This window comes from Folsomia candida, unplaced genomic scaffold (assembly GCF_002217175.1).
Source record: "Folsomia candida strain VU population unplaced genomic scaffold, ASM221717v1 Fcan01_Sc047, whole genome shotgun sequence".
NCBI classification, from domain to species: domain Eukaryota; kingdom Metazoa; phylum Arthropoda; class Collembola; order Entomobryomorpha; family Isotomidae; genus Folsomia; species Folsomia candida.
Window position 1 is genome coordinate 628944 of NW_019091239.1, and position 142284 is coordinate 771227.

The 142284-nt window shown below is 37.3% G+C and overlaps 13 protein-coding genes and 5 long non-coding RNA genes across 23 annotated transcripts; 9 read left to right on the top strand and 9 right to left on the bottom strand.

Annotated features, from left to right (window-relative positions):
- Positions 1-12794: 12794 nt before the first annotated feature.
- On the bottom strand, positions 12795-25103 carry LOC110861901. 3 transcript variants are annotated; one of them, XR_004833306.1, is made up of 10 exons: positions 24858-25103; positions 24736-24799; positions 24562-24630; positions 21205-21257; positions 21098-21152; positions 20812-21039; positions 15033-15091; positions 14427-14920; positions 13596-14103; positions 12795-13038 (listed from the first exon to the last, which is right to left on the bottom strand). XR_004833306.1 is itself a non-coding variant. In XM_035845109.1 (8 exons), the coding sequence occupies exons 1-8, from the start codon at positions 24897-24899 to the stop codon at positions 14909-14911; spliced, it is 582 nt and encodes a 193-aa protein (XP_035701002.1). In that variant the 5' UTR covers positions 24900-25103; the 3' UTR covers positions 14178-14908. The 3 variants fall into 3 exon arrangements, 1 of the variants encoding a protein (XP_035701002.1); XR_004833307.1 differs by lacking the exons at positions 12795-13038; positions 13596-14103 and adding an exon at positions 15209-15623 and having other exon boundaries at positions 14178-14920; XM_035845109.1 differs by lacking the exons at positions 12795-13038; positions 13596-14103 and having other exon boundaries at positions 14178-14920.
- A 5942-nt stretch (positions 25104-31045) lies between these two features.
- On the top strand, positions 31046-33805 carry LOC110861962. Its single transcript, XM_022111097.2, has 6 exons — positions 31046-31510; positions 31591-31691; positions 31805-31861; positions 31951-32121; positions 32645-33022; positions 33348-33805. The coding sequence occupies exons 1-6, from the start codon at positions 31276-31278 to the stop codon at positions 33495-33497; spliced, it is 1092 nt and encodes a 363-aa protein (XP_021966789.1). The 5' UTR covers positions 31046-31275; the 3' UTR covers positions 33498-33805.
- Positions 33806-35879: 2074 nt separating this feature from the next.
- On the bottom strand, positions 35880-37619 carry LOC118433310. Its single transcript, XR_004833310.1, has 2 exons — positions 36771-37619; positions 35880-36680 (listed from the first exon to the last, which is right to left on the bottom strand). It is a non-coding gene; the product is annotated as an uncharacterized LOC118433310 (long non-coding RNA).
- A 666-nt stretch (positions 37620-38285) lies between these two features.
- LOC118433320 lies at positions 38286-38712 on the top strand. Its single transcript, XR_004833318.1, has 2 exons — positions 38286-38409; positions 38489-38712. It is a non-coding gene; the product is annotated as an uncharacterized LOC118433320 (long non-coding RNA).
- Positions 38294-38805, bottom strand: LOC110861967. Its single transcript, XR_004833317.1, has 3 exons — positions 38681-38805; positions 38520-38595; positions 38294-38434 (listed from the first exon to the last, which is right to left on the bottom strand). It is a non-coding gene; the product is annotated as an uncharacterized LOC110861967 (long non-coding RNA).
- A 609-nt stretch (positions 38806-39414) lies between these two features.
- LOC118433319 lies at positions 39415-42997 on the bottom strand. The gene is made up of 4 exons (XM_035845124.1): positions 42677-42997; positions 41889-42032; positions 41025-41614; positions 39415-40615 (listed from the first exon to the last, which is right to left on the bottom strand). The coding sequence occupies exons 1-4, from the start codon at positions 42798-42800 to the stop codon at positions 40385-40387; spliced, it is 1089 nt and encodes a 362-aa protein (XP_035701017.1). The 5' UTR covers positions 42801-42997; the 3' UTR covers positions 39415-40384.
- A 1758-nt stretch (positions 42998-44755) lies between these two features.
- Positions 44756-48985, bottom strand: LOC110861957. The gene is made up of 3 exons (XM_022111093.2): positions 48686-48985; positions 47825-48162; positions 44756-45262 (listed from the first exon to the last, which is right to left on the bottom strand). Exons 2-3 carry the CDS (start codon positions 48013-48015, stop codon positions 44887-44889), a joined length of 567 nt encoding a protein of 188 aa, XP_021966785.1. The 5' UTR covers positions 48016-48162; positions 48686-48985; the 3' UTR covers positions 44756-44886.
- A 429-nt stretch (positions 48986-49414) lies between these two features.
- LOC110861912 (chromatin-remodeling complex ATPase chain Iswi) lies at positions 49415-55806 on the top strand. 2 transcript variants are annotated; one of them, XM_022111047.2, is made up of 15 exons: positions 49415-49737; positions 49911-50030; positions 50115-50269; positions 50544-50798; positions 51094-51235; positions 51309-51599; positions 51934-52419; positions 52757-52951; positions 53020-53152; positions 53219-53489; positions 53552-53663; positions 53868-53987; positions 54049-54210; positions 54770-55129; positions 55575-55806. In XM_022111047.2, the coding sequence occupies exons 1-14, from the start codon at positions 49549-49551 to the stop codon at positions 55112-55114; spliced, it is 2976 nt and encodes a 991-aa protein (XP_021966739.1). In that variant the 5' UTR covers positions 49415-49548; the 3' UTR covers positions 55115-55129; positions 55575-55806. The 2 variants fall into 2 exon arrangements, with proteins under 2 accessions (XP_021966739.1, XP_021966738.1); XM_022111046.2 differs by having other exon boundaries at positions 54770-55125.
- A 1587-nt stretch (positions 55807-57393) lies between these two features.
- On the bottom strand, positions 57394-58838 carry LOC118433335. Its single transcript, XR_004833325.1, has 3 exons — positions 58788-58838; positions 57647-57843; positions 57394-57553 (listed from the first exon to the last, which is right to left on the bottom strand). It is a non-coding gene; the product is annotated as an uncharacterized LOC118433335 (long non-coding RNA).
- Positions 58839-60884: 2046 nt separating this feature from the next.
- LOC118433338 lies at positions 60885-64621 on the top strand. Its single transcript, XM_035845149.1, has 3 exons — positions 60885-61382; positions 61456-64271; positions 64339-64621. The coding sequence occupies exons 1-2, from the start codon at positions 61313-61315 to the stop codon at positions 64005-64007; spliced, it is 2622 nt and encodes an 873-aa protein (XP_035701042.1). The 5' UTR covers positions 60885-61312; the 3' UTR covers positions 64008-64271; positions 64339-64621.
- Positions 64622-64666: 45 nt separating this feature from the next.
- On the top strand, positions 64667-66529 carry LOC118433339. 2 transcript variants are annotated; one of them, XM_035845151.1, is made up of 6 exons: positions 64667-64840; positions 64899-65161; positions 65274-65395; positions 65542-65668; positions 65762-65991; positions 66073-66529. In XM_035845151.1, the coding sequence occupies exons 1-6, from the start codon at positions 64767-64769 to the stop codon at positions 66388-66390; spliced, it is 1134 nt and encodes a 377-aa protein (XP_035701044.1). In that variant the 5' UTR covers positions 64667-64766; the 3' UTR covers positions 66391-66529. The 2 variants fall into 2 exon arrangements, with proteins under 2 accessions (XP_035701044.1, XP_035701043.1); XM_035845150.1 differs by having other exon boundaries at positions 64675-64840; positions 65274-65461.
- Positions 66530-71246: 4717 nt separating this feature from the next.
- LOC110861902 lies at positions 71247-73779 on the top strand. The gene is made up of 3 exons (XM_022111036.1): positions 71247-71881; positions 72042-73199; positions 73254-73779. The coding sequence occupies exons 1-3, from the start codon at positions 71247-71249 to the stop codon at positions 73777-73779; spliced, it is 2319 nt and encodes a 772-aa protein (XP_021966728.1).
- A 9345-nt stretch (positions 73780-83124) lies between these two features.
- LOC118433297 lies at positions 83125-85988 on the bottom strand. Of its 2 annotated transcripts, XM_035845087.1 has the most exons (5): positions 85709-85988; positions 85495-85626; positions 85019-85162; positions 84363-84952; positions 83125-83850 (listed from the first exon to the last, which is right to left on the bottom strand). In XM_035845087.1, exons 2-5 carry the CDS (start codon positions 85616-85618, stop codon positions 83626-83628), a joined length of 1083 nt encoding a protein of 360 aa, XP_035700980.1. In that variant the 5' UTR covers positions 85619-85626; positions 85709-85988; the 3' UTR covers positions 83125-83625. The 2 variants fall into 2 exon arrangements, with proteins under 2 accessions (XP_035700980.1, XP_035700979.1); XM_035845086.1 differs by having other exon boundaries at positions 83126-83850; positions 85495-85988.
- A 316-nt stretch (positions 85989-86304) lies between these two features.
- LOC118433298 lies at positions 86305-88839 on the top strand. The gene is made up of 5 exons (XM_035845089.1): positions 86305-86445; positions 86525-86766; positions 86869-87587; positions 88019-88283; positions 88361-88839. Exons 2-5 carry the CDS (start codon positions 86664-86666, stop codon positions 88384-88386), a joined length of 1113 nt encoding a protein of 370 aa, XP_035700982.1. The 5' UTR covers positions 86305-86445; positions 86525-86663; the 3' UTR covers positions 88387-88839.
- A 2357-nt stretch (positions 88840-91196) lies between these two features.
- On the top strand, positions 91197-92433 carry LOC118433318. Its single transcript, XR_004833316.1, has 4 exons — positions 91197-91334; positions 91404-91513; positions 91601-91750; positions 91823-92433. It is a non-coding gene; the product is annotated as an uncharacterized LOC118433318 (long non-coding RNA).
- A 15208-nt stretch (positions 92434-107641) lies between these two features.
- Positions 107642-109242, top strand: LOC110861903 (bacillopeptidase F). Its single transcript, XM_022111037.1, has 5 exons — positions 107642-108125; positions 108186-108377; positions 108446-108837; positions 108902-108982; positions 109039-109242. Exons 1-5 carry the CDS (start codon positions 107642-107644, stop codon positions 109240-109242), a joined length of 1353 nt encoding a protein of 450 aa, XP_021966729.1.
- A 17794-nt stretch (positions 109243-127036) lies between these two features.
- On the bottom strand, positions 127037-128387 carry LOC118433345. Its single transcript, XM_035845160.1, has 2 exons — positions 128118-128387; positions 127037-128030 (listed from the first exon to the last, which is right to left on the bottom strand). The coding sequence occupies exons 1-2, from the start codon at positions 128211-128213 to the stop codon at positions 127497-127499; spliced, it is 630 nt and encodes a 209-aa protein (XP_035701053.1). The 5' UTR covers positions 128214-128387; the 3' UTR covers positions 127037-127496.
- Positions 128388-132684: 4297 nt separating this feature from the next.
- Positions 132685-133931, bottom strand: LOC110861945. The gene is made up of 3 exons (XM_022111082.2): positions 133752-133931; positions 133571-133675; positions 132685-133278 (listed from the first exon to the last, which is right to left on the bottom strand). Exons 1-3 carry the CDS (start codon positions 133807-133809, stop codon positions 132950-132952), a joined length of 492 nt encoding a protein of 163 aa, XP_021966774.1. The 5' UTR covers positions 133810-133931; the 3' UTR covers positions 132685-132949.
- Between the last annotated feature and the right edge of the window lie 8353 nt (positions 133932-142284).

Sequence of the window (142284 nt, forward strand, 5' to 3'; positions counted from 1 at the left end):
GACCAGATTTTACTGGAAAATCTGAATCTTCTGGATTTTCTCCATTCTTCCCCTGCAGAGGTAAAATGACCGATATGTTCCATACCCTTTCGCGTCGATTTCATCGAATTAAATACAAAACATTGCAAATGATATTGTGGATACAAGGACACATGTAATATACCATTTTTTAAATTATGTGCAACCACACCCCCTATAAAAATATAGGAAGAAAATTGGAAAAAATGAGAAAGCCAATGTACATCCTGTAGGACAAGAGTTAGACCTATACTTGCATTTGCAATTTGACTTCCCCCTTGAATACGAACATTTTGATGCATCAAGAGTTTCAAAATTCGAAAATTGGCGGTTTTTTGACGTACACATAAATCTTTAAAAATCTCATGGTCCCAGCGTTTCCCTTCGGGCAACCAAAGGTCAGATTTTTCTACTTGGGAAGAGCTACATTTTCAGCTTTTGTTGCCCGAAGGGAAACGCTGGGACCATGAGATTTTTTGGGTCAAAGTTTCTGAGGGAGGGTCGTAACAAACGAGGGCTAATGATATACCAACATTTAAGTTTTTTGTATTTTGATAAAAAAACATTTAAGTAACCCAGTGTAGATAATTAAACGAAGCGCATGATTGAGTGAGCGCGACAAGGTGCGAAGGATACGCCACTGACGCGCGATGGTGCGGGATACCCACCAGTAGTGATTCCAATCCCGGACGATTTTTTAAATCCCGGGAATCGGGAATCCCGGTTTTAGCCATGACAAATCCCGGGATTTTTTCCCGAAATTCAAATATTACCGTATAACTTGACATTAATCAATTCTGGTGTAAAAACAGTACATGGCTATAAAGAGTACCGGGCCTGAATGCCACCCACTTGGCTCAGTCATCTCTGTCAGGCCGGTCTGCCAGTGGTACTGTTATTGCCATTGGCAATTTCTCTGGCACTTCGCTTGGCTCAGTCATCTTTGCCAGGCTAGTCTGCCATGGGCATTGCCATTGCCAGTGGCAGGAAACGCGGCAGTGATCTAGTCCCCACACACAGGCTACCTGAAGCACTGCAAGGGCATTGGCAATGGCAACGGAATAAGATAACCTCTCCAGATAACCACCAGAAGTGCCATCAATGTGCAGAAACCCCGCAATAACCACCATCAGGTGCAACAACCCGATAACCACCATTAGGCCGCAACGCTTCGATAACCACCATCACGCCGCCACACCCCGATAACCGCATATCATTAGGCAACTTATAACCACCACCAGGCTGCAACATTCTGATAACCACCATCGAACAATAATGACCCAATGACCTCACATTAATTTTTTAAATTAAGATTTTTGAATTTTCGCGCCATTCGAAACTTAACTTTCTCTACTTTCACTTCCGTTGCGGAACATTTGCTTTCACTTCCGTTGCGGAACATTTACTTTCACTTCCGTTGCCAACAGACATTTCCAGCTTATAATATAGATTTAAATTTTAGAGTTCAGGATCAATTTTGACTGGTTATGCTCATCGAAACTTTTTCTTACCAATCATATAACCGAAAATTATATACAACAACTATTAAAATTGTAAATTATAAGCAATTTCACTTCTAAATGACAAATTGAAAAATCCCGAAATCCCGGGATTTCAGTTCTTCAAATCCCGGGATTTCGGGATCCCGTTTCCCGGGAATTCCCGGGAATAAAATCCCGGGACTGGAACCCCTACCCACCAGAACCCGAGTTTAACACTTTCTCTTGCGAAATATGGAAAATGCTTTTATGGAACGCTTGGTCTGGTTTTCCTCTGCATTCCATTAACTTTAATTGTCAAATATTCCATAACTTAATTCAATACGCGAATATTTCCAAATTTTGCAATAAAATGTACCCCACTGATTCGCAAGGAAGCGAAGAAGGCCGAATTGCTGCCGTACAAAGACACCAAACTCGGTACAAGGCGGCATCCACGGCGACCAGGAATGCCGCTCGGTTAAAACGCCTGGCCGAGCTGAACGAGAAAGCGGAACGTTTAGGGATTCGGGACGGATGTCCGCTGGGCAGCACGACGGCGTCAGAAGAAGGACAAGCAGTTCTTCCCCCACCAGTTTCGGACACGATGGTAATTCAATTGGAGAAAGTTTCTATTAAAATTTCAAAATATAATTGGATGTATATTATGTAAATCAGGGGGGTTAGATGATCATGCTCTTCGAGCTCGATGGGCTATTCGGATGCATCAGCGGTACAACGATTCAAATAATACGGGACGGCCAGAGGGAGAAACTTCAGTAATTTAAATACTTTAATGAACCATAAGAGTGAAATTCTAAATATCTTTGCTAAATTATTTATGTAACGGGACTAGAGCTGGGTGATTATTGGTTTTTGAGGGTGGATTATGGATTACGGAATAACCACAAAATAATGTGGATTGTGATTAAATTATTTTCGTGAGATTAATTCATGTCAGGATTAATCCATAAATTCTGTGAATTTCAGGATTATGGATTATGGATTAATAATCCGGATTAATTTGGTGATTAATGATTTTACGCTACATCTTGCGCAACAAATTTCAACTATGTGGTTTCACATAAAATATTTAAAACGCCAGTTTCAATTGATATATGTAGCACAAGGCAGCGAGAACATGTTTACTCTTCAAATGGAAGCTAAGTTCAAAAGGACAAAGTTGTGAGAACTTAAGACTTCAAGCTACACAGTGGGATGAAATGGAACTATGGGAATTGAACCGAGTAATCCAGACTGAAAGCTAATCCTGAATACGTAATCATGATTAGTAATCATGATTGGGACTATTCAGGATTAGTAATCCGTAATCACGATTATGGATTAATGACATCTAGTGGGATTATTCCCGGATAAATTCTAATTCTAGAAAAATCGGGATTATGGATTGGGATTAATCTACAAAAACTCTCATTGCCGGATTAGGGATTATGGATTAATAATCCATAATCCAGGATTATAATCTATAATCCTTAATCAGGATTATCCCAGCTCTGAACAATAATTAACTAAATATTGTAGATTTTTTTTTATTGAATTAAGGGGATCTTGGTGCCAGTACCAGTCAGCAAAGCGTTCAAGATTGTTCCGTGGGCGGGGTAAGTGTAAATAACTAAATAATACAATTCATTGAAATGATTACAAAATTAAGTATAGATAGTCCATTCAGAAGTCCCCGCACAAGCATTTCTCGTGATAAATCCAAAAATATTAGAGCTATCGGTTAGAATTTTTTATGGACGAACAAGGTACTAATATGGTTTAAAAATCATAACTTGTTTTTCAAGATTTCCTCCAGGGGCTCATACGGAAGACATAAGTCGGGACGGCGGCTGATCGGTCCTGGCACGCACCTTTTTCATGGGAAAGTGTTCATGCCTTTCAGAATGGATACCTTAAGTGAGGATCCCTTGATTTGACAGATATTTGCTCTACGGACGTCTGAAATCCCTTTAGGTACGCGGATAAATAAGAAGTCACCAATATGGTGTGAAAGGGAGCGAGTTGGCTGGAGAAAGGAAATCCCTGTTTTTCACCGGAAGGAGTAAAAATTCAGGCCAAAAATTATTTTCAGAATGCTCCTGAGCCAATGGTTAAACCCCTGGACCATGAACTATTCGAAAAATAGCATTTGACTTTCAATAATGCTCTGCTAATGAGAATAGTGCAAAAATTGTCCAAAACTGACTTCGGTCGAATTTTTATGAATTTATTACGTCGATGGAACGACCCTCAACATCTACAGACCTTAATCCCATAAATTATGACTGGTGGTAAAAATTATAGATACAGATATGTTCTAAGTCTCATAAAAGCCTGAAAGGCCTGAGGTCATACTTACTGAAGATCTGGGCGCTTTTCCCATGAAAACCGTGCGTGCCGCGATCGTGCAGTTTTCGTCACGACTTATGTCGTTTGTATAAGCCCTTGGAGGAAAACTTGAAAAAGAAGTTATGATTTCTAAACCATATTAGTACCTTGTTCATCCGTAAAAAATTCTAACCGATAACTCTAATACTTTGGGATTTATCATCAGAAATGCTTGTGCGGGGACTTATGAATAGACTATGTATAGGTTTCCTATGTAAATATCTAAAAATGAATATTTCATAATTTTAGGAAAATTTCGAGATGAAGGGTCGTTCTTCAAAGAATCTTGCCGTCTTGGAAGGAAAAGTTGCACAAATCAGGACCTCACCGGATGTCGCCGTCTTGCAGAAAAATTCGAGGCTGTTGACCAAGATCAAAAATAGACTTTTGAACATTAAGGCTCAGACGTCGTCCCCAATCGTAAGGAAATAATTTATTTATTCACATATTTTACGACGTTAGTCAGGAAAATATTACTATACAGCAATTTAAAGCTAAAAAAAATGTAGGAAAATTTTAACTTTATTTCTAGAGTTTTGCTCGATTTAAAATTAGAGGACTGAATTTAAAGAAACAATGCCACAAAGAAAATGCTTAACAATTCATATTTTCCCGTTATTCGTAAATATTAAATAGGTATGTAGATTTCCACGGTTTTCATATCCATGAAAACACGCATATATACATATTGGGGTTACTCACTACGAGTTCACGTCGTTTGCAAAAGAAGTTCACAAGTTAGCAAAAAAATTGGCATAAATATTCATTTGCGACCTTGCCCATCTCCAAGGCTAGTATTTAGTTCGCAATTTTGCTTTTCAAAATATTCTTTTTCGATCGGAACATGCGAACTCGTAATGAGATGAATACCCCAAAATAAAATTTATTGCAAAATTGAGCATCCACTGATCTATGTACATAAATATTTGCATAATTCCACTTATCGCTTTTTTCCAGGGTGTCCCCTCATCCGAATCAGTGGCGGAACTATAGATTGGGGGCCGGTACGTGAGCTAGATTTGGGGGCCTATCTAAATTTGCTTTTACCAATACAGACATACGCACATATGTACATATGTATGTATGTACCAGTCTATATTTTTATAAAGTTCAACGAAGAATTGACATTCTCTGCTTCCCCATATTGCATACGTATTGCAAGGTATGCAATATGCGTTGAGTCGGATTTATTTTTCGTTATCAAAATATTAATGAAAGTAGGAAATTTTAAATTAAAAAGTATGCATTTAAATAGTTTTGAGATATTCTGATTTTAGAGATTTTAGCGATTGAAAAACCGGCTTTTAATAGTTTTTCAAATTTTGACACAACCGATTTGTGATAAATCAGATTCTCAAAACCCGGTTTTCGATTATTCGCAGAACCGGCTGTGACCAGGGTTCGCCACCTCGGGTTTTTATGGGTTGGGGTTTTTGTGGGTTTTTGGGGTATCAAATCTCCGGAAAAACCCTAATGCTTAATGGGGTTTTTGCGGGTTTTTGTGGGTTTTTGCGGGTTTTTGTGGGTTTTTCCGGGGTTTTTGTAGGATTTTGAGGCAGATTGAAACAAAATCCATTAAACTACAACTTAGATCAATGCCAATTACATTTTCTGATTCATCATGAAGTTTTAAGAATTTTCTTGTGCGACTTGAATTTCCAAATATTATGTCATATGAAGACCTGAGCAATAAAAGCCTCAAACTCAAAGTTAAAATTAATTTCGTTGGAAATTTTGTTATTTTTAATAAGCCCCAAACTCAAAAAAACAATTTAAATGTAATTATAATTTGGAACTACAGAAACGGCAATAATGACACTTCAATTTAACAAAATAGGAAAGCATCTTTAGATTATTCTAGGAAACGCCAGAAGTTTCGTGATTCTACTGGAATGAATTCGTAGGTGTTCTTCAAATCAGCAAGCAGGGCTGGTGGAATGGGTATTTTGTGTGGTCTCAATGGGCGAAGATGAATGTTGGCAAAATTGTTATGCAGCACAGAATGATGCTGAGTCCAAGCGACACTATCGTGGTCGGATTTTACTTCTATAACATTTGGGGCTTGGTTGACCATTCGAATTGATAGGACCTGCGAAACCTTGAGCGTTCTTGGCCATGGGCAAGCTAGGACCAGAGGTTGCAAGTTGAGGAAATCCTTAAGTTCCATTCTTTGAATTAGGAATGGACGAACATGGCAGGCATTTCGAATCATATTTTCGATATCCGAAAATTCAATGAGAGTTGTTTTCTTTCTAGCATTTTCTAGGATTGCAAACTGACGATCACACGGTAGAAATGAGTGCCCGGAAACGAGAAACTTTTGATTTACCTGCGGGTTTAGGCAAAAATATTACAGTTAGCTAATTGCTCGTAAATTAAAGTTTAATAATAATAATACCCACCGAAGAAAAAATCTGCTTACTAATTAGCCAGCGATACATGCACAAGGTCTCAAAGTTGTTATTTTGCCCACCACATCGGTCCGAGAACACAATTAAGTGCCGTACTTGACCTTGGTTCAAAGGTGGAAAATTTTCTGTGCAATACTTCTTAATGCAATTTGCAATCTCACAAGCACCACGACTTCCTTCCTGCATTGTCCATAGGCACATTGTTGTCATCTTTGTCCCCGCGTTGTAAATCCCAAGATTGTAGACCACATACTTCCTTCTGTAATAATGCTGTCCGTGCGTTAGTTCAGGTATGTGAATTGCCTATAAGGAGGGACAAACTAGTAAATCTACAATGATTAGTGGTATTTTAACTTTAAAACTTTAACTCACAGCTTGTAAGTCGACCGCTATCACAACATAATCTTCATTGGCCAAAGAATTATCTAATTGCAGTTCTTCATAACTGGTTTCTGCTTGTAAGTGGTGCGCTTGACTTTCCATCTCAATTTCACGACCTCTGGCGTTTTGAGCTGGGTCGTTTACATCAATCCCCGAGAGTTGAATAAACAGCTTGTCGCATGAGTCGCAGGTGTCGCTCCTCGGAATTCCTATTTTGAGAGGTTGCTCACGAAACACTTGACGGTACAGCCACTCCAAGCGGTTGACATGTTCTCCTTCTTGGATCCGGAAAAGCGCGAACATTTTGGACACGGTCAAGGTCGGGTCAAGATACTCTCGGAACGGGTTACCGGCCTAATAGAAAGTAAAATTAGTTCCATAATTACTAAATTATTAATATTGTACTATTTAAATTACTTCTCGAGAGTAATGGGCCAATCTCCTCGGGAAGGAATTGATGTGCGCCAAAATCCGATCTGCATGAGTTGGATCCACTCTCTCATGTAAAGTATTCGTCCCACGTTTATCAGCCAAGTCAACAGTTCCCGAAGCTAGCTTTTCTTTTACCATGCGGAGTCGATCGGGGGTTATTCCAAAGGTCGATAGAAAAGTGGAAACACACACTGGAACCTTCAATCCTTGGTCATTGCTTAAAGAATAAGTGTATGAGTGCTGGCGCCTGCTTTGAGCATGAGTGGTGGTTCGTTGGTTCACATTGATCACGTCAATCATTCCTGCCAAGATGTCCGTCTGACGGTTGTAACTCCCTGTTCCCCAGAATACTTGGAAAATCTGTTGGCGTCGTGGAAAAGGGAGCCTACACCCGGGCTTTGAGCATCGTGGTGGACAGGCTTGGACCTTTGGAAGAAAAAAAGACTACTAAAAAATGCTATGCAGTCAAATAATAATGATTTTACCTGTGGAGGAGGAATCTTGGCTTGCTTGACAATTCCACGTCCTCCAACATACTCCTCTCCTCGATCTTTGCTCATTTTATTTTTTTTATTTTGCCAGTCGTCGAAGTTTATCTTTCGCTTCTTCCCGTCGTTAATGTGACACAATTCATTAACTGTGATTCGAAATTGGTCAGACATGATTAAACTAATGCTCAAGAAATAGCCAATTTTTAAATTCAACCAAGTACCGACAGCAGGAAATTTTTATTTTGAGTTTGGGGCTTTCAATATTTTCATTTTTGGAGTTTGGGGTTTTTAATATTCAAAGAAAAATTGTAACTAACGCCAACAAATCGACTTTTGAGTTTGGGGCTTTTATTGCTCAGGTCTTCATATTTGCAGATTTCCATGTTTAACATGAATTTTCGATGTAAATCCAAGTCAATGATAACGGTCAAAATTGCATGCTGAATTCGTATATTAGATTAGTTTTTCTCTAATATATAATTCTGCGAATTCTGGTTCAACCTGCCCCAAAATCTAAAAAAAACCACAAAAACCCTAAAACCACGGAAAAACCCACGAGGTTGGTTTTTTCTACAAAAACCCCGCGGTTTTCCGAACCCTGGCTGTGACCCGATTTTTAATTTGAAATCTATTGTTGTGCGAATTTTAAAAAAGTTTGCTAATATATTTACTAAACTATAATTTAAGACAAAATTAAAATTAAATATAAACTTGGTATTCCCAAGTAAGCAATATGTATGGTACTTCAGAACCACAGATTCTTAACTCAATAATGAGAAATATTAAATATTAGCTCCGACATAGTGTGTGGTCGTAACACATTTAAATCCGGGTTTTGCAAAAAAAAGTGTTTGGGACAAGTCTAAAACCATTTGTTTCACAAAACCGGAATTCGAGTGTATAAAACTGCTCTTAATGTAAATTCCCTTATCGGAGTTTAGCTAATTTTCCAAATGTTGTTGAAATTTCAAATAATTTGCACAATTTCAAATTTATTGCAATTAAAAAAAATATGAAATCTTTAAAAATCGTTACTCTATGCCAATGAAAATTTTCATAAATTCTTTAAACAAATCGTGACACAAATTACAAATTTTCGAAAATCAGAGAATCTAGAAACAAGATGTGCACAATTTTAAAAATTTGTAATTTAAACAATTTGCACATTTTAAAAAGGTTGTACAAATTAGAAACACTTTCATAATTCCAGAAGATTGTACAAACTAAAAAGATGTCGTTTGTTTTATTACATTTTATAAAAACAATTTGGGAAAATAGTTTTATAAAAATTGGCGCTGAGTGGAAGTTTTTCCTACCAATTTGATGAAATTTGGAAAAATAATTATTTGGTGAATTAAAAAAAACAATTATCGTATCCTGTATTTCTGAAATATTAATAATATTATAACATTATCATCCCACAGTGGTTATCACTTATCACCCAGTGCGGAATTTCATTCAAATCAGAATTATAACGGTGACATCAAAACTTGATGTTGTGCTAAATACATGGGAAACTCCCATTGGAAATGCATAAATACATACAAATTTAAATACTAAATAGCTAAATATTTAAATTGATTTATGCAAATTCCGGCAAATTGTAAATTTGTAACGTAAATGTTGGTGGGCTTGAGGGCCAAAAGTTTAACACATTTACTAGTTAAAGAAATCCTGGTTAATTATTAAACTGATTATGATATCCTTGTTTGAGTTTTTCTGGAAATTGTTGTATTTATTATTGAACAAATTTGAGTAAGACATATATTACAAAGTCGGAGGGCGGCCCTCCGACTTTATAGGATATGTACGGCCCCGACGCTCCGAAGGCCGGGGGCCGTCGCCTGACGGGGGCCGATACGTGGGACGTACCCTGCGTACCCCTAGTTCCGCCAGTGAATCCGAATACATCGTTCAAAGGGAGGCCGCCCTTCTCGACAAAGTATCGAACCTCCTGACCTCTCATCAAAGAGTGTTATCCGCCCTGGAAAGGATCGAGGTAGAAGGTCCACTCCTCCGAGAATGGATGTCCCGAGCAATCCGAACTAGAGGTGAAATGGATATCCATATTATCCAATCCATTTGGAATCCAATCCAATCCATGGATTATGGATGGATTGGATTGTCGGGGGTCTGGATTGGATTGGATGGATTTTTGGTTATGGAAAAGTTATGGATTGGATTGGATTGGATAATCGGAAATCTGGATTGGATGGATTTTTGGTTGTGGAAAAATTCTGAATCGTCACTGTGTGAATTTATGTATAGAAATCATAACCAGGACGTTATGTCATTCTTAATATTTTAAAATCTATTTATCTACTTAACTTTTAAATCAGGCGAGTGTATTGCTGGTTTGTCGGTAACATTAACATAATTGTGAATTTGGCGTATGAAAGGAGAGCCAAATTCACTAATGCTTTCGTTTAGTTTTTGCCTGTTGATTTACGGTTGTGCATATGCGTATCAACTAGTTCTGTTATACCAAAAATATATGGAAATTTAACAATAGGTGTATATATCATGGTCGTATTTTTTTAATATACATGAATTGCTGATTTTCTAAATACTATATAAATGTTTTTAAACTTGATTTTATTGGTTTAATTTCAAAGAGTGCGCGGTAATATAGATTTTTTTTGTTACTGGTTTGCGTTTTTAATTAATTGAAAATTATGGATTGGATTGGATATTTTAAATCCAAAACTTAAAATGGATTGGATAAATCCAAATGGATTTTGGATTGGATGGATTTTTCGTTTTGGTAATCCATTTCACCTCTAATCCGAACCTTCCAGAGCAGGGAACACCTCGTCCCCACGATCCTCAACGAGTGGGACGACGCCAAAAAGAAGAGCACCAAGCTTTCCCAGCTTGGCAAAGATTTGAAACTAATCTGCGCCGAAGGTTTCATCGAGTCCAATAAATTCACTACTTTAATTAACCAATTAAAAACGGACTGGAGGAAATTGAAGGGGTTAAAAGAAGTTTATTCCGCTCGAGATAAAAAGGTAAACAATTCGATTTTTGATGTCAATATACATATATGTACACTCTTAGAAATCTGGTAATGATTTCTTGGTATTAAACTTGGTGCCGCTTGGTATTAAAATTATACTGCGGTCCGTAGAAATTTTTTACCGATATTGCAAAAATTTAATACTGGGCTATTTATTACTACACCGTATTACTTATGAATATCACTTTGGTAGCGTCATATATGAATACCGACCTTTTGTAAATATCTAAATGATGGTTGTTTGCAACCCGGTCTCGAGATCTAATACTATCGTTCGCAAAAAAAATAAAGTTCACAAGACCGCAAAAAATTGTAGCTTTAAAATTGATTTGCGAACTTGTGCACATCCAAGGCTAGTAAATATTTACGTAGTTCGCAAAATAGTTTTCACAAATATGTAAAATTTTCCAATGGGAGAAGTCCATAAATCTCCATATTACATAGTTACCGAAGTTTTGCTTTTTAAAATTTTAGAAATTCCATCACCAAATTCTGCGAACTGATATTTGCGAAGTGTCTTCACTTCGTTGCTTCGCAAAATTCGCAATTTCGAAATGCGAACTTGTAATGAATGTCCTCATCGAGTTTTTTATGCTAATAAACAAGGCGGTGAACAATTATTGTAGTTATGGAGAGAAGTATACCAGGTGCTGACAGGTGACATTATTTTTTCGAAAAATTGAAATTTTTAGGAGTTTGGGAAACTAGGATTTTTGAGTGGTTGCGATGCGTTGGTAGGTCACTGGAAATGGTAACAAATATGAAATTGATATGAGGGAATATTTTGAATAAAGGTGAAATATCTCCAAAATATCAGTTTTTCAAGAATTTCACAGCCAATTCTTATGCCACAAAATTCTATAATATATCAAATTGATCGTATGGTCTAGACCGATTGATTGACACCCCATTCAGTGTGGTGTGGGCAGTTAACCCGGATTTGACCTTTAGGTGGTCATTCCGATCTTCTACCAACTTAGCAGCGGTCCACCCACACCGTTTTTTTTCAACTTCGGTCATCAGTTCTGTGATGAATGTTTAATCGAGGTGGATTTCGTTAATTTTTAAAAATTTGGAAAAATCTGACTGAGGTAAAGAAATCATTCCCTTTCAGAATTTCATGTGTTACCATTTCCAGTGACCTACCAACGCATCGCAACCACTCAAAAATCCGAGTTTCCCAAACTCTTAAAAAGTTCAATTTTTCAAAAAAATAATGTCACCTGTCAGCACCTGGTATACTTCTCTCCATAACTACAATAATTGTTCACCGCCTTGCTAATAAATAAGTACTAAATTTGAATATTTTTTTTTGTGAAACTGAATAAAGAGGTACAAAATGTTTTCGTTATCCTTCCGTTTCTTACCCACAAGATTCGTCACAATTTACGCAGATATATATTATTATAACGAGCGCCGGTACATATGCAAATGTGTGCGTAAATATATAAATTGAATCTTAGCGCGTAATTTAATGCATCAATTTTAGCCCGTGTGCATATAATAAGGGAAGATTAATAATACAATATTTCGACAATAATTTCATGACAATAATTTCGCCATTTGGTACTCACATGCTGTTTTACCACATTGGTTTTTTCCGCCAACCTGGCTTTCGCCAAACTGACCGTCAAGCTTAAATATGTACTTATTTAGATATAAAATATGACTTCAACTAAATTTTTAAATGCCATTTTTTTACACTTATACACCAAAATTACAAATATCAGCTTTTATTACAATTTTAAATTAAAAGTTGAGAATTTTATAAATATTAAAAATATTTACTATACATATTAAAAAATCTATATATTTAAATTAATAGCAAAGGTATTAATATTGACATTTGGCAAATAATTAGAATTACATTTAAATCACTTACTACCATTCATTTATTAACGAATTTCGTTAAAAATATACTTTTGGAAACCTTGCAATCAACGAAAATTAGTAATTAGTTTTTGGAGATTCATAAAAATCTTTGCCAAAAAACTAAACATAAAAACTGTAGCCTCAGATTCTAAAGTTGTACAAACTTACAAGTTAATTAATAGAATGGTGGTGAGTTTATTTAAATTAAGATATGTAAGCCAGTTACGTTACCTTGGAATTTTTCTGAAGGCTAATAAATTCCCGGAGCGGAGAAATGATTAAAAATGTGCTGCTTTTTGGGTCCAATGTTAACTAATGAATTAACGTTTTAATTGTAAAATTGTATTCGTAAAATATGAACCTTACAGGTTTAGGTTTCTGAACGATAGGAGTTTCGTCAATATTTCTGAGGATGAGACCAATGATTTGCTTTCTGGAGGAAGATTTCCGTTCGGCAGGTAAATTCGGAGGTGTAGAATATTCCACTTGGACAGGATGCATGTCATATTCATATTCTGGGGGCGAAGATCCCGTTTCAGCTGGATCTAAAATTTTGAAGAAAAAAATCACTTTTTTAGCATTCTTTGTAATTGTAAAGTGTACAAAAATTCGCAAAGATCAGGGCTTCCAGTATTATTTATTATTTATAAAACTTGTGATTTCAAAGTTTACATATGATATCTCAATTATTGAGTCAAGTAATGCGAAAATAATTCACGCAGGTCTTGTTAACTTTGTAAAATCTGCAAAATCTGTAAACTTTTACAAAATTTTGCGAATATTTCTGAGGATAACTAGGTTCAAATTTTGTGTACTTTGTGTAAAGTTAGTAATTGTAAAGTCTCTTTAGTTTGCAAAAGTTTATTTGACAAAGGGCATGGATTTTACAAATTTACCAATAACTGCGTGAATTGTCTCACAACTTTTTTCTAACAGGGGATTCTAAGTTTGCAAAAATTTGTAAGCGAATGTTCCTGGAAATACGTACGTAAAATTTTGTAAAACCCTGTAAATTTACAGAACTTACGGATTTTCATTTTACAAAGTTACCAACGCCTGCGTGAACGGCCTCATTATGTGTGTAAAAATTATGTTAACTTACACTCATCATAATTGAAATCGAAATCGTCCTCTTCTTCGTGTTCGTCGTATCCCTCTTCTCCGACCGGAAATGGTTCGACTTCCTCCATTTCATACGGGAGGAGGTCTTCCTCTTCTTCGCATTCTTCGTCGTCGTCACCCTCCTCGTCCGATGCCACCACTTCGAGCTCTTGCATTTTGATTTTACACCCGCCCGGGTGGAAACTTGTAACCGTTTCTTTTCTTATCTTCCTCGATAAGGTCGCCCTGCTGCAGCGTGTTTTTAGCATTCTTGATAACGTGGTTGACGTTACCTCCGTGTGTTTCGTACTTTTTCACTTTGACCTCCATATTTTCACCTTTTTCGATAACGTCGCTGTGATAAGGCTTTGGATCCCCGTCATCTGCTTGGTACTTGTTCAATTTGACCTGCAGACTTGTCACGTTCGAGGTAAAAGAGGACATTTGAGTCACAAATTTGTATAAGGTTTGTTTTAAATTTAAATTCTCGCTGGAAGTTGGACCAACTCCTGCAAAAATATATGTAAATGAATGTCATGAATAATTAAGCATTAAATAAATGAGGAGATTAACTAACGTAAGGTTTTGTAATGATGTAAATAAGTTTTATTACAGTACAAACGTTTAAAAACGTAGAATAAGCCTGAACAATTTGTAACCAGATTTGGAATCTTTGCATAATTCTGTAACCAACCACGTGTCTATGCACATGTGTATATATCATTATATCATATCATATTACATGTTTATTACACATTTTACACCGTTACAAAAATCCAATCGAATAAAAACCTACATTTTAATTATTTAAATTTAAAAAAATGCATGTTACCATTTTCAATTTCCAGGAAATCTTGAATAACTTGGCACGTCTCGATAAGATGATTGTGTAACAGGTCGAGTTGGTTGCTCAACTCGAGTTTCACAATAATTGAAGCCGTCATGATTATTAGTTTGTAATTTAAGACTCTATTTAAATTAAATATTTATGTTTAAAATATATTTTAGTTTTGTTTCAAGCAATTTACATAAATTTGTGATCAAAATATTTTAAAAACACCACGTTTTTTAACCGTAGCCTAATTATTGTACTAACTTAACTTAAAACCTACGAAGTTTTTGTAAGTTTCCGACACAATAATTAAAAAAATTGTTACGTAAAAATGTTGTCCATTAAATTCACACGGACCAGATGACTGGACAAGGAGAAAGTGTGTTACATACTCATACGTGAAGAGTCACAGTTGTCGATTGCCCAGTTTTCAATGGTTGTTTTCATGAGATTTTTGCATGGAAAAGGAAACGTTTCTGGCGTCATTTACCCTTCTACATAAATTATAAACAATTGGAATTTTTGAAATTAGAGTTATGGTCAACCAGAATAACAACTTGAAGGAGTGAAATAATATTTTTTTTCAGTCCTGTTTATCTTACTCACCCGAAGTAGAGCATTTTCAGCTTGCAAGCTTCTGATTTCCTCTTCCAATTTACATTGAGCTGGTGATTTAAAAAAGGGATTATAATTAATTGCTAGTGGACATGAATTAGAAGAAGTTTTTGTAGAAAATTTGTTTAATAAGTCTCATGTTACTATAAAATAAAATGTGAATTTACTCTCGTCATCGTCAATCGAAATCAATCGAAATACAGCTAGTATCCATTCCCATGTAAAAGTACAATACAAATTTACTGCGACTGCCAACAAAAAAAGAGAAGTCTTTGACTGATTATCAGTTCCCTCAACGTAGTAGATAAAACAGGCACCGATCACTAGAATCACAATGAGCCAGCACAATAGGCGAATTGCTTTTTGCATTGTTGGGGGAATAAATTTGTTCCAATAGCTGCACAATTTAGAATATATTATGTTGTAAATTATGTGTTTTATCTTTCCCCCTGACATTATGTATTTTTTAGTAATGACTGAATGCTTACTGAAGACTGGAAGTAATTCTGGTAGAAATAAACTAAAGTAGTTGATGACAATGCTTGAAGACTGAAAAGCAGCCCACCTTCCTTCCAGGAAAGTCTTTGATAACCAAATTAATTTACATATTTACAGAGCTTGGTTAGATTTAAGGTTTTTTCTTCAAACGTAGACCTAACGAACAATATAGCCATCAGGGTTCGGAAAAACCCAGGGTTTTAATCAAAAATTATAAAACCCATGGGTTTTAATGGGTTTTACCATGTTAATTGGGTTTTATTTGGGTTTTAATGGGTTTTATTGGGTTTTATTGGGTTTAAATGGGTTTTATTGGGTTTTATTAGTTTTAAGTAATAACTTAACAAAAATAATTCGGAATTTGTATCTATTCGGAAATTATTTTTGCTTTATAACACTTGAAATCTGCGATGCTAAAGGATGGAGTCAATTGTTGATTTGTTCCGAATTTTCATACACTAGAATAGTAATGAAATAGACTACTTTAGAATGAATTGAGATAACGCCTTCTAACGTATAGGAGATGTATTTAACTTCTAGAATGTAGTTTTAAGGTGAAACTCAATTAAAACCCAATAAAACCCATTAAAACCCAAATAAAACCCACTTAACATGGTAAAACCCAGTGGGTTTTATTCATTTACAACCCATTAAAACCCATTAAAACCCAATAAAACCCAACCCATTAAAACCCAGGTCGGAATACCCTGATAGCCATTTTATGGGGTCGTGCATGAAACCTTGATGAAAACTTGAAAGTATTTCATAAAATCACTCAATCGGAAAGAAACAAGCAGTCGAATAAAAAATAATTTTTCATCATGTGCAAAAACAGACTCAGAAAAAATGTATTTTTGGGGTGAAAAATTATTTTCTGCTGCGAAACAATGTGCTTGCTTCGATTATTTGCATTTTTTTATTAAAATTTTGAAAAAATTGTGAAAGGAGGAGGCACCCTCCTTACGTGAAATGCCCCACCGTGATATTCGGCTCAATTTTTGATATGTTGTACATCTCGACGTACTGAACAAAAAATGTATTGGTCCCTAAGCCCTAAGTGACCTGGTTCGACCGGAAACAGAGGTCAAAGGTCAGTGCACTTTTTCGCTCGAAACCCCACAAACCGTATATTTTCGGAAAGTTACGGACCTCGCAAGTCCGAATATACACCATACTTGGGTCAAAGGTCAACCCTTGACCCTTCGAGGTCAATCCTTGACCCTTCGAGGTCAATCCTTGACCCTTCGAGGTCAATCCTTGACCCTTCGAGGTCAATCCTTAACCTGTCGAGGTCAACCCTTGACCTGTCGAGGTCAAATATGTCATTGAGGCAAAGTAAGATTTTTTGGGAAAAGTGACCAAGTACATTTCTGATAGGATGACTGCACCCTTGCTGGAAAAGGTCATTATTACATAGTTGGTTAACACTATCATTTGGGTTTATTGATCTTGATTATGTAGTGTTAACCAACTATGTAATAATGACCTTTTCCAGCAAGGGTGCAGTCATCCTATCAGAAATGTACTTGGCCACTTTTCCCAAAAAATCTTACTTTGCCTCAATGACATACTTGACCTCGACAGGTTAAGGATTGACCTCGAAGGGTCAAGGATTGACCTTGAAGGGTCAAGGGTTGACCTTTGACCCAAGTATGGTGTATATTCGGACTTGTGAGGTCCGTAACTTTCCGAAAATATACGGTTTGTGGGGTTTCGAGCGAAAAAGTGCACTGACCTTTGACCTCTGTTTCCGGTCGAACCAGGTCACTTAGGGCTTAGGGACCAATACATTTTTTGTTCAGCACGTCGAGATGTACAACATATCAAAAATTGAGCCGAATATCACGGTGGGGCATTTCACGTAAGGAGGGTGCCTCCTCCTTAATGGTTGACTCACTGATGATGAGAGTTAATTGTTACCAAGCTGATGGACTTGGGGGCCGTTCATAAATATGTAACACGAGAGGGGATAAAGGCCCTCGGAGTTGCAGGATGTGACAAAGGGAATAGTGGAGGGGGTAAAAGTCCTACGTTACCTAAAGTAGTCTAAACTTAGTGATTGCTGAAAAAAATAATTAAGAATTGATATTAGCGAAGTAAATGTTTTTCCGGAAAATTTATTTAATACCTTTAGCAATTCTTACTATATAATTCTAAAAATTCCCTTTTTTTGGATCTTGTCAGAGCCTTGAGATTAATAAAAGTGGGATTAATCGTTAAGATTAGGGATTGATTTTTTCAAATTCGGGATTTAGGATTGAGATTAGGGATTAATTACACTCGGCCTTAAAATTAATTTGGGATTAAATCTCTCGAGTCATTCAATGGGATTGGGGATTAGGATTAATTTACTCCGATTTTAATCCCGGATTAGTATTAAATTAGTATTTATCGTGAGTCGCATATCTAGTTGATGTTTGCTTTGGTTTAGTTATATTGTTTGAGAAGTCAGGAACGTGTGATTGAATTTCAATTCTACCGTGGACTAATGACCGCATAAATACTGATCTAAAGTGTGAGTGGTCACTTACATAAGTCACCATTTGATTAACATTAAAGTGTGAGTGGGCACTCCCACTTTAGGACGGCCATACGAATATGTACTGTACACATTAGTGGCATAAAGTAAGTTCGCTTATAAAGTCGTCACCGAAGTCAACTTGGACAGAAATAGTTTTATCAATAATTCTTAATACACGAGCTATTTGTTTTACAATAATTGTTTGTGAAATACAATTAAAAAAATTCGCTTGATACTTAGGGGGCAAAAACTGAATTATGTCGGGGCAAATATCAATGGGGGTCCATTTCCACAATATAGGGGGCAAAACCCATAATGATAGGGGGTCGTTAATTACATTCTTTTCGGTAAATAGTTATGACATATATATTTCTGATTGAAACAAAAGGAGAATTGGTATTGTCTCCGAGAATTTTCAGCAGGTGGAGCTGATTTAATCCCATTTTAATCACAAACTTGGATTAGGATTAATCAATGGGTTCCGGGATTAGGATTATTTATTTCAAACTTCTTGGGATTGAGGATTAGGGATTGAAAGTAAAAAATTACGGATTGAGGATTGGGATTAATTAATCCCTAATCCCAATCCCAATTTCAATCCTTAATCCCGGATTAACCAGGCTCTGGATCTTGTTGAAGGGATGTTCATAAATTATGTCACGGCTTGGGGGTGTTAAGGTAGAAGTTTTCCGTGTCAGGCCTATTTGCGCCATATTTTGAAAGGGGGTATAACCCGTTACTGAATTGCGGAAAATCCTCTCCCCCCAATGGCCTCCCAGTAATAACCTCCGACAAATAGCCTCCTGAGGAAATTGGCCTCCCTTACCAATGGCCTCCCAACCAATCTCCTCCCAAGCCAATCGCCTCCAACCCAAAATCCTCCCATGATAAATACACGCATTGTTTTTAATACTTACTATGTATAACTTATCCAAATCTTAATTGTGTCATCATCGAGAGAGATTATCTGGGAGGTTGTCAGACAGTGATTAGTTGGGGGTGGTTGTCAGAAGGTGATTATCTATGTGTGCTTATCTGATGGTGATTATGTGGGAGTGGTTGTCTGATTTTTACACTGGTTCGTATGCGTCAGGGTTGGCCAAGATAATTTAACAAGATACAAGATATCAGATACAAGATACAAGATATGTCTTGTATCTTGTATCTTGTGTAACGGAGTTTATCTTATCTTTTATCTTGTATCTGAACGTTTCGCAAAAGTATTTGGTATCTTGTATCTTGTATCTGGAGAATTTATTTCAATCATATTTTATTTGAAATACTAGTCAAGATACAAGATACTTTTTTAATGAATAACCGGGAAACTTGTATATTTGGTAGTATTAAAACTTGGAATAATGAACATTTAAACACCTCAGTGTACAGCTTTGCGGAGCCGGACGCAAGATTCTGTTGTATAACGTCGTTATATTTATTTATGCACAGTAAATGCACCCTCGCCCGTTGGTAAATTTTTTAATTTGCTTTTATATTCCTAATTTGTACCACCATTATAGCAATTATTCCTAATTTCGACGGAATATACTGGTAATAACAATTTCAGCTAGATAGAATAATGTTAAAAAATCAGTATGGGCCACAAAATAAATATGAAATTTTGGAAATCCTCAGTTGTTAATTTGTTTATAAATTATAAACAGAGGGTGAGGACTTGCATTATAAATTATAATGCAAGTTATGAGTCGTATACTATCATTATTACCAAGTTACTCGGCTACAATACAAAAAATCAAGTGGTGCATAGTTATTTCTTTGCAAGCTCTGAATAAAGTATCTTGTGTCTTGAAAAAATTATTTCAAATAAATATCTTGTATCTTGTATCTGGGATCACAGCAGGTAAAATCTATCTTGTATCTTGTATCTTGTGTAACTCGAAATATTTGTATTTAGTATCTTGTATCTTGGGTTTCATTCAAAATATTTTGTATCTTGTATCTTGTATCTTTGAAACAAATTATCTTGGCCAACCCTGGTATGCGTACATTGTTTTCATCACTAATATGTAAAAGTGCGTATTTCTAGTTACATATTGACGAATAACGCTCTCTTGCTGATGACTAAATAGTGATGATGACACAATTAAGATTTGGATAAGTTAAGTATGAAAAACAATGCGTGTATTCATCATGGGAGGATATTGGGTGGGAGGCGATTGGCCTGGGAGGAGATTGGTTGGGAGGCCATTGGTAAGGGAGGCCAATTTCTTCAGGAGGCTATTGGTCGGAGGTTATTACTGGGAGGCCATTGGGGGAGGCCATGATCCGTAAGCCCCCGTTACTAACAGGGAGGTAGGGTATGAAGAATTGAAATTTTTAGAGGACATAATTTATTATGTTTCCTTATTAGACAATCTTTTCTGCAATAGGCCCAACTGGTGACCTGCGCAGCTGGATGTCTACCTCCATGGGTAGGAATCCTCCTCACATAATATATACAAATATTATCATGGAAATCATTTAAATAAATTTTCCACTCATTTGCCCACTTGATTAACATGGAGAAAGGAGACCATAGTAAAGAAATAATTCAACTTAAGTTGAACGCACAATAGTTGTCTCCCCTCCCCTTGAGGGATTTTATCAAATGCTTTCAATTTTTCATTAATGTTTCATTCAAGACCCCCTAAAATTGATATATTGCTGGTTGGGTCTATGTTTTTATGCACGATCGTTTAACAAAGTACAATCCCAGTACCTCTATTTATATTACTAGATAACTATGGTTTTTACCTATTAATTCCAGAATCTTTGTCACCATCAGGAGAAAAACATTTCCCACTACCACACCCATGAAGGCAATGGAAAACAAATCAATCCACGTCCTCTCTGCACACAGACCGTACTCTTTGATGTAAACTCCAAGGAGAACGATGATGACCCCGTAGACAAATAAAGCAATTCCTCGAAACCATCCATTTTCCCACATTCTTGGGTACATTCCAAAAATTGCTTCAAAAACTAATAACAAAATTTTAATAATAACCAGTCATGCCCCTTTATAATAGAAAGGTCTTACACGCTGTGCTTGGATCGTCTCGATATTGCTGACGTCGTTCCAAAACTCCAAGTTTCTATTGTTTTCAAACGTTATTTTCAAAACAAAACATTTAAAAATAAACTTACATTCTTAATATATTTTAGTAAGGCCTCCATGTTTTCCATCCGAGCCTCTGGATCTGCCATTGAAACAAATGCTAAAAATTTGCACATATTCCAAATTCAAATATTTGACCTAAAATATTTCTGGGATAGATTTTATTAAGGTGTCGCAATGGCTACCATGTTATTATTATTATCCACATTGCTGTATATTTTAGAACCAGGTCCACAAATAATTTCTAATATGAGAATTTTAAATTGTTGCATCGGTCCCATTTATAAAAAATACTTACTAGCCTTCTTGTCATTGGAATGCACAAAAATGTTACCAGGGTCCCTTCAGTTATTATTCAGGGAGCATGACCTCAGCAGAATTTAACATCAATTTAAAATTTTAATGGCACCGAAAGGGCTCGGGACGCTTATAACCCATTGCCTAACCATTCTCTCATTCCTAAAATTTGTAATGTTAAATAGCTGATTTAATATTTAACAATCTGAATACAGTCTCTCGATTGTTTTTTTTAATCCGCGTTTTTTGTGACTGTTTGTACCAAAAATATATCACGAAATTATATTACAGGGTGGCCCTCAGTAACTGTAAGTGAAATGAAGCGCTGTAGCTTCAGCAGTTTTTGTGTTACAGATTTCTAGTAAATTTTAATGGAAAGCCAGTTAATTTTTAAGTAGAAAACAATTTTTGGTTTCCGAAATTTCCTCCCCCAACATTAATGCAGAGCTGAAGACGCGGCCTACAGCCCTCGATTGCAGCACGCTCGGAATCCGTGGACAAATTGTTCCATTTGGTGGTCAAAGAATTTTTTAAAGCTTTCAGACTTCTGTGAGGCTTAGAACACACCTTTGTCCCTAATTTTGACCGTTTTTCACAGTCCAGAGATTCAAATCCAACAAGGAGCATGACAATTCCCAAGCGGAGATAATGTTCGGAATTTGGTTTTTAGCCACCCTTCGCTCATTTTTTGCAATATTGACTGGTACTGAGTCCTGTAGCGAGGTCCAGTCGACTGCATTGGCTTGGATCTCATTTAGGGGATGCACCCCGGCCTCAAAAACGTATCTCAAAGATTTTTTTTCTTTCGCGTTCCCCCCCCCCGTTTCGACAAAATGAGGATAAATTACCCCTAATCAGCTCTCATCTGCCAAAATCACCACAAAACATGGATAATGAGAACTTTTGACCTGTTTTCTATGTTGAGGGATATCTTTGACCTATTTTGCGTAGACGAAGTCATTTTGTTTCTTTAAAAAATCCTTCACAGTGAAAATCCGCTCATCTGGAACGAGAATTTTCTTTACTCTTTTTAGCGTACCGCTTAAAGAGAGCCCTGCATTTCTTTAGCCCTGTTTTCTTTTGAGGGATAATCAGCATGCGGTAAGTGCTACGTTTCAAAGCCTTAAGTCCAAGGATCAGTTTGAGCACTCGTTGGATAATGTGCAATCTACAATGTCAGCTGTAAGGCTATTTTCCGTTGGAATTTCGAGAATTTTTTCGGATTATATCCTTCAACGCCTTCACGATGGGTGTGGTCCTTGGAGGTTTTCAAATAATCGTTCTTCGACTGTTTTTAGTATATACTGTCCCCATGAACGTTTTTATAGTGCGTTAGACTAAATTAAAGTGCACGTTCGATTTCTATCACACTTTTCATATTCACTATTTTTCTTCGCATTTTTGTCAAAAATTATCGCCGGCCGCGTCCTTTCAAGATTTTCCCTGCTGATATGGTTTGCGAGTAATTAAAAACGGACATGTGCTATTTATGTAATATCGCACGGGGAATCCAATGCGCTTATCAGATCTTGATTATCTCCAGTGGTTTTGCCGTTAAGAGCTAGTTACAGCTAGAATAAGTCCACTAGGTACGGGTGTGACTTTCAGTGAATACTGCGATCTTAAGAGGCCCCGCAAAATTGTTTGAACTAGGTTTTATCAATGAAGATGATAAGAGTAGCTTTTTCTATAAGTGGCTTATTTCCTACGGTGGCCCATGGAAGGTGGCTTTTGGTGAGTGGTTTTTTCCTGGGGTGGCTTATTTCCTAGTGTGGCTTATGGGGAGTGGCTTTTGTTGAGTAGCTTTTGGTGGGTGGCTTATGGTGGGTGGCTGGCCTCCGTATACCATTATTCAGACATTTTATGGGGGAGCGGGTCGATAAAATGTTCACGATTGTTCACGGGGGAGGAGGTTAATTTAAAATCGTTTGTATAAAAGTTGATTTGCTGCATTGTTAAAAAATTAAAATTTTTGTCAAAGATTGTCGCATATATAAATTTGCTCAAGTCATTTAATACTTCGTGTGCTAAAATATTTCATATTATGTGGAAATTTTCTCAGTATTTTAATCTATATTATAAGCGAGCATGTCTGTTGGTAACGGAAGTGAAAGTAAATCTGCCCGTCCCAATCCTTTGTCCGTCCCGGAAGTGAAAGTTACGAAAGTCAAGCTTGAAGTTGTGCGTACTTTAAAAATTAGAAACACGTTAATGAAAAACGTATGTCGAAATTCGAATCCGTTCTGAAGCTATCGTGGATTAAGACAGACAGACGGACAACACATTCCCATAAGCGACTTCGTTTCATCCCTTAATAGAAGTTAACGTCAACACGGCGAGTCGAGGAGATGGTCACGACTGTTGTTGGTGGTGGGTGGCGGGGTTCGGACAATTGAGTTTTACGTAATAAATACATAATGGGGATTCTTGGTACCTTTATAAGCGGTGAATACCCCCATCAGAACGGATTAGAATTTCGACACGCGGTTTCCGCAAACGTGTTTCTAATTTTCAAAGGACAACTTGGAAGATTAGCGTTTTAGGTCATAAGGTCACGGCGCCTTGGATCGGATTTTTTTCCAATCCAAATAACCGATAGGATATTTTTTAAACGGATCGCATATTTTATTCATCCAAAAAACATCGGTTCGGATTTCTGAAAACACCGACTCAGCTCTCTGGTGTACACGACGCCGAAGTCGAAATTGTCGAATTTTTTGTTTCGACGGTTTTAGACGCCGGTTTTGGCGAGGATTTCAGAAATCCTCAGCATCTCGACGTGTGAGGACTACATGACCCTGTAGGCGGGCCCAAGGTCGAAAAATTGAATTTTGTCATGTGCGAATCTACTGAAAGGTATGGTTGAGTACGTTCAAACTACGCGGGTGAAATGTCCAATCGAGGCGAAAGGACACGAAGGGTGATGTGAGACAATGATCAATGGAAAGTATTGGAAGACGATGTGTGTCCACATGGAAAATTCAGTGTTTTCACCCCATTGCTGCATTTCGTTTGCAACGGTTTATTTACCATATACAGAAAAAAAATAGAGTAGATATAGCAACGATATAATAAGTAGAGTAAACCACCTTTTTCTCCGCAGCCGACCACACCCTCTCCCCCTTGACTGTCCTCGGCCTGTGTTTCTCGTTTTCCGTCTGCCCAGGTTTGTACAATGCGTGCAGTCATGACAACACAAATGTCGCAATATTAACAACTAGCACCTTCAAAACTACATCACTTTATGATAAAAACAAACTTACGTTCATTTCCTAAAACGCTTGAGTAATGATCAGGATGAGGCTTTCCCTCTAAAACTTGAGGATTCTAAAGCAATCAAATTTTAAATAATAAATTGAAAATTGTTAAGCTAAAATGTACTTACGTCTCCCTCTGTTCTTCCCATTTTCGAACCTCCCGTTCTCATTCACTAAACTAAGCCGCCACTTGTCACTCACTTAGGGGTGTCTAACAGTGACACCCCTTTACCCGTAATACCAGTACCGTCTGCGTCAAATTTTTGTTCGAGATTTTTATTCGAGAATTTTGAGAATTAAAACCTTGCCTTCTCACGGGAGTATATTTGGGTGTATTTTGTTGTCATAAATCCCATCTGCTGACTCAGTTGCGCTTTCTCCATCAACCCATGCCTACTCCACCGGTGAAACGATAGAAAGTATTGGAACCTCCATATATTACGTCATCATTTTAGTGGGTGGGTAGTTTAGGGCTGCCTATCTTTTCCATGTTAAAATTCCCTATCGATTAATGTACACGTTGGGTGCTAAAACCGAGAATTTTTGAACACGTAATATATGGATAGCCCCAAACGTAGTTCCCAGTGTTTACTGTTGACTCAGCTATACCAGAGTGCACTGTATATTTACAGTGTTCCTCCTGTTAAAAGCACCTGCAAGAAATTAGTACAGAAAAATGTTTTTGAAAGTTTAATATGTACACCCAAAAAAATGAAAAGTGTACACAAATTTGTAGGGTTTCAGAATAAAAATAAAAATTCTTATTTCAAATATTTTTACGCTTTAAATGATCCACAAAATTAAAGTATAATTTATACTAAATTACTACTTTAGGAATAATTTAGAAACCATGGCATGATGAGAATTTCTGTAAATATGTATGCATGCAAATATAGAACAGTATGGTATGAATTGATGATAAAATATGTCTCAAAAAAAGTATTTGGTTATGATTTTAGTTTACGCATATATGCAGATACATAAATACTAATGTTTTATTTACATATACATTTAAATGTATTACTTTAAGAAACAGGAACGTATTAAATACGTAAATAGGTACACGCATTGTAATTATGTAGTAAAAATCATGAGGCAAAAGTTTAGTAAAATTGTAACCTGCAAAAATTATGAAGCTTTTATTGAATCAGAAATGATAGAATAATTATCTTTTCCTTTATTAATACAATTGCGAGATTTAATAATTGCCACGAATTTTAGTTTTTTGCAAACCATAAAATTCTGAAAATATGTGTATTATGCGTAAGACCACCTTTTAATCAAACATTTCTGACATGAAAAACCCGACCCCTCAAATACACCCATAACCCCCACAAATTTACCAAACTCCAACAACCAATCCCCACCGTCCCGACTAAAAGACCCCACAAAATCATAAAACCTACCCCCAATTTTAAATTCAATCCCTCCATTTTCTCCTGTAACACCGCCACCCCATCGGAATTCTCCTTAACCTCCACATACACAAAAACTACCCCCAGCAACACCACAAATCCGGCGGCCACCCAATTCTTCCATCTTCTCACAATCTCATCCAACCTTTTCATACCTTCCCGTCCCCCTCGCACCTTCGCTAAAACAATCGCCATGGTAACGAGGGGATACCGAAACCCCAAAATTATACAGTACAACGCCAAATTTACATACAAAATGACCGCTGTCGCCGTGCTGACGTGGTTTTCCCCAATAAAAATCATGACCAGGGTGTAAATCTGGAACATCCACTCGGGCAGGATAATCCCCCCGGAACCGGAAACGGAACTAGCCCACGCCCACCCCGTCCGGATCGAAAGAATGAGTCTGTGCACCCCAAAGACGACCCCGATCGCGGCGTCTGCGCCGATATAATGATGCTTAAACCAGGCGTCAACATGGGACACGAGAATGATCAGGGAGGAAGCGATACCGACAAAGACCGTGTCCAATTCGGCGGTGGAGTTGGGGTTGGTGTAGGACGCGACGAGGTCAGAGGTTAGCCCGAGCAGGAGCATGAGAACGATGACGGCCCAGTCGTAGGTGGCAGTGGAGATCTTGGCGTATGTTCTGGCGTAGAGGGCGCGGGCAAGGTCGTCCTTTCCGGAGAGGATGGCGGACGCGAGGGAGATTTGGGCGGGGGTGGAGGTGGGATGAGAGAGGGGGAGGAGGGGTCCGTGGGGGTGTGTTGGTCAGGTTTGTGGGCAGATTTTATGGGGAGAGGATCCATTTGTGGCGGCGTCATATCGACTTCTATGAAAACGATTAAAATTTTTAGATGAGTATGTACATTTTTACGTGTCACAAAACGTATACAATTAGTTAATTTAGTAATTTAAAAATTTACATAGTTATTTAGGATTTCTTGCAGATTTTCAGTGTTTTTTTTTCTTCTTCGTAAACTCGTAAGGAAGTGAGTTTAATGTGTGACGGTTTAAGCTAAATTCAATTTAAGCTTTTTAGTTGTACTAAAGACAAATTCCAGTCAGATATAACATATACATTACGCATGTATGCATGTGGACGCTCTAAAATAAGAACACGTGTCGAACAACGTGGTGTGATAAAGAATCCTGGATTTAGGGACAAAGGCATTTCAAAATCAAGGGTTCCTCTGTCCGCTTACATATGTATGTATGCATACGTGCATTGCACAGGTAAATGGTTAACAAAGGTTCATATTCAGTACATAACAATACTTTGCAAATGAGGAGCATGCATAAAGAATGGGAGCTATTTCTACAGGTATTTCACACAACATTTTTTACCTACATTGCCTCGAGATACACATGTACAGAAATATTAGAATCAAATTATATCTGAAGGATATGCTGTCTTCCTAAAATCCGTCACATCCGTAGTGCAAGGGCTCCTGACAACTTGAGGGATTTTACGCCATGCATTGTAACTAACTTTTACAAAGTTGGCGATGCAATAAGGATGTATTCATAAATACATACATACTTTATGTAAATATCAATATGTACATACAGTAGACTCCATATATCTGCATATCCTATGCATGTGCTATGCTCAACTACATGCAAAATCTCAACCGATTATCCGAATTTGGAACGAGTAATATTAATTTGTGCAGAATTTAGTGGACAACAAACGGTGAAAATGGTGTTTGCCATCAAAATTTATTACTCATTAAATTATTACTGTAGACAAACAATGCAAAAAAAATCGCGCAGAAGTCTGCGTACCTTTGAGCAAAAATAATTTAAAATTCAAATTTAGCAAGACATTTTAGCTTAAACAATTTTAATATTTAGTTGGACCCCCATTAGCCTTAATAATTGCTTCAAGACGCCGGGTCATGGAGCTCACTAAATTTCTGGTCACGTCGGGAGAAATTTCATTCCAGACTTTTTCTATCCTCGATTTAAGCCCTGGAATTCCAGAAAATGACTCTTCTCTGACTTTTCTTTCGATGTGTTCCCAAAGATGCTCGATGGGATTCAAATCTGGACTTTGAGGAGGCCAATCCAATTTGACAATCTTATTTCTTTTGAAGTATTCCATGGTGGACTTCGCAGAATGCTTGGGATCATTGTCCTGTTGGAATGTATATCTTCTCCCAAGTCCAAGTTGCCTGGCAGATTCCTTCAAATTTCGGTCAAGTATACCTTGATATTTGAACTGGTCCATAATTCCGTCCACGAATTCCATTTTTCTAACCCCATTCGCCGCCATGCACCCCCATACCATCACAGATCCACCTCCGTGCTTTACGGTAGGGTTGAGATTCTTGGGATTTAAAGCTTGATTTGGTAGTCGCCACACTCGTCGACGTCCATCTGACCCAAACACATTATATTTCGACTCATCGCTCCATAAAATGCTATCCCAAAATGATTGGCCTTTGGAAATGTGGTCCCGTGCAAATTGAAGTCTTTTGGTTGCGTTTCTCTTTGAGATGAGAGGCTTTCGAACTGCTGGTCGGGACTTTAGGTTTTGCTTGTGTAGTACTCTCTGGATGGTATTGTGGCTCACCTTCTTCCCAAACATCTCCTCGACCTCAGTTGCAAGTTTCGGAGCACTTAGTGAAGGAGATATTACGACCTTTTTCACGACATGGCGGACTTCTCTCTGGGTCAACTTTGGTTTCCGTCCACTTCTTCTCTTATTTTGCACTGATCCAGTGAGTTTGAAATTTGTAACAATCCTCTGGACCGTCGATTTAGCTAATTTGTACTTCTCGCCTAATTTTTTGTATCCCAGACGCCCATTTTCATCACCTTTCCAATCTTGGATAATCCGATCGCGGATGGCTATGGAAATCTCTCTCCGTGGTGGCGCCATCATGACCTACGGTAAAACGAGTGACAAAATATTTGTTATGAATCTCTGAAATGTATTTATTAACTTACCTTGGTCAAACAAATCAGGGGACGTTGTTTACTTTACGAATTGCAGAAAGGTACGCAGACTTTTGCGCGCCGAAATTTTGTCATCTTATATTTCAGTATGTGTTCCACAACTAACACGAGTTATGGGCATTAGTTAGAAAAAATTCAAGTCCCCATTAAATTACCTGCAATTTGATACTAGTTGTTTCAAATTTGGATAATCGGTTGAGATTTTATATGCAACAGAGCATAGCACATGCATAGGGTATGCAGATATATGGAGTCTACTGTACCTAGTCGTATACACTCAAGTGTCAATAGCTGATTGCTAAAAAACTACGCCACAGAATTAAAATCTGATAAGTGCATTAGATTCGCCATGCGATTTACATTATGATTCACTATGGACTTTGTAATTTTTGAACATCTGGATAAATATATAGGAAATTGAAGAGAAGCAGGCGGCAATAGTTTTTCACAAAAAAAAAAATCCAAGAAAAATAGTGAATTTGACATGTGCTGAAAAAGTCAAAGGTATACTTTAATTTAGCCCAACGGACTATAAAAAGGTTCATGGGGACCGTATCGACAAAGAACAGTCGAAGAAGAATTTTTTGAAAACCAACAAGGACCACACCCATCGTTAAGCCTCTCAAGCCTGGAATCCGTAGAAATTCACGAAATTCCAACGGAAACCGGGCTCACTGCTGACAGTGTCGATGCAAATTATTCAATGAGTGCTCAAATTGAACCTTAGACTTAGGACTTTTAAATGTGGTACTTGCCACAGCCTGATCGAACCCCAAAGGAAAGCTAGATTAAAGAAATGCAGCAGTCACTTCAAGCGGTACGCTCCAAAATAAGTGAGCAGGATTATTTTTACAAATGAGGAGATTTTCACATCGAAAAAATCTTTTAACAAGCGAGTTGTCCTAATCTACGCAAAATCGGTCAGAGACATCCCCCGATATAGACAAAAGGTCAGAAAGTCACATTATCCAGGTTTTTTGATGATTTTTGCAGATGGGAGATAATTGGGGTAATTTCTCTACATTTTGCTGAAAATTGGGGGGAGGTGGGGGAATCAAATTTCTGAATAAATTTTTTTGAGTCCGTGGTACATCCCCTAAGTGAGATCCAATTCAATGGAATCGATGGGACCTCTCAGCAGGACTCAGCACGAATTTATAGTGCAAAAAATGACCCAAGCGTAGCTAAAAAAAACAAATTCCGGTCTTTATCCCCAATCAGAAATGGTCATCATCCTTTCTGGATTTGAATCACCGGAATATGAAAAATGGTCAAAGTTAGGGACAAAGGTGTGTTCTAAGCGCCGTAGAAGTGCGGAGGCTTGGAAAAAATTTCTGACCCCGGAATGCCACAAAATGTCCCTGGAATCGGTGCGTAATTCCATCGAGGAGTGGTCGTGTTAGTGTGGTCGCAAAAATTTAGCGTAGCATTGACGCAGGAGGAGGAAATTTTTAAGACTAAAAATTGTTTTTGAATTGAAATTTATCTGGCTTTTCAGTAAAATTAGTCAAAAATTGCTAAGTTGAGAACTACAAAAGTAATAAAGCTATATGTCATTGACACTTGAGTGTATACGACTAGGTAGACTTACACATATTTACATACGTACATACCTAAACTTTTTGAGGCGTACATAATGCATGTGACCAACATGGGAGTTAGGGTTAATCCGGAATCTATTTATAAATGATATGTAGTACATGTACAGCACATATGAATTTATGGGGCCAGAAATTTTGACTCAAAATTCCCATCACACCCTTCACGTCTGGTCCTTTACATGCATAAGATGCCTTAATGGCACTAACTTGACCAGCGCTTACATATAACCATGTATGTATATAAATACATATATACTTCACAACTTTTTTTGAAAGGTTGACCCTGTAGGCGATTTGATCCTCTAAACTTTAACGTAGAACCATTAACTTCGGAAGGAAAGTATTTTTACCAGGAAGGCTAAATTCGATTGGATCATTTAGCCAGAAGCTTGTCAAGCTTGTCCAATCAGACCTATGATTTCATTCTTGTAGATAAAAACGTGTCACTTAAAGTTAACCAGATTTTACTGGAAAATTTATGAATTTTATCCATTCTTTTCCTCCATTCCAGCCACATATTCCAAACCATTCAACTAATTCGACACGAGAATATTTCCTACAATAAAATGTACCCCACCGATTCACAAGGAAGCGAAGAAGGCCGACTTGCTGCCGTCCAACGCCACCAATCTCGATACAAGGCGGCCTCCACGGCGACCAGGAATGCCGCGCGGCTCAAGCGCCTGGCCGAGCTGAACGAGAAAGCGGAACGTTTAGGGATTCGGGACGGATGTCCGCTGGGCAGTACCATGGCGTCAGAAGAAGGAGCAGTACTTCCCCTCACCAGTTCTGGAAACGATGGTAATTCAATTAGAGAAAGTTTCCACATTTTGTTTTCTAAAGATTTAGAATAATAATTGAATGCATATTATGTAAATCAGGGAGGTTAGATGATGATGCGCTTCGAGCTCGATGGGCTGCTAGGATGCAGGAGCAGTACAACGAGACAAATAATACGGGACGACCAGAGGGAGAAACTTCGGTAATTTAAATATTTTAATTAATCCTGAGAGTTAAATGTACACATATTTACTGAATTAGGTATGTAACATCGCAAATAATTAACTACATATTGTGGATTTTTTCACTGTTTAGGGAGATCTTGGTGCCAGTACCAGTCAGCAAAGCGTTCAAGATCGTTCCGTGGACGGAGTAAGTGTGCACTAAAAAAATAAAATTTAAATGATTATAAAATTAAGTAGGTTTCTTAAATATTTCAAATGAAATATTTCATAATTTAGGAAAATTACGAGATAAAAGGTCTTTGTCCAAAGCATATTGCCGTCTTGGAAGAAAAAGTTGCACAAATAAGGACCCCCCCGGATGTCGCCGTCTTGCAGAAAAATTCGAGGCGTTTGAGCAAGATAAAAAATAAACTTTCGATCATTAAGGCTCAGAACTTGACCACAATAGTAAGGAAATAATTTGATTTATTCATTCAAATATTTTACGGCATTCAGGAAAATATTACTATATACAAAAAAATACGACAAAACTAAAAAAAATGCAGAAATTTTTAAATTCATTTCTAGAGTTTTGCTCGATTTAAAATAAGAGGACTCAATTTAAGTAACAATTTCATGAAAAAATGCTCAGAAATTCATAATTTTACGTTATTCGTAAATATTAAATATGTATAAGTATATTTCCACGGTTTTCATACCCATGGAAATATATACACATTGGGGGTACTCATTACATTACGAGTCGCATTGTTGGCTAAAAAAGTTCGCAAGTTAGCAAAAAAATGCTTTAAAATTCATTTGCGAACTTGCCCATCTCCAAGGCTATCATTTAATTAGCAATTTTATTTTTTCCATGGGAACATGCGAAATCGTAATGACATGAATACCCCAAAACAAAATTTATTGAAAAATTGACCATTCACTTATGTATGTATATATTTACATAATTCCACTTACTGATTTTTCCCAGGGTCTCCAATCTTTCGAACACCTCGTACAACGGGAGATCACCCTTCTCAACAAAGTCACCAACCTCCTGACCTCTCACCAACGTGCGTTATCCGCCCTGGAAAGGATCGAGGTAGAAGGTCCCCTCCTCCGAGAATGGATGTCCCGAGCAATCCAAACCTTCCAAAGCAGAGAAAATCTCGTCCCCACGATCCTCAACGAGTGGGACGAAGCTAAAAAGAAGATCAAAAAGCTTTCGCAGCATGGCAAAGATTTGAAACTATTCTGCGCCGAAGGTTTCATCGAGTCGAATAAATTCACGACTTTAATTAACCAATTAAAAACGGACTGGAGGAAATTGAAGGGGTTTAAAGAAGTTTATTTCGCTCGAGATAAAAAGGTGACAAAGTAGATTTGTGATGAATACAAATGTACACACTTAGAAATTTGGTATACTCAGGCAGGTATTGATTTATCGGTATTAAAGTTGCTACCGCTTGGTATTAAAATTATACCTGTCCTGAAACATTTGTTATCGAAACGGTAAAATTGTAATACCTGGCTATTACTACATCGTATTTACTTATCAATACCGCTTTGGTAGCGTCATATGTACATATGTACATGATTACAACCGCTTGGTATTGGCTTCTGGATTTCTAAGTGTGTATGTGCAATTAATAATTTTGGGTTCAACTTTATCCATGATTTTTTTTTGTGTGCAGATTTTATGCTCAATTTGTGTCGGACAAGATGTGGATTTCGTTTTGATGTGTGGACACCCCTTTTGTGGAAACTGTATACAGCAGATGACGCGTTGTGCGACGTGTCGCGAACCGATTACTGGGATGATTAAGATTTATTGGCAATTGTAAATATGGTGCAGCCCCAGTACTAATAATTTATTTATACTTTCAAATTTCCAATACTTGCAAATTAAATAAGTTAAATAAAGTCAAATAATTACAACTGATTAATCGATATGAATGTAATCTGATGAATTTTTTCTAAAAGTTACGCAGTACAAACAAAAGATTAAATTTGGTGCGAACTTCTTTAAGAACTTTTGAGCGAAGGTAATATATAAGAGTAAATACATGTTGAGTTTTGTGCTGCTACAATTAACAACTATTTAACGAATTTGAATATTTTTTAGTGAAACCGAATAAAGAGGTGCAAAATATTTTCATTGTCTTTTCGTTTCTTACCCACAAGATTCACCACAATTTACCAGGTATTATGTATTAATTACGAGCGGTATGTAAATGCATAAACTTTAACCCGTGTACATATAATAAATAGGGGAACGTTCGTAAAATACGTCATCGCGATGACCAGGCTTCAAAATCGATATTGAATACATGTAAGAAGGGAAATTTAATTTGCGACAAAAAATTAAAAACATGTAGGTATATCACGCTTAAAAATAATATTACCCGTTTGAAAAATAGATAAATGCACTCGTAATTCTACACCTAACAACTTAATGAAAATGTATTTGATATGAAAATGTAATAGTATTTTTAAGTGTAAAATTGTAAAGGATGCGTTGTTGTACAATTGCATGCCATTTTATTTTAAAATCTGTGTGAACAAAATAATTATACATAAGTAAATACTTATAAAACATGACAATTCCATTTTTAATGAATTTTTTACACTTCGACACAAGAAATTGCAAATATCCGCTTTTATTACAATTTTAAATTAAAACTTGAGAATTACATAAATATTAAAAATACAACACATATTAAAAAATATATATTTAAATTAATAGCAAACGTATTAATATTGAGATTTGGCAAATAATTAGAATTACATTTAAATCACTCATTAAAATTTATTCATCAACGAATTTCGTTAAAAATATACTTTTGGAAACCTTGCAATCAGCAAAAATGTTAATTTAAAGTAACATTAACTACATATAAATCAAATATTCTGGAATAAAATCTTTGATAAAAGTTATCATTCACAAATCATCATATCACAAATATGATATATATTTACCAATATATCAAACTCTTCCTGTACAAACTAACTATATTACATGTCAGCTACGAAGTGTATGATATATTACAACTTCATTATTGTCTTAAAGTACCTACCTACATATGTTAACTTTTTAAATTTTTACCCACAAAGAATATTTTTGAATTAAAAAATAAATTAATATCAACTTCAACGAGAATTTGATGAATTATTGCAAAATATTTTCTTTTAAAACGTCAGTAACGCATTACACTTGGTTATTGATCAATTAAGGATCTTTTTTCATTTAACTTATAAAAATCAATAGAAAAATTATAGCTACCGGCTCACCCACTCCTATTTTCTACTCAATGCTTGTTATACTGATTTCTTAATGCTCCTTTAACATTCTCATACAGTTTAACCAACCGAAACTTTCTGAATAGAATTATATATGTATACTATGATAATGCAGTAATGCTTAATGAACATCAATCAACATTTATTTGACGTTCAAATGTGTCGAGCTATAAACGAGTTTTACCGAATCAAGCTCTTTATCAACCTGGAATTATTCACATTAACTACTTGTCATATTTCCCTAAGTTCTTGTATTTAGAACGACAATTTTATATTTTTATACGATTCAATTATGCACATCGCCGCCTTGGACAGCCACCAACGCATAACACGTGTGCTCTTACCATGGCACCAAATTTATCAGTGAATGTATCCTTTTCGGAATTGGACCAATTGAGTGACAGTTTCCTTCAAAATTGCCCCATGGGCATGACGATGATGCCAAGACGGTATTGGAAGTAATGTCGGAAAAACAATTAGCAGAAGAGAAAGCGTCATCATACATACAGAAGTTACGGTCACGAGGTGTGGATTAAATATGACGAGAAGGAACTACTAGCTCCTTGATGGGTACACCCACACAATCTGCAATTTCTTGAATGCAGAAGCCTGATCAGCGATATACTGATTTACCAATCGTCAGCACTGTCTCCCGTTTCATCATGCAACATTTTTAGCAGTATCGCACCAGCTTTTTTCTTTTCATATCGTGATAAATACGTATTTCTTTAATTTTTGGATTTACTCCTAATTGTTTTATTTAGACTTACATCAAAGACACCAAACACCGTCTTCGAAGCGTATGTATCTCTTCTACATTTACTACAACAAGGTCACCTTCCTGGCGAAACAACCAGACAGTCTTTGTTGACATACAAGCTATTTGAAACCTATCTAATTTATAGCTCGTCTTAATACCAAGAATCTTTTAAACTGAATAACTAATTTAGTGTAAGGGGCACATTACCACGTGCCATTAACTATCCTATATTCTAAGCTTAATGTCATCTCTTCTACATTTACTACGACAAGGTCAACTTCTTGGCGAAACAACCAAACAGTCTTTGTTGACATACAAGCTATATGAAACCTATCTAAGATGCAACTCTTCTTGAAATCGCACTCTTTTAAATAACAAATTCAATATCATGGACACATTACCACGTACTGATCATCCTATATTCTAATCTTTTAGACTGAAATCGTGTAATTAACAAGAAATAGTCAGTTTTTAAGATATTAAATACACCTACAAATAGCTACTTGATTGTCTACCAAATGAAATTCAAATCATCATATTGGTTAAGCTAAGTCGTAAACTTTGGTGTAATAACTTTCTATCATACGGATAACCTAAAAGATAACTGTGCTTTTGATACCTGGAGATCATTGGAAGTCATAATATGTACCTTATTAATGACCGTCTTGATTATATCGTTACTATTAATTTGTGTGAACTATTTAAATATGTGAGCTCGACATTGTACATATATAGATAATCATTTATCATACGGATAACCTAAATGTTGCATAATGCACATGAAGATGATGATGCAACATCATGAATAATGACGTCAATGCAAATCACATTTAAATTACTATTACATATTAATATTTCCTTGTTCCGGGTTACGGTGTTACTTTGTATTATTAGCTTATCTGCACATGAAATCACATCGCGGATTTCATCATTCCCGTAATTTTAGGGAATATACTTCCTGGTATTTCTGTATATAAAGAGCACATTTTGAGAATAAAATCAGTAGTGAAAAATACTCGTACACATCTCCTCCTCCTCTCTCATACTCATTGCATACCTTATAGTGCAACCTCTGATATCGGTAGGCTGCGTGACGGATCAGAGTGGGTCGCAGTAACCCTTGCGCTATCTAGGTACACCTTAAGCAGATAATCAATTATCTGCTCTCACAAGCATCTGCACAGATAACCAGTTATCTGCTGCATTCCTAACACAGGGCAATATCCCATTATTGTCCACTAAAAGATAACTGTATTTCTGATACCTGGAGGATGGAGATCACTAGAAGTCATAAAATATACCTTATTAATGACCGTCTTGACTGTTAATTTATATGAACTATTTAAATATGTGAGGGCCAAATTTTGTATAAATAATCACCTCACCAATTCAAGAATGCTGCTAATTGGTGGACTAGGATACCAAAGAAGTGGGAGAGCTTCAAATACTCGTGTTTAAATCGAAATAACGTAAAACATAACTACAGAAAATATCGATAAATTTCCGGTGCTCCATCTGGTATAAAATTACCATTACTTAAATCTTGGAAAACCTAACTGTATCACCCCTGCCTGCTCTCTCATTCTGGGGGCTGTCCAGCGAGAATTGTACTGAATAAAGGATCGCATACTGCCTAACTATCGGACCTTTCATTTCCTTGTTAGTCAAGAATCTTTGCGACTTTACATGCACAAAAGATCCCCATATTTTTTTACATACTCCAGAGAGAAAGTTTTAGAAAAGCTTACTTTGTATGCTAGAAAAATCCTAATACCAAAAATTGTCCTCACAGCATCCATTAAAAATTATGTGGATAGAAATTCATATACAGAAAGTTACTACCATTTATTATTTTGCGTCTAATTAATTCTCCACTTTTTCTGAGGTGCGATTTAATTAACACTTCATTAATTTTCAAGTACACTAACTTCTCATGGACTCTGTACATGGTAGTATTAGCCGGACCACGTAAGAGCAGGACGGAGAGCAGACAAATGTGCAGTAGAAACCGCTAACTGCCCGTAAGAAATACATGGGAAGCCGATGGCGGTGGTGCACCACTTGCCTCCCAGGTATTTCTTACGGGCGGTAGGCGGTTTCTACTGCACATTTGTCTGCTCTCCGTCCTGCTCTTACGTGGTCCGGCTAATACTACCATGTACAGAGTCCATGAGAAGTTAGTGTACTTGAAAATTAATGAAGTGTTAATTAAATCGCACCTCAGAAAAAGTGGAGAATTAATTAGACGCAAAATTGCAAGTTAGTTATCCTGTCACCGTGTAACGTTTCTCACAATTTAGCAAACGTGCACCAATTTCGCTCAAAATAAAAAATGAGTTATAAAATTATCTCAAAGTTAAATTGGTTCCCATAACAAGTCTATGAATAAGTGAATTAATCTAAATATTGAAGTACCCTATCTAGATACCTATCTACTTAATAAAAATTTTGAAAATTGATCTAATTTTACGTAATGACGCTGCCCATACCGCCTATCGTGTCATGATTATCCAAGTCTAAAAGAATATGGTTCAGGATTTTGTCCAACATACATATTTGTCTTACTAATTAATAAAGCTATAAATATGTATCAATATGTAACGTAAACTTGAACACGAGGTACATAAATCTTAACTGAAGTCTGTAAATTTGTGTCGTGAAGTCGTCCCCTGTAGAAATGGCATTTGGACGGAAAGGTAATTGACATCGATGATGGGAATTCTGTGTATTTGTTATAATCAAAATTAATAATTGGAATTTTCCTCTGGAACAAAGTTTGGAAAAAAGAGGTGACATTTTTACATACATTCTTGCCTTGGGAGCCATTGGATTATTTTTATTATGGAGAATAAAGTCCAAAGTCTGGCTGACTGTACATAAATCTGGAAGAAAACGTGTGTAATTATCGAGCTGACAAATTGACCAGGAGCGAAACATGTAAATGAACAAGTTTTAAATAATATGTACCTTTATGTCAAAGGTCACATGACCTAAATGAATCCCAGTCCAACAAGGTGACGAAAGCTATTCGAATTCCAATCCCTCGTTCCTCCATTTTAGTCCGTACTTTCTTCTCCTCTTGGCTGGAAAACCTATACACCGAGAAATTAATTATCGTTACTAATTACCACACAGCATGATGAGGGATAAAGGCCATATATCATTTAAATAAATAAATAAATTTGTTTGTAATTGATTCATTGAATTAACAAAAAATAACACAAAGAGTTCCACAAAAGCATTAAATAAACCAGTTCCTTGTGACTTACCAAATTCGCCAAGGTGAACAGCTATTAGGTGACCGAGTCCAATTTAAGATGGAACTCGGTAAATTTAAAATTTCACATTTTAATGGGCACTCAACAGCTGCAACACGTCGAACGAATGTCGGCTTCAAAATGGATGCAGAAAGAGGTGGCTGGCTCCAGCTTGTACTAAAATATGTCCAGCATATGCTTCGGGGCGTGCATAAAGGATGTGAGGGATAAATTTGAAGAGGACAACCATCAAAGGCATACGTATTTCTATCTCCTATCTGTCATAACGTGGGAGAAATAGGGATAAAAATGTGTCGAAAATTTATTTCAAATGTTGGACTCATACTTTGTGTACGGTCCTTAGCTTCCTTTTTGGAATCTCAATTATACAATGTAAAATCGGCCCAATTCGTGGGAACCCGACTTGATGGACAAAATCCTGTATGCTTTTGGCAGACAAAGGGTTTCATTTATTTGGAATTTTCCTCCTTTCATCGATTCATTTTAGTACATTGGAATGTTTTATAAATAATTTCATGCAGGTAATATTGGTAGCACAAAGTGCTGAAATTTTCGTTGGAATGGTATACATATAAACACTCGTACTCATATATATTACATTTGCATGCATTCAAAGACATTTATTTAAACAAGTGTGCATTTATATGTATATTTATATTTATTTATGTTTTTCATGTGCATAGGTAATTCATATTTATATATGGCGAGACGTATGTAAGCTATGCGTAATAATGTACAGATGTATTAATCTGTCCAGATTTAATGAGATTAATGGGTGCAATCACAAGTATGTAGTTTTTATCAATGTGAGCAGAAATAGAACACTTGGTTATTTCCGTGTCACTTACAAATGTAGATCCGTCGTGCTTTTCCATATTGCTTGTATAATTCGAATAAGCGTGCCTTATTTATTATTAGAGTTGGTGTGAACATTGATACATAAGTTCGTTGAATAATTTTTCAATTACATATAGTTTTTGTTAGTAAGAGGAATAAGAAAGCTTAAAGATTTCATGAAACACGTTTTTGAAATACTAGATGGCTATACTTAACAGGAACAATTTTTCATATGCAATTGACATTTATAATATTTGATTTAGTATGCATGAAAATTTGTTCATATTGCAAGAATTATTTTCATGACTTATATAATTAACGATAAGTGTAACGGTTACAATTCATATTAAGGTCGGAATTTTAAGAGGTACATAGCAATGCAGTGGCCTGCGGAAGCGTGGGGACCCAGAGACAATGCCCCAAAGTTATTCCATGTCCACATGATCTGGCTCATGTTACTTATATTTATGAAGCCTGTCCTAAATGCAATGTTAATGTTTCCACACGTCTCCACAGCTTCCGCGGCCACTGATAGAAAATACAGATTGTAGGTTAACTAGTCCCCTTCTTCATCCTCCATCATTGTCCAGCACCCACTGTCCTCGCTGGCCAAGGACAGGGCGTCCCAGTCCAACGAGTATTGAGACGAGCTGAGCGATCTCGTCACTTCCAATCCGTACGCCAAAGAAATGTCGTCGCTGCCCAATTCTGCAGATGCGGCCTCATCTCGCGTCGCCGTCCCGATGTGGAGCTCCGTCTCGATCTTGGCAAACCGTGGGATCACGAACTGTAACAATTAAAATCTAAATTTATATATGTAAATGCCATCGCCTTTTTGATGTCTTGCATCAAAATGCAACTATTCCATTCCTATTTAGTTATTAAGTATAGAGTACAAATTCATGATAATGTACATAAACATGTTGGAAAATTCTAAATATATGTACATACATACTACAGATCATTTTGCATAAATAAGCACAATTCTAATCCTACTGTTCATCCGATATTAATAGTCTGAAAAAATCTGAAAGGTTTCCTGGCAGAAAATTGACATTCTTTTCCAAAAATCAAATAATCTCTCAGAAAAATTTCCAAGGAATTGAGACAATTAATATTGGCTGAACGATAGTATGTATAAAGTAAATACATATTCATGATAATTTAGAAGTCTATAAATTTGACTACAAATATACCTGCAGCATATAATTCACCGTGAAATTTGGACACCCCTCCCTCCCCAGCCCCGTCGGTGCTACATAAGGTATCTCAACCGTCCCCCTCCACTCCGACTTTCCCTCCGAAAAAGACCCACTTTCTCCCTGCCACACAATATTCACCTCACTCGGCCGCATGTACCGTCTCCGACGAGACATAAATTTGTAACCGACATTCTGCTGCAACGTGGCTTTCACCACTAACGCCAACGACTTTCCGTTCCATACTTCGACCCGAAATGGAAACTTGTCTCCCGGGACGGCACACCCGCTTTTGAGGGAAACCCGCATTTTGATCTCGTCCTTCGATGGGGTCGTAAAAGTGGTCGTTTTCCTGATCTGTTCGGTAAACTGGGCTTTCTCTTTGGGCACGTTGCCAATTATGACGATGTCCCGTTTAAGGATGAACATCTCCTTGCGCCCGTACTGCGACTGGGAGCGGGCCGTGAGCATGAGACCGTACCAGGAAAATGCGTTCAGCACGACGAATGATGACCATAAGTCGAGGGAAAGAGGGAGAGAGAAGGGGATCTTGGTGGGAATCTCGGCTGCGAGGGGGGTTCCCTCGGCTGTAAAAAAATGGGATTTTTTTAAAAATTTTGTCGAGTTTATGAAAAAAAGTTTTCTTTATTATGTACACACTTAAAAATAATGTTACCTTTTCGAAAAGTAAATACAATATGTTAAGTAAACTAGATATAAATATGTACAAAATCCAAAGTATGTATTTGTTAACTTGATAAAGAGTAAAGTTTATCTATCTTGGATTTAGTTTACTTAATTTAAAATTCAGCCTATGTTAATTTTTCGAAAGGGTAACATTATTTTTTTAAGAGTGTAAACCTGGACTCTTTTGCAGACTCCATGATCCACACGGGGAGGTGTTTGTCTTATCCAAGTGATGATTTAAACTCGTCGCTTTTCCTTTTTTGACTTGTTCCGTGTAAAAGACGTAATCCGTGCGACGAATTAAGGTGAGCTTCACGTCTGAAAATGTACAGATGTAGCAAAGTATGTACATAACTAACGCTACATATTCAGACTATCTAGATGAAGACTCTTAAATGATAATTACCAGCAAAAAAAATAAGTATGTACATATGCAATAAGCTTGGTTTTTAGAAGCTTCGTATATGTACTCAAATCTCATTCTGATTTTAATAAAGAATTAAGTACTTATCTTACATACAAACTAAAAACTTGGATTTTCCACAATGCGATAAATATTAAGCCCTGTGTTAATTAAGGAAAATACAATAAACATTTTTTTAGTGACAGGAAAAAAATATATGGACAAACTACTAGTCTAAAAGGTTGAAAAGTTGGAGAAAGTGGGCAGAATTAAAACTGGGAAAGTCGACTTAAGCTACCGATATGTACACTCTAAATAAAAATGAGTAAAATTTACTTAAGGTTGGGCAAAAAAGAGGATGACACAACTAAAAGGTAAAATTTACCCAAAATTGGGCAAATTTTACCTTCTAGTTGTGTCATCCTCTTTTTTACCCAACCTTGGGTAAATTTTACTCATTTTTATTTAGAGTGTACATACATATATTGCGACATGTCTATGTAAATATTTGCATGCATAGACACAATACGTAATAATTAATTAAAAACGGCTCAATTACCATACAACTTGTTCCCCTTGGGTCCCCCGTTGAACACGAGATTCCCTGTAATGTTCTCTCCTGCTTGATAAATTAGCACGTTCCGGTCAAAATTGACCCCTTGCAGACAACTTTTCACTGACATGCTTCTTCCATTATACACAAGTCAATACAAATTTCTCAATTTCAACATCAAGTTGTGAACAAGTATGTGGTGGACAATATTTATCTAAAAGTGAAAGCGGTTGAAAATCTGAGTCAACCTAAGCAAAAGAAAGCCAGCTGGAGAACTGGTTGACTCAATCGTACTTACTTTCTCCTTGGGAACTTGTTCTATGACATTTTCGCAATACTAAAGCATCCCTGTATGGAGAAATTGCTCGACTCAGACATATATATATATGCATTATTCTTGAACAGAGACATGCAAACTCTGTGATGTACATCGGTACATGCGCATAAAAATTAAGAAAAATACGTACATACCAATGAAAGTATGCCACACAAAAGAGCATTCAGCAACTTTTGGAAAGATAATCGACGTACATATTACCAATTTCAAATATATGTTTTGCATGTTTAGGTATCTACATCAAATCAACTTGAAAAAGCTTACGCCTGAACTTTTATCTATTTTAGAGTGATACATAAATGTGAGGACAATTATACGTTGTGCTTGTCATGTCGGTTGGAAATTCATGCCAAAGAATATCAACCATTTGTGGCATGCATATTTATGTAAATACTTATATGTATACATATTGAAAAATTGCGAACGTGTACATGCATGTTGAACATTTGTCATTAAACACATACACATACAATTTGGTAATAAATCACTACTGATCAGAGTACATAATGTTGCTGTAATGAAAAATTTACTACTTTGTAGCAAACTTTTACCAATTATGGTAGAAAGTTGTCATCAAATCAATACCATATGGAGTATGTACACATGACTACGAGATTTTAACAATGCACACATATTTATATGCATGTATAGTGTCTTTGTTCCTGCACTAAATATGCAGTTTTTATTTTTGGATAAAACATCTAATGGAACCCATTAGAATGTTGTTGTATCAATTCCTTACACATACATACAACCATAAGTACATACATACATATATTTGCAATATCAATTATAGTTTACCGAAGTTTTAATAAATCGAAACTTGGGTAATGCAAAGGAGCCCGACAAAAATGCTAACGGGGACGTTTTTTAATAACATTTAACCAGAGGAGAAAGCTACATACTTACTGCAAACCAGCCTTATTTATTTTAGTTTGATATTAACCACAGTATATACATAGGTATCTGTATTTTTGCAATTTGAATGATAAGCCATGTGAAAAATTGATGTGGTTGAAATCGATAAACCTCAAATTATTTATTTACACGAGCCTCTACCCTGTGTTAGGAAAGTTTCTCCCTATTTTTCCTTTAAGTGTTTGAAAAATAACGGTAAAAGTTGTAAATATGTATAATTTTTAAATAAGGCACACAATGTTTGAAATTTCAAACGTCAAGAACGGCTAAAGGCAAGAATTACCTCTTCGTGTAATTTTAAATGATATGATATAAAAGCTATGTAAACAAAATTGAATATTTTGACTAATTTTGAGTATGTAAATTGGATGCAGAGAGTGCATGAAATTCATAGGAGATACATACGTATAATTCATACACTCTTAATACCCCGGTGTTAATCGTCACCAAAAGATATTGATATGACTTCACCAAATGGTTAATATTTTTCACCACTTGATGATAAATCGTGCCCGCATGGTGACCAATTTTCATGGCAATTTCGCCACAATTAGGTGAGAAGCATTATCACGGCACGGTAATGTTCGGTGACGATTAACACCAGATTTTTAAGTGTATAACTATATTTACAGCTACGAATTGCACAATACAAATGAATGTATCGTATGTTATACACTCTTAAAAATGATGTTACCCTTTCTAAAAGTAAATGCAATCTCAATTACAAATTATCTAAGTCAACTCTACTAAATCCAAAGTAAATTTTCCTCTTTGTCAATATATGTATTTGTCTTTACTGAATATGTAAATGACTATTATTAGCCCTTGTATGTAAATGGCAATTATTTATTTGTTTATTGATAAGCATTCTTATTAATCACTTCGTAAAAGAAAGTTCTCAGCGCAAAAGATACATAGAATTACGTAACGGTAATATTACGAGACAACATCGTATATATTCTTAGTTGCATCCTTTGATAGCCGACCGGAACGCTATTTCCGAACCTACAGGTCCATCGCGTCCAGAGAGGCAGGTAAAATTTCCGGAGAAGTCTGCATAATAGTACAATGTCCAATTTGAGTTCCCAGTTGCGATCGCGTAATCCGCCAGAAATCCAAAATTGTGAGCGAGGTCTGTCGTAAAGATTAATTCTGTCCGCTCCGTATTTCTTCCGTCGTACGCGACCAGGGCTGGCGTGTCAGTTTCCGCTGGTCCGGCATATCTAAGCGAGTTTGTCTTCTGTGGTACCGTAGAATTTATGCAAGTTGGCGTCACTCTGTAGCCAGAGTTTTCCACGTAGGGTAAATCAAAACCAGTCATGCTGTAGAAAAACCACCTGCGAGTAAAAATACATTGGTAATAATATCACCTTGGATATGATACAAAAACCTACTTCAAGCAACTTTGTGGAGCCTTTTAAGATGGCATTAATGCCATCTTGGTAGTCAATGGCAACACATTTGGGTGGAAAAGACCCCCACCGGCCAACCACTTGACCGATCATGCCCATCTCCGAACTCATCCTTACTTTTTACCCGAAGATGAAGTATGCAAAATTTCAAGTCGATAGCTTTTGTTTAAAGAGAGTTATCGTGCCTACAGACGGACGGACAGACAGACATCTTGACAGATCTATAAGGCCATCTTAAAAGGCCTAAAACGGTACCCAGGTCTTAAATTTTTAGCCTGAGTCAGGGCTTATGGAACCGTCATGTCCGTCCGTCCATCCGTCTGTCCGGCACGATAGAGCCAAAACGGCTGAACCCATTGACTTGAAATTTTTACCAATGCATATTGGACAAACGAGTTCGAAGATGGGCGAAATCGGTCAAGTGGTTGACCGGTGGGGGTCATCGGAGTAGGTGGGGTGTTTGCACCAAAATGTCAAAATTGTCGCAGAAAGCTGAAATTTGGTACAGAGGTTGATAATGGTTTCTAATGAAAGAATATAAAGTAAAATTTCAAAAATTTTCATCTGGAGGGACCCTTGGGCGTTACCCATACCGATTTTTAAAACATCCAATCGAACTGAAAATTGGTGTGGGGTTTGCTAATGGAAGAGTATAAATTGAAATTAAACACATTTTCATCTGGACAGACCCTATGAGGTGACCCAAACTAATTTTTCAAAATCAAATCGAGCTGAAATTTAGTAGAGAAGTTTATAATGGCTCCTAATGGGACAATATGAAATTCATATTATGAATTCAAATAGGAACAATTTTCATCTGGAGGGGCCGTATTGGTGACGAGAGACCCATACAGATTTTTTAAATTGTTTTACATGCATTTATGAATGTAAAACAATTTTAAAATTTAAATTCATACTATTCGAATAGTAACAATTAGGAGCCTGTGTAGCAAATTTCAATTTAAAAAATCTGTATGGGTCTCTCGTCACCAATACGGCCCCTCCAGATGAAAATTGTTCCTATTTGAATTCATAATATGAATTTCATATTGTCCCATTAGGAGCCATTATAAACTTCTCTACTAAATTTCAGCTCGATTTGATTTTGAAAAATTAGTTTGGGTCACCTCATAGGGTCTGTCCAGATGAAAATGTGTTTAATTTCAATTTATACTCTTCCATTAGCAAACCCCACACCAATTTTCAGTTCGATTGGATGTTTTAAAAATCGGTATGGGTAACGCCCAAGGGTCCCTCCAGATGAAAATTTTTGAAATTTTACTTTATATTCTTTCATTAGAAACCATTATCAACCTCTGTACCAAATTTCAGCTTTCTGCGACAATTTTGACATTTTGGTGCAAACACCCCACCTACTCCGATGACCCCCACCGGTCAACCACTTGACCGATTTCGCCCATCTTCGAACTCGTTTGTCCAATATGCATTGGTAAAAATTTCAAGTCAATGGGTTCAGCCGTTTTGGCTCTATCGTGCCGGACAGACGGATGGACGGACGGACATGACGGTTCCATAAGCCCTGACTCAGGCTAAAAATTTAAGACCTGGGTACCGTTTTAGGCCTTTTAAGATGGCCTTATAGATCTGTCAAGATGTCTGTCTGTCCGTCCGTCTGTAGGCACGATAACTCTCTTTAAACAAAAGCTATCGACTTGAAATTTTGCATACTTCATCTTCGGGTAAAAAGTAAGGATGAGTTCGGAGATGGGCATGATCGGTCAAGTGGTTGGCCGGTGGGGGTCTTTTCCACCCAAATGTGTTGCCATTGACTACCAAGATGGCATTAATGCCATCTTAAAAGGCTCCACAAAGTTGCTTGAAGTAGGTTTTTGTATCATATCCAAGGTGATATTATTACCAATGTTCAGAATAAAATGTTGGAGTTTGTTGACAAGTCGTTATTCGATTCACACCCTCAATTATTACAGACTATTTTAATTACTTTGTAAGAACTATGGTTATTTTTTGTGCAAAGAATAAATAATACCGGCCGAGAGTCTGTTTAAACCCGCCGCGCAGACCATTAGCCAATAGAATACTTTTGACCACTTTTGACCATTTTCTACCATTTTGGCCACTTTCGGCCACTTTTGACCACTTTTGACCACTGGCCAACAAAAAACGATTTTACCCGGCAAAAGCGAAACACTGACTATACTGCCGAACCATTACTGCACGTTATTTCGTACCAATACCACTTTGGTAGAGTCATATATCGCTTGGTCTTACACATTGGTGCTAAATCATTACTGAACAGAGTACAGGTATGGCTCTACCAACACTGGTAATAACAGGCATTACCTTTTATGTAATATTATGTGAATGAAAAATTTACTACTCAGAAACAAACTACTACCAATCCGGTAGGAAGCTATTACTAAATCAATACCAGTACGGGATATACATATACTACCACATTTTTAACAGGGTACATATGTAATTACATAATACGAAGTGAATACATACCACCCATGAGCCCTGTATGACTGCACGGCTGGAAGAAAGTGTTGCCATTCCCAAGTTGATAAGTTTGACTCCTTGGTTCGAAAAGTCATCTCAGCCGCGGTACAGTCAGGTCCGTGGTAAAGGGTCAGCTCTTGGAGGAATCCTGCGCACGTGGCGACGAAGAGGAATAACGTGAAAATTGTTTTGTCCATGATTTTATGAAAATTATAGCCGCTTTGATCAAAATTTGGGTGTTCTGTGTTCACTGGTGTGTTTGTGATCAGTATTTTATATCATGTTCAAGTGGTGGTTGTACATCCTCCAAATTCATCCCACTGGGTTTTCACAAATCAACTTATCTGAAAATAAGTTATATATTTATGTAATTACAGACGAGCATGTTAAACATTTGATTATCTATGTATGAAAAATTATGCAATGAGCAACCAGTGTTCGAGATAAGGCTTCGAGTGAGAAATCTTCCCATTAGAAAAAATAAGTGCCCAGGTGCTACAGCTTGGCCTTACTTATACGGGCCCATGCAAATTTGACATCCGTAAAACTTTACTACAGAGCTATATATGTATTACTACAAGGTATTACTTATCAATACCATTTTGCTATATGTACATGTACATATGTATGAATACTGCTTGGTATTATTTTAAGACTGAATTTCTAAGTGCGTGGTTTTGCCTCCTTGTTCAAGGAACATTGTACTACAATTCCATAAACTTAAAAGATATTGCGAAATTATGTTAGCCCAAAACTCATTGCACCTGAGCCATATCACGACATGAGTTTAATTGGAAAGGTGCGCTGTTATCAATGCATTGTCGATACGGAAAATAATATCGAAATTATTGGGATATTATTTATTACCGTCAATGAAGGTGTTAAGGTACATATCTATGTATGCACAGGTTAAATCATGGTTAAATACATATATATTTATGTATTTATTGTGTCAACTTAGAATTCGATGACCCTAAAAAAATCGTCAAAATTAACACATTTTTAATAATTTCGTTGTTCTGGAAATTTATTTTAAAATTCTGGATGACGAACTTGTAGAGCACGAAATTCTACCTACATATATAACATATTTAGTTGTATGTTTTAACTTGTATATAATTTAATACAAAAATAATTGAACTTTAATCCAATAATAGTTTTTTGTATACTCGGTTCTTGGCAGTGAAAAACTACAAGTTTGGTTTTATGTTGAATTTTAACCTTATAAATTATAGTAAGCTATACTAAATAAATAATATAATACGTACATATGTAATTCTCTGGAGCAAAAACACAAATGTTCTTTTTTCTATGAAACGTTGGTTTGCGAAAATAAAGCGTACAACAAAGTTTATTAGGGACTGTGCACAAGGTATGTGATCGATTTGAAGTGTCAAGGCATCCTATTCTTCCACGTTAATTATGACAAGAGGTATATGCATTAATCAGACCAGGGGGTAGGGGTCAAGGTTCTCTGAAAATCCATCACATTCTTAATGTAAGGCCCCTCACACATATTTTTCGTCTTCGTCTCACTTCATCCCTGCAGCCAATCGGTGAGTGAAACGAACGAGCGAAATAAACCGGTCATTTGTCTTCTTTGTTCACTTCACGAGGAAAAAAATCTCCACTCTTCACTTCACTCTTGTCTTGTCGTGATTTTGCAAATAATTTTGCAAATTAATAATCTCGCCAATTATTAATTCACATCCGTCTAGTGCAGTGTCACCATGGGGGACCACGGCAACACGACGACCGATCCACGAGTGTCACCTTGCTCGATAAGACTGGAGCGGTTGGAAGAACAAAAAATAAAGTCGGGGTCAGATAAGGTCAAGGGTGAGATGGAGAAAAACACTGCCAATCCGGTGAACTTGGAGGAAATTACGGACGAGAGTGAGACATCGATGTCCGAATTGGTAACTATTTAAATTTTTAAATATTGTCCTTCAAAAATACCGATGTAAAATAATTAACGTCTCTAAAAAATCAGTAAAGTAATATTAATAAATTGAGTGAGGAAGATGAGAAGGAAACTCATTGAATTTTGAAAAGCCATAGATATTAAATATTAATAAATTAATGATTTCAGCTGGAAGACCAGGAAAACATTGTTCCAGACGGTGCAATTATTGTCCCCCGGAGTAAAATAGTACCAAAGAACAAACTCCGTTTCTTAGTTGAGGCAGATGAGTCAGAAGATAATGCCAGTGTGAGAAATTAGTTGACTAATTATATTCATAATTTAAGGGGAGGATTGAATAATTAATTGTTCATTTATGTGCTATTTATTTAGACGGCTAATGAGGATCGTCGCCTCGAGTATTTGTTGAAACGATCAGAATTTTATGCCAAAGCGGTCTTTGCGGAGGGTAATGGAGGAGGAAGCAAATCTCCTACTAAGGCTGGTCCTAGTAGGGCGAAACGGTCGCGGAGATCTCAACCAGATAAGTAAGTAGTCAAAATTAATTCAGGCAGTCCTTGGAAGTTTTTGTAAAGTGTGTAAAATTATTTTGCAAACAAACGACGGCAAACGTTAACTTACAAAGTTACGAAACGCCGTTGATATTTTAAACTAATTTTTCTTTGACATATTTGTAAAAGTTTGTAAGTTTGAAGAATTTACGGATTTTATCAGACACTGTGTGAATTATGTACCTCATTGTTTTTAAAGTTACTAATGAAATCTTGGCATAAATTTTATTTGGTTAAAATTTAATTCTAGGTCTGAAAACAACTCGGTAGATGGTGACTCAGAGGAAGAAAATCCGCCAAAAAAAGTTAAACTGGCTACATCAAAAGCTGCCGAGGAATCGATAAGGTTCACAACGTCGCCTCCCTTTATTTCCAACGGAGCTATGAGGGACTATCAAGTGAGGGGGCTTAACTGGATGATTAATCTCTACAATAATGGGATTAATGGGATATTAGCGGATGAAATGGGCTTAGGAAAAACGCTGCAAACTATCGCTCTCATTGGGTAAATATGTATTTGCAAAATAAGATAAGGTCACAGTATATAATTTGCATTCGCTTCTTTAAGCTCAATGCACTGATTTTTGTACTTATCTAACTTTTATGTATAATTTTCCCAGTGAAAACTTCACTTCACTTGCAGTTTCTTAACTTTTGTCTATAATTAGCACCGTTTTTCCAAGTTATTAATTTGTATTCATAATTTGCACTTTATTTTGTAGTTATGTAACTTTTTGTACAACTATCACTGTTTTTGCAGGCTGTTTAACTGTTATGTATAATTTACACCTTTTTTGCAGCTATTTAAAACTGGATCTGAAGATTTCCGGCCATTACTTGGTGATCGTTCCGAAATCCACGTTAGGAAACTGGATGGCCGAGTTCGAACGGTGGTGTCCCCGAATAAGAACTGTCTGCCTTATCGGAACAAAGGATGAAAGGGTAACGACGAACAAGTTTAAACCGGTTTTGACCCCTTGTCTTCGCAATTTTATCAAAACATTTGTATTTCTAGAATCAACTCATCCGCAAAAAAATGACCAAAATGTCGAGCTGGGATGTACTTGTGACCTCTTACGAAATGGTGCTGAGGGAGCGAGGAACGTTAAAAAAGATTAATTGGCACTACCTCGTCATCGACGAGGCTCATCGGATTAAAAACGAGAAAACGCAATTGTCCGCGTACGTGAGAGCATTTAATTCCAAAAATCGTCTCCTCTTGACGGGAACCCCGCTGCAAAATAATCTCCACGAGTTGTGGGCCCTGCTCAATTTTTTGCTGCCAAAAGTATTCGATTCGTCAGAAGTAAGCTGAAAAGTTGATTAGTTTTTGATGAATTAATCAAGTAAAATTAATTTACTTGATTACTTTACATTTATTACTTCACATTTTTATCACGTCAAAACTTGACTTCAGTATCCAACGTCAAAAAATTGCATAATTTTCGGAATTTTCAAAGACTAACCACTGATGTTTTCAAAAATCTTCGCGACAATTTTTTATCTCTTTTACATTTGCGTTAATAACGAATGTCAGACAGCATTCGAAATATTGGCGAAATAAAAAGTTTCCTCGTTTTCCACTAAAATTTCGGCGAGATCCAAATTAATAATTGTTTTTTAATTAATTCCCCCTCTAGAATTTTGACGATTGGTTCGATCTCAAGAAATGTCTCCGCGACACGTCCCTCGTCGATCGCCTGCACGCAATTCTCCGTCCATTTCTCCTCCGACGAATCAAGGCCGACGTCGAGACAGGCATTCCGCCAAAGAACGAGCAGAACATTTACGTTCCGCTGTCACCCTTGCAGCGCGTTTGGTACAAAAAACTGCTCATTGGAAACATAGAAATTATCAATGCGGCTGGAAGCGCGACGAAAATGCGGTTGCACAATATTCTCATGCAACTCAGAAAGTGTGCGAATCATCCGTACCTTTTCCACGGGGTGGAACCTGGTCCCCCGTACACGACGGACAGTCATCTCGTCAAGGCGTCGGGAAAACTTGCAGTGCTGGACAAACTCTTGGCAAAATTGAAGCAGGAGGGATCCCGTGTCCTGATATTTAGTCAGTTTAAAATGGTGCTGGATATTTTGGAGGATTATTGCGAGTGGAAGAAGTACAAGGTGAGGGAGAAAAATTTGTTACTAAAAAAATTGTGAAGTAGAATCCATATTTTATTCATTGACATTTTTTGTCCATGTTTAATTAATTGGGATTTTTCTCCATTTTTATTATTACTTAATTAATATTAATTAACATTTTTCTATCCGTATTTAATTAGTTGACATTTTTCTGTACATATGTATTTCATTAATTGGCGTTTTCCGTCAATATTTCATAAATCGACATTTGTTTATCCATATTTAATTTATTAAGTGACATTTGTATGTACATATTTTACTAATTGACATTTTCTGCCACTGTTTGATTAATTGACATTTTGTTCTTATTTTCCCATAGTTCCACCGCCTGGACGGAAGTACGGACCATGAAGATCGTATAGACACGATTGAAGAGTTTAATTCGAAGAAAAGTTCGACGTTCATTTTTATGCTGACCACGCGAGCAGGCGGTCTCGGGATCAACCTGGCGTCAGCGGATGTCGTAATTTTATTTGACAGTGATTGGAACCCTCAAGCAGATATTCAAGCCATTGTGAGTGACTTATTGGATGAGTAGGGTACATCTAGAGGTAAATTTATAATTAACTGTAAACTATTTAGGATCGAGCTCATCGAATCGGACAGACCAAAACGGTCCGAGTTTTTCGACTCATCACGGAGAACACCGTGGAAGAAAAGATGATTGAGAGAGCCTCGATTAAGAGAAGATTGGACAAGATGGTCATCCAACAAGGTGACGACGAATAATTAGCCGTATAATTTAAAAAAAATAGATTTTAAACCTTATTCTCTTGTACAGGTCGTCTCGTCAACGCCACCACCGGTCCCAGTGCCGCCGGATTGTTGGAAATGGTTCGATTCGGGTCAAAAATTATTTTGTCCAGCATGGACGACGACATCGTGGATGAAACGATCGAGACAATTTTACAGCGAAGCAAGTTAAAGAATGACGAATTGGAGGAGCGTCTTGATTCAGGTTTGGACTCGAAGGGGCTCGACGGGCTAAAGCTGGGAGGAGAAAGTGACGAAGAGGAGGATTACATTATGAATTTTGATGGGGAAAATTACAGGTAATTTAATTAACAAACTAGAGGGACATGCTTATACTTACTATCAAGTTTTGGTATTTTAGGCAAAAACCACTCTACAAGGAAGCCAAGCTGGCCATTATCATGGAAAGTATTGCCCCCCGAAATTCAAGAAGAGTACCGAAGCCTGTCAGCTACGCAACGCCGAGCATGAAGGTAATCTTAAACATAAATTAATCCGTGGTCTGTTCACCAGTATCCGCGGAGGCGTCGGGACAGAGGGCAATGTCCAATGGTTATCGTGTGTCCCATGGTGTGTAAACCCTTCCCTATGTTATTCGTTAATGTCCCCATGACTTCCGAGGAGATTGCTGGTCACTGGTCAAGTTTCGCATTAATTTACGGACCAATTCTTTCCAGGAACGCCTCGGTATTCCTACGTCCCTCCCTATCTGGAAGCCTTTTCAGTTTCGTCCTCTCCGTCTCGGAGAGTTAATGGAACGCACCATTTTACACTACCGGAAGACACAAAATTACAAAGTAGCTTTACACATAATCTTTAATACGTGTGACTCGTACTTTACAATTTTTTTTTCTCCAGGTGCAACTCGATAATTTAAATTTAAGCGGTGTGGCGTATGAGAGTAAGCGAAAGGCAGAACAGCGGAAGATTGACGAGGCTGAACCTCTCTCTCTCAGCGAGAAGGAAGAGATGGAAGCGCTCCTGGAACCGAAGCGTCCTTCAGAGAAAACTCATGACAGGGTGAGTTTGACATTTTATTAACCGTTGGCGACGGAAAGTTTAGGAGGGCGGAGACAAAGTGGCCGCGGAAGCCGGGGGGACATTAGGTTGAGGGAGGGAGGAGGTTTATAAGGTGGTTAATAAAATGTCTCTCTACAATTGAAATCTTGGACCTAACAAATTCATAAATCTCCATTAGTTACAGGATTTGGGATTGAGATAATTATCTAAAACTGATGGAACATTGATGGCAAAGTTCCTAAAATGTTGAATTTCAGTTTGAAATTTTCAGAGACAAAATTTCAGTAACGAATGGAATTTTATGAATTTTTTCCGGTGACAAATTTTTCTTTGTACTGATACATTTAAACTACCCTGTATGTAAGCTGGGCAGATTATCAAATAACTGCGGGGATATTGTCCCTTTGTCCCCATCCGTACTTCCGCGGTTTGTTAATATGGAGAAAAGTAACGCTTATCTAAACAATACCCCCCGTTCCCGCCGCTAAGAATGATTGTAAATTAAATAATAAATTATTAATAAAATTTAAACCTACAATTTTTATCTATGTGTGTGCAGACTGGATTCTACGAATGGAGGAAGACTGACTATACCACGTTTATAAGAGTAGTTCGTTCCCTCGGTCGGAGCGACATGGCCCGCATTGCTCAATATCTACGTCACAAGTCCCTCGAAGAAGTGACCGAGTACGCGGAAGTATTTTCCAAGCGGTATTCCGAGCTGGAAGACGGGGACAAGATAATGGCGGACATTCTCAAAGCGGAAAAGGAACGCGATGATGCCGCAACCGTCGTAACACTGGGTGATGATGACGAGGACAACGACGATAGCGATGACGACAACGACGATAGCGATGACGACGACGACGACAAAGACTACGTCGCCGGCAACCTCAAAATCTAGGAGACTGGAAAGTGTGTAATGAATTGTTCTCTGATTTACTAATAATGCGATGGTGTGAAGTACTGTGAAGTGTAACCCTCCAATTTGGTTCAAATTTTAAAATTATGTGGTCCAAGTCGGTCAATGCAGCCAACGTTTCTTGACGTAGTTTGTGCGATGGTTGGAATTAGGCAAAATATTTGACCTCAAATTTGATAAATGGGAGGATTTTTACCAATCGGAGGAACACTCATATTCCCTTCGAAGGGAAAAATCTTCAGTTTTTCAAATTTGACTTCAAATGTTTTGACTAATTCCAACCCTCGCACAAACTGCGTCAAGAAATGTTAGTTGTATTTACTTAAGTAAACTGCAAAATTTTAACCAAATCGAAGGGTAACACTTCACACCATCGCATTGTAAGTATGAATACTTACATATTTCCGCTAAAAATGAAAATTTTATGTTCTTTATCGTGTAGATTGGTGATTCGAGAACGTGATCAATTTCGTATGTACTACATATCTTCCCACCGTAAATTGTCTCAATTTAACCGCACTTTATACATATTAATTATTATACAACTATGATTTTATACCTCAAAATTTTCCGTTTCACACTAAATAGTAATTGATTATTAATTAATTCACTTACTTCATCAATCAACTCACTGTAATAAAGTTGCTCAAAATCTGAGGATGATTTAGCTTTAATTTGTAATTTTATTTGTAATTCGATCTAAAAAATATTTGTCAAAAACTAATCCTAAGAACAAAAGGTCTGATTAAATTTTATTGGTGAAGAACTACGCAAAATTTTGATACAAATAAACATTGTAAGATTTATGTATAAGCTTTTAAAGAACTGGTCACCATTTATTTTTAACATTTCAAACTGTTTTTTAGATTTACAAATGTTACAGTTTTGACAGGCATATATACATAATTTGTTTGCTAATTTTTACCGTGCAAAATTTCCACAATATTCTTTAATCTATCTGCACACCATAATGTATCAAAAAACAGGATAAAACTCAAAATGCTGAATATGATGCAGTGCGTAGTACCACTGATATGATGATTAAATTACAATTATTAATCTTTTAATTATCATGAATACTCGTGTTCAAAATTGTTTGGTTAACCACTTCACCCCTATAACGACTATGTGGCGTATTTGACCTTTACGCCGAGTACGACCATGTGGCGTAAGTTCCCTTGGCACCGGAATACGACGATGTGTCGTATTGACCCTTGACAACGGATACGACTATGTGGCGTATTTTCCGTTCACACCGGCCTACGACTATGTGTCGTATCCGGAAAAAATTAGGTCATTGCCTCTCCAAGCAAAGCAAAGCAAGAGTTATGAGTCAACAACCCGCCCTTTAGGCGGGAAGATAAATTGTCTCTTAGGAAATAACATTAGAAAGGGATGCAAAATAAATTAATAGCCAAGTGGCTATATCTAGCCAACACGCCGAGTTGTGAAAACTGTTTTTTGCACGGAAATTTCGACACCGATTTATTTCAACAACGCTTTACGATAAGATTAGAGAAATTGTTTTGCTCGCATGTAGCACAAACGGGCGTTTTGGGCGAGAAAACTAAAAGTTTGATGAATTGCATCATTGCATGGATTTAATTATATACCACAAATAATCTTGCCGGTAGGGTAAACTACGTCAAAATTAATGATTACGTATCGGGTGCCGCTGAAATATCTTTTGGGCAGGAAAATTAAAAATTGAGAGATTGCCAGAAATTAATAGAATTTAATTTTCCCGCTTAAAATTGATTTCTATTCACCAGATGCGCCATAGTCTATTTTCGAGCAATTTCCTCTCACGGGATAATTATTCATTGTCATTGCTGTCTATTTAAAGTCATTGTAAGGATTTTTGGTTTTCCCGCCCAAAATCGGCTCCTAAGGCGCTTTAGGGGCTATAATCAATATTTGCGAGTTTACGTACTATTATGCAAGTATTACTCCATGCTTGTCTAACTTTTCATGCAATTACAATCATTTTTAAAATTCGGCGTGTTGGCTATTTTCGGCTATAAACATTGGTTGTTCGCCACAACTCAAAAATGCAAATTACAACTCAAAATCCCTTCTTGAAAGGTTATTCACATCAATTTTCATAAAAAAGTGTCCAAAATAATTCCGGTGGGAACACCATTTTTTAATTCATGGCCCAGGAATTAACGTCATGCAGTAGATAAAAATTTCGGGGTCAAGGGAGGTAAAAATTCGCGGTTACTAGGGGTGAAAGGTATGAAAAAACTCGTCTCCTAGGGTTGAAGTGGTTAATTGCAAATTTTATTTTTCGTCAAAATTAGTATTCCCAAGTATCAGTTCCCACCAAAAAATTATTCAGATTTGTACATATGTATGTATGTATTTGCTGTAAATGTTGACCTTATCCGAACCTGAGCCAAGTTGGGCTGAACGTCGCAGCTAAAATATTACATATTTATTATGTCAGTAATAAATAATTGTCTTTAGTAGAATTTGACTATTGAAGCCGGCTGCATTAAAACGTATGCTTACCCCAAGCAGGTGGGGAGATGGGTCCCTGGCCCGGGGCCGGTGCGGGGGCCGGTGCGGGTGAAGGCCCGGGAGCTGGTGCGGGTGAAGGCCAAGGGCCCGGGGCAGGTGAGGGTCCCGGAGCCGGTGCGGGTGTAGGCCAGGGGACGGATTCAAATTGGCATTTTACCACACAAATGACACCCCAAAGGATAAAAACCCTGATCAGAAACTTTATTAAATACTCGGCATTTATAAAACCACCCCCACCCCCATCCACCCCCACCCCCACCCCCACCCTCATCCACCCCCACCCCCACCCTCATCCACCCCCATCCCCATCCACCCCCACAATTTTTATGGGGCAACGTGAGATACCTTAGGGCAAAGTGAGATTCTATTTTATATTGGGGTATCGTTCGTAATTAGCGAGCGGAGCGAGCAGGTTAGGTTAGATCAACTAGGTACGCGGAAAGCGTGGAAGGCTGAGCTAGCAAACCTAGGCTAGATAGAACCTAGGTAGCTAGGGTAGCTAGAACCTAGGTAGCTAGGCTAGATAGAACCTAGGTAGCTAGGGTAGCTAGAACCTAGGTACCTAGGGTAGCTAGAATCTAGGTAGCTAGGCTAGATAGAACCTAGGTAGCTAGGGTAGCTAGAACCTAGGTAGAAATTCTAGCTAGCTAACCTAGGTAGCTCTGCTAGCTAGCAAGGCTACCTAGGTAGCTCTGCTAGCTAGCAAGGCTACCTAGGTTAGCTAGCTAGAAGTGCTACCTAGGTTTTATCTAGCCTAGCTACCTAGGTTCTAGCTACCCTAGCTACCTAGGTTCTATCTAGCCTAGGTTTGCTAGCTCAGCCTTCCACGCTTTCCGCGTACCTAGTTGATCTAACCTAACCTGCTCGCTCCGCTCGCTAATTACGAACGATACCCCAATATAAAATAGAATCTCACTTTGCCCTAAGGTATCTCACGTTGCCCCATAAAAATTGTGGGGGTGGATGAGGGTGGGGGTGGGGGTGGATGGGGGTGGGGGTGGATGAGGGTGTGGGTGGGGGTGGATGAGGGTGTGGGTGGGGGTGGATGAGGGTGGGGGTGGGGGTGGATTTGATGGGGGTGGGGGTGGATTTAGGTGGGGGTGGGGGTGGTTTTATAAATGCCGTTAAATACTTCATTGTGAAACTTGAAATTTTCTAGAGAAAGTATTTAGAAATGTAAAATTGAAGAATACAATGATAGTGACAGGTAGGATTCTCTTTATATATTACGCCTAGTTAGGCACCATCATTTCATGTGAACTTACCCCCTTACTGACGTCAATTTGTACAGGTTGGTATTCCAAACGTGGGGGTCATTCATTCATAATATGGGAGATTCCTGGTAATATTTGATATCCAGCTTTCAGTAAACGTTTGAAAAAAGAAAAACATTTTGGGTTGATTAAGCAAACTAACTGTGTGCTGTATGCGATTTAGTTCTGGTTATCCCCCTTGGTCTGAAAATATGAGAAAACTAATTCTAAGAGCTATGGACAATGGAAATACTGAGAAAAGTTAAGTCTCCATATTTACATATTTACTCAAAGCGTTTCCAGAAATTTGCCTTTTGCACTGAGCTATTTAAGGTTACCAAATGTTAGCAAATATTTAGGACAAACTAATACAATAAATAGACCAACTGGTTTACTAATGAAATGTGCGTGTCTTCTGCTGTATTACCGCATACAACTGTGCATACATACATACATACATATGGTCAATGTCAGGGATTGATTGATTGATTGATTGATGCTTTATTCGAATGTCTAACAAATTCACAGTTACAAACCATGCTCTTCCACAAGTGACATTATAAAATAAACAACTATGGTTGAAAAATTTGCTAGGGAACAAAATTAAACCAAATTTCTATTACTTACTATCATTAATTTTAAGACCTTTTGCTGGAGACCGATCGGGGCTGAAGCATGAAAATGTTAATGAAAAATTTAAAGTGTTTTATAAAATCACTTAAGGGGAGAGAAACAACTGCCAGTTGCAGAAAAAATTTTTAAAGAACTTTTTCGCCCCCTAAATACAAAAAAAGTGTTAAAAATGCCTTTTTTGGGGACAAAAAAATAATTTTTCGCGGTGAAACACATTGGACCGCATTCCCCAAAATTATTTACATTTTTGTCGTGAAAATCAAAATTTTGACAAAAATTGTTAAAATTAGTGGTTGACCTTCCCCATAAGTAGGATTGAGTAAAATATGTAGCGTGCGGATGAGTAGAAACCCCTCGCCTCCAGTCGCCTCCAGACAAGAGAGTGGAGGAAGCCCCGAGTTTCTTATCATTTCGGCCTCATCGGCGTGCTACATATTTTACTCAATCCAACTTATGGGGAAGGTCAACCACTAATTTTAACAATTTTTGTCAAAATTTTGATTTTCACGACAAAAATGTAAATAATTTTGGGGAATGCGGTCCAATGTGTTTCACCGCGAAAAATTATTTTTTTGTCCTCAAAAAAGGCATTTTTAACACTTCTTTTGTATTTTGGGGGCGAAAAAGTTATTTAAAAAAATTTTCTGCAACTGGCAGTTGTTTCTCTCCCCTTAAGTGATTTTATAAAACACTTTAAATTTTTCATTAACATTTTCATGCTTCAGCCCCGATCGGTCTCCAGCAAAAGGTCTTAAAATTAATGATAGTAAATATGTAATGTACATAAGTCGTTGTTGTTATATCTTATGATCACTTTTCATGAAACTAACTAACTTGTTTCTCTCCTCAAGAACAGGTCAATTTAAAAAGTTGTTTCTGGAACTTGTTTATAAATAATTACATGCATATTTACTAAATACATATGTGTCGATCTGAATTAAGGTTGGGTTCAGCTAGGAATTTACGATGTGTATTTATGTACATATTTATTAATGTTCCAAATCAATATGTACATAACAGGTATGCGACTTTCACCAGGCATGAAATTTAATACAACTTTCCCCTGCTCATCTTGTTTCTGCACTTTTAAGAAGAAACATTAAAGCTGGAGAGTTCATGTCTGCCAAGATTTGCACTTCCCGTCTCATCCAAATCTCTAAACTGGGCCATTACGATTAACAGCGTGAGCAGGACGGACCAGATCTATCGATACCAAAACAAATTAACATGTGACTACTTTTTAAGATATTAACATGATTTGCTTACAGATAACACAAAACTTCGATTCAGTGTAAAAAAATTCCCCGGGCTGATACTTAGCTTGCAATTGACCACTTTCCGGTTAAGAAACTTTAGCTAAAAAATACACAAATTTAAAATAATTTGACAACCAAAAACTACACTCTTAGAAATCCAGTATTAAAATAATACCAAGCGGTATTCATACACTCTCAAAAATGTAGCGTACTTCTCGAAAAGTAAAAATGAATGTAACCCTAAACCGAGAATAAGAAGGTATTTTAAGAGTAAGTTCAGTTGCTCTAAATCTAGTAAGCGATCCTTCTAACTCTGAAAAAACCATACTTGGCAATAACTTAAAAATGAGTCCACATCTACCCCCATTAAAGTTAGGAGAACTTCATTGCGAGTAAGCCTACCGCAATTCACCCGCCCTTCTTGATTTGCACTTTGGACTTTATTAGTCTATTCCAGATTTACACATTTCCCTCATTTATTCCGGAATTTACATTCCTATTTTTAAAATTCCAAAATGTGTGATGCGGAGATTCAAAGATTGTTAACTCAACTTAATCTTGGAAAATACTGTCAGTTGTTTAAAGGTAAGATCTATTTTAAATTCCATTCTACATTTTTTAAAGTTAAAACTCTTAGTTTTGCACGTTTTTTTAACAGACAACAATCTAACCGACGATTCTTTACAACACCTTCAAAAAGATGACCTCATCCACGTCGTTCCAGTCCTTGGTGATCGGATTCTGATATGGAATGGAATAAATAAGTTGCAGTCTGGTTCGGTATATGTTTGTTTTGTTTGTGAAAAGAGATTTAAACTTTTAAAATTGTATTCTGATCACTTAAAAAATGATCATAAATTACTGGGAGCCGATTCACATAGGTGTGTTCATTGTGGTGGCTTATATCAAAGAAAGCCATACATCAGCCATTTAAAAAATGCTTTCAAGTTCCATAAGTTGCTATTGAGTGAAAATTTTCTCCCTGAAAATTACGAGGAAAGAAATCCACCAATTGAAAATATGAAAGTAGTTCACGCAGATTTTCTTGACCGAAGTTTCACAAAAGATTGCGACAATGATATTAACAAAGAACTTCGTGAATTAATTTTCAAATTGATTGCAGGAATTTTGCGTTCAGGAAAGGTCCCAATGAGCACAAAAGACGAGATTTTAACTTTAATTAAGGAGTTTACCGTAATGATCTTAGGAGAGGCTGTTTGCAGATCCATTATAATATTAAAAAGTAACGAAACATTAAGTGAAAAGTTATTTAAGCTTGAACAAATTAAAAACTTAGCTCACGTGTTCTCTTCGTTTGATAGTAAACACAAGTTAGACAAGCTTTTAATTGACGGAAATTTGTTTATTCCTGCTCGAGAAATAGTTTTGGACACAGATTTACATTTTCCATTAAAAATTGGGAACCAGCGACAAGTTTACAGACCAATTAAGCTTCAATATGTTTCAATACGTGACTCAATTTTCCAATTATTACAGAAACCAGGCTTTTACGACATACTTGACAAACAACAGTCATATTCAGGGAGAAAATTTTCATCATTTCGAGATGGAAAGTTTTTTCGCGATTCCAACTTTCCATCTCAGGTAATTTTTATAAATATATACTTTGACGAGGCTGAGGTTGCTAATCCTTTGGGGTCCAAAAATGGGAAACATAAGTTGGCAAACTTTTACTATTCAATCCAAGATATGCCTTGTCATTATAATAGTTCAATTGAAAACATAATATTGCTCTGTTCCCTTAAAAGTGAGGATTTAAAGATATTATCTCCAAACTCGGTTATGAATATCATTGTCAAAGAGCTTTTATTTCTTTGGGAAACTGGGATAAATTTCAATCACAATGGCAAAACTATTAATATCAAAGTTGCATTGTCCCAAATATCGGGTGACAATTTAGGATTGCACACCATATTAGGTTTTTCCGAGGGATTTAATGCCAATTATCCATGCAGGCGTTGTAAAATGCATAAGCATGATTGTCAAACCGCTGTGACCGAAAACCCCGGAGTATTGCGATCAATTGAGACTTATAATCAGGATGTTGAATTTAGAAATCTTTCTGCTACTGGTATAAATTTTGAATCCGTGATAAATTCACTTCCATATCACCACGTAACGAAAGTGTTCGTGTTCGATATTATGCACGACCTACTGGAAGGGGTAGTTCCTGATTTACTCAATTTAATGATCAGTTTAGGAATTAAAAACAAGCGTTTCAATTTGGATAAGCTGAATTATCGAATTGAATCCTTTGATTATGGACGGCACTTCCGTAGAAGTAAACCGTCTCAAATTAAAGCCTCAGTGCTAAAGGGTGACACAAAGTCAGGACAAAATGCTTCTCAAAATTTGTGTTTGCTCGTCTCTTTACCGTTAATACTTGGCGATTTAATGCCACACGATGATCCTGTATGGAAACTATTTTTGCTATTACGAGAAATTTGTGACATAATTCTTTCGCACATTATTACGAAGGGTGGCCTTATTTACTTGGACTCTCTTATTTCTGAATTCTGTTGTAATTATCAAGAATTATTCAAACGAAAACTGAAACCTAAACATCATCATCTTCTTCATTATTCAGGTTCAATTGTTCAAATCGGTTCTCTAAGGCAGTACTGGAGCATGACTTACGAAGCTCGACACAAAGTATTCAAAACTACAGCGCATACGGTGTGCAATTTTAAGAATATACCCAAAACATTGGCTTATAGGCATCAGCTTGGGCGATGTTTTTCTTTAATCTCAAAAAATGTATTTTCACCGTGCACATTCGTAGTCCCTAAATACGAATTTATTCAGTTGAATGACTTTGTGCATGCTGAGCTTGTGGCTGATCATTTCCATTTCCAAGAAAATCCTATAATCAAAATATCAAATCTTGTTGAATCCAATAATTCTGAATTTAGAGTAGGAGGTTTTGTAATATTGAAATATTGCACGCTTTTCCCAGAGTTCGGGAAAATTGAAGGAATTTTATTAGAGGACGACGATTGTACTTTCATAGTAACCGAATTTTCTAGCAAGCTTGTGACACATTTGTCAGCCTACCAAATTTGTAAGTCGAATAAAATTCGATTAGTAGATCTGCATGCAATTAAGCATTACCAGCCCTTATACACAATGCATTCGTTTTTTGACAATGATGTCAACGAATATATTAGTGTTCCATTTAAATTAGTTTGAGTAATTCAATTTATTTTTATTACCAAGGTCTGACGTAAATGAATACCGAACTAATCCACTAAATTAACATAAGTTTTAAGTACTTTGATATAATATAATAATTTATTTTGTGACAAGCGCGTCGAAGACGACAATTAAAGTTTGTTCACTTCCTCATTGATAAGCAACCGAGAACTTCTTGAACGAGGACTAAGATTACCAACCGACATTCTGCTATCCAAAAGGGCAGAATTATCCTCCCCATCATCTTCTATTACTCATCAGGTACGAATGAAAAATAACCAAATTTTCTAGCTGCTCAGTTTATTAATTTGTATTATTTTATATTTAGCAACTACCTTCAAGTCAAACGATTTTTCTTGAAGTAATCAGAGAGAACGAACCGTTAAGCCAAAATTCCACTGCATCAACTTCAGATTCCATAAAATTGGCCACCACTTCTGGTTCCTCATTCACAAGACCAGTGGAATCCAGCCCGGTTATAAATACTAAATTAAATATTTTAAGTACATTGTTCTCTTCCATATTTTTTGTGTGCTCAATACGATTATCTGGCTTCGTCAATTTCAGAGCGCTCCCATACATGAACATCGATTTTATAATTTCGTAAGTCTTCGACAAGTGTTGCAAGTTTCTGGGTTGCTAAGCTTTTCGTATACAATTTTTTAATGGGGGTAATATTTGCAGGGTATTGATGCGGTTTTGCGAAAAAATGATGCAGTGAAGCATATACTATTTCAGAAGATCCCAGCCAAGAAAATGGTGGTTAAGGATGACCGTCAGACCATCGCCGCAGTACTGGTGGATGCTATCATTGAAAATCTTGGAACATGGTACGTTACAGGCAAACAATAAAAGATTTTATTTGATTCAATTAGTCGCCGTTTATAGCCCAAGTAAGCAAGCAATGGACCAAATGGCAAAAGATCTTGTCGGAAAATATCCAGCCCTAGGGGACCCCAGACGCAAGCATCTCGGTTACCAGATGTGGTTCATGGGTAGCAGCGATGGCTCCCCGGCGAGCGGATTTTTGGAGGAAAGGCTTAAAAATCAGCGAAAAAAAATCTCCGATAAAAAACTTCTGTCTACTTCAGCTACAAAGTGTAACGAATTGGATTTGCCCGTTTTGAATTGGATATCTGATGACGAGGATGGTGAGATTTTTTAACCTTTATAACCTTTAATGACCACTTGACTTCTCGCCCATTTGGTAGCCAAAACACTCTGCAAATTTTGCTGTCATTGTAATACCCTGTTAATATATAGATGATCCAGATCCGGAGGAAGGAATTCTGGAGTATATTCGCCAGAATTTTGGAACTGATGTTGACTCGGCAATGAAAAATACCGTTTTTCAACGTCGCACAGTGATACGCCGACTTAACGCGGTAAATGTAGATATTCTGGATAATTTAGTAGTATCCATGCCTCGACTTTTCGATACAGAGGGGATGGTATGTACAAATTATGTTATATGAAAGTACGCAAGAGTTAACTTAACAGGATTACTTTATCAAAATATATACATATATAGATAACTCAAGATTTCGATTGCCGTCATCCTGCACTGGCCTTCGTGATGTACGACCGGTGGCCAAGGGTATCTCGAAAAATCCTGGAATATGCAGAAGAGAGTGGAATCGACTACTTGAAAAAATTCGGTGTGATGAAGAGTCGTTATGACCTGTCCTGCGGTACTTTATTTACGAAATAATTATTTTTAACTCAAAGTTATGTATTTTTTTGTTCCTTAGATGACGTTACAATACTGGCTTATTGCGTATTGCCGTTTGTGCTTCCATCGTGTGGCCGACGGGCCGCATCCGACAACTTGGAGGACCAGTTTGACGATGGAGAACTGCCTATGGTGACTACGAGAGGAAAACGTAAGGCAAAAGCCGCTGGTCGTCCCCCCAAGAAAACCATGTCAATTCTGAAAGCGTCGGACTTGGACGTATACAAAAGCATGTTTGTTGTAAAACCGGTGCGTTATCGTTTGTACTATAATCTTAGGGCAATTATGCATAATCTCATTCTAATTAATATGCAATCTTCTTTTTGCCAGAAAAATACTCATGTAGCCGAAATTCTTAAGATGAACACACACCAAGCTCCGTTTTTACTTGCCCTGGGGACTATGGCCGATCTGCAGTTTGATTCATTTTTTATCATCATTCATAAGGTTGCCATTCCATGCGGTTCAAAATTTTTGAAAGCCTTTGACTCATTGACTAAGATTTTCACCGTGTTGCCACTTCCGTTTCCAGTTGAATCGTTTAACCATTGGTTATTTATTTATCACGGTGTATTTGGTAAACCTTGCCAATCAAATCTTCCACCCGTTGTACAGGCGTTGATTGGACAAATTATGCAGAATATTTAACTGTTTCAAAGCTTGTTTTACTGTTAATAATATTTCAAACATTTTTTGCTACACTGTAATATTATTTTTAACCTACCTATGAAAGTAATTGAATTGTAAAACTTAATAGTTGTGAAATAATAAATCGCACTCACACAAATAAATATATTTTTCCCCGTTTTTAACTGAACTTCTAAATTAGTAAGGCGAGCCCCGGACAGAGTAAGCCATATACTCAAAATCGTGTTCACTTTTACTTAGAATCGGGCAGAATTGCGTCATATCGAGTAAAATCTATGTAAATCTATCTAAAATGTATCGTTCAAGCCCTATGCATAATTTGGAGCATGCTACAACTCTGAGTGGAGTAAGTACGCTTACTCCAGACTAGTTGCTACACGCATTACTCCGGGCAGCGTCGAAGCACTTTGACTACCTATTGGAGTGACATTTTACTCCATTCGAAGCGAAAATTTTTAAGAGTGTAGGTATATCTATGACTCTAAAAAAGTGGTATTGATAAGTAACACCCTGCAGTAGTAATACATAGTTCGGTATTAAAATTTTACCATGTCGCTAGCAAATTTGCACAGACCGGTAGTATGTACATACATACTTATTTTAATACAAGTGGGGAAAACTTTAATATCGAGAAATGAATACCTGCAGGGCTATCCCAGATTTCTAAAAGTGTAGTAATAATTTCTTAATTTCCTGATTAACCTTTTCGAGCCCAACGTGTCCCAAATTATTTCCCTTCACGTTACACAACCGCTTCACCAGCGTAATCCGATTTTGTTCCAAATTCTCGCCCTCGTTTCCATACGTGTACAAAGTCTTCATCGCCATCCCGGATGCCAACAGGTTGGTCAACATGGTCCCGAACTCTCCCATCTTGTATGATGCGAGTGACATGTAGATACAGCCCAAAATCCATAAGATGTTGATCCACACTTCGCCTACCAATCGGACACTTAAGGTGGCATTAAAGTAGTCCACCAATCCCAGAATAACGTCGTATGCTTGGGTAATCTCGTCTATTTTGTTAAGAGTGACGAAATCGTCACTCTTCATCGTCATGGTCTCAACCTCCTTAACAGACATGCATACATATTTAGATCCCGATGACTCATCGCCAAATTATGTGGACCATTTTGGATCATTTCTGAGTTCTTGGAATTTTATTTTAAAATTCCGAACGACAAACTTGTAGCCAATGACTTGATTAATATAATGACGATGATTTTTTTAAATTACGATTAGCCAGATTCGAGGAGTTCTAATTTTTCTGAATGCTTCTTAAGATTGAGATCTCCCCCTTCAGAAAACTCAAAATTTGAAGTACTTATTTTTAGAAAATTGCCAACTCTACAAATTTGTGGTCCAAAATTTTATAATGAATTCTCAGAGCTGCATGGGAAACGATTAAAAATATGTCGATTTTAGTGAAGACTCACAAAATCCTACCTTAATGACGCATGCCAACACGATGTTGTAAATCTTAACGAACCCCGTGACCCAATTACTCAGCAAGGTGTGCGAATATGTCAAATAAATCCAGAAAATCATCCCCCACATCAAACCGATATCATGATCCTGCAGCATTTTTAGCACGGACGCGTTAGTCGATACGCCAAAGACTTCGGCGATGATTAAATCCACCGAGAGCATCGTGCAAACTGGTAACAGGAGAAACAAAACCGTCCAGCGAAACTGGACGCGGACTTGTTTCCCGTATAAATCCATGACTTCTTGTTGTGTCCAAATTTTCGAAATTTTTTCCAACTGATGACAATGCACATGCCAAAATGTGAGGGTGCCTCGCACCGTGACAAATCCGTAGAGACGATTTCCCATCGCGTTAATCAGGGAGATCATGGACATCACGGAAATTATGATCATATCCGTGGAGAGTTTACTGTACTGGTTGAATTCGTCCCGTTGTTGTTCAACGCTGACAAAGAGGAATAAAACTAGGAAGAAGGAAGTGATTAAGAAGAGTTGGGAGAGGACGGGGATTGTGAAGAAACGGAATTGTAGGGATTTTGTGGGGGTACTTTTTAGTTTTGAGGGGGTTGTTATTTGATTTGGACTTTGAAGAGTCATGGTGAGGGGGACATAACCGATTATTTGGACGCCGAGGAGGGGATATTTGAGTAGGGTTAAGAGCAAATCTTCGACACACGTTAGGTCCATGGGGATAAAGTGTGTTAGCTTTTTTGGGAGAATTTGAGACTTGAATGAGGTGAATTTATGTAATAAGTAGGCAACGTTTTCATGAAACGAATGAGCTCCATTAACTCGTATTAATTTATTAATTTTTCTAATTATAACGGATCGATTAATTGATGTCTGCAATTTTTCAGGGGATAATTTATTAGCTACTAGTCTATAAGCCCGTCCCGAAGACGGGCGACATTAATTATGTTACACGGAAAATTCAACAACATTAAGTTAAGCAAGTACATAAAAGATACGATTTAATAAGCTCGATGAAAATTATAATTTTAGAGTAAACAAACAGCATATGTAGTTCAGTCACGAGGTCATTAAAGTCCTATTTAGGGTAGTTATTGTCGACATTATTGTCTTAATTCATCAGTAATTTTGATAACGTTGCAAATAATTGGCGAATTTTGTTAATAATTTTTTTAACACTGCTAAGGAATTTTTGTTGACGTTGCTAAGGAAATTTTTGACGCTGCTAAGGAAATTTTTTATGTTGCTAAGGAAATTTTTTGACGTTGCTAAGGAAATTTTTTATTTTGCTAAGGAATTTTGATGTTGCTCAGAAATTTTTTTATGTTGCTAAGCAATTTTTGAGACGTTGCTAAGGAATTTTTTTATGTTGCTAAGGAAATCTTTTTATTGCATATGTCACTTGTGGAAGAGCATTGTTTTATTGTCTGTGGCAGAGCATTGTTTGTATTTGTAACTGTAAACTTAGAATAAAGCTTCAATCAATCAATCAATCAATCAATATATGTACAAACAAACATAAATAAGCACATTAATACCTAAATAACTATGTTACTTCAAGCGTGCACTGAAGCGTTGCTGCATCTACTAATTAATTGTCAATTACATACTTATTCAGATTTCCAATTAGAGAATGTACACACAATTTCCAAATAAAACATGGTAAATTTGTATGTACGCATGTATGTATGTACCACCACATTCTGCGAAGAATACACATTTTTTGAACCTCCAGCAAACATAGTATACTGTTAAAAATGTGGTGAAGTCATACATATATACACTCCGTGATGGTATTGATTGGGTGACAATTTGTCCCCGGGTTGGTAATAGTTTGATTTTAAGTGGTAACTTTTTATCACTATACAGTAATGCCCGTTATCACCGCGCCGGTTAAGTCATATAATATATGCACTCCGGTTGGTGTTGATTCAATACCGTTTTGCCAAAAGTGTACATACATACATATGTTTGTTTATATATGTTTGAGGGAAAAATTATTCGCAATCGTATTCACCTGTGTGTACCTGCTTATCAAGCATAAGAAATACTAACGTCGGTTAGATGCAACTTCGTAAATACCAGGTTGTTCAGATTCCTAATATGTAGGAATATGCATGTATTTTTTAGGAGATGTGTAGATTGGTCAGTCTGCATGTAAGATGCAGATTGAGCGAAATCTACAGAGGTTTTGTAGGAGATGCATGCAAATCAATGTTTGTCTGCACGGAACAGTGGAAGTGATGGCAGGTATGTTACGCTGCATCACTGCCACATCTTGCAAACTCATCTTATGCAGATTGAGTTGTCCAGCTTTGTAGTTTGCTAAACAGGTAGAAACGAAGCATTTAATGTATGCATGTATTTGTTCCAATGTTGAACAAACCAATGTATTTATGTATATAATGTGCAAATTGACTTATTTTAGTTGGGAAATGAAATGTATTAGTTAGCATACACGGCTGCTTTTCCGTCCGCTCTGCAGTATAAAGCTAGCCACGGACCAAAGCCCGCGTAACGCCCATTTAATCTTTTTGTAACAGAGGGTTGTTCTGCACAAGAGTGAATCGCAAATCTCAGATGGCCCCAAATGGGAAATTGAGATTGCAAATTACTTGTATCAAATTACCCATCAAAGTAGTTGTATCAAGTTACCTATCAGAAATAGTTGTATCACATTACCCCAAATCAACTAATAGAAATAGTATCATACACAGTTTGTATGTACTAATTAATTGAAACATAAATAAACCAGTTAATATCAATATAAAATTAACCAATTGAAGTTAACTACGAAATCATTTACACAACCATAGAGCTTTATGCTAAGAAACTGGTGCACACTAATTCAAGTTGCGCTACACTTAACATACACACACTCATAAATTAACCAACGTGAATTTACAACTCACACACCTCATAAGAATCTAGCCACGAATAAAAACATGATCTCGCGAACGGTGCAATTATAAATAAGACTAATAATTGTGAACACTAATTTTTTCGATATAAGCGAATTCCTTTGAGGTGATAATTTATCTATCGTGTGAATTAAGTGATTTACGTTAGTTCTCGCGCAGTATTTAGTCTTTCTAAAAATTAATACTGGTAAGGTTTTCACAAACAATCTTTAGTCCGTATTTTGAAGTTAAAATTAAGTGTTTTAACCAAATCAAAATGGGCAAACTTGATGACTTGCGGGGGGTGAGGGACATGATTGGCAAGAAATTTAAGTTTTATCTCGATCAAGCTAAGGATCATGCTACTCACCCAATGGACCTCGCCACCGTTGACACATATCTAAAGAAGTTAGTTTATGGTCAAATACACTAGACGATGGGTTTCAGCAAATTACGAAACTGAACCCAAGTGATCTAGACGACGATACAGACGCCTACATGCTGTTGTATAAAACTGTGCGTCAAGTTTCAGTGGCACTGAGAGACGTAAGAAATACAGTTATTCCGGCAACGGCTACCAGCGGGTCCATACCAACTGTAGTTTACACTAATGTGAGGTTACCTAAATTGGAAATTCAACCATTCCACGGTAACTATTTGGAGTGGGCTACATTTAAAGACTCGTTTGAAGCAGCAGTTCATTCCAATGCGAGTGTCTCGAAAGTGGAGAAATTTACTTACCTCAAAGCGTTACTGAAGGGAGAAGCTGGCCGCTATACTGCTGATTTACCCCTGACAGATGCACATTACGATCAGGCTTGGAAGCAATTACATGATCGGTACGAAAACAAGCGTATGATTGCCTTTGCTACCTTGGATAAGTTTTGCTCTCAGCCAAAAGCAACAGCAACGTCAAAATCCGTCAAAGACCTTATCGATGCCGCAAATAGATGTATCAGATCCATGGAGCTTCTTCATTGTAATCTGGATGTACATGCAGAACAATTTTACATCTATCACATCGCAAGCAAACTTGATCCTGCTGCAAAAGACTTGTGGGAGCATAGTCTTAAGGACAATGACATAATCAAATTGGCGGACCTAATTTCATTTTTAGAACGGCATGCCATGGCGTTAGAAAATACTGCGTCCGACCGCAATTAATTCACAATTAGGATGATTAATTGGCGGCGGCCGATCTAATAATCAAAATGAGATGAAATTATATCATACTCAAATTAATAAATCAATTGAAAATGACCAGAGTTTAAAACTGGACTCATTATTAAAAAGTTTCTGGGAAATAGAAAAATTACAGGACTCACAACTGCTCAGTGCTGAGGAAAAACGGTGTGAGGACCATTTTAAAAATACTGTTCAAAGAACCAAAGAGGGTGAGTTCATTGTGAAATACCCATTTAAAACTCCTAAAGTGCAGTTGGGAGAATCATTAAATATTGCAATTAATCGTTTCAAGCAAGTGGAACGGCGACTCCATAAAAATGAACACTATGTTACAGAATACAAAAAGTTCATGGATGACTACATAAAATTGGGGCATATGATAGAAGTGCCACCACCAAACAAAGATAGCAACTTTAGATGCTATTTACCACACCATTTTGTGTTAAAAGAATCATCTACCACGACGAAATTTCGCGTAGTATTTGACGCATCAGCCAAAACGTCTAACGGCCTCTCATTGAATGATACAATGATGGTTGGACCTACTGTTCAAGACACATTAGCAAACTTAATAATGAGATTCCGAAAGCATAAAATTGCAATAAATGCTGATATTGAAAAGATGTACAGACAGATTCTTGTATCGAGTGATGATCAAGAGTTTCAACATATTGTGTGGAGGGAATCGCCAGATCAACCATTTAAACATTATAAATTATTAACAATTACTTATGGCACGGCTGCTGGTCCGTATTTAGCTACTCGTGTGCTAAGCGAGTTAGCAAACCAAGTTGATGTTACAATTGCATCACAAGTGTTACAAGAAGATTTCTACATGGATGATTTATTGTCTGGAGCTGACACAGAAGAGAATGCGGTAAAACTTCAGCACGAAATCATTGAACTATTGAAACGTTGCGGAATGTCAATCAGAAAATTTACTTCCAATTCCGAAAAAGTTCTTCTGTCTATTCCTGAAGATCTGACAGAAACAAAATCTCTGACATTTGATAAAGACGCAACTGTAAAAACACTTGGAATCTATTGGAACCCAGCTCAAGATTGTTTTGGATTTAGAGCTGATATATTTGGTAATGTTAAAGTAGGTTCATTAACAAAACGAGTGATTCTATCTGAAATTTCGAAATTATTCGATCCCATTGGTTGGTGCGCACCCATTATAATTAGTGCAAAAATTTTAATGCAATCAATTTGGAAAGCAAATTTGAACTGGGATGATTTAGTGCCAATAACAATTCAACAAAAGTGGGATAATTTTAAAATTGAACTGAAAAATTTACAAATGTTAAAAATTTCTAGAGCGCAAGTTGGTCACTCAGGAAAAAATCAACAGACATATTTGGTAGGATTCAGCGATGCGTCTGAACAAGCGTATTCAGCTGTAGTTTATTTGGTGTATTATGATGAGCAAGGAAACGGATTATCATATCTGGTATCCTCAAAGACTAGAGTAGCGCCAGTAAAGCAACAATCGTTACCAAGGTTGGAACTTTGTGGAGCACTACTGTTAGCAGAATTTATGCCGTTAGTTGCAAAGGCTTTGAAAATGAACTTTACTGATATGGTGGCCTATACAGATTCAACACTAACTCTTGGATGGATTAGGTCTGAACCGTATAAGTATAAAACCTTTGTTGCAAATAGAATTACCAAAATTCAAGAATTAATTCCGGGAGATAAATGGGGATTCGTTCGTGGAATTGATAACCCAGCTGATTGTACATCTCGTGGAATAAGTGTACAAGAATTTATTAACCATCCATTATGGTGGAACGGGCCGTCTTGGTTGAATGAGAAACCACCTGTACCAAATTTAACAAGTTAAGTTGTGAGTAAACAAGAGCCAAGTGAAGAAAGACGTGATGCTTCAGTGTGTCACTTAACAAATATTAGAACACCGAGAGATCTGATTCTCCGGTACTCAACATTAACCAGATTGCAACGAATCACAGCAAGATTGGTACGATTTATAAATAATGCAAGAGCTGCAGTCCAGCAGAAACGTGGATGTGCAGTTGAACCAATTATTAACCTGTGGCTGTCAACAGTGGAACTTGATTTATCTCTTAAACGTTGGATATGTATCGCTCAAGAGGAAGAGTTCGCATCAGATCTATTGCAGCTTAGAAGTAAAGGGAAGTTATCCAGTAAAAGCAGTTTGTTATCCTTGAACCCATTCCTCGACAAAGACAACATTTTGCGAGTGGGGGGAAGGCTTCGTCATGCAAGCATTCCTGTGCATCAGAAACATCCAATTATGCTGCCACCGCATCACAGAATTACAGCGATGATAGTTGAAAATGCGCATTTGTTAAACCTACATGCTGGTTCACAAACTTTATTATCTTATCTACAACAAAGATATTGGATTGTTCGAGGAAAGGATGCTGTGAGGAGGATCATTCGAAAATGTGTCATCTGTACAAGAAATCGAGCAGAAACCATGCAACAGATGATGGCAGATCTACCTTCATTTCGAGTAACTCCATCCCATACTTTCCAGAAATGTGGAGTTGATTATGCTGGACCGTTTTTGATTCGACCCATTACACCCAGAAGTAAGGTGACATTAAAGGCATATTTAGCGATATTCATTTGCTGTGCGACTAGAGCCATACATTTAGAAGTTGTTAGTTCGGCCAGCACTGAAGCATTTATAGCTGCCTTTAGAAGATTCATAGCTAGACGTGGCAAGCCATCAGACATGTACAGCGATAATGGCACAAATTTTGTCGGAGCTGACAAGGAACTAGAGGAGTTGCAAAAACTTACCGACAGTGTAAGCCATAATAATCAGATCGCATTGACAATGTCTAAGGAAGGAATATCTTGGCATTTTAACCCACCATCAGCGCCACATTTTGGAGGACTCTAGGAGGCGGGTGTCAAATCAACAAAATACCATCTTAGAAGAATAATGGGATTAAATCGACTAACATTCGAAGAGCTGACAACTCTTACAAGCCAGATCGAGGTAATGCTAAACTCAAGACCATTAACGCCTGAGTCAACTGATCCATCGGATTTAAGAGCACTGACACCTGGACATTTCATCATTGGTCAACCATTGACGTCGATTCCTGATCCGGATTTAACTGAAATACCAACAACAAGACTCGTGAGATGGCAGCTGATTCAACAGATGCTACAACAGTTTTGGAAAAGATGGTCATCTGAATATATCGTCAGACTACAACAAAGACCAAAACGGATGCAACCGGTGGAATCCATTAAAGAGGGCTCACTGGTAATATTCAAGGAAGATAACTTGCCACCATTACATTGGAAACTTGGACGAGTTATGGAAGTCAAACCAGGAGCAGATGAGAAAGTCAGGAAGGTATTGGTGAGGACAGCTACTGGAGAGTACGAGCGACCGATCGTAAAGCTGTGCCTACTACCCGTCGAAACGGAAAACGCTGATTTGAATACAGAATTAATTTAGTAAAAATTAAATAATCTTATTTTGGAACTAGTTAGTCCAAGGGGGCCGGAATGTTCAGATTCCTAATATGTAGGAATATGCATGTATTTTTTAGGAGATGTGTAGATTGGTCAGTCTGCATGTAAGATGCAGATTGAGCGAAATCTACAGAGGTTTTGTAGGAGATGCATGCAAATCAATGTTTGTCTGCACGGAACAGTGGAAGTGATGGCAGGTATGTTACGCTGCATCACTGCCACATCTTGCAAACTCATCTTATGCAGATTGAGTTGTCCAGCTTTGTAGTTTGCTAAACAGGTAGAAACGAAGCATTTAATGTATGCATGTATTTGTTCCAATGTTGAACAAACCAATGTATTTATGTATATAATGTGCAAATTGACTTATTTTAGTTGGGAAATGAAATGTATTAGTTAGCATACACGGCTGCTTTTCCGTCCGCTCTGCAGTATAAAGCTAGCCACGGACCAAAGCCCGCGTAACGCCCATTTAATCTTTTTGTAACAGAGGGTTGTTCTGCACAAGAGTGAATCGCAAATCTCAGATGGCCCCAAATGGGAAATTGAGATTGCAAATTACTTGTATCAAATTACCCATCAAAGTAGTTGTATCAAGTTACCTATCAGAAATAGTTGTATCACATTACCCCAAATCAACTAATAGAAATAGTATCATACACAGTTTGTATGTACTAATTAATTGAAACATAAATAAACCAGTTAATATTAATATAAAATTAATCAATTGAAGTTAACTACGAAATCATTTACACAACCATAGAGCTTTATGCTAAGAAACTGGTGCACACTAATTCAAGTTGCGCTACACTTAACATACACACACTCATAAATTAACCAACGTGAATTTACAACTCACACACCTCATAAGAATTTAGCCACGAATAAAAACACAGGTAGAAAGTATTGCATAACTATTCTTCATCCTCGACCAGTGTCCAGCACCCACTGTCGTCGCTTGCCAAAGACATGGCATCCCAGTCCAACGAGTATTGCGACGAGCTGAGCGACCTCGTCACTTCCAATCCGTACGCCAAAGAAATTTCGTCGCCACCAAGTTCCGCAGATGCGCATTCATCTCGTGTCGCCGTCCCGATGTGGAGCTCCGTCTCGATCTTGGCAAACCGTGGGATCACGAACTGTAATTAAAATTACTTATTATAAATGTCACCCGTATTTACATAGATGTCTTGAATGTGTAACCCCAGATTTTTTAGTTATTATTTAAATAAATATACATTTATTTATGTATCTATCGCAAGTACAAATTCACGATACCTATGTAAATTAAACATGATTCTTCGCCGTCATTATATACATATTCAGGCTACCAAAATCCTAATTCTCAATTTTGCCACAAATTTTCGTATACATAAATAAATATATGTAAATATGTTCTACCCAATTTAAGGATAAACTTCCCAACATTTGGGGTATTCATAATTCCGTCGTGTCCTTCGTATTTTTCGTACCGTAAAATAAATTATGACGGTGACGAGGTTTTGTAAGGGAGTAAGATTTAGTCATCAAAACTCGCGTTGTTAAAGTAACAATTTTTACGAAGCTTGACCCGTTCTAAATATTTTGTTCACAAACTATGTTACGACACTAACAACTCGAAGTATGTAAATTATCAATATCCTTATTACTATTTAACCAACAAAATTATTGCTAATTATACATATACCAATAATCTGTCTTGATTAATTACCTGCAGCATATAATTCACCGTAAAATCGGGACACCCCTCCCTCCCCAATCCGGTCGGGACCACATAAGGAATTTCGACGTCCCCCCTCCACTCCGACTTTCCCTCCAGGAACGTCCCACTTTCTCCGTGCCACACGACATTCGCCTCACTCGTTCTCCTCTTTATTTTAGTCCGAATTATTAACTTGTACCCGATATTCTGTTGCAGATTTGCTTTCACCGTTAACGGAAGTGACTTTCCGTTCCACACTTCGACCCGAAATGGAACCCTGTCACCCGGGATGGCACGCCGGGTTTTTAGGCAAACCCGCATTTTGACCTCTTCCTTCGAGGGGGTTGTAAAAGTAGTTATTTTCGAAATCGGCTTGGAATTTTCTTTTTCCACGTTTCCAATAATCAAGATGTCCCGTTTAAGGATGAAACTCTCTCTGCGCCCGTACTGCGACTGCGACCGGGCCATGAGCATCAAGCCGTACCAGTAAAATGCGTTCAGCACCACGAAAGAAGGCCACAAGTCGAGTGGGAGAGGGAAATAGAAGGGGATTTTGGTGAGAGTGTCGGCTGCGAGGGGGGTTCCATCGGCTGTAAAAAAAATGAGAATTTTTAAATGTGCACAGATTTTGAGACAAAATTTGGTAAATCTACATACCTGGACTATTTCGTAGACTCCATGACCCACACGGATCAGAGTTTATTTTGTTTAATTTGTGAATTAAACTTGTCGCCTTTCCCTTTCCGACTTGTTCTGTGTGATGGACGTAATCCGTCCTTCGAATCAGGGCCAGTTTTACGTCTGAAATTTATTGTGATGTACATAAGTATCCATGGATAACTTGTCAAATCAATTAGTTGAAGAAAGTAATTTTAAGACTTTACAATCTTTTCTTAAAATTGGTAAGATAATTGGTAAGGTTTGTAACTTTACATAATTGACGGATTTTGCCAGGTTACTTTACATAATATTATGCACACTAGCCATGTTTTCAATTGTAAAGGTTTAATAAATTATCTATTAAACTTTAAAAATATGTAATACATATTTTTATATTATATGTAAACTTTCGTTTAATGAGTTGGTTTGTTACAAAAATGATTAAATCATTAATTAGCAATTACCATACAACTTGTTCCCCTTGGGTCCCCCGTTGAACACCAAATTTCCAGTAATGCTCTGTCCTGCTTGGTAAATTAGAACGCTCTGGTCAAAATTGACCCTTACTAAGCAACTCTTCACTGACATCCCGAGCTGCACCACAAGCGTTGATTCGGTACTTGCTTCTGCAGGTGTTGACAAGGTAGCGAAATGGAACAAGATCATTTGCTTATATGGTACTGATGGCAAGCGACTAATGGGTCCCGAAATATGCCATCATTACGTCAACGAAATATCATTGCTTAATCCATACTTTTTACACGTAATGAAACGGCGACGAAATGCGAACGTTGTCTCGGTACCAAATTTTTTATGCAGTTTTGGTAACTAAATTTCGTTATTGAATTAGTACTGATACAATTGGTTTATTTTACTCGAAATTATTTATTAATTTCCAAAAATTATTACAATTTAACTTTCATATAATAATAATCAGTACAATTTAACGTAGTTGGAGAGCATTAAACAACTAAATGCATATTATTTTAATACAAAAACTCGCTAATCTTATAATAAGCAGTATTCATTATTTACGATTTATTTCAAATGAATTGCACAATGATATATAAAAATATTTTTTCCCAGATGGAAGTAGAATACATTTTTTTGACAGGTTAAAAGGGTTTAACTTGCGCAAAACTCCCAAATTCCTAACGTAGCCTATTCCTAACTCTTTGCAAACTACGGGATAAGATTTCGGTTGTAAATATTCATCAAATATACGACACATAAATTTCTGGTTATGTTTTTCAACAATACATACTTGTCCAGTTTTCGTGATAAAACAATTATCACCAAGTTTAGCTGAAGGAGTTAAGGATGAATTTGTCTGCTTTGGCAACTTTAGTGGCAAGTCAGTTAATTCCCCAACCCTTCTAACAATTTGACTTAAAGGGGTATTTTTTGATCGCAGCAGGCGTTTTATTGTTTGCATGAAATTTTCAAACGGGAATGCGCTAAAATTATCTATTGGTCCGTGAAGATGAACATCTGCAGCTAAATGAGTTAGTGAATGAACATTAAATACAATAAACTCTTTATAATAAAGTGTAGGAATTTTCTCAACAAATTCATTAACGAGTTGGGCTGCAAAATCAACCCAATCGTGAGAGTTTGCAAACTCAGAAGCTAGAATATATATTGCAGTGTGTAACAATAGAAAATGTTGATATTTATCTGTTGTTAACACACCTTTCAAGCAAATTGGTCCTAAGTAGAGTAAGAAGTTTCTGAACTCAGTAGCTTTCCAATGTCTAATTTCTTCCAAACTTCTCGGTTTTCTAGAAAAATGTGAAGGGACTCGATTACGGAACAATAGAAGTCTACTTGAAATTAATTTAATTTGACGTTGAGATAGTTTGTGTGGAATATGTCCGTCTATCCATAAAAGTAAGAATTTTTTCATCACCCCGAGGCAACATAAATGCATATAATCCAGAGGAATTTGACTAATCATTCCTACTCCTGCATCAATTAATGGCGAAACTTTATTAATTTCGTGATGGTTAATATGCATCCGTGTTCTAAAAGTTTCATCAGAATGCAAGGGAAAAGATCGACCTACTGAATATATTACGCGGCCAGAATATTCACCTTTTGTATAACATCGTTCACAACCATAATATGCATTGTGTCCTCTTACTTGCTTAATAAAGCTTCTTGCAGGAGCGTCTGCAATTATTGCTTTTAGAAAAAATTCATATTTTTTGTTGGACACTACGACTCCATTTTGTTTTAAATTGATTACTTCATTCACCAGTGGATTAAGAAATTCTTGAATTGACTTGGGTTTCTGATTACCACAAAAAAAGCTTACTATAAAAACGCTATTATCCCCAAGCTCACCATTAACTTTGCATAGGATAGGCCAAAATTGTAAGTTGGAACTCTTGCTAATCGGTAACCCATCGATACCTAAACTAACCTCAACCTTAGTAAAATTTAATTTGCCAATTTTTTTACCATTCAACATTTTAATTAATCCTAATTCTAATCCAAAGTGATAAAACTGTCCTCCACCTACATCTTTTAACTGGACAACCCTTTTAGTTTTTAGCAAAGTTCTAGGATCATTTGGAAATCCAAACGCGGGTAACCATTCCTTACAAAGTTCTAACAAGTCCTTTAATGCAGGGTGGGTAATATTGTGGGCTAGTGCCCACTCCCTCATTTGGGCTAAATAGTTAATTTCAATAAAGTTATTATCATTGTGCAATTCATTTTCACTTTCAACAGAACTACTAATTACATTTTCTGATAACTCAAGATTATAATTATTTGAGACTTGTTCAGTATTAAATCTTACAAATGATTCTTGAGAAGGAATTAAGTTTTGAAATGTTGACGATGTTCGTGGGGCTCTAATTTGGTTCAACATTTTTGACAGCCGTTTCTTCACTCTCTGGGACTTTGTTGACCGTGGCGCGTCCATTCTTAGCCTTGGACCTCTTCTGTTTTCCTTCGTCTCCTCTATTTATTGAGTCACGAAGCCACTTTGCAATGTAAGAATCCAATTTACTGTCACTTAACTCGGCCTTGATTCCTTCTGTGTTGCCCGCCTGAATGAAGAATTGACGGACCGCGTCTATAAATAGTTTGTAATTTATAAACAACTCTATACTTACTTACATGTTTAATTATTATTGTGCAAATTTAGTGTATACAAATTTCTACCTCTAACAAGCTTGCAGCATAAAGTTCTCCCAAAAAGTAATTTATCAGAAGCGTCAGTAAAGCGAAGAGTTAGTGCAAATTGGTGCAAAATAATGGACTTCATGGTACAGTTAACGGCTTTAGTGACTGAATCTCCCCCCGACTCTAGACAGCAGGGTTACCTGGCAATTTACAGAAATAAAGAAATATAATGAAATGTGTATCAGCATCGAATAATCAGTTTAAAAATAGATATCTGTTTTGATAACTTACTTGTTGAATATACGTGTCATTGCTAGTAAGAATTTCATTTATTTTCTCAAGTTCTTCCTGATTTTTAATTGGCCAAAATAAATTACTTGTTGCCGCTGCCGGATTTGTAGAATTCAGGCAGCGCAAGACAATATTTTTGAGATCTCGGATCTCCTCTTGCAAAATTAGTTGATTCTGAATTGAAGTTTGCTGAAATGCTAAATATGTAAATAAATTAAACTTCAATAAATATTCGATTCATATATAACATTATTCACATATTTCAAAATTTATTAAATACCTCGAAACTCCTCTATTAAAGTTGTAATGCGGTCATCACAGTAGTCCGAAGTCACGGGAATGGATTCTACTTCTTGCTCGGTTTTTTCATTAATTGGTGACTCGAACGGTTGAATTACTTCACCTTCGTAAAATATGAAACCGCAAATTTCGTAATGTTAATTGTAACAGAAACAGTGGAAATTACCTGCACTTTGTAATCTTTCTTGCGACGATTCACCATCAATGTCCAAATCACTGCTGTCAATATAGGCAGCTTTTAAAAGCTTCTTAGCTTTGTCGTTTGCTCGCTCGAACTTATCTACAATAGCAATAAAAATTATATGGTTTTATTCAAAAATTTATTAATCAGAAATTATTTTTTACCGTAACTCTTCTTTACATTTGCTTCCCAAATTTTCCAGAGAGGATCTGACATGGATTCGGGGTCCTCTTGATTCTTTTTGAACCCTTTCGGCCGATTTGAAGGAAAGGCACACTTTGTGTTGTTATCCGAAAGCCAAGTTCGTGGCACTACTTCAATTGTCTTGTCGACAGGAAACTCCACTACACAAGATTTCTTTAACACTATGTCTGTCATTGATACAATTAATTGTTTCAACTAAATAATTGATGTAATCCGTTGTAAATGTTGCTTATGAGTGGCGGTGCGGTCGTGCGTGCTCACGAGAAATCTACACTGATACAGCGATGATTATGTACTTATAATCAGCACGGATTAGGGGACGAGTTTTCGTTACTGATTCGTTAGAGAGTAATAGAGGATTTATCAACGCTATTTCTTAGGTTATAAAAGTGTGAGGATTTTGTACCGAAATTTGGATGGCTAGAAGGTAAAGATTTGTCGTCACTGATTAGTTGTTGGAATATATATGATTTTTCAGCGCCGTTTTTTGGACATTAAATGTGTAAGGATTTTGCACCAGAATTTTGGCGCATTGGTGGTAACGAAAAAAAGGCGCTTAACCAGTACTGCGTGTCAGCGGTAAACAGGTCCGTCGAAATTTCCATACCTAGTAAATGCGTTATCGTTAAGTCAATTTAAGCGTTGAAAATTCGGTACCCAAAGTTTGCCATTTCCGTATTTTTATTTAAGCAACAATTTTTCGTTTTCATATCGTTGCTACTTTCGTTACTCCATCCTCGCCTTTGGTATCTCGGGATGGTTGTCAGATTAGGAAGTCGTAATTTACAACTTTCTGTTATCTGTGTACATAAATTATGTATTTATTTAGGGATGGTGGAAAAATGAACAAGTAGCAAAACCAATAGAAATCGTTACTTCCGCTACAAGGAGAAAGTCAGCTGGCGATCTGGGTGGGTGAACAGGAAGTCATTCATACTTTCACTTTGGACACGAGTTGAAAATATGTACATACGCTATTGATTCATACTTTGAAGGATGATGGTGAAGGGGACATACGCGATTATTTGGACGCCGAGGAAGGGATATTTTTGTAGGGTTAGGATCAAATCGTCGACCCACGTTAGGTCCATGGCGATAAAGTGTGTTGGCTTTTATTGAGAGATTTGAGACTTGAGTGAGGTGAATTTATAAAATTGGCGACATTCTCAAATAAGCAAGGAGTGAGCTCCTTAACCTTAATTGTGTTTAGGTTCTAATTAAAGTGGATCGATTAATTGATGTTTGCAATATTCCGGGTGACTTATTGACAATTCTTTAACTATTAAATGGTGGGTGAGTTTCTGTACATATTCAATAGTAAGTCGTACATTAAGCATTGCACACAAAGGTAAATTGTTTTTAAGTAAGTATGTATTTATCCAAGTATTTAATTCTTTGTAACATGCATGTACATACATTTTTACTAATAAAGCGTTTTTGTATTGTTACATATGTATGAGCATAAATACGTGCATATGTGCACATGTTGCTTTAAGCGATGAATGAAGTGTTACTAAATCTACTAATTAATTGTCAATTATTATGATTGTCAATTAGAGAAATATTTTCATTTCCCAAATACTGCATGACTGCATACATTTACCACATTTTTATACGTATGTATATACATACATACTTGCAAATATGTAACTACATACATACATATATTGCAAAAATTATGTGCACTCGTATTCATTTGTGTAGCATGAGAAATACTAAGGTCAGGTAGCACGTGGTTACTCTTCATCTTCGACTAGTGTCCAGCACCCACTGTCCTCGCTGGCCAAAGACAGGGCATTCCAGTCCAACGAGTATTGCGACGAGCTGAGCGACCTCGTCACTTCCAGTCCGTACGCCAAAGAAATGTCGTCGCCACCCAGTTCTGCGGATGCGCCCTCATCTCGCGTCGCCGTCCCGATGTGGAGCTCCGTCTCGATCTTGGCAAACCGTGGGATCACGAACTGTAACAATTAAAACCCAAATTATTATACATGCCATGCACATTTGTAGATGTTTTATATCCTAATATAACGCCAATCATATTTACGTATGTATTGAACATAACGTGCAAATTCACGATAATTTAAACATGCTATACAAAGTTACACGCGTCCAAGTTTTGCTAGAAGTAGGTTACTCAGATTTTGTGCCCAAATTGGTTATGTAGGCAATAATCAACGAATTAATGAGTTGTAAACTTGAACTGTTAAAAATTTAGAGTTTAACATACATAATCAACATTCACGTGTTCCTCGGAAACTCTATAAATTCTTAAATTTAGTATACAAATTCGATAAAATTTCCCAAAATAAGAGATGTCAAACATCTGAGTAAGCTTCCACAATTTAGCAAGCTAGTTTTCCTAAGAAATATCCGTTCGTAGAATTTACGAATTTTCCAAATTTACCAATGGCTGCGTGAATTGATTCAACTAACGAAGTAAATTTTTAGTAAATTCCTCTAGTCTGATTACCTTGAGCATATAGTTCACCGTGAAATTGGGACACCCCTCCCTCCCCAATCCGGTCGGGGCCACATAAGGAATTTCGACGTCCCCCCTCCACTCTGACTTCCCCTCGAGGAACGTCCCACTTTCTCCGTGCCACACGATATTAGCCTCACTCGTTTTCATATGCATTCTAAACCGGGCTATAAATTTGTACCCGATATTCTGTTGCAACGTGGCTTTCACCGACAATGGTAACGACTTCCCGTTCCACACTTCGACCCGAAACGGAACCCTGTCACCCGGGGTAGCACACCGGGTTTTTAAGCAGACCCGCATTTTTACCTCTTCTTTAGCGGGGGTTGTGAAAGTGGTAATTTTCTTAAGGGGTTCGGAAAACGGGACCTTATCTTTTTCCACGTTTCCAATCATTAAGATGTCCCTTTTAAGGATGAAGGTCTCCTTGCGCCCGTACTGCGATTGGGAGCGGGCCGTGAGCATGAGACCGTACCAGGAGAAAGCATTCGTCACGACGAAGGATGACCACAGGTCGAGTGGGAGTGGTAAAGAGAAGGAGATTTTTGTGGGGGTATCGGGTGGCAGGTAGGTTCCGTCGGCTAGTAAATATTTTATTCAATTTTTGAATTTCCACAAATTTTTAAAAGAAATAAAATGATAAAGACCTGAACTCTTTTGGAGGCTCCATGATCCACATGGGGAGGAGTTAATTTTGTCTAGTTTGTTAATTAAACTGGTCGCCTTTCCCTTTCCGACTTGTTCTGTGTAAAGGACGTAATCCGTCCTTCGAATCAGGGTCAGTTTTACGTCTGAAATTAATATTAGACGTACAAATATTCATTACGAGTTCACATTGTTAGAAACAAGAAAACAAGAAACTTAAGAAGATCATAAAAAATTGGCTAGAAATTCATTTACAAAGCTAGTATTAAGTAACATGCGGACATGCGAACTCGTAATGAATTGTTGAACCACTACTCCTCGCAAACATTCGCAAGTTGCAAAGATATGTTGTCATGCGACGTTTACGTCTTATATGAAGTTAAATGAACGTAACGTCTTATATGTATGAGTACCCAAATAATTTTTATTTGTAAACTTCACACTAGTTTTTTTATAAAAATCATTAGTTAACTATTACCATACAACTTGTTCCCCTTCGCTCCCCCGTTGAACACCAAATTTCCACTAATATTTCCTGCCGCTTGGTAAATTAGTACGTTTTGGTCAAAATTAACCCCCAACAAGCAACTCTTCACTGACATGGTTGCCACTTCATGAAAAGAGTAATGCAATATTTAGTAATTTACAACTTTCTCGCTTAACGACATGAATAAATTCTCAGAGGATCGTACAAAACGGATAAGCACCGAAAGAAAACGATAAAAATATTTCCTTCCACGACGAGGAGAAAGTCAGCTGGAGAACGGAGTGGTTGAACGGAGAAAGTCATGCACACAAACTTTCACTTTGGCAACTAGTTACACGGATGTATAGTCGTTTCCTCTTCCAGATTTCTGTCATGTGGAGAAAGTGGCCGAGTCGTGAACCCTTTGAATGTATCTAGCTCCACACAGAAGTGAGAGTATATGCATGTATCTTTGTAAATTAGGTACAACAAGTACAATCTATGCACATTTGCAATGATAACGGCAAATGTATTGGCAAATTTTCAGCATATGCATTATACTTCATCGACTTCTTAATGTGTGTCCCTACACATATTTATAAATACAGTGTATGTATGTGTATTACATGTATGCATGTGTGTAGATAAGGCTAATCAGCCCTTATCCACAGTAGTATTTAAGTTAATATTCTGATAATATTCTGATATTTGTAATGTGCCAAGTATTTATATTGTGAATGGGTGAATGCCCAGAAACGCAAACAAGTTTCATTCCGAATTATCGATTTTCACCCACACACGTTGTCGTCGTACATACAACTTCCACCTCATTTCGCCAGGTCTTCCCTGTTGATAAATAAGTGTGTTTAAATACTAAGAAGCAAAAAAACTGATAATTTTTGGAAAATAATCGTGCTAATCCTAAGACGTCTGTGACTTCACACATGGTGAGTAATACATAAGGTAAGGAATAAACAAATGTATGTATGTGCCATAACTTGAAAAATACTTCCGAATAAACAACTGGATCTTAAATTTTCAGAAAATCATAATTAGCTACTAAACAAATCCAATACTTGGATGCACTACTCATTTTTAGTGATCCATCAGAGGGGAAATTCTTAAAATTTACAATTGTCCACAAAAAATTTTCACGTTAAGAGAGAATCCATCTATTTATCATGAGCAAGTTTGCCGTGATCAGTCTAGTTAGATCAAAACGGGACGAAGTTCGCGGCACGGTCCTAATTTCAAGAACACATAATTACCTATATTATAATTACGGTAAGTGATAAGTTATAAATAAGTGTAGCTTGCTGGACATGGTATTATTATTATAGATCAACTGTCTCTAAATAATTATGTGCCATTTTTCAATTATTGCAGCACTTATCGTAGAGCTCAGTGGAATTTTTGAAGCACGGCAACACAAAGAAATCTCAGTATCAACTTCATCCCGCTCCGATAAGGAGTTATCCACCACTTATTGCCTCCCTAATCCCAGAAAACATCAATTCTGGTCGACAAGCCAAAAAAGTTTTCCTACCCCGTTACCATCCCCTGATCTAATTAAGTATACTTTTCACCTCCCAATTCCCCAAAATGTCCATCTCCCACCCAATTTCGACTGCTCCCTGGGAAAAGTGTCCTACTTTCTCCGCGTTCTTGCCCAACACAATAAGCATCCCAACATTTTACGAGAACTCACGTCAAAGGAAATCCACTACCCGGGACAGGGGATAGTAAACCCTGGTAATGGCCCACCCACCGAAAAGGATATTGATCTCGACGGTGTCAAGATTTCTGTACAAGTACCCCGGACTGATTTCATTATTGGAGAAATCATCCCATGTACCATATCTGGCCAATTTGGAGAAAAGAAAGGATCCCTAAAAAACGTCACCGTTTGGCTGACCAGGATTATTTCTTACACTTCGGATAAAATTCTGATTTCAACAACGGAAATCGTACATTGCAAAACGTTCAAACGGTTTCTCAAAAGAGAACGATTTACGAGGAGTGTAAAATTTGCGACGGCAAAGGTCAAAATTCATACCATTAAGATGGAAGATGAACCGAAATTAAGGATACGATATCTTATACAGGTTACAACAATTATCTACAAACATAAATATGCAGACTTAGGATTAGTGCAAGCATGACTTTTATTACGTAACTTATGCATGACGTCTTTTTCATGAGATAAGTCGACTTATAAAAAAAAATCAAGTCGCTTTATTTAAGTTTATCTCCCGAATTTTAATATTGGCGGATTACCTTATTTTCGTAATAATTTTGGAATCCCAAAATTTTGACACTGGCTTGTAAAAGGAGTGTTGATTTTGTTTGATAATTTGGAAAATGACACGAAGTCTACTTATAAATTGCAAGTTATACACTGTATTTATTATGTACATCATAATTTAAAAGTAAAAACTGCACCAAATCTTTCATCTATCTAGTATTTATAATAGGGCTAAAAGTTAACCAATTTCATAAACAAGTTCATATTACATAAATTTATGTATGTATTTAGGTACGAGTCACCACACTGAACGGAAAGAGTGATGCAGTCCAAATTGATGTCGCTTTAAGAATAGGCCTCCCCGATTCGACACCATGGCTTCCCAGGGAATCCGATCATTCAGCACCGAGCGATGAGGGCGCATTAAACGAAGTTGAAACGCCGACAGCGCCCAGAATGCGGGTGGGATCACTCGTGGGGTCGATGATGTCCCTCTTCCCACCCAGTTATTCCACCCTTCCCTCCCGAGCGGTTTCCATGGTGTCGCTAGAAACTTGTAAGATTTATTAATGCAATGTGCACTAATTGTCTGAACGTATGGATGATACTCTTTAGTGTTATTTTTACTTTCAGTGCCACCAAGTTATGACGACATTTAAACCTCTTAACTATTTGCTGCCATTTAGAACGCACTTGGTTTTGTGTGTGATGTTTAATTCGAGGTTGTGATGACAAAATGCATATCGAACAGCTCACAAATATAATTATTTTTAGTTACATAGATGTGCTAAATTAAAAGCTTGTTTGTACGAAGTTGTGACAACAATGAATTGTATATTGTGAACATATCTATCTACAAATATTTCAAATGCTGGATTTATGTATTTAAAGCAAAGCTTGTGATACATTTTTAAAATTTAAATTGTGTTACATATACATATCCACGTAGATGTATTTATGTAGATCAGCCGTTACATTCCATGAACAAAACTACGTACTTAAAAGATGGCAAAAATATAACATCAAACGAGCCAATTGTAAACTCGGAAATTCATTTGTGATGCATAATTTTTCATCAAGCCTAAATAAAGAGCCCGGACATTTAAACGATTCTTATAGCATGTTGGGTACGTATGCAAATATACATTAATTTATGTAAGTACTCAGAATGTGACAGTGGTGACAAGGGTTAGATGTATGCAAATGAGCTGACCCGCTACCGTAATTCTACTCCATACCCGCCATTTACTCAGCGCAAACTATTTCCCTGCCAGTAACAAATTAACCGTATGATCACCCACTCTTTCCAAATACCTCAAAAAATAATCCAACCCCACCCCATTCTCAATCGTGTCCACTGATTTCAGCTATTCCAAATTTATCGAAAGTGGCCGCATCACCGTAATCACCGCTCTCTTAACCTTATCTTGACCATAAAATGCGAAACACTTTCTCTTAAACTCGTTCGATACTTTAGCCGCCTTCGCAATATAGCATACCGACAAAAATTCAGTGGCCACCCCAACAGCCAACGCAATCAGTGAAAACCCAACGATCAAAGAAATTTCACCACCCGGTAAAAACTGTAGGATGAAATAGTACAGGGAAATAGTTGACAGCACAATCATATGGAAATGGTGGAGACACGGAACTATTAAATCACGTGCCAATTCGGATTGAACGATCGTCAGAATGCCAAGTTTTTGATATATTTTGATCCCCGTTTCGAATCCGAGTTTAAGTTTGACTTGTTTCTTGAGGTAATTTAATCCGACTGATGAGTTGAGGGAATTAATTGACAGGTAGGTGACAAGTATTCCGTTGAAGATGCATAACAGGCAGAGCATGACGTTACACAGCATGATATTGGCAAAAAGGCAGGTCAGGATTTGGACAAAGGCCTTGACAGGAATGGGGAAATGTAAGACGAAGTTGTAAAGAGGGTTTACTTGCGGCTCAAAGATGCTTGTGTAGACAATAATTGGTGGAACTATGTAGTCCAGCCATATATAAATCCCGTTGAAAATTTTATCTCCGATAAAGTTGGATTCGTCTTTAGGGTTCCTCTTTGGCGAAAGTAGTGCTAAAATATATATTTTGTAATGAACGTATGTATTCAATACTATCAATACACGGTTAGAAATCGGGTATATGTAGTTATCGTTAAGCAGGTATCGATGTATCTGGATTAGGAGGCGTCCATAAATTACGTAACCCGAGAGGGAATGCGTCTAACGCTCTAATCGTGCCTATGTGACACATGTTAAAGGGGGCTAGGAAATCGCGATTTTTGCTTTAAGTAATTTATGGATGGCCCCTTAGAGTCAAAGGCGCTATACATATGCATAACTATTAAAATTTTACTGATCCTTGAAAATGTTCTACAGGCATGGTAAAACTTAAGTACAGATATGCATAGACGGTTCAATTTGAAAAATACTCTGACGTAGTGCCATCATACCTGTGCAAGTGAAAATGCCTTCATTCAACTTCACTCATTTTCACCTCGAGTCAAGTTGCCCTTCACTCCCCTCACTCGCGTGAAGGAAGGCTGAGTGAGGCTTCACTCACTGACAAATCTGATTCTCACTCCTTCATTCCCCATGGCTGTTGCGGGAGTCAACCCTAATGCAACGAAGCAACCCCCAAATTTCGGTCGTATGTACTACATGACTCAAACCCCACGTGGGAGCAATCATAAGGGTTCGTATTTTTGAAGTTGCTTCGAAAATTTATATAAAATACGAACTTGTAGGAAAATGTAGGTGTAAGGTCCTAGGTCATAACCTTGAAGGTCACAGGTCATATGGACGACAAATGTGTCCTCTTCACCCCCCTCAAAAATGGTGTCATTCGAAAGATAATATCAAGGGATTCAAAAATACGAACCCTTATGATTGCTCCCACGTGAGGTTTGAGACATATAGTACATGAACGACCGAAATTTGGGGGTTGCTTCGTTGCATTAGGGTTGAGTCCCGCAACAGCCATGCCTCACTCCCTCACTCACTTTACTCAATCCCTTCACTTCCTCATTCCCCTCACTCAGCTATTTTCCTCACTCTTTCTTTCATGCAATTAAGTGCCTCGCGTTGTCATGATTTAAGTATTTTGGCGCCATCTAGTGGGGCAATGTGAAACTGGGCTGGGGCAATGTGAGACTGAGCTGGGGTAGTGTGAGACTTGGCTTAGGTAATGTAAGACGACGCTGGGGCAATGCGAGAATTTCCTGGGGTGATATGAGACTCACTATTTTCATATGGCCACGGTGATTTTAGTATCTAAACTAGGGTTGCAACGAGTACTCGTTTAGACTCGGTACTCGGCAAACTCGGCAAATTTTTGCTGAGCTCGAACTCTGCAGAGTTTTTTCTGCACTCGGCCGAGCTTTTTTACTATCTTTTTACCCCAAAGTAGACTAAGCGGCCTTTTCATTTTTGTATATATACTCTTACCCTCTTCAGCATGTTTGCTGCACATTATTTCACACTTGATCAAATTTCTCACTTTCATGACTGAATAAATGGAATTTTAACTATCTTCAACTAGTTTGAGTGTATCAATTCAACAATATATTCTATGTTTACCAGAATTGTTTGGAGAGTTGGTATGAAGCAAATTTTCATTCATTAAACATTAATCAAATTATTATATTTAAATCGGTTAAATTTTTCAGGATAACTAATAACAATCCGGGCAATATGTCCCACCAAGAAGAAAATATTGAAGTTCCTGAAGGCGAATTATCCTCACCACCAGGGCATGGGAATGGAATCTCGCAAATAAGTAAATACGTACCATGTTTAAAAATTCTAAAAATTAGATAATAAATAGCCTCTTAAGTTGAACAAATAATACAAGTATATTATGCAGGTATGGAGAATGGTAACAAAAGATCCCTTGTGCGGACATACTTCAAGAAGAGCTCTACAAATTCCAGCAAAGTGACCTGTAATGTTTGCAAAAGTGATATATTTTATGGGACCGGAAGAGAATCTACCTAAATTGAGTGAAGCTGCACGGGTATGAGTGCCATACATACATACATACATACATGAATATCGCTTGGTGCTAATTTAATACCGGATTTCTAAGCGTGTGTCACGACAACCTGAAGTTACCCACCTTGTATCTGTTTACCCAGGAGGAAAGTAGCTTCATAGCAAATTATCAGCTTTCTAGGGGAAGACGAGTTAGACAAAAACAACAAATACGGAATACAAATGAAGATCACATCGGTGGCGAGGAACGTGGCGAGGGATTCTTTCAAGCCTGGATTTCCCCCCTGTTCCGATGATGTCAGAATTTGAAACGTTTTACCGCAAATGACCGGCAGCACGAACAAGGTCATGATGCCCGTATAAATCTGGAAGTTTCTAAACTGCCACGAATTTTTACGGCAAGCCACGGCTCTCCCATCGTTCTCCTTCCATTTTAAAGTATAGCAAGTGAAGCCTGAATTCTGCTGAGCGGAGCGCACAGCACGTCGAAAATAACGTAGCGCCACGTCGTTCCACATAATTTTGCGAAATATATACTTGGACAGACTTCGTCTTTAAGGAATGAGTGAAAAGACTGCGGACTTAGTTGCAGTGAGCAATATTTATATAACTACGTCGATGTGTGTATTTAGATTTGGGGTATTTTTGTACCTATTAATTTTAAAGATTACCCTGGCCTCAAGAGATATGTATTTGCTGGACAATAATCTGATCAGAAGTAAATTCACAAAATTACTAAAATTTTCAAATTTGAAATTATCGTGATTACTAAATACCAATTTTTTGATAAACACGGAGGTCGTGTCCCGTACATTAAATAGGACAAGGTGCGTAATTATGTACCAGAGGAATATTATGTAGGTCTCCGTTCCAAAATTTCAACAATTTAGTTTTTATGCATATGTATTTATTATACATAATTTTGGGTGTTGGAATGTTTTTATTGCATTTTTGCACATATCCATGAAATCATTTTACATATCGTCGTACTAATTCATAAAACACCTAAGTGCAGTCGATGCTTTATTCAGAAAAGACTCAGAATAGGAATATGACCATTTTCTTAGTAAATTTTCGAAAACAAAATCCCGTAGTTTTTAAAAATCTTGCAACTTTCGCAAACCTTCGAAAGTTATGCTCAAGTTGCGAGATACGCAAAATAATTTTGCAGACTTTTACAAAATAAAGGGACGCGCTTAATCTGAGTAAGGCGACCAAAATCTTCCTTGAAAATATTAGTAAATTTTGCAAAAATCTATAGAACTTATAAATTTCACAAAACTTTTTCAATTATGTACATGTAATTGAAATTTAGCGGCGTACGCAAATTTTCCGTTTGTACACATATTCCAGGAATTTTACATATACGTGGGATAAATGTTACACGACTTTATTTAGAGCATATTTTCAAACAGCTTACGCTTAAAATTAATGTTGTAATCCATAACCTTATTCCAGGCGGAAACTGATGTGTCTCGATAAATGCAAAGAATTCCTAGCGGAACAAGAATGCATACCATAGCGAATAAAAATGCGCAACAGAATGGGACCTGATTTCTCGCAGTGACATCAAACTCTCCTCTTCGAATGGTCTGAAGCGTTCGAAAAAGAATGCCCAGTGCAACCCCAAACTCCAGAGAAAATGCGGACCATTGTCGCCGCCGAAGGGCACGATTGGATACGAACTTTTTACTTTTGACGTTAAACGTGAAAGTAATCACGCCAAAGAAAGAACACAATTTTGTGGTGAGGTTTAGCAAATTGCATAATTCGGAGGAATACATATGTATCTCGTTCAGAAATTATTGAGAAAATTTTTAAAACTTGTTCGCATGAAATTGAATTCTTTTAACCAATTACATACATACATTAGGGTCTTCGGAATGTGTCTGCAATAGGAAAACCTTTACAAGGGTGGCGGCATGAGTAATTACATAAACACGTTTATAGCATTCTATACAGACGACTAACAAATTTCTAAAAGGGGCCGTACGTAAAGAATGTGTGGTCGATTTTCGGGGAACCCCATCCTCCTCCTGTGACGTGATATGCGCCATGTTATAATTAACACAGGAAGGATAGGATGGAGGGTAAGTTATTTGGACTTTGTAAATTGTAAAGTGGGAAATAGGTGGCTTATTCATTAGTTTTTCTCGGGTCGACACAGAAATTAGTCATTAGGTCACTAGTAATTAGGTCATAAGATAATTAAAAGGCTCTGACATTCAAATATATAATGCATTTAAATCAATTGTAATTTAAATAGTGCATTTATACAACTAGTAATTTAAATGGCTTGACATTTTCTTGCAGCTCAATTACATAAATATGTAACTATATACGAGTTTGTTTTTATATGTACGCAATTAACACAAATTCATACCCAATTATACTAGTGGCATTGTGTAGCACTACAAATTTTGTCGTCCATCTACATGCATTTATACATAAATTTACATACTCATCGTTATATAGCCTACATATATGACGATGAGTATGTAAATTTATGTATTTATGTATCTACTTATTTATGTAATATACAGGCATATATGTAGTCCAATGAATATGAATAAAAGTCGCCGTATAAATATGCACTTTTAGAAAAGTGGAATTAAATCATTTCTGACCTGAGTATATACATACTTACTATCCTCGTATTTAGGCGTGTCACCTCATTTGCATAAATCTCACTATGCCCAATTTCGGCGATACGGGCTTTTCATGTTGAATAAACTCTATGTCTCTCGCGAATGCATCTACATATACAAATGAGGTGCCCGGCTATAAAAATTCGACAGTACATATGTGACTCAAGTTGGGTTACTCAACCCGCCCTGGTAATAATTGGCATCACTTTTCAACATAATGTTCTGATAATAAAGAATTTGTTGCCTTAAAACAAGCTATCTACATATTACTTGAACCACACCTCAGATTTATATCCCGGAGAGTAACAGGCTCACCGTATGATTTTCAACTCTTTCCAAATACCTTAAAAAGTATTCCATTCCCACCCCATGCTTAATCGTTTCCACGGACCTTAGCATTTCTAGATTTATCGAAATTGGCAGCAAACCTCCAATCATTGCCCGCTTAACCTTATCACGACCATAAAATATGAAACTCTTTCTCTTAAACTCATTCGATAATGTAGCCGCCTTCGCGATGTAACATATCGCAAAATATTCACCCGACATGCCCACACCTAGTGTGACCAGGGAAACTGTAAAAACTACTAGAGAAACACTTCACCCCCTGGTAAAAATTGTAAGATAAAATAATACAGGCCAATAGTTGAAAACACAACGAGATGAAAATGGTGTACAGCGGGAACTATTAAACCACGCGCAAATTCGGACTCAATGATTGTTAGAATGCTAATTTTTTGATATATTTTGATCCCCGTTTCGAATCCGAGCCCGAGTTGGAACTGTTTTTTAAGGTGATTTAATTCAACTGAGGAGTTTAAGGAATTAATGGCCTGAAGAGTGATAAATATTCCGGTGAGGAAGGATAACAAACAGAGCGTGGAGATGTGAAGGAGGGCGTTGAAGAAGATGCAGGTCAAGATTTGGGATAAGATCTTTATAGACCCGGGGTAATGTTGGACAACGCTATATAGTGGGTTGATGAGCGGCATGAAAAAGCTGATGTAGATTAGAAGTGGGGGAACTACGAAGTCCAAGTAGAAATAGGCAAGTGAGACTACAATGTCTCCTAAAAATTTGGGCTTTTTCTTGAGATTCTTCTTTGGCGAAAATAATTCTAAATAGTAACAATAGAAAAATTCTATGTATTAGTTAGTTCTAATTTTATTACTAGGCTCCGAATATTCAAATGGAAGGTAATTTTGTATGTATGTAACCTTGTATCTCGTGGTCAACGCGAAAGGCGGCTTCATTACAAGTAACGAGCCTTCCTGGGCCCTCCGGTTTTGATAAGGCCCACAAATACTGGACGCAAATAACGACAAAATCCGTAGAGAGCAAAGTAAGCAGAAATAATGCCCTGGCTGTTTGGCTTGGGGGTGAGAACCGGTGGCTTTCGGCACTCGGAAGGTCTATGGTTCGATCCCTCATATCTCGGCAGCTGGGACAGCCCTCCCTGGGTGCCAGTTGCACACATTGTAGCTGGACACTCAGTAGAGTGGACTGAGCATGCTGCCTTTCCGTGGCAGTATTCGCGTCCAAAGGGGCATACATTAAGATTGAATAGGCAGTGGTGGGTAGAGGATAGGCGGAGTGGGACTGGCCCCGTAAGTGCAGGGGTGAGTGGTGGTGCTTACGGCAAGCCGGCGTCTCTTCCTGTCTTACTATCCTTAAATGGTTTCTCGATCCCCATATCTCATCAATAGATATGGGGATTATACCTGAGCAACTAGATAGCCACTGTCATACGGTGTAAGTAAGAGGATATGCAATAGATCTGATGGATGATCTGAGCAGTGGGCTCCTCCAACAAGAGGAGCCCTCCTCCCAAAATACATACATACAAGCAGAAATAATTGCAAGTCTGGATGCTCCCCCTGTTTCGTGGATGTTAAGATTTGCAAAGCTTTTGCTACAAAGACCGGCCCCACGAGCAGTGTCATGATGCCCGTATAAATTTGGAAGTTTCGAAATTGCCACGAATTTTGGCGACAAGCTATCGCTCTGCCTTTTTTCTCGTTCCATTCTAAGATGGAGAACATAAAGCAAGAACTGAACTGAGCGGAAAGGATGGCTCGCCGAAAATAGTGAATCGCCGTGTCGCTCCACATTTTAAGTTTTTCAATAAATTTTGTGAAATAGAATTTAGTGGTCTGGGTATTGATGTAGAACTGAGCCGAGGTTGTGTAGAAGTGATATGCATGTACAAATATGTACATACATTGGACGGCAATACATAAGTCTGAATTTAGACAACTTTTATAAGTCGGGATAATTTTGAATTTTACAAATTTGAGTAATTAATGTGTTATATAAATAAGGTGCATAACTACTTAAAATTAGTACATTTGTGCAATGCGAAATTATAACAATTCCTACTTCCCAATATATTTATATGTAAATACGAGCATACAAATATTCGTACTATTGTCCTCTCATTTATGTATTATGTTTATTAAGCCTATTATCATGACAACCTTAATCTAACCGTTGGAGTCCGTTTTAAGATTTAGGGATTATTCGAGAACTTATATGTCCAAAATTCAAGTATATTTATTGTTAAGACCCAAATTTCACGAAACGTTTATGATTACAGAATAATGTGAGTTATGCATAAATCTAGTTACATATGTACATACATAATATGTAACTTATACATATATTATATAAGTAGGTTTATGTACATAAATGCCTTACTTCCCTGCCAGCAACAAACTAACCGTATGGGATCCCACTCGTTCTACATATCTCAAAAAATAATCCAACCCGACCCCATGCTCAATCGTATCAACTGATCTCAGCCATTCCAAATTTATCGAAAGCGGCCGTAACACGCCAACCATCGCTCTTTTAACCTTATCGTGACCATAAAATGCGAAACACTTTCTCTTAAATTGCTTCGACAATGTTGCCGCCTTCGCAATATAGCAAATCGACAAAAATTCAGTAGCCACCCCCACTGCTAGCACCACCAGGGAAAATCCTGCAATCAGAGAAATTTCACGACCTGGTAAAAATTGTAGGACAAAATAGTACAGGCAAATAGTTGACAATAAAACGAGATGGAAATGGTGGAGACATGGAACGATTAAATCACGCGCTAATTCTGACTTGATAATCGTCAGAATGCCAAGTTTTTGATATATTTTGATCCCCGTTTCGAATCCGAGTCCAATCCTAAACTTTTTCTTAATGTAGTTTAATCCAATGGATGAGTTGAGGGAATCAATGGTCTGGTAGGTGACAAGTATTCCATTGAGGATGCATAACAGGCAGAGCATGACGTTGCAGAGCATGAGATTGGCGAAAAAGCAGGACAGGATTTGGACAAAGATCTTGACAAGAGTGGGGAAATTTAAGACGAAGTCATACAGAGGATTTACTTGCGGCTCAAAGATGTTTACATACACAAGAATTGGAGGGAATATGAAGTCCAGAAAGATATAGATCCCATAGAAAATTTGATCTCCCATAAAGTTGGATTCGTTCTTAGGGTCCCTCTTTAGCGAAAGTAGGGCTAAAAAATATTGAAAATTTGTAATTGACAGATTAAATGCAATCATTGGACTGTTACGCCTTATTTAGAGTAACACATTTATGTCGTTGTAATTTCTGTTTAATTTATTTTTCACCAAGACATCAATTTATAGTAAATTCCTTTAATTTTGATTTCGTTAAAAATTAATGCTATGTCAGCATTTTCGTTTTAATTTATTTTTTTAATTTATAGTGGAATTCACGTTGTTTTCGTTTCTGTTTTGCTTCATTTTGCAAAGTTGCCATGCAATCAACTTTTTTCGAGTGAAAATATTTTTTTTTAATATTCACCTTATACTATAAATTGGCATGGTCAAAAGTAAACCAAAAAGAAAGTAAAATTTCAAGAAAACAAAACAGAAAATAATACTCTAAATATGGCGTTACACGTCTGGTATAGCCTCGCAGCGGATACCTCGGTATTAAAGTTTCAACGCCTCGGTACATAAGTACTAAAATTATACGGGTTCATAAAAATTTACTAACTGCATGGAAAGAAAGAGATACAGTATACCAGATTTCTAGAGTTTGCCATGACAAATTCTTACAACATGTACCTAACCTCAAGTTACCCACCTTCTATCTGTTTACCCAGGAGAAAAGCAGCTTCGTAGCAAATGAGAAGCCTTCTCGGGCACGACGATTTGGATAAAAACCACAAATACGGTATGCAAATGAAGGCCACATCAGTGAAAGGTGGCAAAGGATTCTTTCAAATCAGGACTTTCCCCTTGTCCTGAAGATGTTAGGAGTTGAAACGTTTTGCCAAAAAAGACCGGTAGCACGAACACGGTCATTATGCCCGTATATATCTGGAAGTTTCTAAATTGCCACGAATTTTGACGGCAAGCCACCGCTCTGCCATTGTTCTCACTCCATTTTAAAGTATAACAGGTAAAGCATGAGCTCTGCTGAGCGGAACGCACAGCACGTCGAAAATACCGAATCGCCACGTCGTTCCACATAATGTTTCGAAAAGCTACTTGGGTCTACTTGAATCGTCGGGGAATGAGTGATAACACTGGGTATTTAGGAAACCTGGGTTTGCATATATAGCTACAAAAATTCGTAGGTGTGTATATTTATTTAGATTTGGTCTATTTATTGTGCATATAAATTTAAATGCTAACCTACCCCAAACGGATGTTTGCTAGGCCAGTAAACATCCGTTTGTCCAGTATTGTCCAGTAATAATGGATAATACTCTATTTAATTCGAAGTAATTACTAAAATTACTAAAATTCCAGAATTTTAAATTATCAAGATTCTTAAATATCTGCTATAAATGCAGGGTTCGTGTCGTGCTACGTTTGTAGCTAAAATAGGGCCAGGTGGGTAATTATTAGAGCAGTATTATATAAACTGATGCAGGTTCCAAAATGATAGCAATTTTGTTTTTATGTACATATCTATATTTACAACTCGCTATTCTGCAGAAGGGATGAATATATCTCTCCGCCAAATATAAAATATCTTCGCCAAACCTGCACATTAGCAGATAAGTAGTTCAATTTGCAAATTTCATACTAATTAAATTTGTGATCGATTGACGCTATTTTGGCCCAAATCTATGAGCATACGTTGGGAGACCTCCAATGTGAGTGATGAAATAGTTGGGGAATTATTTTTTTGGGTGACTATTGTGATGTACATATATTTCATATTTGCCATATGCTACGCCACTTTATGAAAATGTCGAATTAAGCATCATTTCAGCTCAAAGCGGTTTATTTACCTGGTATTTAAATGCAACCTGATATTAAAATAAAACCTGGTATTCAAGCATATACATATTTACATATATAGATTTGCCTCCTCTACAACGGCACACTTCAAAATTTAGACTATGAAAGTCTTCATAATTTAACATTTAAATATTCTACGAGCTTGACAAACTACAAATTTTTCATTTGGCATTACAGTTTTGCATATTAGTTATATTTACAAGTTAGAAAATTTCTACATTATCCTGAATAGCTTTAGCTAAGGATTAGTCTGAAAATAAAATAAATATAAAATTTTGGAGCTCGTGCCTTAGAATTGGCCGAGTAAATTATTAGGGCAAAATTAATCTACTGGTATTTACCCACTTACCGCAAAAATCAAAAATTTTGTTTTGTTTTAGATTTTGCAGATGGATAATATATCTCAACAAAGGTTTTAACTTTTTCTCGAGCTCTCGAGATGGATTATATTGACAATGAAATTGAACTGTTTGATACAATTTATAGTTTTATACAATTCATGAGATCGGTCCAAGATCGGCTGCTTATTGAATTTATACATTAAACATGGGTTTAGCAAAAGCAGAAATTGCAAAAACGTCATTGGCAGGGTGTCGTTGGTTTGTTTCCATCGTAGTTTTCACTGTACAGAAGTGGACTTTTCAGCACTCATGGTGGGTAGGAAGCTATGAAATTGACACACTTGCCAAGTAGTTTCCACTCCCGCACGGCAACTTTAAAATATTTAAAATATCGAACCACACAGCAACTTTAAAATATTTAAAATATCGAACCACACAGCAACTTTAAAATAAAAAATCGAATCGCACCGGAAACGCACCTAAGTTTGATGCTACGGGGTACAGTTATTTTCACGACACTAGCAAGTTTGGAAATGCAGCACTCTGACTTATTCTATGCACCTAATTCTGCACACTTTTTGAAAATTAGGGTTTCTTTTATGCACAACATGGACAGCAAATATGGAACACTGATAGTTAATAAGCCTGCAAACACAAATCTGTAATCTCTAATCTGTAAATACCAACAGTTAAATATTTTTATTGATTTATGCATATTCAATAAACAATTTAGTTATGATTTTCATATATAACTAACAAAACGGACGTTTTTACTCACAACATTCACGTCACCAAATAATTTTCCATACCAAAGAATTTAAATTTAGTATTAAACAGATAAAAGAACCTAACTCATCATGAAGATTACCTTGTTGTAATATCCTTTCGTGAATCCAATATTATTTTAGTATGATGCCAAACCTTAAATTTCCCAATATTATGGAGAGGAACAGTTTATATTTCGCAAGGTTTGGGTAATAAAAGATTTTTTCAAGCTACGTATTCATGCACGTTCTAAGATTTCTCTTACGTGCAAGTTTTAGATCTTCCGCCCAAACTTTATGACGCCATCTGGCCCGTCTACCCGCTAAAATTATGCGTATCACGAAAGACAAATTTACTGTCATCCGCTCATACACGCTTTTGCAGGCTTTGCAAAGATGCACGAGATTGCTAGAATTCTTCTACCCCCAGTACGTAACGTGGGACTGGGGTACCTTGACACCCCGCCGGACCACACCCATCACGCGGCTGATCCCCTGGTTTCTCTTCTCAAGTCTCACTCTTATCCTGAATTTGTTATACATTTACATCTTTTGCTACGAAATTTTAACTCGAGGTCGACCGGATGCAGACATAACTCTAAACCTCTGTTTGGTATCGATCTTAGCGACCTCTATTCAAATCTATGCATCCGTCTTGATGCTGACTTGGGTGAGAAGAGTTGACCAGATTTGTTTCGTTTTGAGGAATTTGTTAAATATGTGGGAATCGGAGAAGCGAACTGGTAAGTATTGGTGGATTTTTTTTTCTTAAGTATGGTACTCATGGCGGATGTTTCGCGCGAGGCGACAGATTCTTAGCTTTGTAGTAAATTACCATTCGCTAAAGTTACTTGAATTTCATTGCAAAGTACCTAGTCAGGTACGAAATTCTTTAATAAACGTTTTTTACTGCAGAAAAATAACGGGTAAGAATTTTTAATTAAAATTTTCCATATGGATGCATAATATACCTGTGTATAATATAAAAATACTAAGTTTCCAAATTTCCTCCCCTGGAGTACGCACGCTTGAGAAATTTGACGGACGGCCGGTCGCTTGGAGCACGCGCGGTTTCTACCGGAAAATGGAACTTCAGCACCAGTGGAAGTTTTAGAGCAGGCCATGGTCTCAATTTTAAGCCGCAAGTCATAATCCAGATGACTAAGGTCTTCTATTGCCGATGGCATTTTTGTGACCAAATTAAATCGATGAAATGAGCTCATAGTCAATTTTGGACAATTTTTTCACCATATGGCTGAGCCGTGACCTTTTAAGAAATTCAGTTTCTATTTTTCAATAGGCCAGACTTATAAGGTTTTACACTAAGTTTGGGAACTTTGGTAATGTAATTCTTGGCTTGCGCTGTAACCCTTTCTACAGAAAAACAGGGTTTCGCTTTCTCCAGCAGATTAATTCAAATCTAAACCGTCAAAGACTTAGGGGGATGAGATCTTCTACGTTTTCTATTTGCCAGGGGTATGTATGATTTTTGCTTAGTGCAAATTCTTTAATTTTCCTTGTAAAATTTACGCAAGGCTTGGGATAAGTTTCCACAGGAAAGTGTGCGTAATCCGAGCGATCAGTTTACCATCAGATTTTGTAAGTGTGTGTGCTCCAGAAGAGGAAATTTTGAAACCTAGTATTTTTTATTATGCACAGGTATATTATGCATCCATATGGAAAATTTTACTTAAAAATTCTTACCCGTTATTTTTCTGCAGTAAAAAACGTTTATAAATGAGTTTCGTACCTGACTAGGTATATCAAATGGGACTGTTTCTTCAAATAAATCGCAGAATTCTTATTTTCGTTTTTGCTAAAGTTTGTCATGTGAAAAATCCGTATGCAACGATTTACAAGGGAGGTGTCCCAGCCTCCTCTATCTGACTTTGAGCAAATTAATTAAAATCGATCAATCTACCGATGCTTAGGCGGAGAAACTTGCATTTGAAGAGGTAAAAACTTGCTGTAAACTTAGAAATAGAAAGTGAAAAATTGTAAACTTAAAGTGACTTCTCTCCCCTTTGAGAGCAAATATCTCCGCCCAACGTGATCAGGTCTTTTTCCGATTTCACGTTAATTAAATTTGCGATCTAATTTTCTAAAAATCGGACATCATGTATGTACATGCATCAGTAAATGACTGCTATCTCTTCAAAAAATAGGAACCCTAGCAGACGACCATACGTCCTCACCCATCGGCTTACTTCTCCATTTCTTCATTCCTATCGTAATCACAAACCCCCTCGGAACAGCCTTGGTACCCATTTTTCTCCACAATAGCGACCCGACCTATTTTCTATTCCGAAACTGGACAGGTATCCCGCCGTCGGAAAAATAATGCTTCGGCTGCCTATCATCATTTTTAACATCTTGCACTGTTCCGTCGTAATCGTGGGGTGGTTCATGGTCATGGGAAACATGATCCCAGTGGTGACCAAGTCTGTAAAAAATATTTCCCACTCAACCAATTTCAAAAATTCTTTCAGAAAATACCGCCAGCTACAAATTATCAGTGAGGCCATGAACGAAATTTTTTAATTGAGTTTTTCCCTCCTAACGTTCACACCGATATTAGTTTTTGCCATATTTGGCTACATCTTGGTCAAGCTGGTGGCCGTTGTTGGACCGCCGTTTACCTTTATCTCAGCGTCCCTAATACTTCTAGAAATAGCCTTGGTACACTTGGGGATGCCATTGATGACAGAAGTGTCGATTTCGGCGGAGTATTTTATCAGAATTTGGAAACTTAAAGAAATTTCTGGCTGGAGAAGGAGACAGTTGAGAAGCTGTAAATTGCTTAAGGTGGCGATTGGACCGTTCGGCTATGTCAGGAAGCAGTCGAGAGGGGCCATGTTTTCGAAAATGTTTGAATGCGCGTTGACCTTGATAATTACAGTGTAATGATAAAATAATGATAAACCCTTTGTCGTTATGTATACATATATATGACGACATATATTATACATACATACGTAAATAATATTTTATCTACGTATCTTTAAATCCAAGCACATAGCTTACATATACATACACACAACCGCATAATTATAACTAGGATCAAAGTTATGTTACTAACAAAGTTAATAAATTCCTGTTTGTACATACATGCAATTCTATACAGTAAGATGATCAATTTGTGCTTCACAAATTTGCTTAACGATTATTTAAACAGTTGATACCAAACTATTTGTTAACGAACATATCTGCAGGACAATATGTAACATTAATATTAATGTCCTGAAAAAGAAGGAGAATTACAAAAAGTTATTTTGATATTACGTGCATATATGTATATATATTCATTAATTTAATACATTAGCAAGATGTTTTTGCCACGTGAAACCTATCAGAACGATCCAAATTCCTTTAGATTTATTTATTTACTAGTCTCTTAAGCCCGCAATGCGGGCCCTAATCGCAACGATTTTATTATTTTATTACGAAAAACGTTCAGTCACGACCCTATGGGTGTGACCACTAAAAACGTTGTCAAGACTCTAAAGGGGGTGGCCACGAAAAACGTTCTTCACGACTCTAAAGGGGGTGGCCACGAAAAACGTTCAGTCACGACTCTATGGGTGTGACCACGAAATTCGGTCAGTCAAGACCCTATGGGTGTGACCACGAAAACCGTTCAGTCACGACTCTAAAGGGGGTGCCCACGAAAAACGTTCTTCACGACTTTAAAGGGGGTGCCGACGAAAAACGTTCAGTCACGACTCTAAATGGGGATGGCCACGAAAACCGTTCAGTCACGACTCTAAATGGGGGTGCCCACGAAAAACGCTCTTCACGACTCTAAAGGGGGTGCCGACGAAAAACGTTCTTCACGACTCTAAAGAGGGTGGCCACGAAAAACGTTTAGTCACGACTCTAAATGGGGGTGGCCACGAAAACCGTTCAGTCACGACTCTAAATGGGGGTGCCCACGAAAAACGTTCTTCACGACTCTAAAGCGGGTGGCCACGAAAACCGTTCAGTCACGACTCTAAAGTGGGTGCCCACGAAAAACGGTCTTCACGACTATAAAGGGGGTGGCCACGAAAACGTTCTTCACGACTCTAAAGGGTGTGGCCACGAAAAACGTTCAGTCACGACTCTAAATGGGGGTGGCCACGAAAAACGTTCTTCACGACTCTAAAGGGGGTGCCGACGAAAAACGTTCTTCACGACTCCAAAGGGGGTGGCTACGAAAAACGTTCTTCACGACTTTAAAGGGGGTGGCCACGAAAAAAGGTCTTCACGACTCTAAAGCGGGTGGCCACGAAAACCGTTCAGTCACGACTCTAAAGTGGGTGCCCACGAGAAACGGTCTTCACGACTCTAAAGGGGGTGGCCACGAAAACGTTCTTCACGACTCTAAAGGGTGTGGCCACGAAAAACGTTCAGTCACGACTCTGAATGGGGGTGGCCACGAAAACCGTTCAGTCAGGACTCTAAATGGGGGTGCCCACGAAAAACGTTCTTCACGACTCTAAAGGGGGTGCCGACGAAAAACGTTCTTCACGACTCCAAAGGGGGTGGCCACGAAAAACGTTCTTCACGACTTTAAAGGGGGTGGCCACGAAAAACGTTCAGTCATGACTCTAAAGGGGGTGGCCACGAAAACCGTTCAGTCACGACTCTAAATGGGGGTGGCCACGAAGACCGTTCAGTCAGGACTCTAAATGGGGGTGGCCACGAAAACCGTTCTTCACGACTCTAATGGGGGTGGCCACGAAAAGCGGTCTTCACGACTCTAAAGGGGGTGGCCACGAAAAACGTTCAGTCACGACTCTAAATGGGGGTGGCCACGAAAACCGTTCAGTCACGACTCTAAATGGGGGTGCCCACGAAAAACGTTCTTCACGACTCTAAAGCGGGTGGCCACGAAAAACGTTCTTCACGACTCTAAAGGGGGTGCCCACGAGAAACGGTCTTCACGACTCTAAAGGGGGTGGCCACGAAAACGTTCTTCACGACTCTAAAGGGTGTGGCCACGAAAAACGTTCAGTCACGACTCTAAATGGGGGTGGCCACGAAAACCGTTCAGTCACGACTCTAAAGGGTGTGGCCACGAAAAACGTTCAGTCACGACTCTAAATGGGGGTGCCCACGAAAAAAGGTCTTCACGACTCTAAAGGGGGTGGCCACGAAAACGTTCACTCACGACTCTAAAGGGTGTGGCCACGAAAAACGTTCAGTCACGACTCTAAATGGGGGTGGCCACGAAAACGTTCAGTCAAAACTCTAAATGGGGGTGCCCACAAAAAACGTTCTTCACGACTCTAAAGGGGGTGCCGACGAAAAACGTTCTTCACGACTCTAAAGGGGGTGGCCACGAAAAACGTTTAGTCACGACTCTATGGGTTTACCACGAAAAACGTCCGGTCATGACTCTATGGGTTTACCACGAAAAACGTTAGGTCACGACTCTAAAGGGGGTGGCCACGAAAACTGTTCAGTCACGACTCTAAAGTGGGTGCCCACGAAAAACGGTCTTCACGACTCTAAAGGGGGTGGCCACGAAAACGTTCAGTCACGACTCTAAAGGGGGTGGCCACGAAAAACGTTCAGTCACGACTCTAAAGGGGGTGGCCACGAAAAACGTTCAGTCACGACTCTAAAGGGGGTGGCCACGAAAAACGTTCTTCAGGACTCTAGGGGTTAATCACGGAAAACGTTCGGTCACAAGTCTGAAGTATGGCATTGTTCTAACGTTTTAAGAACGTTTAGACACTTAAAGCAAAAGCCCGCCCTCTAGCGCTGAAAAACAGCCAACATCCGATAGGTGGCGCTTGTAGGTAATTAAAATTAGTAAGGCACAGGTCAAGTGTCAACTATACCGTGGGGCACAGAGGTCACAGGTCAAGTATAATGGATGTGCCCAGGTCACAGGTTAAATGTCAAGTGTAGTGGGTGTGCCCAAGTCATAGGTCAAGTGTGGCGGGTGTGCCCAGGTCACAGGGGAAGTATGGTGGGTGTGCCCAAGCCACAGGTCTGAGTGTCAACTCCGTAAAGTGTCAACTTTATTGGTTGTACGCAGGTCGCAGGTCAAATGTCAAGTCCAGGGGGGTGTTCCAAGGTCATAGGTCCAATGTCAAATCTAGTGGGTGTGCCAAGGTCACAGGTCAAATCTAGTGGGTGTGCCAAGGTCACAGATCAAATCTAGTGGGTGTGCCAAGGTCACAGGTCAAATCTAGTGGGTGTGCCCAGGTCACAGGTAAAGTGTCAAGTTTAGGGGGTGTGCCCGTTCATTTGATCAAGTCTCGGCAGATCTAAAGGGTGTGTTTCGTTGTTATCGTGTTCGTCAACGTTTTGACACTTTAGCGAAAAACGCCCTCTAGAAACGAAAAATGTAACATAGTGCCCCAACTGCCGCTAGGTGACATTAGCTTGGACAATGTGAGACACGTGGGTTATCAAGCGCCAAGTTCAACTGGTAACACACACCACTGCACAATTCTTGGTTCTGATAGCCACAAAAATATGTATCCAGGGTTACATTAATTATTCTAGCTACAATTTGACATTAGAAATGTGTCTAAAATTCAGTCGGTGTATGTACTTGAGGACAATTGAGGACAACAGATTCCAATTATAACCACAAAACAAATTGTGTGAAACAATTTAGACCAATTACAAGAACAATAACCAGAATAACAGGAATAATATACAATTAAAATATACTTAGAAACATAAAAGTTAAACCCATATTTAAAACTTTTGTAATTTTGTTTCATCTATTAAACTGTGTTAATTATTAACACTTGTTCAATAAAAACTCCTATAAAAATGCTACTATAAAAATGCAAGGAGAACCCAGTTTTTTCACGAATTGAATCACTACTAGAACAATACATAAAACTGCACAAAAAACTCGAATTTAGAAGATAATGAATTTATTCCCTGTGATAATCGTGGCAATAATCTGCAATTTTATACACTCATCAAATTGTGGAACCATTTCCAGTGAACTTTTATCCAAGTTAAGAAATGGGCAGAAAGCTGACGCCATATTAGAACTTCCCTCCGTTTTTGGGAAAGTTATGAGCAATCCATCACTAACGTTTTTGAGCGGTGCTGACAAAGCCAATATGATGGAGACTTTGATGAAACAATCCACGTCTGCATCCCAAGCTCCCTTCATGGCGGCAATCAATCGACTTGGAATCTCAGACTCTGCTACCCCATTTTGGATTTCAAATGATATCAGTTTAACAAATATCAATTTAGGAGCCATTCAATCTCTTGGTGCACTTCCTGGTGTATTCAATTTAAGAGAGCAATTTGTTGCCAAGCTTGATCCTGTTGTGCGAGGAAATAGAGTTAGCCGTGCCACATTCAATGAGACCATCCAAAAATACCCTCACTGGGGAGGTGCGAGCTACAACCACTATTTATAAATTAATTTTTCCTTGATATATTTTTCTGTATTAGTGGACAAGATACAGGCCCCTGCCGCATGGTCCAGAACTAAAGGGGAAAATGTCCTTGTGGCAATTATTGACACTGGAGTTTACATGGAGCACGAAGCGCTAAGAGATGGCTACGCCGGTAAATGGTTAGATGCAACCTTCGATGCATCGACGTCTCCAATTGATCCGAACAGTCATGGCACCCACGCCCTAGGTTTATCTCTTCATGTATTCCTTTTTGGAAATATTGTACGATTTAAATTATTTATTTTCAAAGTACAGGAACCATTTTGGGTCGTACGAATAACATCGGCGTCGCGCCTCGCGCAAAATGGATCGCTTGTCGGGGTATGAACCAATATGGGGGAGGATTGGAAAGTTGGATAAAAACCTGTGCTCAATGGGTATACCAACAAAGACCTGGACTTGTTAGTAATAGTTGGGCTACTGCAACTGGTGGAACATCAACTTCATTTGATGATATAATCAAAAGTTGGAGGGCTGTTGGGATAATCCCTGTATTCGCCAGTGGTAATAGCGGAGACAACTGTGGTAGTGCAGAGTACCCTGGAAATCACCCTGATGTTATTTCCGTGGGTTCAACGAGGAAGGATGATGGAATGTCAGGCTTCAGCAGTCGTGGTCCTTCCCCAAAAGGATTAGTTAAACCACAGGTAAAAAACTCCTAACAGGCACCGGTTTTTTCCTAGTTTGAAAAACTATACACCTGCGTTTCAGATTGCGGCTCCTGGATCGTTTATTGTTTCCGCTGGTAACAAAGACCCGAAGGAGTATAAAAATATGTCGGGAACAAGCATGGTAATATTTCTAATAAATAAATGCGCTTGGCGATATTCTAATTCATGATAATTTAGGCTTGCCCACATGCCGCTGGGGTCGTTGCATTATTACTCTCAGCTAACCCATCTTGGAAGTATGACGACGTTTTACAAGCACTAACGCGGACTGCAGAACGTCCACCAATCACTAAGGAATGTGGAAACTCGAACACAACAAGCTATCCAAATAATGCGTATGGCTATGGGCGAATTAATGCCAAAAGAGCAATTGGTTTATAAAAACTAGTCATAATTGCGTATTTCCTAGCAATATAAAAATAACTGCCAAAAATTGTTTTGGAAGAATGTGTCCAGCTAGTATTACCTTATTTGTAATGGTTAACCACAATACAATCTGCAGATGGGGTCGACTTTACCAATAAAGCAATTTCATAATCATCAGCTATTCCATAATCATCAACAAATACCGGCTTTAGAATACTTTGCATTTCATATTTCATATTTTTGATTTGATTTATTTATTTCAATGAGACACCCCAATGCTGGGTTATTACGCCTCAAGGTAAAAAATTTGTCATTACAATAGATTTAAGAAAATAAATAATACAATTTATCAAAGTGCATCATGATCGTCTAAAATATCAAATAATTCCACCATTCTCTCGGTACATTGTTCATGAACAAGCTCACATTTAACTAGTCGTTTAAATTCAATTATACTTAGATTTCTTAACTTTTCAGTGATTCGTACCGGTAAACATACATTTCATAAGAAGTCAGCATGCCAGTATGTAATATGTTGGTACTAGTTTATACACCCGTCAATCGGCGGGCAAAAAAGGCCCGTCGGTAAGCCCGTCAACCAAAACAGAGAATGAAAATATCAGTGAAGTTAGCCCCTCCTTTTCGCTCTCTGCACAGTGTAGAGGGAGAAAGAGAGGCTAACTTGTCAAAAAAGCCACCGACCCAGCAGCGACTTACTCGCCTGTTTTAAGAATATATAGGATGTGTGATACGAATATTTGTAAGTTACAACTTCATATCCCTGTCAATAAGAGGCTCACAGTATGATATCCCACTCGTTCCAAATATCTTAAAAAGTAATCCATTCCGACCCCGTGTTCTATCGTATCCACGGATCTCAGCGTTTCCAAATTTATCGAAAGTGGCTGCAACTGTTTAATCATGGCTCGCTTAACCTTATCACGACCATAGAATATGAAACACTTTCTCCTAAACTCATTCGATAATGTAGCTGCCTTTGAGATGTAAGCTATAGAGAAAAATTCAACCAACACACCCAAAACTACTACGGCAAGTGAAAGTGCAACAATCGCCAGAGAAATTTCACCAACTGGTAAAAATTGTAGGATAAAGTAGTACAGGCCAATGGTGCAAAACACGACGAGATGGATATGGTGGAGACACGGAACTATTAAATCACGTGCCAATTCGGACGCAATGATTCTTAGAATGCTAAGTTTTTGATATGTTTTAATCCCCGTGTCGAATCCGAGACCAAGTTGGAACTGCTTCTCAGCGTAGTTTAATCCTACTGATGAGTTGAGGGAATTAATGGCAAAATATGTGACAAGTATTCCGTTGGTGAGGGATATCAGACAAAGGATGACCATGTGAAGGAGGACGTTGCAGAAGAAGCAGGACATGATTTGGGTTAAGATCTTGATAGGGGCTGGAAAATGTTGAACCGCATGATATAGTGGATTGGCTTCCGGTTGGAAAAAGTTAATGTAAATGAGGGTTGGTGGGAGTATATAGTCCAGCCAGAAAAACCATAGTGTGACTAGTGTGTCTCCTAGAAAGTTGGAGTTGTTCTTGAGATTCTTGTTTGGTGAAGATAATGCTAAATAAAAATGGAAACATTCAACAATTTAAGTAAATCCAAGGGTCATCACAAATTTTTATTTTTATTAGAAATATGCACATCCAAGGTCTCACAGCGTATGCTGCACAATAGGTACATAATGTAAATCGAAAACAAATTTCATTCTGCAATACTAAATAAATTTGCAAAAGACACGATCTGAAAATGCTAATGCGTCGCGGAAATAAATATTTGCATCGAAAGAGGAAAAATCGCGTAGTAAATTTCGAAAGTTTAAAATCGATATATTTTACGGTCTGTTTTCTCTTCTTGGGAAACCTGAGTATGCGTTTTTTGCAATTTTCATATTAAGTACTTAAATTTATGAACAATGGCTTGGTGAAAATCGGAGTGGGAGACCTTCATTGTTGCTTGCGAATATGCAAATTAAGTTAGATTTGTCTCAGACCTTGTATCTGTTTATCCAAGCGAATGATAAGTTCACTGCAAGCGAATGATAAGTTCACTGCAAGCGACTAGCTGTCGTGAGGCCTCCGATTTAGATAAGAACCACAAATACGGAATAGTAATAAAGACCACATCCGTAACGACAAACGTAACGAGAAAGATTTCCAAGCCTGTGTGTTCCCCCTGCTTCGTGGATGCAAGTATTTGAAAAGTTCTCGCGAAAAAGATGGGCGTCACAATGAATGTCATGATCCCCGTATAAATCCGGAAGTTTGTAAACTGCCACGTATTTTGCCGGCAAGGTTCTGCCCTGCCGCTTTCCTCGTTCCAGGTTAATGTGTAGCAAGTGAAGCAGGAACTACCCCTAGCGGAGAGGACGGCGCGCCGAAAATAGCGAAAAGCCGAGTCACTCCACATGTCGAAATATTCTTAAATAGACTTGAGTAATCGGGCTAGAACTGTGTCAAATTTATATAGATTTGATTTATATGTAGTTTCAGGGTAAGTATTCCATATTTAGAAAAAGTTTATACGCAGGGATAATTTCGAATTTCACTAATTGGTGCACTTAAGTGCAAAACGGTTATATTAGGTAGGTTAGAATAACTACATAGCTCTCCAGTAAAATTAGGACAATGTTTAAATTATCCTAATTTCTAAATGGCGAACATGCAGAAACTCTTGTCCTATGAAATGACCCAAGTCAATTATTTATTTTGCAACCATGTCATGGTGGGATACTTTTTAAATACCTATATATATTTGTGTATAAGGTGAATAAATATTGAATTATTGTTTTGGGTCACCTCATTTCCATATTTTAACGCTTTAGCGAGACATAGCCTACTTAATATTGCAAGACTCCAGAGATGGGCACAGTGAGATTTATGTATTGCCCCGTCGCGACAATTCCTCATGTATGCAAATTTACATTGATGTATAAAGAGTATGTTATATAAATAATGTACACTTTATAGAAACACGTTAACATTATATTTCCGCCAGTAATAGGCTAACTGTATGATATCCCACTCGTTCCAAATATCTTAAAAAATAATCCAACCCCATCCCAGGCTTAATCGTGTCCACTGATCTCAACCATTCCAAATTTATCGAAAGTGGCCGCAACACTATAATCGTTGCTCTTTTAACCTTATCCTGCCTATAAAATTCCAAGCTCTTTCTCTTAAACTCGTTCGAAAGTGTAGATGCCTTCGCAATGTAGCATATCGACAAAAATTCAGTCATCACTCCCAACGCCAATGCGGCGAGAGAAAGTCCGACAATTACGAGAGATATTTCACCACCCGGTAAAAATTGTAAGACAAAATAGTATAGGGAAATAGTTGATAAGACAATGACATGGAAATGATGGAGACACGGAACTACTAAATCACGCGCCAACTCGGAGTCAATGATGGTCAAAATGTGAAGTTTTCGATATATTTTTATTCCAGTTTCGAATCCGAGTCCAAGTTTCACCTGTTTCTTTAATCCCACTGATGAACTGAGGGAATTAATGGTCTGGTAGGTGACGAGTATTCCGTTAAGGATGCATAACAGGCAGATCGTGACGTTGCAAACAAGGATATTGCAGAAAATACAGGACATGATTTGGACAAGGATTTTAACAGGAGAAGGATAATGAAGGACAAAGTGAAACAAAGGATTGACCTGCGGTTCGAGAAAGTTTATGTATAGAAGAATTGGCGGGAATATGAAGTCCAGCCAGATAAATATTCCATGGAAACTTGTATCTCATACGAAGTTTGATTCATTGATAGGATTTTTCTCAGGGGAAAGTAGTGCTAAAAATTATTTCGAATAGTGCATTATTAGAAATGTAAATCGAAGTTACTTTTTAATTTACCCACCTTGTATTTGTTTGCCCACGAGAAAAGTAGCTTCATAGCAAATTACTAGCTTTCTCGAACTCGAAGATTTCGATAAAAACCACAAAAACGGTACGCAAATGAAGACCACATCGGTGACGAGAAGGGTAACGAGGTGTGCTTTCAAATCTGGGTTTTCCGCTTGTTCGGATGATATTAGTAGTTGGAAGGTTCTGCAGAAAAAGACCGGCGCCACGATCAATGTCATGATGACCGTGTAAATCTGGAAGTTTCTGAATTGCCACGAATTTTTAGGGCAAGCTTCGGCTCTGCCGTCTTTCTTGTTCCACATTAAAGTGTTACAGGTGAAGAATGAGCTGTGCTGAGCGGAGCGAACAGCACGCCGAAAGTAACGAATAGCCGCGTCGTTCCACATAATGTTTGCATAAAAGAGTAAGGAACACTTGAGTTGACAAGGAATGAGTGAGCTGATCGTGAGTATGAGTGATAACTGAGTATGTAGATTTGACCAATTTTTTGTCGATCGCAAATATAAAAAAATGTATTTAGATTTCTAATAATCCTGAGCATCTAACATTTTGACTTTATGTTCTATGATTTGTGTGTATTAGTGGGAAAACAATTTTGTACCTAAGGCGAGAGGTCCTTATGGCCAGATATATTATTTAGAATGCAAAGATACGAGTACCAATATAGCCGGGTATGAATTTTAGTTTATAGTTTTTTCCACACTCAAAAACAAGAAAACAAGTGATAAATTTTCTACTCATTGTCCTTACTGGATGTAATTTCAACACGAGTTTGTGACTCTAACTTTCCACAGTTTACATCCTATTTTGGCCAATACTTTTACCATCAATTCTTTGGTAATTATAATTGGATGCCACTAACCTATAATTTCACAAGATGAACAAGATAACCAACTCGATACTTAAAAAAACGTGACGTTAAGTCGGTCGCATACGAAACGTAATAGTTAATCTAGTAAATTTAGATACAATTATGATCTATATTATAAGCTAGAAATGTCTTTCTGCAACGGAAGTGAAAGTAATTTTCCGAAACGGAAGTGAAAGTGGAGAAAGTGATTTGCATATCAGCTGCGTTGGTGCAAGCGGTTGGAAAGTCGATAAGTCAGTTATCCTTGGTTTGATGGTTATCAGGAAGGGAAGGTAACGTTTAATTGTGGTTATCTGGTCGCTAGGGGGAATGGGAGGGTTTGCCCCCCCAGTGGGATATGGTTATCGCTCTGCTGGGGGAGTGTGCCCACTGGGATATGGTTATCGCTCCGCTGGGGGAGTGGGGGGATGTGCCCAATGCATATGGATATGTCTCTGCTGGGGGAGTGGAAAGGTGACTTCCCTTCATGGATAAACCATGAAGATATGTTTCCGTAGCCTTCACGTGAGTGAATGGAATTCCCTTCCTTTTCCATTCCCATTAGGTTTACTTCAGGCAAAGTAGTGAAATCCTCATCAAGGGAAGGGAAGGGGAACGGATTCCATTCCCTTCATGTACAGACCAGGCAGATTTTTTGACATTATAAAATGGATGCACATGAAAGGAATGGAATCCGTTCCCTTTCCATTACTTTCATGCAGACCTCGGATGAATTAGTCAAATCTTCTGTTTCAACAGATTTTGAACGCTGAGAATGAATATAATATTATATCCACTTGATTTGCCGCTCACCAGTGACCGTGCGGACCAAGTCAAAGGTCACACATATCGAATGGGTTGGTGGTAAATCGTCGTCGGAAGTTTGGTAGCGGACAAGTCGAAGGAAGAACAACTTGTTGACGGACAAGTAAATGAAGTGGACAAGTTGAAGAATAAGATTTGGTCGAAAATGAGGAAAATTTATTTCCTTTAAAATTTACACACTTAATTTTTTACAACATTCTGAAAAATTATTTTTTTTGTCTTTTTGAAAATTTCCCTGCGTTAGATCGTTTACGCTTTAAGCATGCGACATCGCTATATGTTGGAGCAAAGGAAATTGAACATTGTGCGGTAGACGCCTGAATAACTTGAGTAAGTTCTTCTTCAACGCTATCATATCATCAACGACGGAATTATCAACAGCCTCGTTATTGCTTTTATCGCCGTGCCTGACTCTGCTTAAGTTCCTTGGCATATTAAATGCAACACCTTTAACAAAATCATTCAATTCGAGCGTCGGATAATTTTTAACCAGATTCAATAATCGCCGATTCAGTTGAATTTGTTTGTAACGTTTAGCTGCGGGAGCCTTCCCAGAGATTCTGGCACGTTAGCGTTACCACGGTTGAGTGTTGCTCATTTTGCAAATACTTAATTATTCTTTAAAGCGGAATATGAGAACTTTCACATAAAACTCCGAGTCGTCTATTCCAAGCTTCTAGCGAATTATTTGTTCTAGCTACATTGTTTTTAACCGTAATGTACACTCTAAAATTCTCTTTTATAAAGGGACGAAACTTTGACTTTGCTTAATAATTCTGCCTTTACAAGGGTATGCCATGCCAATTACTTCTATATTTTATTTTTTCTTTATTTCTTTGCGTTTTTCCAATTGTGAATAATGGAGTCTCGCTCATTTTGGATTCGATTCTGGATTCGACGATAATGTCCCTCTACGACAGTTTTGGCTCCCATGAGTTACCCAACTACGAGTTGTCCAACTACCACCCTACCCGCCTACGAGTTACCCAACGATGATTTACCCGTAACCCTATCGAATATACGTCGAACATGCATACACATGTTAACAGATTTATATCAATAGTGTCCTTTAACATCCTTAGTGTATTTTAATTGATTTATTCGTTGTGACCGTATATTTATTACCGCATAAGAATTCAGCGTGGCATGAGCATTGTATTTCTCAAATTGAGTTTAGCTTTCCTACCATCAACTTCCATCATCTTTTATTGATATTAATGAGCTGAAAGTAATGATCACGTTCACGTTCGTTACAGATTACTTTGACTTCCGTCGGCGACAAAGGATTTCAGCTTATAATACAATTAAAATATTTAATCGGTTGGATTTTTTAACAATTCCACTTAATTTTTATGAAAGTCGAATAAGCTCTTGCCCGGCGGGAGACGGGCTTATACGCTAGTTTCAAATAATTTGCCGATTAAGTTTTATATCAACCGATAAATATCACAAATTTACGTAAATAGACATACATAAACGTTTTACCGACTAATGTAAATAAATAAATATTCAAATTAAAATAAAATTCACAAATTTTAAATTCTCCTTATTCTGAAATATCTTTGTGCTGATAAGCCCATAGCTCTTGTCCCGTACATAAAACAGGACAAGGTTATTATGTAGTAGAGCGTGGTGCTTACGGCAAGCCGGCGTCTCTTCCTGTCTTACTATCCTTAAATGGTTTCTCGATCCCCATATCTCATCAATAGATATGGGGATTATACCTGAGCAACTAGATAGCCACTGTCATACGGTGTAAGTAAGAGGATATGCAATAGATCTGATGGATGATCTGAGCAGTGGGCTCCTCCAACAAGAGGAGCCCTCCTCCCAAAATACATATGTAGTAGAGCAATATTAGGTATGCAGATACACGTTTGAACAATTTTGATTTTTATTCATATAATTACAAGGGTATACGAATTTAAAATTTTAAGAGCAGGAATAATTGCGAATTTTTATATTTTACTAATTTGACAAGTTATGTAAATATGTATATGCATCACATAACCGTTTTGCAAGTTAATTACTCAAATTAGCAAAATGGTAAATCATCACGTATCCTTTATTTAAATCCTTAACTTTTGTCCTTTTAAATGAGGCAAGTTAATTAGCAAGGCAAAATTACTCTCGCAATTTCGTGATTTTCATAATTCACCCTAATCTGAATTCGATTTGTCAATTTGGGATAACTTCATTTAATTGTGCAATATTAGAAATCTGGTAAAGTTACGCAGGTATTACTTTCTCGGTGTTAAATTTTCTACCGTTTGGTATTAAAATGATGCCCGTTAGTAAAACTTTGCTCCCGACAACAGATATGGTAAAATTTTAATACCGAGCTAGATACATATCAATACACGATACACTGCTTATCAATTCCACTTTGTTAGAGTCATATATGAATACCGCTTGGTATTGTTTTAATACCGCACTACAAAATGTGTGACACGTCATACTAAATATATGCCTAAATACTTTCTCGAAACATCTTACCAGTTGCAAGTTACAACTTTATACGCCTGTCAGCAAGAGGCTCACCGTATGATCTGTCACCCTTTCCAAATATCTCAGATAATAATCCATTTTTACCCCATGCTCAATCGTATCCATAGATCTTAACGATTCCAAATCTATCGAGAGTGGCAGTAACCCTCTAATCACTGCTCTTTTAACCTTATCATGACCATACCTTATGAAACTCTTCCTCTTAAACTCATTCGACAATGTAGCTGCCTTTGCAATGTAGCATATCGCAAAATACTCTATCAATCCGCCCAACCCTATTCCGACAAAGGCAAGTGCGACAATTACCATAGAAATTTCACCACCTGGTAAAAATTGTAGGATAAAGTAGTACATGCAAATAGTAGCCACCACAATGAGATGAAAGTGGTGGAGACACGGAACTATTAAATCACGGGCCAATTCGGATTGAATGATCGTCAGAATGCTAAGTTTTTGGTATATTTTGATCCCAACTTCGAACCCGAGGTCAAGTTGGTTAATCCTTTTCTTTAGTCCAACTGAAGCCGTGAGGGACCTGATGGCCATGTAGGTGACAAGTATTCCGTTGAGAATGGTTAATAGGGAGAGCATGACGATGTGAAGGGTGATATGTTCGAAGAAGCAGGTCGCGATTTGGGTTAGCAGCTTTACAGGGGCGGGATAATGTTGAACGAAATAATAAGGCGGATTGATTTGGGGCTCGAAGAAGCTGATGTAGATAATGACCGGCGGAAGTAAGAAGTCCAAGCAAAAAAAGCCAAGTGTCATTACCACGTCTCCAAGAAACTTTGGCGGTTTCTTAGGATTGTTCTTTGGCAAAAATAATGCTAAATAAAAAATTAAAACAGGGTACCAGTTAATTTTCGAAAATGTTCCGTTGCGTACGAAATTAGAGATATTTATGCAGGAAAATTATTCTTGGTAGCTACAAATTATGAGATCGTTTTCCATTGCGCAGTAATTAAAGATACAAACAAAAATATGTCTAATCATGTATTTATGTGCCGAATTTTTTTTAAATTTGATGGTCAATCGAAATTTAACACATTCTAAATTGTCGAAGGTAATATGTAAAACGTAAGAAAACCATGCAAATGTATCATCTCTATGGGCCAAGAGTCTGAGAAGAGAATAATAAACTCTAGGTATAATGTTATCTTATCTTATCTAATATGTAAAACGTGTGTTAGGGGACGTCCATAAATTACGTAATGCAAAAATCGCGATTTTCTAGACCCCCTTCCCCCCTTTAACATGTGTACCGTAGGCACGATATCACTGGAGCCTTTAACCCTCCCTCCTCCTTATTGCGTTGCGTAGTTTATGGGCGGTCCCTTATTTAGTAGCCAAGACTTTTGATTTCATTAGAACTGCTTTGTTTTGAATATTTAACTAATGTTAGTTTGGTGCCAAACCTTGTATTTGTTGATCCACGAGAAAGGCAGCTTCATTGCAAATGATGAGCTGTTGTGGACCCTCTGATTTCGAGAAGAACCACAAATACGGGGTGCAAATGAAGACCACATCCGTAGCGACGAAAGAAACGAACAACAGCTTCAGGTCTGGATGTTCCCCTTGTTCGGTGGATGTTAGGATTAGAAACGTTCGCGCGAAAAATACCGGCAACGCGACCAGTGTCATAATACCCGTAAAAATCTGAAAATTTCTAAACGGCCATGAATTTTGGCGGCAAGGTTCCGCTCTGCCTTTTTTCTCGTTCCATTTTAATGTGTAGCAAGCGAAGATGGAGCTGCGCTGAGCGGAAAGGATAGCGAGCCGAAAATAGCGAATAGCGCCGTCGCTCCACATACTATCCTCTTATTTAGGAGGGTCACTTCATTTGCATAAATCTCACTATGCCCATTTTCATCGATACGGGCTTCCCATCTTGAATAAACTTGATGTCTCTCGCCAATGCGTCAAAATATGCAAATGAGATGACTGACATAAATAATATGACTATACTGTATTTTTCAGGAAATATTCTGAGTAGACTTAAATAGTCTGGGGATTGAGTAGAACTGCGACGAATTTATGTAGATTTCTCCCACGTTAAGGTGGAATAGTTCCGGATTTAGACCAATTTAGAGGTTCGGATAATTTAGAATATTACCAATTTAAGTAATTGGTTAATTTGTTAAAGAATTATTTAAATATGTAGAAGGATCTAAGTAAGGTGAATAATTAAGTACTCACGATGCGATGACGCCAGGTCTTGGGCGGATTTTTATGACATGACGGTAATTATGTATACCAATAATTAAGCACATGCTGTAGGGTTCTAATTTATATAATATTACAGTAATTATGTATCGAATAATTAAGCACATGCTTTATGGTTTATGTAATTAGATAATTTGTTAGACGGGAGAAAACGGTTATTTAAATAAATAAGATGAATAATAAAGTACTTTCAGTTGGTCTGGCTCCGATTTTTGTGACATTACAGTAATTATCTAGCCTCACATGAATTAACTACGCAAATTCTGGTTTTTCATAATGCTCAGCTTGAACAAAATTATTATTTTATTACGTGAGCAAAAACCTGGACATTTGCCAAAGCATGTTAAAGTACTTTTACTTTCATTCCTCTGTTTTTTTTACTCTCTGTAATTTTAGGCCTAATTTAGTTTCCATTTATCCAACATTTAAACTCAATCTTTTTATACACCTAACAAATAATTTCTCAACTAAATCTAATTATTTAATACACACATAACCACCCAAACCACATCCTGCTTTAAAATATTTGTGTATTTATACTTTCAGCGAAGTAAAATTTAACGGGTTCTGTCAAACGAAAGTATTATTTCTTTGCTCCTACAGATAATTAGTTTGGCACACATAATGAAACAACGGACTTGCAGGTACCAAAATTTCAACAATTTTGCTTTATTAATATGGTTGCGAGGGTACACGAATTTAAAATTTTAATAGGGTTGATAATTTAGCATTTTTTAAAATTTTACTAATTTTACATGTCATGTGTCTTACCTATGACTCAAATTACTCAAATTACAAAAGTCCTAAGTTATTACGGATCTGTGGGGGACGCAGCTAACCTTTGACTTTGACTAAACTTTTACGTCCCCGCTGTTCTGCTTTACTGATTTTGTAATTTGAGATGCCCTTTGACTACTTCCCCGATTAATTTGACACCAACCAGCTTCAAATCCCAATCCAATGAAACCGTTGAAACTAACGCGATGACTATCCGTTGAGCTATCCTCTGAATATGTCGATCCGTTGAAACAATCCCGTTAAATGAGTAATCAGTGGATAAATGGAAACTTTTCGTAAATATTTAATCCGTTGAAAATAGTAAAACAATACAAATCAAATATACAAGTTACTGCTGAAATACTGCTAAAATTCTAGTTATCCGATGAAACTATGTATATCAGCTGGCACAAACTATGAGCTACAAGAAACGCTTACTCGATGAAGTACTACGTGTAGATGCTCGAACGGCAAAACACCCGAAACACCTTGTAAATCTATATCCCTGTCAGTAAGAGACTCACCGTATGGTCTGTCACTCTTCCTAAATATCTTAAAAAGTAATCCATTTGTACCCCGTGCTCAATCGTATCCACGAATCTTAACGTTTCCAAATTTATCGATAGTGGCTGCAACCCCCTTATCATGGCCCGCTTAGCCTTATCTCGACCATGGATTATCAAACTCTTTCTCTTAAACTCATTTGATAGGGTGGCTGCCTTTGCAATGTAACATATCGCGAAATATTCCACCCACCCATCCCTATTCCGACAAATGAAAGTGCAACAATTACTAGAGAAATTTCACCACCTGGTAAAAATTGTAGAATAAAGTAATACAAGCAAAGGGTTGATAGCCCAATGAGATGGAAATGATGGAGAGGCGGCACTATTAAATCATGGGCCAATTCGGATTGGATGATCGTCAGAATGCCAAGTTTTTGATATGTTTGGATCCCGGTTTTAAATCCAAGTTGAACTGGGATCTTTTTCTTATCGGGATTTACTCCAACTGATTCGGTGAGGGACTTAATGGTCAAGTAGGTGACAAGTATTCCGTTGAGGATGGATAATAGCGAGATCGTGAGGATATGCAGGAGGATGTTGATGAAGAAACAAGTAGAAATTTGCGTTAATATTTCTACAAGGGCGGAGTAATGTTGAACAAAGTGATATGGTGGATTGATTTGGGGCTTGATAAAGCTGATGTAGATTAGGACTGGCGGCATTACAAAGTCCAAGCAAAAGAAGCCAAGTGACGTTGCTATGTCTCCAAGAAATTTGGACGCTTTCTTGGGGCACTTCTTTGGCCAAAATATGTCTAAACAAAAAAAGAATGTTGGCAATTCATTTCGAATAGATTCCTCTGCGTAATAAGTGACACGTATTTTTTAAATAAAATTATTCTTGTTATCAATATTACACGAGATCGTTTTCCATTCCCTACTAATCACTGATAAAGAAATGTGTGCAACTATATATACGCAGGATTTTTTTTAACTATGATGGTCGATGGAAATGTAGCAAGTTTTAAAATTTCGTGTTTAACAATGTTTAAAAAAATAAGTGCTTAAAAATGGTGGCAAACGATTAAGTACATAACCAAACAAAATAACGTTATTAAAACTGGTTTGTTGCGAATGAATAAAGTTTGTGTCTCACCTTGTATCTGTCGATCTACGAGAAAGGTAGCTTCATTACAAATGACTAGTTTTCGTAGGCCCTCAGATTTCGAGAAGAACCACAAATACGGGATGCATACGAAGAGCAAATCCGTGACGGTGAAAGCAACGAGAAATATTTTCAAGTCTGGGTGTTTCTCTTGATGCGTGGAAGTTAGGAGTTGAAATGTTCGGGCGAAATGGACCGGCAACACGATCAGTGTCATTATGGCCGTGTAGATCTGGAAATTTCTAAACTGCCACGCATTTTGACCGCAAGGTTCTGCTCTGCCTCTTTTCTCGTTCCATTTTAAAGTGTAGCAAGTGCAGACGGAACAGCGCTGATCGGAAAGGACGGCGCGCCGAAAATATGGTATAGTCGCATTGCTCCACATATTGTGTTTTTCAGGAAGTATTCTGAATAGACTGATAAATAGACTATTCTGAAATAGAGTTGTCTGGATATTGAGTTCAAAGTGTGCCGAATTGGTACCAATTTTTCCTACATATGCTTGAGTTACAAATTACCATTTCGGAATTGCATACATAGACCAATTTTGAGGTCAGGATAATTTAGATTTTTGTAAATTTTAGTAATTAGTTAATGTGTAAAACTGTTATTTAAATCAGCAATACGAATATCGGTAATTTGGTACTTACAATGCGGTGACGCGTTCGGCTTCACTCCGATTTTTCTGAAATTATAGTAATTTTGTAGCCGTAAGTTTTTCATAATGTTCGGTTTAAACAAAATTTTGATGGTATTACGCGAGCAAGAATTTGCATATGTTCACAGGCATGTTAATGTACTTTTTTACTACACTACATGTCTTCTGTTTTTAATGTATTTTTAATTCTCGTTAATTTGAGACTAAATTCAGTTAATTGAGTTCCCCTTAATACGTAGGTGTTGTATTATTAATTTTCAAAAGGTATGTTCCGCACTGTTTCTGACCAAAATTGTGATGAAATAACAAACTTCAAATACATTTAGGAGGCTGTGATTTTTTTCAGTTCTTAAGGTTAACGTCAACACTAGCAATAAATCGGCAAACTTTACCTCGACGGAAAAAATGCTAGATTTGCAAATTAAATATCGTAGTGTGATTTAATTTTTAATGCTGGATAGGCAATACGTGTCGCAGATTTATGGTTGAATGCTTAAAATGTACAATGAAAACTGCCTAACACGAAACACAAATTCAATTGGGTCAATAATTTTTAATTATGGCGAAACGAGGTCTCGGGCAAAAAGTCGCAAGGACGCTCAAAATCCGCTTCTTCCACAGAAAGGCTCCGGAAACTAGAGGAACCAATAATGAGAGATCCGCGATTGAAACTGTCCTATTTAGAAGATGAGATGGGTGTTCCAAAACCAGCAATTTGTTCCATGTTAACTGAAGACTTAGGTATGAAAATGGTTTCCGTCCGTTGGGTACCAAAATTGCTTTCGGCATCTCACAAACAGGATCGAGTCGACTTTTGCAATGCCAATTTTAACCTATTAAATGAAGACTTGAACCTGCTCAATATTTTATTAGTTGCATATGGTATTTGGGTTTACTATTATGACCCGGTGACCAAATAATAATTCCCTCAATGGAAGCACGAGGGGTTGCCACCGCCCGTGAATTGAAAAGTGCAAAAATCTGACAAAAAAATTGATGATGACCATTTTCAAGGATACCAAAGGTCCCCTCCTTATAAAATTTATTGCTGGAAATACTGCAATAAATGGGGCCGTGTATGCAGGAACCCCGAAGGAGCTGCGTCCTCCGGTTGAAAAGAAACGTGGGGTCAAAATAAAGAGTTGGCCTTTTTTTAGACGACAACGCGCCACCTCATACCTGGCTTTTTGCGAGGGTTAGTGCAGACGAAAATCGCTTTACCTGCACAAACCACGCCCCGTGCAGTCCAGACTTGTCCCTTAGTGATTATTATTCGTTTCGAAACTTAAAGAAAAACATCAGGGGAAAACGGTTTTCGGATGATAATGAAATCAAGTCGTAAATTTTGGCATATTTTCGAGGTCGATTTTAATGAGTTATTGGTAGTGTTAATGTTAACCTACAGAACTGAAAAAAATCACAGCATCCTAAAAGTATTTGAAGTTTGTTATTTCATCAAAAGTTTGGTCAGAAACAGTGCGGAACATACCTTTTGAAAATTAATAATAAAACACCCACGTATATTAAATACTTTATTTATAGCAAGGGCTAAAATCCAAAACTGGGTGCAGCAGACCCGGCAACAATTAGAGACCTTATTTTAAATACTTAATTTGATTTTAATTTTAATTTCATAATAAGATATATTTGCAAAATAACTCGATGTTAGAAAATGATTTAAGTACTTCAAATGTCAAAACAAATCATTTAATAAACAATTTGGATATATACATATAGTTTATTGAAAATATGTATGAAGAAAGGCTTTTGTCTCAAGCTCTCAAGATAATCTTTCAAGATATTTCGGAAAAAATTGGAAAATGATTGCAATATTTGATACAATTTAATTTTTTATAACATTCATAAATTCCTTACTATCTGCCACTTATTAAATTCGCAGAATAAAATTTTGACAATTATATGATTTGCAGAAACGTGGTTAGCAGGGTTTCGTTTGGTTGTATGATTGTACAATATGTACATATGTTCACCACATTTTTGACAGTGTATGAAAATAGCTAATATTATCTACGTAGTTACATAAATCATTTTATCTATTTAGAAGAATCTAAATATCGTTTCCCAAAGGGCTTCCTAAGTAGCTATATGCAAGGCATAAAATAATTTTCCATACTAAAAAATTTAAACGTAATATGGACAGACATGTATGTAGAAACAGGAGATTAAATAAATTGCCTTGTCAGAAAAGATTATGTAATTGGATCTGCTTGCTTATCCAATTCCATGGATTTCATTATATTCCTATGACGACAAACGTAGAATTTTATTACGCAGGAAGACTTCATACTTTGCAATGCCAAGTTGGCTTGGTTTGGTGAAGCATTAAAATTGTTAAGCTCAGCATAATATGCTTAGCTTAAAAATTTTGTATATTATACAAAATTACATAAATGCACATTCTCATATTGCTTTTACGCCTAATTCCAATATTTGAATATTTAGCCCACACTTTATGACGTTCTGTGGTTTATGCATCCGCCAAAATCATGCATATTAAGAAAAATAAATTTACTTTAACGCCGTCATTGTTCTCGTACACGCCGTTGCAGGCTTTTCAAAGATTCGCAAAATTATCGGACATTTTCTACCCACAATACATAACTTGGGACTGGGGAAACTTGACACCCCGCCGAACCACCCCCATGACAAAATTGGTCCCCCCTTGTTTCTCCTCACAAGTCTCACCCTGGTCCTGAATTTGTTCTACATTTATATCTTTTCCTATGAGATATTTACTCGAGTTAGAGATGTCGACATAACTCTCAGTCTCGGCTTGGTGTCCATCCTAACGACTTGGATTCAAATATATGCATCCGTATTGATGTTATCATGGGTGAGAAAAATTGACCAACTTTGTTTCGTTTTGAAGAATTTGTTAAAAATATGGGAATCCCAAAAGCCAAGAGGTGAGTATTTCTGGATTTTTTAAAGTTAAAGCCAAGTACTCAGGATGGACTTTTCACGTGAAAGATGACTTGCGTAAATCCCACTAAAGTTATGCTCGAGCGGTAGTTAACTCTTCGTACCGAAACTGGGCGGAATTTTTTCGAGTGAGGCAGTTTTCGCTCAAATTAAGCCCTAATCACGAGTTAAATCGAGAATATCTCTTAATGTGAAATATGATTGATAAGTGACTTCGCAACTGACAACTGATTTAAAACTGGAAAAGTTAAATCTATTTTACAGATCAAACCAGCTAAGTATCTATGAACGAAATACATATACTTGGGAAAGTGCTTTCTACCAGCTTAAAATTTTAACCGAACTTAACTCCATTTTCGGTTCAGCAAGTTACAATTTCGCTTGAAAACCGCTCCTGAGTACTAGCCTTTAGTATTTGTTTTAACTTGAAGTTTTACAAAAAATGTCTAATTATGCACTTCGGAACCCTAGCCGACCATAACGACTCCCACCTCGGCTTACTTCTTCATCTCCTCATCCCCCTATTAATCACAAACCCTCTCGGAGTAGCTTTCACCCCCATTTTTATCGACAATAAGAGCGACCCGACCTATTTTCTTTTCCGAAATTGGACTGATGTTCCTCCCTTTGGAAAAATTCTTCTTAGGCTTCCCATCCTCATCTTGAATCACTTTCACTGCTCCGTCATAATTGTGGGATGGTTCATAATTATGGGAAACACGATCCCACTGGTCACCAAATGTGTAAAAATTATGTGCTCATCCAAGGATATTATTTTCGAAAATGCTTTCAGAAAATATCGGGAACTACAAATTATTACTGAGGCCTTAAACCAAATTTTGTACTTAACCTTTTCATCCCTAGTTTTCATACCGGTGATATGCTTTACCATGTTTAGCTACATATTGGTCAAATTGGTGGCCGTTGTTCCGTTTTTGGTAACCTTCATCGTGACCTCGTTCATATTTTTGGAAATTGCCTTGGTACACTTGGGGATGCCGTTGATGACAGATGTGTCTCTTTCGGCGCAGGATTTTATCAGAATTTGGAAACTTAAAGAAATTTCTGGCTGGAGAAGAAGACGGCTGAGAAGCTGTAAGTTGCTTAAGGTGGCGATTGGACCGTTCGGCTATGTTGGAAAGGGTTCGAGAGGGGCTTTGTTTTCGAAAATGTTTGACTGTGCGCTGTCCTTGATAATTTCGGTATAATTCCAAAGTTAAAAATTGGGCATTGTGTCTTAGCGGATAATGAATATTTTTGTAATGTAAATCTGGGTTTTACATGTGAAAGACCTTCGTTGCGACGCATTTAGATGCAAGTTATTGCATAAAGCAGCATATTGTATAAATCCTCAATTCTTATTTACACTACAATGTGATAAAGAATTCTAACAATACCTTATTTATCATATGAATCTTTTTAGGCCATGTAGTGAAAATTCAGAATATAGTGTATATTTTATTTTGTACTAAACTTTTTGAGGCAAGAAGCAATAAGAAATTCCGTCATAATATTAAATTTCAGAAATAAACCTAACGTTAAATTTTGTAACATGCTTTTAATGGAGATACATATCCAAGCGAATGCTCACAAATTTTGACCAAATTAGTGTCAATAGATCGCAAATGCAATTCATATAAAATTTGCAAAAGACACTATCTGTCAGTGCTCGAGTTTAGTAGAAATATTTGTAACAGGATGAAAATATCTACCCAAACCTCAGCATAGGACTTGATAGTGCCTTTTCCTGATTTCACATTGCCTTATGATCGATTGGAATTGGAACCAGTTTGGTAAAAATCTGTGAGCATCCGTTGGGAAAGCACCATTATTAGTGCCCTAATTTATTAGCAAAATTATTCAGAAATTTTAACCAAGTTTTTAATCACTGTCATCATCATGTCCTAATGCCATCTCGTAATCATCTCGCCTGTCAAACCCATCGTCATACCAATTACGCTCACGCCTGTGTCGATAATTCTGTCTTGAGTATCGTCTAGGTGGCGGTGGCGGACGTACAGTTTCATAACTGTCTCGAAGCTCGACCAGATTCGATTGGGGTACAAGCGGAACAATTCGAGTTTGAAATTGGTGCCATGTTGATGGGGAAGAAGCATGAATTTAATCTCTAAGGAGGTCACGTGGCGTCCGTAATTTTGCAGGAAACGATCCGTACCATAATATGTCAGTCCATTTCTGCATTCAGGCCTAATAATCAGTCTGGTCGGAGCTATTCGCGCATTTTCTACCGATTGAGCACATAATTCGGCAAACCCTTGACACGAATTGATCCAAGTTTGTTGCAAAAGTTGGGGAAATGCTTCGTCATTCCAAGCTTTACAAACTAACCGACAATTTTTCAAGGTTGTTGTAAAGTGTGGCGAGGGGACGCGTTGTTTCGGATTTTTGACAAGGTTGTGGAATATTTTTTCCAATATCTGTTGGAACAGAAAATTAATATTTGTAGTAAGAATTTTGTACTAATTTGTACCCAGAAATTATATAATAAAGAGAAACGTATGTACGTGTGGATCAAGAAGAGGATTGATACTGGCTTGTATAGAAATTTCCGGTTCTTGCAAATTTAATTGTTGGAATTCTGCACAAATTAAATTATCCATATTGTCAATGACGCGATGTAAGACTTGCAGTAGGGTAGTTTTAGACAATTTAATTCTTACTAAGAATTAACAATATTTGTTGTTTAGTATTTCGGTGTTTAGTAAATAAACTTGTTAAAATTGTTTGATTGGCGGCCCAGGTGTCGATTCGGCAATGTATTCCATAAATGTGTATCTGTCTACAAGGAGTAGTGTAATATGACAGGATATGAAGGAACGTATGTAAAATTAACACAAATATTGCTAGCTGTAATGGGATTAGTATGTAATGTTCTTTGTTATATGTACATACATACATATGTATGTAAGTACGATACAATGTACGATATAGATACATAAATGTGTATCCGAATTTACTTGCACCATTCTTACATATACGGAATACCAGTAAAATATGCATCCGACTAATTTCATGGCGAGTTGCTCATGGAAACACTTTCATGCACGGTTGACTGTTGACCTAGCGGTATTGTATTCTCATAGTTTCGTATGAATCATATGATAACATCAGACTATTTAACTCAATGTAAAGGACATTCATAATGTGAAATGCAAATATGTAAGTATATATATATTTCTTTGGAACTTTCTTAGGATGTTATGCAAACTTTATAAGTATGTAATGGGTGTAAACAAATATTAAATGGGGACATACCTACTGTAACGAATATAAAGAATTCTTTATGTACATATAATTATTGACTTTTGTTAAGCTAAGTACGTACACTATCTCAATTTTATGAATCTCTTTTTTGTTATATCATGCGTTTTAAGTACTTAAAAGTACCCTGAATATTTAACTGAACAATTTTTATAAATTATACAAGTTAAAAATGTGTAAACCCCACGTATATACATACGACTTACATATTTATACATATATGGTTATTATATAACCAGGAAATTGAATTACTTATAAGACGAAAAAATATTTTTTCGACGTAAACACTCCATCCGCCCTAATTCCTACACGAGCTTTTACATAAATAATTATTGTTTACTATGAAAATGCTGAGACGCCGCAAACAAACCCTAGTACAAACAATCAAACTCTAAATACAAACGCTACGAAGTTATCTTAACTAACATATGTAAGTATGTAAATAATATGTATTTATTATACAAAAAAGTTTTCTTAGCAGACCACTTGTATTATTTGAAATAATAAGATTGGTTTAGATAGTTTTTTTCGAAATAATTTATTTCGCTAAAGCTTCAAACCCTCCTTTTTCATGTCCCAAATAATTAAAGTTTCTTATACAACACAAAATATTCCTACTTCATATTTTTGTAATCAATTAGTTCCACGTATGTACCTAGTCTAATTTGTTTAAATTGTAATTTGCTGACAAATATATTGTGAATTTATTGGTATAACTTACTCAGAAGACCTTGGTCGTTCGGACGTCTCCCCAACTGTCTCATCATGCCCACCCCGTTGACCTTCAAAATGATTGATTACACCTTTAAAACAACTTCATATCTTCCCACCATGCCGATAGAATACCAGGCAGAACCACTCGCAATGAACTTTACGCGAATTACATCCGCAAATTGGAGACAATTCTGGCCCTGGTTATTTCTAGGGTATGGAATGATCGGTATTGTAGGCTTGGGTAGCACAGCGTACGTTGTGACGAGGCAATTAATCCGACCAAGTCCGGATGTCACATTGAAACATCTTTTCACCTATGTGATCATGTTAGCTTCTGGTAGTGTCGTGGTTGGGATAGTTTACTACATCCAGAAATACGGGGAATGTGCGATTAACAGGCTGTATCGCCTGTTTGAATTTAATGAGGAATTCGAAGCAGTAAAATATGGTAAGTTATCTAAAAATTAGACTTTTACACTTAAAAATGATGCCTTTTGAAAAGTAATTTCACGCTGAATTTTATATCAAGTAAGCGAAATATATTAAATCCAGAATATACTTATGAGCGTAGTGCCCCGCATGAATCAGACTGGGCTCCGATCTGAATCCATGGTTCTGACGATTCTCCAATCTCGAGTCCGAATCTGAATCCGGAATTTTGGGTATCGAACCCTTCCGAATCGGGATTCGCATGATCCGGTTCCAGAAAAATCCAGTTTCATGTGGCGCACTAATTGAGTGTACCCTTCAAAAGTGTACAAAAATCGTTAACTTTAATCCAATTTTTGCTTGAATTATAGAAGAAATGGCGAAATCAGGGGTCAAGAAGGCAAAGAAATACCCCATCTGGCGGAACGAGACTGGAACTTTGGACTACTTTGGGATTTCGGTGGCCGCTATGCTACTCCCTCTACCGAGCATCCCCCTAATCGTGGCATTATTTAGTTTCTTGGCAAACTTGACCGTGTACAAATACATGGTGCGAGATTTCATCTCTACCGCGATGTATAACTGGATACCCATGAGGGTTACGATTCACGTGGTTTCTGCCATAATTACGTACGTGAGCATTGCGGAATGTCTGAGGCTAATTACTATCATGGGAATTGTGAGTATTGGACCGGTTCAAATGACGTTGAGAGCTATACAACAACTAGGGAAGGTTGAATTGGAGGGTTGGTATGTATTTTTAAGAAATTTGGCTCTTTCTTAAGGAGAGGTTCCTCTTCAATTTTATTGCCAAATAAAATTGCTGGCTTAATCGGTTAAGTTTTTTTAGTATGTTTATAGCTGATTTTTTTGTTGCGTCTAAGATAATGCATCTTTTTTTCGCTGTAATTAAATTTCTGCTTTCTTGCCGTATTGCCGGTTCAGATAATTATTTAGATCGTACATCGTTATGTACACATATTGCAATTCGCTAGTCATGTATGTAGCTAATACATAGGAAGGACACACTTTTAGAAATCCAGTACTAAACTACATATTTAATAGAAAGCGTTATTCATGCATATGTACATATTTCCTGACCAAGGTGGTATTGATAAGTAATACCGTCAACCGTGTACAGTAGTAAAATTTTACTATGGCAGTAGCAAATTTTTACGGACAGGTACATATAACTCTAGATAATACCAAACTCTAGCAACTTTAACACTGATAAATCAAATCATATTGGACTATGTATACCAGATTTCTAACAGTTTATCTTTCTACTGAAAAAGTGAAATACCGCTAAGCTTGAAAACTAGTGTTGCCACAAGCCCATGGAAGGGATAGGATTTTTCCCTATCCCTCCCATGGGCTTGTGGCAACACTATTGAAAACGTATCACAGCTTTTCTTATTTTAGATATTTTATTTTTGCGAGCACAGAAATGTTTAATGACAAATCTATGAATACTGTTTACTTATCGGTATATTTATGTACAGGCGCACGAATCAAACCCGGATCCAAAACATCCAATCCGTCTACTTAAAATTCGTGCAAATCAAAATTTTGGAGCAGACCCTTCACGGGGGTGAGTCCAGTTTCATATTTCTTCTCATCCAGACCGGAATCCGCTTAGCGGCCGCGTCCTTGTACGGAATGATGAAATTGCATAGCGTCCTCCCCCTCGGCTTCTACATGCTCTTCCCATTCGCGGCCTTCGCCGTTCTAGGAATTTCGCAACAATTGCTCCCCGTCGTGGTCAGCGTGCATGTCAACTCGAAACGGATCTTGAAGAGATGGACGAAGAAGCTGGATGGGAGTCAAGGTCATTGGGAGGACAAACATTTACGGCGCCAGTTTCAAGCTCTGCGACCATTAACGATCGTTGCCGGGTTAAACGGTTTCGTATTCTTTGTGTTGGATCAAAAAATGAAGTCGCAGTTTGTCACAAGTATTTTGGACGATACTATCAATTTATTGATCAGTTTGCCCCAATTGGATTAAAGTATGGGTATATAAGGATGTTTTTTATGTTGAGTTTGTAGGTTAAGCTATATAAGTTTGATTGGTTTTCTAAGTATTTTTAGATAAATTTTGATATTTTATATTTACGCCGGTAGTCATTTTATTGTAATTTGATTGTATTTTTAGATAAAGTAATTGTATATGTAACTTTTGGGATTGTTGCAGTTGATTTTAATCGATTATGTATATATTGTATCTATCATTTGAACATACATACATCGTATATCTGGTTTCGTTATTGGCTTTTGCCGTTATGTTGGGATAGAATTGATTGGTTTTAAGTATTTCACCATGTATGTACATATGTATTACTAAGCATAACTGGTATCGTTAATTTTCCATTGGTCGTAAATATAATACTTTTTCAATTAGAGCAAATCTAGAAGAATGTATTTATGTAATAAAAGTTTGGATTGAATGTTATCGAAATATGCGATGCAATTCTGAAATTCTGAAGAATGCTATATTGGAAGTTATTTCGTTAATGTGAAAAATATTTATTAGTAAAAATAGTGAAAAATAATGGAGATTAATTTATTTTAGATTAATTAATTGGGGAAAATAATTCATAACACCCCCTAAGAGTATTTATTAGCGGAATTTTAATTTCAATAATTTGTACTCAGCACTACGCAAAAATTACCAGTATATTTTGTTTATCTTTATTCATTGTTCATTTGCAATATTGAAATTAATTTTCCACAATTACTTACTCCAGTGATCCTTCTGAATTTTAAGACTCAAAATATTTTAAAAACGGTATTCATGTAGTTAAAGCCTTATACATCCATACATTTATATGCACATATGTGTGTATGTATATGTATCATCACAACAACCACAGGAGACAACCTGGTCTTCTTAATTATTTACGTAACGATTAAATCTCAATCTGATCAAAACCTCAGTAAAATTTCATAACAGCAACAAAAAATGCTGTGGCGCAACTTATTGTCATAATTTGACCGACATTATTACCCGCAGGGGACGGCAAATCCTTCCCGTTACACAAATTTGAGAAGCAGAGACATTGATCGGCTTGAATATCGACGTCCCACCGTTTCCCTTCCCGTGACCAAAATTCGTTCCAACCACCCCCTTCTGCACAAGTGTCCTCGTCCGCTTGCATCCCGTTCATTCCCGGCGTCCAGCAATCCCTCCGTTCCAAAACGGGGGGTGGTGGCGCCTCACCTTGATGTCCGGCAGTCACCTCGCCCCTGATGTGGCGACAACCTAGGGAAAGATGTGGATTATTAGACTGTTAGAAATCTGGTATAGTGAGGCAGGTATTGATTTCTCGGCATTAAAGTTGTTACAGCTTGGTATTAAAATTACATTGGTCCATAAAATTTTGTTACCGATGTCATAAAGCTTTAATGCCTAATTATCAATACAAGGTATCAAATACTTATCGCTACTACTTTGTAGTGTCATATATGAATACCGCTTGGTATTATTTTAATACCGGATTTCTAATTGTCCAATAACGAGGTGCATATTAAATTTGCAAATTTTTTTTGCGAACCTGTAGCTTGAGAAGGGCATGTTCCTATGTAACTCGTCTTATCTTCAGATTCTTGAAAGTCTTTACAGCTCTCACCACGACACTCGTACGTATAGCATTGCAAGGCTGAATTTACATATAACAATTAACAAAACAATGTCGTTGCAAATTTATTGAGAAAATTATGCCATATCAAAGTTACCGTAAGCTTGACCAATCAAGGTGACAAGGAGAAGGGATGAGAATACTTTTAAAATCATTTTTTCCAGTATTTCTGGGAACGATAGAGATTCAAGATGCAAATATATACAAATTAAAGTATCAGATTTTTTACGGAGGAAACTAGTTCAGCTGAATTGTGAAGATTGAGTGAAAAAATTTATGTAGGACGCTGGTGCATACATACATACATATTCTGCATAGTGTAAGACTTCTAGTCTAAAATAAATATTTAACTCGGTTCGGAGAAATGACGGCTAGATTCGTTAAAAGAGAATTATTTTGGGTGGTGGGATAAGAGATGGGACAAAACTTGGTATTCGCACTTTTACACAAAATGAAGCCAGCGAATGTAATCTAGCAGTGTGTTCTTTTTTGCACATACGTGATATAATCTGTATGTGCATATGTATACATACGTAGCTTTAGAGCAAGACATACATACTTGCGTATGTACATACAGAAAATGTTCAAGATTTTGTGCCTGTCTATGTACTGGCAAAGTATGCAGATATGTAACAGCTACATATTGGAGTTCATTATCCGTGCTAAGTTCACGGACTGATGTGTCATGAATGTCAAATCAGTTATGTAGATTGATGCATGCATACATATGTATTACATAACAATTGAATATATGTATGTAAAGGATGACCACTTGACTTGGCTTGACAGTTTTAACTTAATAGGTGCAATTCTGATGTTACGAGTAAATCTTTACGTTCTGTAGAGAATTAGATATGTATATACTCTTGCTTGCACAGTTGTATACTAGGCATGTTCCGGGTAGCAGCGCTACCCGGTACCCGGTTACCCGGACCCGGTGCAAAATTCCTACCGGGTACCGGGTACCCGGCCCGGTAATGCATAATTTAAATAAATTCCCGAATGATATACAAACGTATGAATTAGAATCATCATTTAGTAAGTTTCACCAACTAGTTGATATTATTGATACGAAATGAACTATAGAAGATGCAGTTGGCCCAAAAACTTTATAGTGTAAAGTGACATAAAACATAACAAACGAATTGCGATAAATCCAAGAAAAACTGAAACGATTTTGGGAAGTATAATAATTACAACCTAAATTTCTAGATACACCCAAAAAATTAAATCTTGTAGTTTAGATCTAGATTTGCAGTTTTTAGAGCAAATGTTTATGACAGTAATTTGGTTCAACTTCGCCCTTTGCCAGAGGGCAGTGGGGCGAAAGTCGCAAAAACCGAAAAGGGGCGAAAAGGCGGTGATATCGAAATCCTGTAATCACTAAAAGAGTCGTAATTTTGCCTACGGGCCGAATCCAGACCCTACCAAAATTCCAATTAAAGTTTATAACATTGCTTGGGAAAGGATTTTTTTTAATTCTTTCAAAATACTCTGAACTCGCAAAAATCATCAACTGTAAACGTGTGCAAACTGTATTGCTAATCATACAAAAGTCTCTTGAAATTCCAGTTTTGATTGGTGTTGCCCTTACAAACCGAACGACAAGCAGATAGGTAGTCAAATTTTTTTTTCTTAGACGAGATAAGTGGTCAGGGGTAATTTTTCAACTTACTTATTATTACAGACCTTCAAAACTAACCCAAAGTCAATCCCCAATTCTTATGACCACATCAAATGTTGATAAATACAGTTATTCATTCATTCTAAATGAATTATGCATGTGGTGGAAAATTAACTCTACAAAGTAAAAATAATTTAAACTTTAATTTAGCATAAAAATTTAATAAGTACCCGGCCGGGTAAACCGGGCACTGAAAATTACCCGGTACTCACCGGGTAGTCAAAAAGGTGCCGGGTAAGCCGGGTACCGGGTACCCAGTACCCGGAACATGCCTATTGTATACCTACACACATGCAGCTTTTAACCAACCAATAAAATTCATGGATATGCAAAAAGTCATAGCAGATTTTACTGGTTCGGAAACGAGAACAAGAGCATATTTGTAACTTGGATGGAGTAGCACTCGTTATAGAAATTGTTCAAGTATTGCAATCCTCGAAATGTCGGGGCAAAGTGGGACAGCTGAAAATTATAGTGTAAATTTAGAAATATTAGAAAATTTAAAAAAATCTATACCATATTTTCTATTTTGGTCATCCTGGGCGTCCAAAACCATTTGTCAAAACTGGTTTCGAGAAGCCATTTTGGACAATGATTATATGTAACCGCAAAGAAACCCTTCTTTGAAAGGGTAGAATGAGATGAGGCGGGAACGCAACATAAATACGCGCCAACATTGAAATTTGTAGGTATATAACTTTTACATATTTATTAAGAGTTAAGTTTTTTAATACCTGAGTGTCTTTCTCACGCCCAAGTTTTAGTTCGCCGATCCAAAATGCTATGAAAAAAGCTTGGCATATTATTAAATGGAATAGTTGGACATTGGCAACCCATGCAAATCCAGAAATATACATTTCCACGATGGACAGAAAAATTCGAAATGGTGCGAATTCCGTCCATGCAGGTGGCAATACTGATCCGAAGAATGGCGGCATTGTTGCATCATTCAAACTCAGAAGGAATACTGAGATTGGCATTATAAGTACGACACTGCTTCCTTCCTTTATGGCAGCGGTGATTTTTTCAATCATTTCTGGGTAGGTAGTAGATCTCACGGCAGTCTCAAGTTTTTCTTGTGCAAAATAATTAAAATTTCAAAGACTGATTACGAAAGTGCTTAAATTATACATACCAGTTCACATTCATTCAATTTATTCAATTAAGAATGAATAAATTATTCATTCCGTACTAAATAAATTCATGAATAATGAATGAGTAATTTTTACAAAATTTCTGAATGAATTTTTTTTTTAAATTAACATAACGCACGAATTTATTCCAATTAATTAAGTTAAATCATCAATTACATATCATTTTTTTTTTTTAAATATTGAGGCGACGTCTTCTCGACAAGGCTTTACAAAATTTGGCCGTCATGGGTAGGAACTAAGCCAGTGCTTGTCTCCTTTATCTTCTTGCCTTTTAAAATGTTACAATTTTGGTCATTTTGGACAATTTCATAATTCATAAAATATCATTAATCAATATGAGTACAAGGTTTTCTTATCAAACGACGTATCACAAATATAGTAAAATCTTATCACATCATAAAAACTAGGTGGATTTATCTTATAGACTAATATAAGACTAGATTTCAGTTAGTCATGCAGAAAAGGAAAGTTAATTGCATTAAAATCCTAAATTTATATTTATTTTATTTTTCGAAATTTTATAAATATCAAATTTGTCCCAATTCTTGTGAAATTTCGGAAAGAGGCTCGAATTTATACTGCATGCATAAAAATCGGTCAAAATCCGACCATAAAGAAGGTGACGGAACGAGGAAATGAGATTAAATTTACCTGAGTAATTATTTAAATTGTGGACAAAAGCTTTATAAATAATATTATAAGCGTAAAAGATTATAATATTGCCCCCCGCATGCGAAACCCCATGCAGGAAGGCGTCGTCGAAGGCTCGCGTGTCAATGTTTACTTTTGTAAGAAATTTGGCTACTATTTTTCTCAAATCTAAAGTATGTGGACATTTTAAGTAATGTTCCACTTTTGGTTTTAAAATATTGCAAAACGGACATGAAAAATTAGTGTAAATTTTTAGTGAGTGTGCCATGGAAGGGGTCAAACCCACGTTGTGCCAGAATTTAAAGACATTGTCTTTTTCCGGGTTTGACACTGCAGTGGTTACTAAGCGGAACCACTGTGGGTGAGAGGAGAGGACATCGTCCAGCTCTTCCCATCTAATTATATTATGTACACGTAAGCAGTGCAGGTAGTTGGTTGCCTTGGAAACCGCAACCCTTTCTGACTTACTAAATAGTGATGGGATATCTAACCTAACATCAATTGAGTCGGTTACCATGGCAACCGCATCAATATACTTTTTCCTCTCCGAAAATGCATGCCTTTTTACTGCTGCTGGTAATGCCTCAATACATTTTAATTTGTTCGGACCGTAGAGATCTCCGACCTTTACTATCGTACAACGAGATAAATAATTATTACTCAAATTCCTAAATAAAAATTGGCTACTTATCATAATATTATGCAAATAATCCCTGCTGCACGCGGTAAGTCCCACGCCAAGCCGTTGGGTAACATTATACAATTCTTTATAAAAGGTTGATAGTTTAACAATCTCGGAGTTAATTAATAATTGGACTTGGTTAAAAGACTCAGCGAGAAAATAATTGTCCTCACATGAGGATAAAACTTTATTTACCAAAGTGAGACGGAAGGTAGCGATCTGAGCTGTTGGGTTACGCACGCCCAGACCCCCATTCAAAAGCGGTAGGTATACGTAGGGTCTCGACACCCATCGTTTCGACCCCCACCATACATAATTTTCGATTTTCTTGGAAATTGCATCCAAAATTCCCATCGGTGGGTCCAGTACTTTAAAAATGTACCAAAATATTGGACTGAGAAATGTATTCACAATTTTACTACGTGAAAAGTGACTAACCGGGGCGCACTTTTTTGTGTAAAATTCTAACTTCGAGTCAAATTTATCCATTAAAATAGTAAAATTTTGTGCCATATAATTATTATTCCCAAAAAAAATTCCCAAAATTTTCAGCCCATCTGAAACTACAGGGAATCTGTTTGTGGGGGGCGCCTGGGCACCCAAAATCAAAATTACAGACTTTTGATCATTTAATTTGGAGGAAGAAAATTGTGAATACTTTTCATACTCCGACTCAACTATACCGATTTGGCTCTGATGACCGAGAAGGACATTTGTGTCATCCGCGTACGCCGAAATATACTTGTTCGGATGTCTGCGCCAGGCGCTGGGGCCCGAGAGTCGTAGCTTTTTATGCAAGTTAAATAATAATGGTTCGATTGCAATGCAATATAATGGACTTGCACTGGGGTCACCCTGCTTGAGACCGACTCCGACTGATATGGGGGCCGTGAGATCACTGCCCACCGACACCACCAAGGTGAAGTCGGTGTGCAGTAATTTCACATATTTAATAAAATTATCAGGATATCCGAAATTTTTTAAGACTCGGTAAAGATATTCCAGATTTACACGATCATATGCAGCCTCTTGATCGAGACTAAAAAAAAACCTTCAAGTTCACCACTCTGAAATGCATCGCGGATGAATGTCAAATTGTCAAATATTGACCTCCCTCTAACACCACACGTCTGCCACGGACCTATGATGGAGGGGAGGGCAATATTTAAACGAGACTTTACACAGCTTGAAATGATTTTATAATCAGTATTGGTCAAAGAAATAGTGCGGTAATTTTTTAGGTTTTTGGGGTCACCAGCCTTATAAATTAAGGTGGCGACGGAACTCTTGCACGATTTTGGCAAAAACCCCTCGGCACACGAAAATGTAGCTAAATTGCTTAAAATTTTACTGAATTGACCTGAGAATTTCTTGTAAAATTCAAACGTTAAGCCGTCTAAACCCGGGGCTTTATTATTTGGGGATTTTTGAATAGCTTGTAAAATCTCGTTACAAGACAAGTCACTCTCATAAATTCCAGGATTTGGGATTTTTGGCATATCAGACATAAAATTATCAAGGTTTGATAAGTTTACAGTAGACGGGGCAAACTTTTCCGCAAAAAATGAGCCCACCATTTTTAGCTTTTCGCCAGATGACAATCCATCCAGCGCCTCATCTACAGTGATACCCACGCGTGTGGTTACCACTTTTCTATCGGGGAAATCACTGCATACGCCATCACCACGGATGGCACCTTCTATACTGTCTATAAAATTCGTAAAAATTTCGGAACTTGGTACATTTTGTGTGTGAATCAATTTGTTGTATGTTAAACGGACTAGTCTCTTAATATTCATTTTGCAATACAAGTCGGTTTCCATGGCAACCCGTATTATTTTACTCTTTAGTCTTTCGTACTTTTCTAATGAGAAATCGGATAACAAGAAATCTCTTAAAATCAATTCGACCGTAAAGATAAAGCCCGAATTATTTAAAATTGTATTTGTACATGACCACAAGCATTTATTATTATTTTTATTGGTTGTCATAGTTACGCCGAAGACCATGTGGTCACCGATGAACGGTATAATGGTTTGACTGACTAAATTTGGTAATTGTGAGACTTGAAGATATATCCTGTCTAGTCTAGCGGAAGTACCGTTCATTCTGCTCACAAAGGTAACATCTTTACCTTGGGGGCACAAATGACGATAACTATCTACAAAGTTATTAGACGTTATCAAATTTTTAAATTTCTTAGCCAAACCATTTCTACTTTCACGGTTACCGATTCTGTCTCTTTCTGTATCTACTACAAAGTTCCAATCTCCGAGTACGAAGATACCATCGCAGTTGGGGGCAGCAGTGATCTCACTCTTTATTTTTACTAGAAATTCGTCAGACTCAGTTTTAAGGAATGGGAAATGAACATTTACTACAAGAAACAATTGGGAAAGAAATTTAATATGAATTTTGCTCATTTTACCCGGTACAATCACATCATGACTAATTACCGAGCATTTATGGTGAATGTAAAAAGATGTACCACTCCCCAGCGTGGTACAATCGTTAAAGAACGGGGTGTAATTTTGTATATTAAATATACCATGGCGGATGGGGTTTAAATTAGTCTCCTGGAGAGAAACGACTGTAGGATTGAAATATTTATTTAAGGATTTAAGGGACTGTTTTTTAACGGAATTATTAAGTCCTTGGCAATTCAAGGTCCAAATGCTAATTACCATTTGATATTAAAAAAGTGGGTTTTATAGCTATCTTGATCAGCTACTGGAATTTTATTTAATCGGCAAAAACTTTGCCACTCCATTGACCGATAATTATCGTCAAGTTGGGCTTGGATTTTTGGAAAATTATCCTGTTCTAATTCTAGAAAACTCTTTACCTGATTTAACAGGAAAGCATATTTTGTTACCAGAGAGGTATTGCTACTTGGGATGGAGCTGTGAACCTCCACCAATAGGGATTTAATATCTTCGGGTTTTTGTGGTCATAAATATTTGTTGGCCCAAATTGACATATTTGCATTTTATATTATTATTCTCTCTGCGGAGAGAACGCAAAAAAAGAATAAACCTTTCTTTAGTGACAGACTTAATCTGTAAATTTACGTTCCACAGATCAAATCCCCATTCGCTCATCGTTTGTGGTTTGGGGTCTGAATTTGTTCGGGATTTGGGTCTCCCCCGATTCCTACGAGACTTGGAGGAGGATCTTTGAGAGTTATCACTTTCATAGACCTCCTCCGCACTGACATCTTGGAAATCAAGAGTTTTTGGGCGTTTAAAGGGGGGTATTGAATCCATGACCTCATTATCGTTATTGGTGTCGGTAATCTTACGCAAAACTGGGGGATCCACATCACCCTGCAACGAGTCAACTTGATCATTAGGCACCTAATCAACTTTATTGCTAGGTAATGGGTTCTCTATTTTTTCGGGTTGCTTTTTGAATGTGCAATTAGCACTAATATGGCCTTTTCGTGCACACTTGAAGCACTTTTTGGCGCCTATTTGTACCCGCAGTTTGTACTCTTTTCCATTGGCCTTGACCGTGACAACGTCCGGGACCCTTACCCCTTTCGGGATTGCTAACTCAATAATTCGAGTAAATGATTTTATGTGGGCAAATTCCTCACCAGCATTCATGAGACCCTGATGAGAAATGTACCCCCTCAACTCACCAAATTTTGAAAAGCATGCACTTAAGTCTGCATCATTTACGAACGGGGGAACCCCCCTAACGATAACCCGGCGAATTGGATTCGCATACGCATAAAGTTTTACACTCGCTGCCCCAAAAGATAATGAGTCGGCACGCATCACTTTATCAAAACTCTCTGAATCTTTTAACCATACCGCCCAATTTGCGGCCCCCAGATTATCAGCGTGTGTGATAAACTGAGGGCTGACATATTTGGAAAATGCTTTTAAAACTTCCACCAGAGGTACTTCTTTTATTCGGCGTAATACGACGCCATGGGCGCTATTCGCCAAGAAATCAACGCCATGTGACCCAACGGCTTTGGCAAAAGACTTACCCAGCGATGTATCAGGGATGCTGACGTCATCATCAGCTGGCTCTTCTGGATCCATAAATGTTTCATCCTCGTCTGAGAGAATGCCCATGATAACTCACCTCCCGAAGGGAGAAGAGAATTTTTAAAAAGCACACTATCACTAACAGAGGTTTTATGACCACTACACCATAAAATTAACACTAATATGATGCGTTTGTCGCTGAAACTTTCAATTTGAAAATAATAACTTTCTTAACCAAAAGTAAACACACCGGGAGCCTCGAGTTCCCGCTTCTTTTTCTGAATGAATGAATATTTTAAAATAAAATGTTTCTTCGCTTCATATTCATGAATAATGAATTGATAATTTTATTACTTACTCATTTTTTAGCACTGCTTAGAGCATGGGATATATTGAGAAATTTGAAATAAAATGAATAAATATTTATTTTCAAATTTTGAATAAATGAACAATGAATG

Coding starts and splice junctions, on each gene's coding strand:
- LOC110861903 (XM_022111037.1), top strand. CDS start 107,642: ATGAATTTATTCCCTGTGATAATCGTGGCAATAATCTGCAATTTTATA. Junction 108,126..108,185: donor AAAATACCCTCACTGGGGAG/GTGCGAGCTACA, acceptor TTTCTGTATTAG/TGGACAAGATACAGGCCCCT. Junction 108,378..108,445: donor TCATGGCACCCACGCCCTAG/GTTTATCTCTTC, acceptor TTCAAAGTACAG/GAACCATTTTGGGTCGTACG.
- LOC118433297 (XM_035845087.1), bottom strand. CDS start 85,618: ATGTCAGTGAAGAGTTGCTTGTTGGGGGTTAATTTTGACCAAAACGTA. Junction 84,953..85,018: donor GAGCCTCCAAAAGAGTTCAG/GTCTTTATCATT, acceptor AATATTTACTAG/CCGACGGAACCTACCTGCCA. Junction 83,851..84,362: donor CGGTGAACTATATGCTCAAG/GTAATCAGACTA, acceptor TAATTGTTACAG/TTCGTGATCCCACGGTTTGC.
- LOC118433338 (XM_035845149.1), top strand. CDS start 61,313: ATGTGTGATGCGGAGATTCAAAGATTGTTAACTCAACTTAATCTTGGA. Junction 61,383..61,455: donor ATACTGTCAGTTGTTTAAAG/GTAAGATCTATT, acceptor TTTTTTTAACAG/ACAACAATCTAACCGACGAT.
- LOC118433298 (XM_035845089.1), top strand. CDS start 86,664: ATGAGCAAGTTTGCCGTGATCAGTCTAGTTAGATCAAAACGGGACGAA. Junction 86,767..86,868: donor TTACCTATATTATAATTACG/GTAAGTGATAAG, acceptor CAATTATTGCAG/CACTTATCGTAGAGCTCAGT. Junction 88,284..88,360: donor CATGGTGTCGCTAGAAACTT/GTAAGATTTATT, acceptor TTTTACTTTCAG/TGCCACCAAGTTATGACGAC.
- LOC110861962 (XM_022111097.2), top strand. CDS start 31,276: ATGTACCCCACCGATTCACAAGGAAGCGAAGAAGGCCGACTTGCTGCC. Junction 31,692..31,804: donor GACCAGAGGGAGAAACTTCG/GTAATTTAAATA, acceptor TTCACTGTTTAG/GGAGATCTTGGTGCCAGTAC. Junction 32,122..32,644: donor CTCAGAACTTGACCACAATA/GTAAGGAAATAA, acceptor GATTTTTCCCAG/GGTCTCCAATCTTTCGAACA.
- LOC110861901 (XM_035845109.1), bottom strand. CDS start 24,899: ATGAGAACGGGAGGTTCGAAAATGGGAAGAACAGAGGGAGAC. Junction 21,153..21,204: donor TACTAAAATATATTAAGAAT/GTAAGTTTATTT, acceptor TGAAAACAATAG/AAACTTGGAGTTTTGGAACG. Junction 15,092..20,811: donor AAAGATTCTGGAATTAATAG/GTAAAAACCATA, acceptor TTAAATCACCAG/CTCAATGTAAATTGGAAGAG.
- LOC118433319 (XM_035845124.1), bottom strand. CDS start 42,800: ATGTCAGTGAAAAGTTGTCTGCAAGGGGTCAATTTTGACCGGAACGTG. Junction 42,033..42,676: donor CAAGGGGAACAAGTTGTATG/GTAATTGAGCCG, acceptor GTACATTTTCAG/ACGTGAAGCTCACCTTAATT. Junction 40,616..41,024: donor CGGTGAATTATATGCTGCAG/GTATATTTGTAG, acceptor TAATTGTTACAG/TTCGTGATCCCACGGTTTGC.
- LOC110861912 (XM_022111047.2), top strand. CDS start 49,549: ATGGGGGACCACGGCAACACGACGACCGATCCACGAGTGTCACCTTGC. Junction 52,952..53,019: donor AAGCAGATATTCAAGCCATT/GTGAGTGACTTA, acceptor TAAACTATTTAG/GATCGAGCTCATCGAATCGG. Junction 54,211..54,769: donor CAGAGAAAACTCATGACAGG/GTGAGTTTGACA, acceptor ATGTGTGTGCAG/ACTGGATTCTACGAATGGAG.
- LOC110861945 (XM_022111082.2), bottom strand. CDS start 133,809: ATGATTTTAAAAGTATTCTCATCCCTTCTCCTTGTCACCTTGATTGGT. Junction 133,676..133,751: donor CTTGATTGGTCAAGCTTACG/GTAACTTTGATA, acceptor ATGTAAATTCAG/CCTTGCAATGCTATACGTAC. Junction 133,279..133,570: donor ATGCCCTTCTCAAGCTACAG/GTTCGCAAAAAA, acceptor ATCTTTCCCTAG/GTTGTCGCCACATCAGGGGC.
- LOC118433345 (XM_035845160.1), bottom strand. CDS start 128,213: ATGGATAATTTAATTTGTGCAGAATTCCAACAATTAAATTTGCAAGAA. Junction 128,031..128,117: donor ATCCTCTTCTTGATCCACAC/GTACATACGTTT, acceptor CTGTTCCAACAG/ATATTGGAAAAAATATTCCA.
- LOC110861957 (XM_022111093.2), bottom strand. CDS start 48,015: ATGGACAAAACAATTTTCACGTTATTCCTCTTCGTCGCCACGTGCGCA. Junction 45,263..47,824: donor TCATACAGGGCTCATGGGTG/GTATGTATTCAC, acceptor TTTTACTCGCAG/GTGGTTTTTCTACAGCATGA.
- LOC110861902 (XM_022111036.1), top strand. CDS start 71,247: ATGCTGTTGTATAAAACTGTGCGTCAAGTTTCAGTGGCACTGAGAGAC. Junction 71,882..72,041: donor TTAGAACGGCATGCCATGGC/GTTAGAAAATAC, acceptor ATTATTAAAAAG/TTTCTGGGAAATAGAAAAAT. Junction 73,200..73,253: donor CCAATAACAATTCAACAAAA/GTGGGATAATTT, acceptor AAAAATTTCTAG/AGCGCAAGTTGGTCACTCAG.
- LOC118433339 (XM_035845150.1), top strand. CDS start 64,767: ATGGTGGTTAAGGATGACCGTCAGACCATCGCCGCAGTACTGGTGGAT. Junction 65,462..65,541: donor TTTTCGATACAGAGGGGATG/GTATGTACAAAT, acceptor ATACATATATAG/ATAACTCAAGATTTCGATTG. Junction 65,992..66,072: donor GCATGTTTGTTGTAAAACCG/GTGCGTTATCGT, acceptor TCTTTTTGCCAG/AAAAATACTCATGTAGCCGA.